Source organism: Trachypithecus francoisi, unplaced genomic scaffold (genome assembly GCF_009764315.1).
Source record: "Trachypithecus francoisi isolate TF-2019V2 unplaced genomic scaffold, Tfra_2.0 Lachesis_group15, whole genome shotgun sequence".
Lineage (NCBI taxonomy): Eukaryota > Metazoa > Chordata > Mammalia > Primates > Cercopithecidae > Trachypithecus > Trachypithecus francoisi.
In genome coordinates, this window is record NW_022681460.1 from 10,555,406 (window position 1) to 10,675,092 (window position 119,687).

General features: G+C 42.6%; 2 protein-coding genes, 1 long non-coding RNA gene, 1 other non-coding gene and 1 pseudogene across 7 annotated transcripts; 4 read left to right on the forward strand and 1 right to left on the reverse strand.

The window, feature by feature from the left end:
- Positions 1 to 2,035: 2,035 nt before the first annotated feature.
- WTAP (WT1 associated protein) lies at positions 2,036 to 31,865 on the reverse strand. 4 transcript variants are annotated; one of them, XM_033234297.1, is made up of 8 exons: positions 31,530 to 31,746; positions 22,316 to 22,353; positions 19,881 to 19,936; positions 16,787 to 16,845; positions 15,150 to 15,277; positions 10,601 to 10,779; positions 5,417 to 5,571; positions 2,036 to 3,334 (listed from the first exon to the last, which is right to left on the reverse strand). In XM_033234297.1, the coding sequence occupies exons 2-8, from the start codon at positions 22,343 to 22,345 to the stop codon at positions 2,751 to 2,753; spliced, it is 1,191 nt and encodes a 396-aa protein (XP_033090188.1). In that variant the 5' UTR covers positions 22,346 to 22,353; positions 31,530 to 31,746; the 3' UTR covers positions 2,036 to 2,750. The 4 variants fall into 4 exon arrangements, with proteins under 4 accessions (XP_033090188.1, XP_033090187.1, XP_033090190.1 ...); XM_033234296.1 differs by lacking the exon at positions 31,530 to 31,746 and adding an exon at positions 31,174 to 31,418; XM_033234299.1 differs by lacking the exons at positions 2,036 to 3,334; positions 5,417 to 5,571 and adding an exon at positions 9,552 to 10,381 and having other exon boundaries at positions 31,530 to 31,865.
- An 11-nt stretch (positions 31,866 to 31,876) lies between these two features.
- Positions 31,877 to 52,661, forward strand: LOC117096932. The gene is made up of 2 exons (XR_004442722.1): positions 31,877 to 32,011; positions 52,381 to 52,661. It is a non-coding gene; the product is annotated as an uncharacterized LOC117096932 (long non-coding RNA).
- On the forward strand, positions 38,606 to 38,729 carry LOC117098178. Its single transcript, XR_004443231.1, has one exon. It is a non-coding gene; the product is annotated as a U4atac minor spliceosomal RNA (small nuclear RNA).
- LOC117096931 lies at positions 43,519 to 47,158 on the forward strand (annotated as a pseudogene).
- A 9,206-nt stretch (positions 52,662 to 61,867) lies between the features above and the next one.
- On the forward strand, positions 61,868 to 75,615 carry SOD2 (superoxide dismutase 2). The gene is made up of 6 exons (XM_033234300.1): positions 61,868 to 62,050; positions 62,332 to 62,534; positions 67,303 to 67,419; positions 70,482 to 70,661; positions 72,090 to 72,254; positions 75,435 to 75,615. The coding sequence occupies exons 1-5, from the start codon at positions 62,028 to 62,030 to the stop codon at positions 72,233 to 72,235; spliced, it is 669 nt and encodes a 222-aa protein (XP_033090191.1). The 5' UTR covers positions 61,868 to 62,027; the 3' UTR covers positions 72,236 to 72,254; positions 75,435 to 75,615.
- The last annotated feature ends 44,072 nt before the right edge of the window (positions 75,616 to 119,687 follow it).

Here is a 119,687-nt window from a genome sequence, read left to right on the forward strand (position 1 = left end):
GGAAACTGACATCTATTGCGCTCTCTGTATGAAGACTCCTACCAGGAACCAAACCGGGGCACCAATCGGGGCACTGTGATCTTAGACTTCCCAAGCTCCAAAAACAGTGAGGAATGAGTGTGTAAAGCCACCCAGTCTTTTTTTTTTTTTTTCCTTCCAATAGCAGCCCGAGCTAAGACAGTAGAGTAAGTGCTCTTACAGGGGAGAAAAACAAAACATGGAACCACGAGGATACATTTGCCCAAATCAGTTAAGTGTAATGCCAGGATTCAAACCAATTAGATGCAGAAGCCACTCTATCACCTCTCTTATCATAGTCATACCAGAAAATAAAGCATCCAATTCCAGAAATGAGAAATACTATGTACCACAGTATAAGTGCTCTGAGTTATTCATCAAGGCAGACTGAACAGAAACATGAAAATGTCACATTAACAGGTCAATATTAAATTCGGTCAAAAAATTATATCACTGGCTGAAAAATTAATTTCCTGTCACAAACTCATGATTACACCAACAGGGCAGAGAAATTCCATTTTTGTTTAAATTGGTCAAGTTGAAGGATGTACATAACAAAAGCCACAGTATTTGATATATCAAACACCAAAATGTTTAATCACATGCAAATACAGGATTTTTTTACGCACTTGAGCAGATTGTAGAAAAGGTTAATCAAGGCAGGGCACAGTGGCTCACGAGGTCAGGAGTTTGAGACCAGCCTGGCCAACATGGTGAAACCCTGTCCCTACTAAAAATACAAAAATAAGCAGGACGTGGTGGCATGTGCCTGTAATCCCAGCTACTCAGGAGTCTGAGGCAGAATTGCTTGAATCCGGGAGGCGGAGGTTGCAGTGAGCTGCGATGGTGCCACTGCACTCTAGCCTGGGTGGCAGAGCGAGACTCTGTCGCAAAAAAAAAAAAAAAAGAAAAGGTTAATCAAGAGACAGTGCAGTATTTAATATACTTCTGAAGACTGGACATACCTGTATCAGCTAAACAAGCAAAAGCAGCAGTTACTTTCAAGTAAGTTGTACCTGTTTTCAAGTACTGTAATTCCACTTCCAGGGTTCCTGGATTGTATTACAAGTTATGTCTGAAACAATACTTTTTATGTTTTAGACGTAACAATACTTTTTATGTCTAAAACAATACTTTTTTCTAGTTCTAGCAGAAATGGAATTTTATTTCAACCATATATGAAAGCTACACATTTTAAGGCCATACTTAATTACCTCTGAGAAAATGGAGCAAACTTTGAGATTCTTCCACCTTAAAAACATTTTCTCCTACCTACATTCTAACACCCCTTACTCATGTAATATTACCAGGTATGTTGTTAGTAAAAATCAGTAGTACTGGCCAGTGTTTTAAAACATCACTGACTACAAAGGTACTCTACTTGAAATCAGGTCACAAAAAACAAACCCTGCTTTTCAATTAAAACTCAAAAAGGGCCAGGAGCTGTGGCTCACTCCTGCAATCCCAACACGTTGGGAAGCCAAGGCAGAAGGATCCTTTGAGGCCAGCATGTGCAACACAGCGAGACCTTGTCTCTACTAAAAATAAACGTAGCTGGGTGTGGTAGTATATGCCTATAGTCCCATGTACTCAGAAGGCTGAGGTGGGAGGATCACTTGAGCCTAGGACTTTGAGGCTGCAGTGAGCCATGACTGCACCACTGCACTTCAGTCTGGGTGACAAAGTGAGACCCTGTCTCAATTTTAAAAAATAAATAAATAAAAATTTTAAAAACCCTAAGAAATATTTAGATGACTATTTTCTTTATACTTCTCTGTATTTTCAAATATTTTGTAACAATTATAAGTCAAGAAAAAAATTTAAGTGTAGCCCTAAACGCCAGCTCCATTTTGCAAAATAAGGCATAAATTAAAAATTATGTGCAAAATCAAAATCGATGCTTGGTCTTAAGTTTCACTGTTGTAGTACTTGAAGGATAATGAGTAGAAATTCAGTGACTCAATGAAAATCGATGACAAATGCTAAACATATACCCAAAACAAAACAAAAACGCTAATTAAGGAGTTACAATAAAAATCTTTATTTAGGTTTGGTCAGTACAGGTAAGATATACTGGAGTCACAGAGCAATATGCATTAACAGGATACAACAGTTCATAAAAACTGAGTAACTATGCACACAAATTTCTTAAACATTCAGTCACCTAAAGAGAAAATGCACAGATGTATGGTGGAAAAAACTGTATCTAACACTGAAACTACTACAGGACTCCATCAATGAGTCCAACTTTTAGTGATAAAAAACTACTGTACTGGGCAAACTTGGCAGTCATAAACCCACATCTACTCTAACAAGTCTGAATGGTGCATAAGTACAGTAACAGCATGAGTAAGAATGCCCTTACACAGCACAGGTTCTAAACAGACATAGATTTATACAGACGTCATTGTGTTATATTTTAAGGAAAAATTTCCATTTACAATTTCACATTAACTCATATAAAAATAACTTGACCCTACACAAAATGTTCTTTTAGCAACATTCAAGGTAATTAACTGTTACAATTTCCAAAGTGGCAGAGGTATTGAAGCAAAAAAAAAAAAAAAAAAAGAAAAGAAAAGAAAAAAAGAAAAAACAAAGAGAAAACAACAACAAAAAACCAAAACGTACACCCACAAAAAGGCAAATTGTGACAAAAGTTTGCATTAATTTTCTGGACAGTATCCTCTCCCAAATTAAATGACACTGTATAAAAATTTGCTGAAAAAATATTACAAAACTGAACCCTGTACATTTACACTTGAGTCCAAGCCATTCTGAACGTGGCGGGAACCCACAGTTCGGTTACCTTTCCCACTCACTGCTTTCTCCTCTTGAGGGTCATGATTGGAGTCTGTGTCATTTGATTGGTGTGTGAGAGAGTTTTCACTGCCCGTGGGAGAGTCTACACTTTCATACCCCGCACTGAGTTGATTTACGTAACCACTACCTCCTCTGCCAGTTCTCTCCTCTGAGCTGTTGGAGGACTTATTACCATTCCCTGGAGAAGAAGGAAAGTCATCTTCGGTTGTGTTGCCCTCCCTGTGAAATCCAGACCCAGACGTCCTCTGGCGGGAGGAGCTACCATTACTTGGTCCGTTTGTCAGACGACTGCAGTCTTTACTTGTGGCCTCCAACTGTTCTACAGGTTCAGAAGCTGTAGTCCTGCTGGTACTTGGGGCAGAGGCCTGAGACTGCTGCTGCTGGTATTGAGCCAACTGCTGGCGTGTCTCCTTCAGCTGCTGCTGCAGAACGAGAATGGTACTCTGCATACCCTCTACTTCTTCATCAAGCTGGATGATGAAGTCATTCAGTTCTGTGCAAAGGAGAGTCAAACCAAGTTTAATATCGCTTATAACATTGAAAAATGTTTCTTTAGTGCCTGCCACAAAGCAAGGCAGTCAATAAATGCTTAAGTAAACAAATAAAATTCTTTTTTTTTGTTGTTGTTGAGACGGAGTCTGGCTCTGTCGCCCAGGCTGGAGTGTAGTGGCCCAATCTCAGCTCACTGCAAGCTCCGCCTCCTGGGTTTATGCCATTCTCCTGCCTCAGCCTCCCGAGTAGCTGGGACTACAGGCGCCCGCCACCTCGCCCGGCTAGTTTTTTGTATTTTTTAGTAGAGACGGGGTTTCACTGTGTTAGCAAGGATGGTCTCCATCTCCTGACCTCGTGATCCGCCCATCTCGGCTTCCCAAAGTGCTGGGATTACAGGCTTGAGCCACCGCGCCCGGCCAACAAATACAATTCTAAAACCACACTACATTTAAAAATTTTGCTTGGAATCTTAAAATATGACTGAGTTTGTTTTGGGGGAAGTCAGATACTTAAAATAATATATAGTCGGCCCTCCACATGCAACCATGGATTCAACCAACTGTAGAAAGAAAATAATCGAGGAAGAAAAAACTGGGTCTATACTGAACATGTACAGATTTTTTCTTGTCATTATCCCCCAAACAATACAGTAAAATAGCTATTTTCATAGCATTTAGATTGTATTAGGTACTGTTAAGTAATTTAGAGATGGCTCAAATGGAAAGATGTACATCGGTTTGTATGTAAATACGACATCATTTTATATGAGGGGCTTATCTGTGGGAGGTCCTGACACCAATCCACCATGGATACCGAGGGCAACTGTATTAAGCAACCAAGTTAAAATTGTTTTAGTCCATCTTGCCATATGCCTGATTACAGCCCCAAAGTTTGACTCACGTTTACCTACGGACCCACTATGGCCAGTCAGTCCCCTTATTCCTGACCCAGTGCCTTAGTTCCACAGCAGCTCTGGCCCTTAAGGACAGCGTGGTCCTCTGTAACATTCCAAAGAGGCCCATGTTCTCAACCAAGGACTGTTATACATATAAGGACAAAAGTCACAGGAAATAATTCTTGAAGATTTTGAAAGGGTAGGTGGTTTAGAAGAAATTACTTGGCTACTGATCATCTTTGCAATTAACCAGAGACACTAATTTTCAATTTAAAATTTCAAATAATTTGGCTATTTTCCTTACTAATAATGCACCTTACAGAGAGGAGAGGCTGGGTGCGGTGGCTCATGCCTGTAATCCCAGCACTTTGGGAGGCCGAGGTGGGTGGACCACCTGAGGTCAGGAGTTCGAGGCCATCCTAGCCAACATAGTGAAACCCCATCTCTACTAAAAACACAAAAAATTAGCCGGGAGCAGTGGCGGGCACCTGTAATCCCAGCTACTCAGGAGGCTGAGGCAGGAGGATCGCTTGAACCCGGGAAGCGGAGGTAGCAGTGAGCTGAGGTCACGCCACTGCACTCCAGCCTGGGTGACAGAGACCCTGTCTAAAACAAACAAACAAACAAAAAAAAAAAACAGAGGAGAAACAGGAGAGATACAGCTACACTTGCACTAAAAAGGATGGAGGCTGACAAGTTTTGTTTATCTCAGCAAATTTAAAGATTAAATCTCTTATTCACTAATAAAACCTTCACAGATACAATCAACTATATTACTTTCAGATCGCTGAAAACTGCCAATGTTTCTAAGATTCACACTTAATGAGAAATGGTTAAAGATATTCTTCCTTTCAAACACTGAATACAAATTTGTCCATCTTTTTAAATAATACAACACCCTTTTATCTTTTACCAAATCCTACCCCCGACTAAAAACAAAAACTTAAGAAATTTTGAACAATAAAGAATTAGGAGGGTGGGGATAAACACACTAAAATTATATGGCTTTTTTTGCTGACTCAACTAAAAATGTTTCATGCATAATAATATACAATCATAGGCGGGGTTAACAATGTACAGAATCTAACCTATAATATTCATGACTGGCAGTTTTAAAAAGCCAATACAAAGTTAAGAGAACTTTTCAACAAAACAAAACAAAACAAAGCACAACAAAAAAACCCTTACCATCCTGACTGCTTTTAAGCTCCTCACTATATTTCTTCTGTAAAGCCAACTCTGCTTCAAGTTGTGCAATACGTCCCTGGGACAGCTGCCTTCCAAGCTCTTGATTCTCCTGGATAAGCATTCGACACTTCGCCATTAACTTTTTCCCTGTTTGGCTACAAAGGAAAGAGCCATCCATCACAAAATGAAGACAAAACTCTGTCTTTGCTTACAATTATTACAGTGATAGATGTCACACATACAAACATAACTATATCACAGCAGATGCTTCCCCATAATTACCATCTTTTTTTCTGGGACACATCCATCTTCTGCATTTCAGTAATTTGCCAACACAGCAGCAAAAATAAACCCTAAACAAAAAGTGCCCAAACAGCTACACCTTGTTTCTATTACATCAATAATCAATTCTGAAATCCATCTGTTTTCATCTCAAATTATCATCTGAAATGGAAACAGAGCCAGTTTTAACACACACCTTGGCTATACCAATATTATTACACTAAGGAATCTAGTGCTTTATCAGAAAAGTTCTTGAAAAGGTACATGCAACATCAATCACAAATGCTTCTCTATGAAAATCAGTACCTACAAATAAAAATGCATGAGAGTATATTTATTCTTGGTAGAAAAAAACATTTAATAAGGATTTTCCTTAACAGGAAGTCCTCCAGCATGGGCAACATAGTGAGACGCTAACTCTACAAAAAATTTTTTTTAAAAATTAGCCAGGCACACATGCTTGTAGTGCCAGCCTCTGGAAAGGCTGAGGTGAGAGGATTGCTTAAACCCAAGTGGCTGACACTGTGACCATGTCACTGCATTCCAGCCTGGGAAACAGGGACTCTGTCTCAAAAAAAAGGAGGAAAGAGGGAAGTTTATGGTACATCTATCTTCCATAACTCTCAAGAATATATCTATTATATTAATTGAGGCACATTCAGCAATTAAGTTTTTTTTTTTTTAAGACTTTATTAACAGAAAAGATCGTCCTTTTGACACAAAAATAAGACCAGTGGTCACGTACCACAATTCAAACATGCAAATATCTGCCAATCTAGGAGTGTCACACTTTCCAGAAATTAGTTTCCAAATGCTAGTGCAACATACTATGGAACCAATGTGCACATACAGAGCAATTACAAATATGTAATGAAAAGCTCAAATGTTTCCCAATAAAATTTTACTGTTTTTCTTTAGCCTCAGCAATAAAAGGAGAAATTATTTGCTTGTTCTTGTAATTATTTATGAAGACAAGAAGAAAAAAATGATCACTTTTAAAGGGATCTAAGTAAATAATTGTGATATTTACCTTTGAGACTTGGAATAAAGACAGTGTGACATTCTTGTCCTTGGGGTAAGTCCAGAATGACCTTATTGGTTAAAATGTTTTTAAAATTCTAGTCTTTCCTTCTTCTAGTGAGGCTTTCACTTGCGTGACACACTACTTCAGTATGCCTTAGAACTTTAAAAATGAGAGCATTTTGTAAATAATTATCAGTCTTTGAAGAAGTTTTGCACGGTTCTTTCACCTACAGCATAATTTTTTTTTGAGATGGGGGTCTCACTGTGTTGCCCAGACTGGAGTGCAGTGGCGTGATCTCAGCTCACTGGAGCCTTGACATCCCCAGGCTCAGATGATCCTCCCACCTCAGCCTCAGGAGTAGCTGGGACTATAGGTGTGCACCAGCACCCCCAGCTAATTTTTGGAGTTTTAGTAGAGATGGGGTTTCACCATGTTGCCCAGGCTGGTCTCAAATTCCTAACCTCAAGTGATCTGCCTACCTCAGCCTTCCAAAGTGTTGGGATTACAGGTATGAGCCACCGTGCCTGGTCGCATGTTTTCTAACCTAACGTAATTCAAGGAAGTTTGTAATTAAGCTTTCTTCCAGAAAATATGTGAAGAGTTAAACCTGGGTTACTACTGCTCAGAGGAGCCGAAGGGTGAAAAGTCACCAGTGAGCATGTGGTAAAGGCTTTATTCTTTGATAACATTATTAGCTGGTGTTCTTGTTCGTTGCTGCTGTAGCTCCAGATTTCCACCATTTCCCATTAGCACTCTCAGGCGTTAGCCTCCACTGAACATCCACTTAGAAATTAACCAGTGGGAAAATGAGAGCTATGCAAGATCATCAAAAGCGATGGAATTCCTTCCACTTTACTGCCTATGCTCTCAAAACTGTCTTCTTGCAAAGTATATATATTTCATTGGTGTTTACAACTAACCTTCTTATTATATGAATTTTAAAGAGTAGAAAAAGACAACTATAAGAGACATTAATTTGTGACCTGACTTAACCCCATATAAAAATGTCACAAATTCTAATGCAAAAAAAGGGTTCGTTTAAAAAGTCATACCTTTTAATAAATAAATGTCTAAGCTAAGATAATCGTATCACATTTAAAACTAGTGATTACTAAAATAAATTTTAACAAAACCAGTTTTGAAAAAATAATTTAATTACAATTGTTTTTGAAATAATTTTTTAAAATTACAAACGAAAAAATCAACCCATTCCTAAAGCCACAAACATAATAGAAAGCATTTTGAAAGATATACCTCTAAACACTCTAAAATGTGTGTATTCTCACATGAATGAAATATTGTAACTGAACTGGACAGGTTATTTCTGAGAATCTTTCTTCCTCAAAATTAAAACAAAAAAACAGTAAAGCGAAGACACACGTGCACGCGCACACACCCCAAAGCAAAACCCATTCCACTACTGGAAATATTCCAGACGGGGGATTGCCTGAGCTATTATTTGTTTCAAATTAGTGCTGTATTTATAGTACCTGATATACTCTGGCTTACAGCCAATTTTACAGAAAAAAATCCATTTATAAGTGATTTAAATAAATTATGATTCCTTAATATAATGGAAATACACTATGTAATCATTAAAAATGTAGTAGTCTAGATACACTAAAAAATGGAAAAATGCCAACTCATCTGTGTTTATGGTATGATCACATTTGTTTAAAATAATATACATGACTGTATATGCATAGAAATTATCTTGATGATACCCAAGAAAAAGTAATAGCAGTTACTGCTCCTAGAGAACAGAATGAGGATGTCAAGGTCACATCAGAGAGTGACACTCACTTTTCATCTCCCCCTTTCTCTATAGTATTTCAATTTTATATACAAGCATGTATTATCTTATTATTAAAAGAGAAAATTTTAACAATGACAAGAAAAAAAACCACAGAACTCATGACTGTTATCTAAGTGGCAAAGAAAGATGCCTGATAAATTTGAGTACATGTTAATAATACATTTTGTGAATTACTTTTCTACTAAATTCTACTAAAAAGATACTTAGGCCATTTCTACTGTGAACGTAAAATGGCATAAAATATATACAAAAGCGTTAATGCAAGCACATAAGCTAATTTCAAACAGATCTGGTTACTTACCCTCCAACCCTCACAAATAGTGAGAATTTTAGAAGCAGGTTTCTTCCTGAAAAGTCACACAAACCACTTCTTCAACCCACCCTCTGCCCCACAATCAGTTCCCTAAAGCACAAACATATAAGATACTTACAATTGATTTGAATGATTAAGAGAGAACTTAAGTCACCCTTGTTAAAACTGCACTTAAACGTTGGGACAAGCTGGAACATTTATCTTCCACTCATCTTAGACTCCATTATCACCAAGCGAAAATTTGAATTGGTGACTTATAGAATGATCTGACGGAAAAAATTCACCTCCAGGATTGGATGGAAGCATGAAGAAAATAATGCCTCATTTATCTAAATGATTAAATGAATTTGCTAGAAATGATCACTATACCTTTTTTCAATTCACAAAATGTCTTACTTAGGCCAGCCCACAGTTCCAACACATTATCTTCTGGCAGGCACCCTGTGAAGCTGTCCCGCAATTACTTTCTACTGTAGTACCCTGGGACAAAGTGTCATAAAAGTAACAAGTGTCAAGTCTCCTTGTCTTTTATGTAGGTCTTTTAAAAATGAGGCACAGCGCCTTTTCCTTCACTTTGAAGAGCACAGCAACAGTATTTCCAAAATGAATCTGCTCTCCACAGCCCCCCCCAAATTAAAATGTTAGAGTACAACAAAATCATCATAATATTCTTTGAACTTAAAAAAAAAAAAAAACCAACTATTTCAAGGCACATTTAATTTAATATCAAGAGTGCAATACAAAAGGCCCAAATACAATGAAGGAACACATTCCCCCATTAACACCAACGACAATGCTCTTTTAAACATGTGCCTGTTGAATGGAATGGGGATTTCATAAAAGTCACTAAAAAAATAATGCAGTGAGTCTCATCACAGCTAATATCCTTATACAATCTAGTTGTGAAATGAATGTTTATAATGCTTCAAACAGTTTCAACCTGAAGTTTGATACCACACCTTCATGTTTGTACAGTCCTCAGTAAGATAATCTACAGTTTTGCAACCATTCAAAGAACAAACCATTGAATAAAACCACATTGATTAAGGCTCAAGCAAGGAATATAGAGCCCCAAACTAAATGGTTAAATATATGTGCTACTTGTACGGACATCTATTATTTGATTCTCTTGTGACTATTAAAAGTTGGTTCTCAGCAAATAAACCCTTTAAAGGCAAAATTCACCTCATTTGAGTTTTGACCCAGAAGTTCAACAACAATCATGAAGTCCACAGTCTTATTGGCAAAACTGATACACAGTGTCTCTAAGTCACTATGCTCAAGGTTAAGAGCGATGCATATTCCATTTTTACATTTTACTGGAATTTTACATGTTCAATTCATGATTTAAAATCTCTAGGTTTTCATTCCTTCAAACTGTCTGAAGACACAGTGTGCCACAGACTTAAGACTTCTGTTTCTCCCTCTATTTTCTTCAAACAGAAACATTTCTCAAGTGTCTACATGTTCTAGAAGGGGAATTTTTCGGAGGTGGCCACTTCTTCGGAATAGTCCGACGCCATCAGGCCTCTGAAGCAAGGGGAAGGGGAAAAGAAAAAAGCTGAAACACAAGGTTCATCTGGTAAGTTTTACATTAACCATTACAAGCTGGACAGTGTAAGAATGTGGCTTTTTTTGGCTCAAAAAGTCTGAGTCTTGGTGTGGAAACGAGTACTTGGCTGTCCCACCACAGCTTTCTCGTAGTGGGACTGTCAGGGAAGTCTTGACTGGGGAGTATGATTTGTTTACCTATCAGGCGTAAACTTCCAGGCACTCAGTTCATTTTGGGCTTGTTCCAGTTTGTCTTTAGTCTGTTCCAGTTCACCTTTCATTTTTAGGAAAAACAAGTTGATCGCTGGGTCTACCATTGTTGATCTCAGTTGGGCAACGCTCGGCTGCTGGACTTGCTTGAGGTACTGGATTTGAGTCTGTGCAAAGCAAAAGAAACAATTACGACCAAATCAAAGGAAACATACATAAGAAGGTGGGGAAAACTCCCTCCATTCACTTGATTTACCAACTCTTTCATTAAGTCCTCCCCTCTTTGATCCTGAAATTCTCTAGAAAAATCTTAAAACTTTCTCGAAAAAGTACAGATTAAAAACTATTTGATGAATATGCTAATTACCCCAATCTGATCACTATACATTACATGTACTGAAACGTCACTAGTCCTTGAATATGTACAAAAATTATTTGTCAATTAAAAAATAACTATTTAAGGTTATTCATTTAGGAACTGAGGCCATTTGATTACATCTCCAAATCTGGAATTTAAAGGGGCTACATACATTTTACTTTACAATCCAAAATTACCAAAAAAAACCAAAAATCAACCTTGTATTTACTAAAAATGCTGACAACCCACTGGAAAAAAGCAAAGTTTAAAATATTAATTACCTAAGAGTTAATGAAGTCTTTTGGTTTGCTTATTTTAATTTTTTGCCTATGGAAATTATTCTATGTAAAGTCCCCTAAAAATACATCAGGTGCAAGATCATAACTTAAAATACACATTTGCATTTCTAAAGGAAAAAATATACAGTACTCAGAGCTACAAGAGTTGCCGTTACAACTATATAAAAGCAAAACTCTATAGGACCTTAGCCAAAATAAAGTATAATTTATATTTTTCCCCCTCTGAATAGATTTGAATCATAGAATTGTAAAGCTGGAAAGTAACTAACGAAACCCAAACTGCTTATTTTGAGATTAAATAACCCAACTATTTAGTTCAGTGCCATAGCTGGGACAAGAACTCTAGTTCTCCAGCCTTCTGATTCCCAGTCTAGAGCTTTTTCCATCACACCAGAACCCTTCTACTTACATATGAAACCTTCAATTTCGACTTCAGTTGTACTATTTATTAGAACACTAAAAATACATTTCTAAAATATGAAATATAGTTATTAGCATTAAATTCATCATTTTCTTCACACTCAAAGTAGGTCCGGCCCAAGATCTAACTCCACACTAAGGCTTAAACAGAATTACAGTTGACATTTTCTAATATAAATTTAGTAAAGGAACAAATATACTAAGTAGTTTGGGAATGTATTTGTTCCATTGAGCAAAAATCTAGTACAACTGCATAGTCAATGTGAAACCAGCTGCTAAGATAACAGAGCAAGAATAAACCATGACTTACAGTGCACTCCACGTACTGACAGGACTGATTAAAACAGTCTACAACACTGACTGAGACTCAGTTACTATTTAGCTTTACAAAGACCCAATAGTCAACACTTTCAATCATGAAAAGAGAGGTGAATCTGACTAGAATAAATTCCATGTTCTACGGAAGAGAACACTGAGTAAAGTGTTTTCAAAGTTAGTTTTATTCCTAAATCTGTTTTGCGTTGATTGGCAAAAGACTAAATGAAAAATAGAAATACCACTGAGGTGAACAAAAATGATAGATTTTACTTACCAACAAAATAGAATACAGTTAAGAACATAGTACATAGTTAAGACTATAGTAACTATGTGGCTAACTTATGTCTTACACTCAAAACTGACCGACTACTGATGTACTTAGCAAAGACTGCAGGTAGACAAAGAGATGATTTAGTATGCTGGACAAACAAAAGATCTACAGAAACAAATGGACTCCTGAGGATGTTATTTTATTTTTTCTAAGCTTAGCTTAATTTGAAACACCAAGAGTAAAAGCAGCAGCTCTGTTTTAAAGGACAGGCACCTAATACAAACCTTTCCACTATTTTTCACTCGCAAGAGGGTAAGAAACCCTCCTTCTCAGGGCCAATCCTTTCAACCATTTGCTTAACCTATTCCCTCCTACCTCCTATAGTACACACAACTCCCATTCTTTCTACTCTTTAAATTCAGCTTCTCTCACTTCCCACTTGCCAGTTCCTCTAGAGCAGGGGTATCCAATCTTTTGGCTTCCTTGGCCAACAACCTCTTAGCTGCCAAATCTAACGAACAATTTTAAATTCGTATTGTACAGAACTTTATGTACACCTTTGTTTTAATCACTTTATATTTTGGGGAAGGAAGAGGGAATGCTGGATTTCCTCAGTTTTCCTAACACCACACTCTACTCTTCTAAAATTTGATCTTTGTAGGCTCTATCCTAGTGCATTGTTACTCAAACGAGACAAGCCTGAAGCTGTGATTCCTCCCTAGATTTTTTTCATTCCTTCCACAACAGCATCCAAACTAAACAAGTCCTACTGACTGTGCCTCCAAAACACCTACTCTGTCCTGTCTGCTATTACCAGTGGCTTCATTTATTTCATCTGGACTACTTTAATAGCCTCACAATTGGTTTTCTTGCTTAAAGTCCTGTTCCACTCAAATCCATCTTTCATACTCAAGCCAGAATGATCTACCTAAAATGTAAATCTAAATCTGACCCATCATATACATCTCTTGCTCAAAAATTCTTCAGTGGCCCCCTCTCTTCTAGAATACCCAAGACTCCAGGCCTGACCTCATCTTTTTTCACTCACCTGAAACTTCATCTTCATCTGCCATATATAATCTTGCCCTTTCCTTGTGATTTTGCTCCTGCTGCCCCGCCCTGTCTGCAAAACCTCACTTGTATTATAACTGGAAAAATAGGAAGTTGTTCAGCTGGCCTATGCAGGTGACAGCTGTTTAAAACAAAAACAAAAACCTGGAAAACGTTAGGTTCCATTATAGTTGAAATAACCTTAAAATCCAGGTCAAGGAGACAAGAGTGATGAGGTATCACCAAAGGCCCGACCAGGCATAATATGATCAAAACCGCCAGTGTATATAGGACAGATGGAGAATCAGAGGTGCATGAATAGCACACACATTGTGATGTGCACACATCAACTATGATGTCAAGAGTAGGAATCCGGAAGAGAAAAGGAATTCAAGACATTCCGATCCTATGAGATATTATCATCAACACCACCTATTCACAATCTATCTCCCAAGTGCTAGCAGTCTAAAGGTAAGATCCATTTTTTGTGAAAAGGGAAATTTGTTAAAAAACATTCATAAGTAACTATGGAGAAAAAAGTATCAGTGGTGTGAGTACAACAAAACTCATAGAAACAAAAGAACACAATGTGGTGAGAAGGTAGAGAAAATGATAATGGCCCAGGTGCGATGGCTCACACCTATATAATCCCAACAGTTTTGGGAGGCCAAGGAGTAAGGATTGCCAAAGGCCAGGAGTTCAACCTGGGCAATATAGGGAAGACCTCATCTCTACAAAAATTAAAAAATTAGCTGGGCTTCGTGGCACGTGACTGTAGTCCCAGTTACTTAGGAAGCTGAAGTGAGCTGTGATTATACCACTGCACTTCAGCCTGGATGAGAGGCCCTATTTCAAGAAAAGGGGGAAATAACAACAAACAACAACAACAACAACAACAACAAAAAAGGAAAGAAAATGATAAAAGCCAGCCTTTAGCAAAGCAAAACATAAATAAGTCATTTAGTAAAAAGTGAAAGAGTAAATAGGTACTTTTGTGGAAATTTAAACAATCTCTGTACAGGAAGTAAAAGGACTGTGACTGAGCCTTAAGGAACACTCTATTGGTAAAACAAACAGGAACAGGACTGTGCCCACAGATTTTTGGTGTCTCCAGTGAGCAGAATACAACCTTAGAAGATTTTAATAACACATTAAAAGACTTCAATATGTATCAAATGAATGCAGAGTACACAAAGAATTGAAGAAACATTCAGATTTTAAAATCAGAAACAAGGATACAGCTGCCTCTAATTATTTTGTATTAATTACACTGCAAGATTGAGTCTAAACTACCAGAGCTGGACGATCAATTATGTCACTAGATTTCAGATCTACGTAGACACAGTAAACACTACACAGCACACATCAAAGTTCTAACAATTAAAAAGGACACGTTGAAGAAGTTGCTGACACTAGGAAAAACAGTTCTATACACAGAGGGGACAAGAGAGCAGAGGTAAAGTCATCAGATGGCTTTCCTAACCAGTGAAAGTAAAGCAATAGGAAGCAAATGCTCTTTTATTGATTATACCCTCAGACACCAAGGTATCTGAAAAATGTCTGAAATTGATGAACTAATATTTACAATGCATGAAAATTTCAAAAAACAACTTAAAACTTTTGATTTCTTGGCCACAAATTTGTTTAAATGAAGAGACATTATCAAAATTTTTCGCCTAGTATACTTAAAGCTGTAAGTGTACATATCTATAAAAAAAAACCTCTTATATTTAGCATTAAGTGTTTAAAATTAACATGCAATGAGGCGGACTAGAAACCAATTCCTCAACTAAAGACATTTATATAACTTGAAATACTTACAGTACACTCTTGCATCTCTTGTTCCTTGGTTGCTAGTCGCATTACAAGGATGTTTTCCCTGCGTGCAGACTCTTGCTGTTGTTGCTTTAGTTTTTCTTCAGACTCTCTTAGGCCAGTTACATCATTAGCTGATGATTTAAAAAATATATATAAATATAATTTTAAGATCAAGTTTAAATACCTCTGTCAAGAATTAAAAACTAGGGTCAAAAAATTAATCAAGTCTTTAACTTCCATCCTAACTACTTTTATAACAAGCAATTTATTTCCTGGTCATGACAGCTTATTTAGAAGGCAATGTGTCCAATAGTGCTCCATGACTACCAACTGAATTATGTTTTTATAGTTTCACCTATTTCCAATAGAAGACAGGAAACATTTGTGTTATACAGTATTCACAAAATCCTGATGAGTATGTTTTAACCTATTTAATATAAAAATGCTGTCTGGGCAGTGGCTCATGCCCGTAATCCCAGCACTTTGGGAAGTGAGGCGGGTAGATCACTTGAGGCCAGGAGTTTGAGACCAGCCTAACATGGTGAAACACCATCTCTACTAAAAATACAAAATTAGCCAGTCGTGGTGGTGCATGTCTGTAATCCCAGCCACTTGGGAGGCTGGGGCAGGCGAATGACTTGAACCTGGGAGGCGGAGGTTGCACTAAGTCCAAATTGTGCCACTGCATTCCAGTCTGGGCGACAGTGCGAGATTGTCTCAAATAAACAAGCAAATAAATAATATGGTAGTAACTGCTAGACAATTTGTTTTTTACACTTTGAGGCAGGATCTTACTCTGTTACCTAACAGGAGACCAGTGGCACAATCAGGGCTCACTGTAGCCTTGACCCCCCAGGCTCAAGTGATCCTCCTAATTTTTTTTTTTGGTAGAGACAAGGTCTCCCTATGCTGCCTATGCTGGTCTCAAACTCCTGGGCTCAAGTGATCTTCCTACCTTGGCCTCCCAAAGTGCTGGGATTATAGGTGTGAGCCACTGTGCCCAGCCTTAATTGTTCATAATGTTCATGATGTCTTTGGATAACATAGTCACGTAAAATTAGAATTTCAGGGTATTAACCCTTCTGAAGTTAGAAAACAATATATATTGGTTTTTATATTCAACAAATAGTATGTGGTTCAAACAGTAAAAAGTGAGACTAAAATGGCTTAAAATGATAAACTTTATTTTCAGATGTACAAAATTTGTAAATATATATTACATACAATTAAGTTATACATATTAATTTAAGCTATCAAAAATCTGTTACTAGTTGCTTCTATTTATTTCTCTTCTAGACTAGTAACTCACGCTTCAAGTCAAATTCCTATGTAGAAGGGGTTAGGGACAAGTAAGAAAAGTTTCAAGTAGTTCTGAGTTACTGTATCTATACTCAGAACCTTGCATATAATTCTGCTAAGTCACGCCATTACATGAGTATTACATGTCTGTCTTCTCCAATGACTGAGACTACGTCTCATTCACCTTTATATTTTCTTGCACCCAAAAGTGCCTATTATAGTTCTTATAATAAAACACCAGAAAAATTACATTTGCTGTAATAAAACCAATTACCCTTTTGATTGTAACAATGATCAAAAGGAGATTATTCAGTCTTTAAGAAGCTAAAACTCAAACTTACAGTTAAGATCTGTGTACTTGCCCTCCAAAGCTTGTACATATGCTTCATATTGTTTCCATCTAGTAAAAAAACCATACATTAGTTGTTATAATAAAATAGCTTTTATTAAATAAACTAGAAGATATCTATAAACTCACAGATTTTAGTAATACTGAGCATTCTGCTGAATGATTTTTCATTTTAAATCTAGTTTTCTTAGTCTCGCTCTGTCCCCCAGGCTGGAGTGCAGTGGCACAAACAGGGTCTGGGCTCAAGCAATATCCCTGCCTCAGCTTCCTGTATAGCTGGGACCAAAGGCACATGGCTAATTTTTTGTAGAGAGGGGGTCTCACTGTTGCCCAGGCTGGTCTTGAACTCCTGGGCTCAAATGATCCTCACACCTTGGCCTCCCAAACTGCTGAAATTACAGGCCTTAGTCACCACACCCCGGCCTAAATCTAGTTTAACTGATAATAAAGTAGTCCCTCATTATTCCTTCCCATTTTACAGGAAAGAGGTAAAAGGAGATATATAGAGAAGGTGTTTTCTGCTGAGAACATGCCAAGCGTGCTCTGGATGAGATCAAACCCCAGATTTGGTTTGATACTTTGGTATCACTGACGATGTTCAGGATAATCCTGGATTACAGAAGTTGGAAAAAAAAATCCTATTGCTACTTTCATATGTTGTCCCCTTGGAACAAAAGGCATATTAGAAATGTGCCTAATTATGTAGAATCGAAAGTTCTTTATTTTGGCTCTTTTGTGAAAATACCATGTGACTCTTCTCAAGGTAATATCAATTTCTGCCTGTAAACACAGGGGGAGAATACAACATTTTTCAAGACTGTAATTTAACAATCACATCTAACTGGCAGAAACCTGCATGCCATACGCTATCAGAATACAAGGGAACTGTTTTTCTTCATTATACTTCTCTACCTTGAACACATACACTGCTAAGTCTTCCTAGCAATAAGGATTTTTCCCAGTCTTATTAGGCAGTTCCTAATGGAAAGTACCCTGCCCTGAATGTCTGTTCTCCTGCATACTTAAGAGCCATATTTTCAAGCTGCTCTTAAGGTACAATTAATTAAAATTTGGCTTTAGAAAACCATTTTATAATCTTAAGAACAGGCTTGCCATGAGTTATTAATGTTACAACATAACGAACAAAAAGGCTCACGCCTGTAATCCCAACATGGGATTTTTTGAGAGGCCGAGGCGGGCGGATCATGAGGTCAAGAAATCGAGACCATCCTGGCCAACACAGTGAAATTCCGTCTCTACTGAAAATACAAAAAAATTAGCAGGACATGGTGGTGCATGCCTTTAGTCCCAGCTACTTGGGAGGCTGAGGCAGGAGAATCACTTGACTGGGAGGCGGCGGTTGCAGTGAACTGGGATTGCACCATTGCATTCCAGATTGGTGACAGAGCGAGACTCTGTCTTAAAAAAGAAAAAAAGAAAAACCTTCTTAATACCAAACTAATCCACTTTCTATATAAACACTACTGTTAAGCTAAGGTCATGCTTTGTTTTTATGGCACTTACAACCTAGGACACGTACAGTTTACCAAATATTTGGGGATATATAAGAGAAAGGTCTCAGTGGAGGCTATAAAAGAACAATTTATTTTAGAAAAACAGAAAAATATAAAAACTGAAGCAAGAACATGTATATCACAAGGATACAAGGTATAGACTAGTTAAATAAGTAGCAGTTGGTTTAAAATCACCAAGGAAATTAAAGAGAAAAAAATCCACCTAAAAGTCTTACATGAGAATTCCCTAAGGAAAGATGTTAAACTGACTCCAAGGTAACACATTGCATATAATTTAGAAACCTTAAAGGTATCTTAAAATAAAACATTTCTATGATTCTTTAAGATTACTGATTTTTCCCCTCCTACAGTTAAATCAAGAAAATGACTGCAAAGACTAACCAGAGCAATTATGTAAGAAGGCATAAAAAGAAGTGTACAATCCCAGAGGTAGGGAAAAAAAAAATCATGGCCGGGCATGGTGGCCCATGCCTGTAATTCCAGCACTTTGGGAGGCCGAGGTGAGAGAATCACTTCAGGTCAGGCATTCAAGACTAGCCTGAGCAACACCTCACCTCTATTATAATTTATACATACATTATATATATGTATATATGTTATTGTTTTAACACATGTGTTGTTGTTTTAATAGTTAAATAAACAAACAAACAAAAAACCCAGCATTGAGTAGTAGTGCATCTTAAGGTAAGTATCTACTTCAACATAAGACAGAGTGTTTTAGAATACCAACAATTTAAGTTTTATGTGCAGGAAGACAAAGGTATGCAATGGAAACTGTCCTATGTATGAGATTATGGCAAAAAAAAAAAAAAAAAGATAAACAGTGTGTTCATAATAAAGTAGCTGTGCAAAAGTTAAAGCAGGAAATTGTCACACTGTAGGAAACAACAAAATCTGTGTTACTCTATCTCACAAAATATCTTTTCTCTCCCCCGCTTTCAGCTTGTTAAAATACTCATTTTATTTTTATCTAAAAGTTATCAAAACTATAAAACACAGAACACACTACTTCCTGATTTCTTACACAATCTATAAAGATTATATGCTGTACTTGACAATCTGCTTTTGTAAGACATTTATAAGACAACCACAGAAATTCAGAACTGGATGTCACCTTTAAAAATAACTTAACCCAACCCCTTCAACTTACAGATGAGAAAATGAAGAGTATAAAGTTAAATGAGCTGGTCAAAGTCACGCTAATAAGAAAAAGTAACCTCACTTCATTAGTAAATTATGTATTTCTTCCATAAATATAAGTTCATCTTTTAGGATTACATTTTTTTTTCAAATGTTAAACACGAAAAGAAAAACTACACAAAACAAGCCATATATTTGTTAAACTTATAGCTTCCTAGTAGTTCTTTAAAGTGTTACGTTTTCCTCAGTGTTAATATAAGAAATAGGTCATAGTATGTTCAAAAAGTACATTAAATTATTTGAGGATATAACAACATTAAAAATAATATCTGGCACAAAGACAATTACAGTGTAGAGGCATAATACAATGTTCTATACAAAGATTTTATTTTTGAACAAATAACATTTTACCTTAGAATTAACTCATCTCTTGCCATAACTTTGAAGTCTGTTTCACTCAGTCGAACCTATAAAGAGAATTACAATATGAATTGAGTGATCTTCCTGACGACACAAAGCTCTATGAGACCTATGAAACACCTCCTGAGTGTGAGATTTAAACAGCTCAGTACATACTTATCACTAAAAATAATTATTTTATTACAAAAGTTTTTTTTTTTTTAAGGTAAACTATTTGTTATCTTATCAATGGGCATCATCATTAGGAAAATGCACATTAAAATCCCATCATTAGGAAAATGCACATTAAAATCACCACACACTGATTAGAATGGCTAAAATAAAAATTAGCGGCAACACCAAATGCTGGTGAGGATTCAGAGAAACTGAAGTTTCCTACACTGCAGGTGAGAATGTAAAATGGTCTCAAAAAGATATATACTACATGATGTCGTTTATATATCACTCTGAAATAACAATTACAGAAATGGAGATAAACTAGTGGTTGCCAGGGGTCAGGCATGGAGAGGGAGGGGGTAGATGTGGCTATAAAATAATAACTCAATGAAGCTTTATGGTAATAGTTCAGATATGTATCTTGATTAATGATGGTTACACAAAGCTAGACATGATAAAACTGCATATAGCTCTTCCCCACTCCCCCCACAAACAGTACAAGTATAACGTGAAATGTGCATAAGCTCTGTGTACCAATGTCAATTCCCTGATTTTTAGTTATTAGAGATGTCTGCTAGTCATGCAAGACGTTAACAATGAAGGAGGCTCAGTGAAAGCTGCACAGAACCTCTCTGGACATTTATTTGCAACTTCCTGTGAATCTATAATTATTTGAAAATAAAAAGTTGAAAGAAGGGCATAAGCTGACATGCTTCAAAAATTGAGAAACAGTATATTCGCTATACCAAATAAAGGCTGTAAAGGTGAGATAACTCTCCTATTTCAGTATAAAATTAAGGCTTTGGTGGGCATTGTGGCTCATGCCTCCTGCACTTTGGGAGACTGAGGCAGGAGGATATCTTGAAATTCAGGAGTTCAAGATCAGCCTGGGTAACATGGCAAAACTCCATCTCTACCAAAAAATACAAAAATTAGGCATAGCAGCACACCTGTAGTCTGAGCTACTTTTGGGGGCAGAGGTGGGAGGATTGCATAAGCTGGGGTACGAGGCCACAATGAGCCAAGATTGTACGACTGTACTCCAGTATGGGCGACAGAGTGAGACCCTGTCTCAGAAAATAAAAAATAAAAAGAAAATAAAGGCTTTATTAGTACTTCCTTATTTTATTAGTATTTTCCTTATTTCACTTAAATTTTTTTCCTTAAAAATGTTTCAAATTATAATACTAACCAGTAAAATAGTATTACCATAAAATAGAATGGGGGGGACTATCATAGTGTAATATATTAAAAGGCTGCCAAAGGCAGCTCACGCTTATTATCCCAGCACTTTGGAAAGCAGAGGCAGGTGGCTATCTCTTGAACCCAGGAGTTCGAGATCAGCCTGGGCAACATGGCAAAACCCCATCTCTAAAAGAAACACAAAAATTAGCTGGGTGTGGTGGCACGTACTTGTAGCCCCCAGATACTCAGGAGGCTGAGGTGGGATGATCACTAGAGCCCAGGAGGCAGAGACTGCAGTGAGCTGAGATTGCACCACTGCACTCCAGCCTGGGCGACAGGGCAAGACCCTGTTCCAAGGGAGGAAAATCAAAGGCTACCAGAGGCAACACACAGTAATTCTCAGATTATGAAAGTATAATACAATCCTTTACTCATTTTATGAGTAATTTGACTCCACAACAGGAAACTTCTGTAGTATCTACTCACTTAAATATTCAGTTTAGTTAAGCACATGCCCTGCTTTCCCAATTGAATCACAAATTCCTCCGAGAGACTCTTTTATAACATCCACTGTGTGTGTGTGTATGTAAGAGTAAACTCGAGGTAGGAATGCACAGCAGGGGGAGATTGAGACTAGACAAAAAAATTTCAGAGACAAAAGTAGAACTTGAAAACTAGCTATAACCATTTTTTAAAAATAAAGTAGTTTTTAATTATAATCAAAGGGATTTACACTAGGAGAAGAATAATATACTCATAATCTCCATTTTTGACATTATTTGTATATATGTAGCTGGAAATATTCACATAATGAACGTTAAGAGTAGACCACGGGAATATTATTATAACTAAAGTTTTCCAAAATCTGAAAATATTCCAAAAATATACTGATATAAGATACAACATCTAGCACATTGTACAACTCCAATGCTATTATTGTTATAAAGGCAAAGAAATGAGAAATAAGCAAACAATAATCCTTCAAGTCTATTTTTTTTTAAAAAGTGCTTACAACTGCTTAAAAAAAAAAACAAAACCCAAAACAAAACAAAACAAAACAAAAAACCCAAAACCAAAACCCATACCTTCTTGGGAAGAGGTTCTTCGTTGGTCATCTTGAATCCTAAAAAAAAAGTGGAGGGAAAACAAGTTCAATTGATTTTCTTCCAGTGAAAGTAGGAATAAAAAATACTGACTCAAATCAATTTATTAGTGAACTAAATTACTGTCGAGTAATTACAATTTAAATAATTTAAAAAGTTTTAGATTTACAAAAAGCGGCAAAGATATTACAGAGTTCCTATATACTCTACACCCAGATCCTCCCCTGTTAACATCTTCCATTATTATAGTTACTGGGTAGTTTTTACAAATTCCCTCATAAAAAAGCTGATCAGCCATTCAAATCATTTGATGTCACCATAAAGGGTCAAGAGAAATATAATTTTTCATCACACTATTACAATCCCCCTATGAAAGTCTCGTCACAGACGTTGATACTGACCTCAAGTAGTATCCTAGCCATGTTGCTAAGGGGCTATTAAAGGGTAATACCAGCTTAAGTCTTCCTTTTATAGCATTAGGTTGTTAAAGCAAGGCAGTACCTACCACAGTCATAATTTACTACTGCCCAATAGTTTTTCTTTTAGATATATTATATATTTTATTTTTATTTTTTTGAGACACAGTCTCATTCTGTCGCCCAGGATGGAGTGCAGTGGTGCGATCTCGGCTCACTGCAACCTCCGCCTCCTGGGTTCAAGCAATTGCAATTCTCTTGCCTCAGCCCCCCAAGTAGCTAGGACTACAGGTGCAAGCCACCATACCTGGCTAGTTTGTGTATTTTTAGTAGAGATGGGGTTTCACCCTGTTGGTTAGGCTGGTCTCGAACTCCTGACTTTGCGATCTGCCGGCCTTGGCCTCCCAAAGTGCTGGGATTACAGGCATGAGCCACCGCACCCGGCCTATATTTTGAAATATATGTATATGCTAGGTGTGATGGCTCACGCCTGTAATCCCAGCATTTTGGGAGGCTGGCGGGTGGATCACTTGAGGTCAGGGGTTCAAGACAAGCCTGGCCAACATGGTGAAACCCGGTCTCTATTAAAAACAAAAAAATTAGCCGGGAGTAGTGGCACACGCCTATGATCCCAGCTACTGGGGAGACTGAGGCAGAAGAATTGCCTGAACCCAGGAGGTGGAAGTTGCAGTGAGCTGAGATGGCACGCCACTGCATTCCAGCCTGGGCAACAGAGACTCTATCTCAAACAAACAAAAATTCATCTACACGTGTATGTCACACCTTAATAAAAATATTCCTACGGTATTTAATTTTATGCCAAATATTCTGCATCTCAAAATTAGCTTATTATACAAAATTCACTTAACCCTGTTTCAAAGATAGGTTAATGAATTCAAGTAGAGAACACTTTATTATGCTATTTTTTTAGAATGAATGCTAATAGCAGCTGTTATTTATTAAACTACAAATCCATACAATAAAAAAAGACAAAGGAAAAAATGGGTAATAAACGTACCTTAAGCATCACGTTAAAATACAAGGTCGGAAAAAAAAAGTATACAACATGAAGAGCTAACCTGACAAACATAAAATCTTTATATAAAAATTCTGAGGATTAAAAAATTGAATCAGGTTCTGAGTACCAGTGATCTTTTGAAAAGCATCTAAATTGCAACTGGCATATTAATAATTTATACAAATTAAGAAATTAGTTCTTATACTAGTTATTCTTATTCTTTCTTAAGAGATAGGGACCTACCATAGTGCCCAGGATAGTCTTGAACTCTTAAGTCATCTTCTCACCTCAGCCTCCCAAGTAGCTAGGACTACACGTGCAAGGATCATGCCCAGCCCTAGGTATTATTTCTAATAGCACAGTCACGAATGTTCCCTTACTTTACAGTATTTATGGTTTATTTTACTTACCCATACTTACTATAAATTCTAAACTACTAGAAATTTGACCAAAAGCTTGGTATGTTAAACTGAATTTTTTTTTTTTTTTTTGAGATGGAGTCTCACTCTGTTGGCAGGCTGGAGTGCTGTGGCACCATCTCGAAAGCTACTTGAGGCTGGTGTGGTGGCTCACACTTGTAATCCCAACACTTTGGGAGGCTGGCGCAGGAGAGCTGCTTGAGCCTAGGAGTTTGAAACAAGCCTGGGCAATGTGGTAAGACCCTGTCTCTCATTAAAACAAACAAAACACACAAACACCAAAACTACCTGATTTCTCCCACTTGATTTTGAGGTTCCTCAAAAGGAGATAACCTTTCAACAGCATTTTTTATACTATGTACAATCTCAACTCTACTTTATAAATGAAACATTCTAATCATACTGTTATTAAATCCTGGTTTTCAGATTAAGTAAATTCTGTTGAAGAAAGCAGAATTCAGAGGAAAAATCATAAATTGATCTAGGTTACTGGCTTGCTTCTTTCTCTCTTTAATCTTTTTTTTTTTTTTTTTTGGAGATGGAGTTTCACTCTTGTTGCCCAGGCTGGAGTGCAATGGTGCAATCTTGGCTCACCGCAACCTCCACCTCCTGGGTTCAAGTGATTCTCCTGCTTCAGCCTCCCAAGTAGCTGGGATTACAGCATGCGCCACCACACGCAGCTAATTTTTTTTGTATTTTCAGTAGAGACAGGGTTTCTCCATGTTGGTCAGGTTGGTCCTGAAATCCCCACCTCAGGTGATCTGCCCACCTCAGCCTCCCAAAGTGCTGGGACTACAGGCGTGAGCCACTGTGCCAGGCTTTTTTTTTTTCCTGAGACAGAGTCTTGCTCTGTCACCCAGACCAGAGTGCAGTGGTGCAATCATGGCTCACTGCAATCTTGACCTCCCAGGCTCAAGTGATCCTCCCCGCCTCAGTCTCCTGAGTACCTGGGACTACAGGCATGTGCCACCACACTCAGCTAATTTTTGTACTTTTTGGTAGAGACGGGATTTCACCATGCTGCCCAGGCTGGTATCGAACTCCTGGGCTCAAGCAATCCAACTGCCTCGGCCTCCCAAAGTGCTGGCATTACAGGCGTGAGCCACTGCACTCTGCCTTCCCTCTTTAATCTTTCTTAAGGGATATAGTAAACTGATAAAAACCTCAGTATATTATTTGTTTCTGAGCTAACTGTAAAAAGTCTATTTCACTGAGCAAGTCACTCTGTCCTATGAAGACATAAACCATATTACTATGAATAAAATGTATATATTTTCTTCTTTAAATTGGTTCCTGCCTACTTTATGACCCTTGTTGCCCAGTTTATAATCTCTGCTGCTATTATAGAAAGCCGCTTTGTAACTACCTTAACCTGGTGGCAGTCATTTTAATCATTTGAGAAACCATCACCATATTTAACTCCACATGTCTAACTACTTCTATTTTAGCATGACACGTGCATCCACTCCATTAGACTGCAAAGTCTTAGAACTCAGATATCAAAAACGGCATTTCCTTGTAATTTCCCATTTTTCTAGAGTGAAATATTAATTTTATACACACACACACGCGCATACATACACACCCACCCACCCCGGAGTCTTTGTTGCCCAGGCTGGAGTGCAAATGGTGCGATCTCGGCTCACTGCAACCTCCGCAGTCTGGGTTCAAGCGATTCTCCTGCCTCAGCCTCCTGAGTAGCTGAGATTACAGGGGCCCACCACCACTTTCAGCTAATTTTTGTATTTTTAGTTTCACCATGTTGACCAGGCTGGTGTCGAACTCCTGACCTCAGGTGATCCGCCTGCCTTGGCCTCCCGAAGTGTTGGGATTACATGTGTAAGCCACCACACCTGGCCAATATTTTTAATTTAAAAAATCTTAAAAGACAATTTTAGCTATTTTAGCTGTACATATTTAACCAGTACATCAGTATCTGTACCTATGTATATGCAAACACAAAATTTTGAGAACCAACCAGGAACTTCATGTAACAGGTACTGTGGTAAGAGAGTGAGTTTGAAAACAGCTGTATTTATCACTAAGGCTAGGTGGTATACCTTTTATCTAGTTACTTGGCATTCTACCTACTCAGTATGTACAATTTTAGTTGTAATACTGAAGTATCATTGATGCTATTCAATATAAATTCCAGTTTATGAAAGGTATCATAGTTGGCCCTTGAACAACCCAAGTTTTAGCTGCATGGGTCCACTTATATGTGGATTTTTTTCAATCAAACTCAGATAAAAAATACAGTACTCGGATCAAAAATACAGCATTCATGGGATGCGAAACCTGAGTATGCAAAGGGCAGACTTTTCATACACCAGAGCTCAAATTCCTATGCCAGGATTTTGGCAAGGATTGTCTGTGTATGTTTCTACAACCTGATACTTCCCGGATCCCACTACCTTCCTGGCTCTCAGCATCATAAAGTTACTTGCTCACTCTCTTCTTAAAGTTTACTTGCTTCTTCATAAAGTTGACTTGCTTAACCTCTTCTTAAAGACAGGTATCCATATTCTTTTTTTTTTTTTTTTTTTGAGACGGAGTCTTGCTCTTTCGCCCGGGCTGGAGTGCAGTGGCCGGATCTCAGCTCACTGCAAGCTCCGCCTCCCGGGTTTTACGCCATTCTCCTGCCTCAGCCTCCCAAGTAGCTGGGACTACAGGCGCCCGCCACCTCGCCCGGCTAGGTTTTTGTATTTTTAGTAGAGACGGGGTTTCACCCTGTTAGCCAGGATGGTCTCGATCTCCTGACCTCGTGATCCGCCCGTCTCGGCCTCCCAAAGTGCTGGGATTACAGGCTTGAGCCACCGCGCCCGGCCAGGTATCCATATTCTTATTCCATCAAAATAAAATTAACTGCAAGCTTAGTTAGCAACGAGATGATAATCTGTTTTTAAAGGGCATTAAAAGGACTGAGAAACACATGAAGACAGTTCTGATAACCTTGGTATTCTAAAACAGGCTATCAACTTTGCAAATACAAAAGTAGCAAAATCTCTGCACTTCAGTTTCCCCACCTCAAAGAGAATTACTGCAACCAGGGTCCAAATACTGTGCTATTTCTGAAGACAGATACTAATCTTTAGCATGGTAACTGGAACAAAATGGGCCTTTAATTATTAGTTTCCTTCTCCCCATCAAAAACACAGACTCAGTGTTTCTTGAAACACCTGAAGAGATAATTCACAGGTTGTGGATAATAGTCATACTGTCCTCCTGACTATTTCTAACACTTACTGCGGAATTCTTGGCATCTCCAATATTTAGAATTCTACACAGAAGTTACTTAAATTTTCTTTCTCTCTCTCTCTTTTTTGAGACAGAGTCTCACTCTGTCGCCCAGGCTGGAGTGCAGTGACTTGATCATGGGTCACTACAGCCTCTATCTCTTGGGCTCAACTGATCCTCTTGCCTCAGCCTCCTGTGTAGCTGGGATCACAGGCGTGCACCACCATGCCCAGCTAATTTTTTTTTTCTTGTTAGTAGAGATGAGGTCTTGCTATGTTGCCCAGGCTGGTCTTGAACTCCTAGGCTCAAGTGATCCTCCTCTTTGGGCCTCCAAAAGTGCTGGAATTACAGTTGTGAGCCACCATGCCCAGCCTACAGTTACTGAAAGTTTTCTTTTTTTTTTGTTTTGAGACGGAGTCTCTCTCTGTTGCCCAGGATGGAGTGCAGTGGCGTGATATTGGCTCATTGCAACGTCTGCCTCCTGGGTTCAAGTAACTCTACTGCCTCAGCCTCCTGAGGAGCTGGGACTACAGGCGTGTGCCACCATGCCCAGCTAATTTTTTTTTTTTTTTTTAAGTAGAGACAGCATTTCACTATGTTGGCCAGGCTGGTCTTGAACTCGACGTTGGCTTACATTCTTTTTAAAAAGTTTGACATCGAGTAGATTTTAATTAAATGGAGATTTTTACTGAAATTTTTTTAAAAAATAAAATTCTGTATTTGTAATGTAAGTCAGGAGTAAATACAGGTTTTGGATAAATGTGTACGCTTCTTAAGTCAATTCTCAGAGTCACTTTTAAGATCACTCTAGCTGTTTGAGGTATCCAACTTGGGAAATTCAGAGCCTCAGCATTTTGAAAGAAAATCCTTTCTCAACTTTAATCTGATGAAAAGTAAATCTTTCCTTGAAAGTCCACCATGATATGCCACAAAGTTAAATGCACCATCTGGCAAAATCAAACTAGAAAAGGTTCAAAATTTACAACTATCTAACGACATTGAACTATTTGGTCAAAATAGAACCTAACTGGCAATTTTGACTTTTACACCGCAAGAATGTACTGAGAAGTTTGGTATTCCCCAGGGCAATTTTTTTTTCTTTTTTTAGTGCAAATGACAAACACAATTATCATTTAAAGTCAATTCTAGATTCATAAAGACAATGAATATTCCAGGTTTTCAGAACAATCTATTGTCGCATCAGAAAAACAGAATGACCATAACATCATTTGGAGTCAAAGTTGAATCCTGAAGGAAAATAATAAAATATGCTCAGTTCTTAGGAGTCACACATTGAATAACAGCACTTTTCAAAGTCAAAGTTAGTTCCCATTTTCCAGGATGAAAATGACTGTGAGTCATTAGGTGATTAGCTATTAGGTGATTAAAACAACTATTAATAAATTGGGGTAAGGGTCTCAAATTTGGTGACCTCCAAAAAGGTGGCAACATGATTGACTAGTTTTAAAATTACGTAAAGGTTTCAGTTATTTACGTAGATATTTCAGAGATAATATGTCTCAGAATATCAGGACAACCACCTACTCTTGATGCCTTAACACAGAAAAACAGGTTAGAATGGAGTTCAGTCTTGACTAGTTAGGTGCCTAGCATCCCAGATCCCAGTACCTTCCTGGCTCTCAGCATCATAAAGTTAGGTAACTCAGTTCCCTATGAAAGGAGGCAAGCGCCAGCCAACACAACTTCAGTAAGAAGACACGGTACTTTGGTGAAACAAATCACAGCTGAATGTAAGAAACCAATCTTCAGACACTGTAGTAGCAAGGTACTGATGAGGAACTGAAAGGCCATCTTTTCCTTACCCTCTATCTGCCATGTGTGATTCCAAGCAAGTCTTTTAACTCTTGCAGTTTCAAGTCAGCAAAAAGATAATTTTGCCTGCCTCACAAAGTGCTGCAAATATTAATGCTTTCAGCACAATAAAAATGCTACAAATAGATTTTTCAAACAAAATATGAACATAATATGAACATAAAAGGCAACTTCAATGTGCACTTAGAAAAGATTAAATTCTACTAACTGTATCTTCAAAGGCAGAAAATATTTATATCACTATATTTTAGTTAGATAGAACACCCTGTTATACACAATGAAGTACACTATCGTGGAGATACTGAAAAGTTTTTCTGTGTTAAGCTTAGTAACTACAAGAAACAAAATATTTAGAGGCAGAAAGTTGGAGACAACTAAAAAAATTAAAAACACTATCTTCAGTCTTGTTTTGCTGAAGGACCTACTAACACACAATTCTGACGAGCAAGAAACAAATATATAATGATCTAAACTGCTAAACAATATATTCAAAAGATTCAATACTACATACAAGACCATAAGAGACCTTGAACGCTTTACTCTACTGTACAAATTGTGACAATGCTCATCTCCACACCACAGGGCTTTTACACATTTTGTTTCATCTCTACCAGCTTATTTCTGACAAACAATACACAAAAATATTTCCAGCAAACATGACTCAACGTTGAATTGGAAAAGCTACACATGAAAGAGCCATGTAAAAATAAGCTGTGCCTGGGACACACTATTATTACTTTTACCCTTTAGGAGTTAGACATTCTGGTAGCTTGGACAAATTCTGCCACTGAAAAAGTCCTAAAAATACTGAACTTTTAAACTATGTGTCTGCTTAAGATACCTTAAGACCTAAAAGCACTGTAAGAAACACACCTACCCAAACCTGTAAAATGTAACCTCGACCTTATCACAAGCCAACCTGCGAACTTGCCTAATCAGATGCTACTCGAATGAATTAAAATGTATCCACCTTGAAAAGATTTTTCGCTCATAATTTTAAATTACGGTTTTAAATGACCACAACATGTTTATCGTAGAAAACTTAATGGTCAAAATTTTAAAATCCAAAAAACGAGACCTTGTGATGGATCTATGACGTTCACTTATCTTCCGAAACAATGGAATTAACTAAAACTAGATAAAATAGACACAAATACAACTTCTAACTGTAACATACTAATCGAAGTATTTCCCTACCAAACTAAACAGTTTTTTTTTTTTTTTTTTACATAATCAGTTATGCTAGTCCTTGATAATGTTAAGCTAGTCCTTTGGGATCAACCAACCAAGTGACTTCCTTATCAAAACAAGAACTTGGCCTTTTCCACTACGTGTACACTGACTTATGAAAAAAGGTTAAAAAAATAATGTAGTAACTGTCTCACAGGGATCCAAGGTAAGACTTGGATTTCACAAAAATCTGCAAATAATTCAGTTTCTTTCCTCAGAATGCATGCATTCATCTAAAAATGGAAGTCTACAAGGGAACGTAGCCGCAGTAACATCTTACTGCGTGACATGAAATGTAGGGAACGAACGTTTCTTTTCTTCCTTGCTGAACTCGGGAGAGGCCCAAGGGAGGTGGAGAGAGCGACACCGAGGCGAGGAAAAAACGAGAGCCGCCGCTCAGCCCGGCGAGGGCATCCTCCGGCCTCCGTGAGTGGCCGGTCTCTCCGGCCGCCGGAGCACCCCTCTCACCCCGGGCCCTGGGGACGGAGGACGGAGATAAAATGGCCTCGACGCGGCGGAAGTGTTCCCCGCTGGCGGGAAGGTAGAGCGGTAACGAGACTGGTACCGCACCGGGCCCTAGTGGCCTTTCGGGCCCTGCCAGCCCCTTACCGGCCGGGGGCGGCTGCGCCCCAACCCTCAGCCCCGGAGGTCCCCCGCGGCCGCTCCCGCCAGCCGGCCCGCACCTACCTCTTCAGGCAGAAGCCGCGCCGGCACCGCCAGTCGCATAGGCCGAGGCCGCGCTGCCTGCCCTGCCGCCCGGGCCCCCCGGGACCCCGCGCAGCCGGACAGCTCTGCCGCCTGCCCCGCCGCGCTCCTAGTCCCGCCGCAACCCCAGCGCTCCCCTTTATTTGTGGGTCTCTCTGCCACAAAATGGCGCTGAGGGAGGAAACCAGGACCCGCCGCCCGGCCCCGCCCCGCCACCCGGCTCCGCTCCGCCCTGCCCCGCCCCACAGCCAGCCCAAACTCGCCGCAGGCCAGCGCCACTACCTCCCGCCTCCCGCCAGCCTCCCCGCTCCGCCATGTTCGCGTTCTGGCCCACTCACAGAAGAGTCGCCTTTCAGGCGTGGCCGCAGTCACTCGCCCTCCGCCGGGCCCTGCTAGGAGAGGAAAGGTGAAGGGAGGGAGGCCGCCAGCCTAGCCCGATCGGGGCCTCGAGGCGCAATGGAGCAGGTGCTCCCCGGTAACACGCCCCGTCCTTTCCCAGGAGCCTGGCGCGAACTCCGCGGGCACCGGAGCTCAGCTAGCGCGGTAAGGGAAGCGGCCGAAGGGAGGGGCGGGCCAGCGAGGTCGTAGGTCAGCCGCGGGGCATCACGGGAAGAGAAGGTGGACGTACTCGCCAGGGCCACCTGCGGCTGCGGGGCGGCCTCGTGCGGAGGGATCTGGGCGAAGGCGGCGCGTGATTGGCCGCTTTGTGTTCGCGACGCTCATCCGTGATGCTTCCGCGTGCCGGAGAACCAGGTGGCACCCCAGGAGAGAAGCGGTGGGCGGCGAGCCGCGGGCCTTTACTTTTAGCAGAAGCTCACCTGTAAGTTTTGAGAACTTAGAATCCGATATCCTCCCTCTCTTCAGTCGTGAGGCGCAGCCTCCTGGCCGCTGGGTTCGTTCCTCCTTGACATCTCTGGAGACGCATCGAGGAGCTATTGTTCTCTGGCGTCGGAGGTTGCGCTGTGACCGCAGCGCTGAGGGCCCCTTGCTAACTCGAACGAGGGGAAGGCGGCCCTGTGAGGTTTAGGGAACCCAATCAAAGAGGTCCTGCAGGTGGAGTAGACTCCCTGAAGCAAGACTGCCATCTGGACCGCCGAGTAAGGGCGGTGTTACCTGGAGAACGTGAAGCAGTCTCTAAACACTTACTAGAGGTGCACGTAATTCTTTTGATTGGTTTGTCCTTAGCCGACTTTCTCAAACCTGTTCATCCCCGAAGGAGTGTCTTGTAGTAAGGTGATCTATTAGGGTAAGATTAAAGTACACTCCAGATGGTCATAGTATGTTCCCGGTGAATCAGATCAGTCTGGAGAAAAGCTTTGCAACTTGTATCATAAGAGCTCTCAAAAATTGAAAACAAAAAGTCCAAAAGCCAAAGGAGAAAATGGGGAAGGACATGAACAGATGATTCTCAGAAGAAAAGCCAGTAATTTTTTATGTTCCATGTAATTCTGTGTTCCTCTTGAACATAGAAAGTCGCTCCACCTCACTTACAATGGAAATGCACATTGAAATTGCCTTTTCTGGTGGGAGTGGAAAAATGGTTCAAGTTCTGTGGAGTACAAAATTACATGTGTTTGTTCTTACACCTTGACGTTATACTTCTAACCCTAACCTTATTCTGAAGGTACAGCTCCACACATGGAAACAATAGGTACATAAGGTTATTGCAGTGCTATCTGTCATAGCGAAAGTTAGGAATAACCCAAATATCCATTAATAGAGAACTGATTGGGAATGGTGCATCCATACAGTGCAGCCATTAAAAAGATTCGTAAAATAATCATGTGTTGCTTTGGAATGAGTCTCAGGTTATCTCAAGTATTCACTTAAATACTTAAGTATATTAAGTATTCACTTTATTCAAAAGCAAAAAGAAGCATATATGCTTTTATATGTTTACTTAAATATATAAAAAATATATTTAATATGAATATTTATATATATATGCCTATTTTGGGGGAGGAATTGGAAGGATATCCTTGAAACTTAAAATAGTTACCTATGAAGAGTGGTGGGAAAGAGTGGAGGGGAGGCAAGACTTCCCTGTCTTTGAACTTTTAGTTTTACATAGCCAAAAAGTAAATAAAAAAGAAAGTAAATCCTAAGGTTGAAAGCAAATAGAAACAAATGAACTTAACTAATACAACTAGAGATACACAGAAAAAATTATTCTTTGGGGCTTTTTTTTTTTTTTTTTTTTGAGGCAGTCTCACTGTGTTGCCCAGGCTGGAGTGCAGTGGTGCAATCTCAGCTCACTGCAACCTCTGCCTCCTGGGTTCCAGCGATTCTCCCACCTCAGCCTCCTGAGTAGCTGGGATTATAGGCATGCCCCACCAGCCCCTGCTGATTTTTGTATTTTTAGTAGAGATGGGGTTTCACCATATTGGCTATGCTGGTCTCTAAACTCCTGACCTCAGGTGATCTGCCTGCCTTGGTCTCCCAAAATGCTGGGATTACAGACGTGAGCCACCACCACTGGCCCCTCCGAGCTTTTGAACACAGTACTCTAGTAGTGTATCTGTGTTGAGATAGTGTAGTCTTTCCTTATATGCAGGAGATTGGATCTAGGACCTTCTGGGAGCATATACAGAAATCTGCATACTAAAGTCCCAGACCTGAGCATAGGGAAAGTAGGTTCTTTGTATGGGTGTGTTTTGCATCCCACTGTACTTCTGCTTTGTTTTCTTCCTTCCTTGTCTTTCATTTCTTTTTCTTTTCTTTTTTTCTTTCTCTCCCTCTCTTCTTCCCGCCTTCCCTCCCTCCCTCCCTCTCTCCATCCTTCCCTTTCTTCCTTTCCTTCCCTTGCTTTTCTTTTTTTTTCTTTTTTGAGAATGGGGTCTGACTGTCGTCCAGGCTGGAGTGCAGTGGTATGATCACGGCTCACTACAGCTGTGACTTCCTGGGCTCCAGCAGTCCTCCCATCTCAGCCTCCTGAGTAGCTGGGACCACAGGCATGTGCCACCACATCTAGCTAATTTTTTCCTGTTTTTTTGTAGAGCGCTATGTTGCCTAGGCTGGTCTTGAACTCCTAGGCTCAAGTGATCCTCCCACCTAGCCTCCCAAAATGCCAGGATTATAGGTGTGAGTCACCGTCCCTGGCCCCACTGTGTTTGGGTAAAAAAAAATCCACATATAAGTGGACCCTGGCAGTTCAAACCAGTGTTGTTCAAGGGTCAACTGTGTATCCTAAGGATGAAAAAAGTGCAAAGGAGCTTTCAGCTTCACTGATTTATGATTAATGGTAACATTGTTACTGTGGTTTTGAAACTATGTACTGCATATGGTAGGATAACATAAGTATTTTAATGTTACTGTGTACAAAGACTTGCAGTGTATGAGAAAATGAGATACAAATGCAAGATCAAAGAAGTTCAGAAAAGGGCCAGGTGTCTGATGCCTTTAATCCCAGTACTTTGGTAGGCCAAGGTGGGAAGATCGTAAGAGTCCAGGAGTTTGAGACCAGCCTGGGCAACATAGCGAGACCCATCTCGATTTTTTAAAAAATTTAAAACAATTTTTAAGAAGTTCATTGATCCTGGCCAGGCGCGGTGGCTCAAGCCTGTAATCCCAGCACTTTGGGAGGCCGAGACGGGCGGATCACGAGGTCAGGAGATCGAGACCATCCTGGCTAACACGGTGAAACCCCGTCTCTACTAAAAATACAAAAAAAACTAGCCGGGCAAGGTGGCGGGCGCCTGTAGTCCCAGCTACTCGGGAGGCTGAGGCAGGAGAATGGCGTAAACCCGGGAGGCGGAGCTTGCAGTGAGCTGAGATCCGGCCACTGCACTCCAGTCCGGGCGACAAAGCGAGACTCCGCCTCAAAAAAAAAAAAAAAAAAAAAAGAAGTTCATTGATCCTCGGGGGGAAAAAAAACTAATATAAAGAGTTTTAAGAAGTTCAGAAAAGAAAAGTCTGTAATATTGAGTTTAAACTGGAGGGCTGGGTGCAGTGGCACACACCTGTAATCCCAGTGCTTTGGGAAGCCAAAGTGGCCTAGGAGTTCAAGACCAGCCTGGGCAACACAGTGAGATCTTGTCTCTACAAAATACAAAATAATAAAATAGCCAGGGGTGGTAGCCTGTGCCTATAGGCCTAGCTACTTGGGAGGCTAAGGCGAGGGGCCCAATTGAGCCCAGGAGTTTAAAGTTACAGTGAGCTGTGATATCACCATTGCACTCCAGCTTGGGCAATAGACCCTATCAAAAAGAAAAAAAAAAAGAAAGAAAAGAAAAAGGAAAAAAAGTTAAACTGCAAAAAAAAAAGTAATGTCCTAGTTCTGTGGACTGAAAGGGCCTAGAAGCACTAGGGTGACCAGTTGTTCCAGTTTGCCACACACAGGGGGGTTTTCTCTGGATGCTGGACTTTCAGGTTAAAACTGGAAGAGTCCCAAGTGAACCAGGATGTACAGGCATGGTCACCCTACAGTAACAGTGAGCACATCTAACACCCAGATCTTGGTTTCTAAATTCCATTTCCCACTAAAAAGATCCAGAGCTCCTTTGGAGAATTGGCTGATTCCAGCTCTGGGATGGGAAAAGTACAAGATGAGCCAGGTATTTCATTGCGCCTGAATGCAAAGAAAGTGCTTAGACCAATGAGGCTATGCCAGCTGTATTTAGGAGAACAAACAAAACTAATCTATAGTGAAAGACAGCAGATCAGTGGTTGACTAGGAGGGGAAGAGAGAAGGAATTGACTGGAAAGGAAAATGGGAGAACTTTTGGGGGTGATGGAAATGTTCTGTGTCATGGTTAACGGGGATGTATACATCTGTCAAAATTCATCAAATCGTGTCACTATAAAGGATACATTTTATTGCAAACCAAATGAGAAAACAAAGTCTGTTGACAACGTGCCGTATCAAGGGAGTCAGCCACCATGCCTTATGTTTTGGCAGAGGTTCAAAGGCATGCAGAGGAGTGGGAAAGCTTTACAGTGGACAAAAGGAAAGGTTTCACAGGTATGCCTGATTGGAAGCTGGTGGCATGGGGAAGCTGGAAGCTAACTGCAAGTTGGCATCCTGTGGGCTTGGTTAAAGGAGGATATTTGGTTTTCTGTGGATGGTCATAAGCTAGAAATGGGGACAAAAATTAGGGAAGCTGTCAATTTTTAATCAAGTCCTGGCCATTTTGAGCTGATTGTCATAGAAGTTATTATTTAGCTTCCTGGATTGCTACCAGAGATAGCAATCCAGAGATACCAGAGATAGAGTCTGATTTCCTACAAGTCTGGTTGATAGCAGGTTTGGCTTTCAGGCTGGGAGGACAGCACTTATGGTAGATAAGTGGTTGGTTTACTGGGCTAGTTGTTGCAGGTAATGGGTCAGAATTCTGCTTTTATGTGTTCTGGCCATTTTCCATTTGTATTTTCAGTCTCTCAAAAATAAATTTTAGAGACATGGGAGCCAGCTTGAAGGATCTCCCACAGGCCAAATTTAGGGCAGTTTTAGCGTCAAAAAGAAAATGAATACAATTGATTGCAAATACTAAATAAATAAAAATCTGCTCTCTAGTACAGAGAAGAGAGAATAAGAAGAGGGAAAAATAGTTTCCCTCATTAGTAGTATCTATTACATCAGTTCGATACTCTGAAAATTAGTTATTAAAGGGAGATAACATTTACCCTGTTTGTTTTTTGTTTCATTTGTTTTTGTTTTTAAGACAGAGTCTTGCTCTGCCATCCAGACTGGAATGCAGTGGCACGAACATGGCTCACTGTAGCCTTGACCTCCTGGGCTCAAATGATCCTCCTTCCTCCTCAGAAGCTGGGACTACAGGTGCTCACCACCATACCTGGCTAAGTGTTTTTGCTTTTTTTTTGTTTTTTTAGAGATGGGGTCTTGCTATGTTGCCCAGGCTGGTATTGAACTCCTGGGCTCAAGTGTTGCTCCCACCTCAGCCTCCCAAAGCGTTGGGAGTACAGGCATGAGCCACCGCTCCCAACCTACCCTGTTTTTTTTTTGTTGTTTTTTGTTTTTTTAAATAAAGAATGTGGTTTATCCCCAGTTGATGAGGAAAAACTCTACTATAGGATGCCAGCTAATAAGTATAGAATAAAATATAGAATTAGAAAATAACCATGATGCAAACCAATTGAGTCAGACAAGGACTATCAATGGACTTTAAAACCTTTAGATGAAAGACTGCTGGGAAATGCCATCAAAGTATCATTCTACAGGCTACTTACCTAATTGTAAAAGAAATTACAGGCTGAGTGACGCCTGTAATCCCGGCACTTTGGGAGGCCGAGGCAGGCAGATCACGAGGTCAGGAGTTCAAGACCAACCTGGCCAACGTAGTGAAACCCCTATCTCTACTAAAAATACAAAAAAAAAAGCCGCAGTGGCTCACGCCTGTAATCCCAGCACTTTGGGAGGCCAAGGCAGGCAGATCACCTGACATTGGGAGTTTGAGACCAGCCTGACCAACATGGAGAAACCCCATCTCTACTAAAAATACAAAATTAGCCAGGCGTGGTGGCGCATGCCTATACTCCCAGCTACTACTCAGGAGGCTGAGGCAGAAGAATCGCTTGAACTCGGGAGGCGGAGGTTGTGGTGAGCCAAGATCGCGCCATTGCACTCCAGCCTGGGCAACGAGAGAGCAAAACTCCACCTCAAAAATAAATAAATAAATAAATAAATAGGCTGGGCGCAGTGGCTGCCTGTAGTCCCAGCACTTTGGGAGGCCGAGGTGGGCAGATCAGAGGTCAGGAGATTGAGACCATCCTGGCTAACACGGTGAAACCCCGTCTCTACTAAAAGTACAAAAAATTAGCTAGGCGTGATGGCTGGTGCCTGTGGTCCCAGCTACTCGGAAGGCTGAGGCAGGAGAATGGCGTGAACCCGGGAAGCAGAGCTTGCAGCGAGCCAAGATTGTGACACTGCACTCCAGCCTAGGTGACAGAGGGAGACTCCGTCTCAAAAAAAAATAAAAATAAATAAATAAAAAGTAAGTTTAAATAAAAATACAAAAAAAAATTAGTTGGGTACAGTGGCATGCGCCTGTAGTTCCAGCTCCTCGGGAGGCTGAGGCAGGAGAATCACTTGAATCCGGGAGCGGAGGTTGCAGTACAGCCTGGGTGACCCAGCAAGACTCTCAAAAAAAAAAAAAAAAAGGTTAAAATACACCTGTATAGTGGAGCCATCTGGTGGTCACCATTTGAACCAACCCATCAAATTTAGTAACAGTAATAGTGGGACAACCTCCAGTTTACAGAAAATACAAGAGAAAGGGTTGTCGTGCAAACCTAATAGTACTAGCAAAGATAATTATTCTAAAAAAGAGTCATAAGACTATAAGCAATAAATATTGAGCAGCTGAGTTAGGCATACTATAGTCTCAGTTTCAATGTCTAACCAGCTTCAAGTGACCATTTCAAATGAAATGTCAGTACATGATGAAAGTTACTTACAAACATCCATTTCTTGGGTTTGTGCTACTGTTCAATGAGTGCCTAGTGAGGGCAGTACCACTAACTCCTGCACAACACTGAAATCAACTAGAGCTTTGCTTTACCTTGGTGCAATTTTTGGGAAAGTGAGAAACCACTTTCCCATACACACACACAGTTATTTACATATTACTGTATTAAAAAGTACATACAGGCTGGGCACGGTGGCTCACGCCTGTAATCCCAACACTCTAGGAGGCTGAGGTAGGCGGGTCATTTGAGGTCCAGAGTTCGTGACCAGCCTGGCCAACATGGTGAAACTGGGTCTCTACTAAATATATATACACATATATTTACATTTTTTTTAATAAAAAATGTGGTTTATCCCCAGTTGATGAGGAAAATCTCTAGTATAGGATGCCAGCTAATAAGTATAGAATAAAATATAGAATTAGAAAATAACCATGATGCAAACCAATTGACTCAGACAAGGACTGTCAATGGACTTTAAAACCTTTAGATGAAAGATTGCTGGGAAATGCCATCAAAGTATCATTCTACAGGCTACATATATATGTATACACACACACACACACACACACACACACACACACAATTAGCCAGACATGGTGACGGGCACCTGTAATCCCAGCTACTCAGGAGACTGAGACAGGAGATTTGCTTGAACCCGGGAGGCAGAGGTTGCAATGAGCCGAGATTGTGCCACTGCACTCCAGCCTGGGAGACAGAGCATCCCCTCCCCATCCGCCCCAAAAAAACAACAACAACAAGGCTGGGCATCATGTCTCACACCTGTAATCCCAGCACTTTGGGAGGCCAAGGTGGGTGGATCACTTGAGGTCAGGAGTTCGAGACCAGCCTGGCCAACATGGTGAAACCCTGTCTCTACTAAAAAAATACAAAAATTAGCCGGGTGTGGTGGTGCACGCCTGTAATCCCAACTACTCAGGAGGCCGAGGCAGGAGAATCTCTAGAACCCAGGAAACGGAGGTTTCAGTGAGCTGAGATCGCGTGACTGCACTCCAACCTGGGGGACAGAACAAGACTCTGTCTCAAAAAACAAAACAAAACATAATACTGAGTTAGATTGAGATTAAGTGAATTGGCCACTTCTTTGCAATAAGCCTAATACTTAGCCTATAACTGTTTTTTTTTATTTTTTTGAGAAAGGGTCTTGCTCTGTTGCCCAGGCCGAAGTGAGGTAGCACGATCTTGGCTCACTGCAGACTCCGCCTCCTTTGCTCAGGTGATCCTCCTGTCTCAGCCTCTCAGTAGCTTGGACCACAGGCGCAAGCCACCTTTCCCTATCTGGGCTCACTACAACCTCTGCCTCCTTGGTTCAAACAATTTTCCCACCTCAGCCTCCTGAGTAGCTGGGATTACAGGCACGTGCTACCATGCTCGGCTAGAGACATGGGTAGAGACATAGTAGAGACAGAGTTTCACCATGTTGGCCAGGCCGGTCTTGAGCTCCTGACCTCGTGATCCACCCGCCTCGGCCTCCCAAAGTGCTGGGATTGCAGGCATGGGTCACCGCGCCAGCTGACTTCCCTTATCTCTTATGTGGTGAAAACAGGAAAAGAGAGCTCTATGAGATCCCTTTTATAAAGGCACCGATCTCATTCCTGAAGGCCCTACCTTCATGACATAATCACCTTCCAAGGGCCTCACCACCTACCTCCACGTTAGGGATTAAGATTTCAACATGAATTTTGGGTGGATGCAAACATTCCATCTATTGCAGAAGTACAGAGGCAAAAAAATTTTTGCAGTAAGTCTAGCTTTTGGTATTGGCATCCAGAAATCCAGGGATCCTGGAGAGATCAGAGTTGTTGGTTAAAAACATTAATGTTAATCCACAGTGCTCTCAAGAGCTCACATCTGGTGTGACTATGACCATATCATGCTGTTTCACTAGTTAGTACCTCTGCTGGGTCCATTCTTTCTGTCTGGAATGCTCTTTCTACTCTTCTATGCCAGGTTATCTCCTATTCACCATTAAGCAATTAGCCTAAGAAACATTATTTATTTACCTTAGTTTGTGTCAAGCATAGAGATTTGTGGTTTTACAGATAGGGAAGGCAAACCAAACTCCCTAGTCTTCTTTTTCTAGTCTAGCAGATTTTACACTGACTTACAAGATGTTACTGTGAGCAGCAATGCAGCATATCAACCCAATATATCTTTCAGATTTAGTGAACATTTAGATTTTTTAAATTATAATTAAAGCTAATAATGTTTAGTCTTCATTTTCTCTGCCAACGACAAAGACTTCTGATATTCAAAAGTTTTTTTTAAAAAAAATTAAGTAGATTGTTATAATTTTTACTAGGCTATTATTAAAATATTATTTCAGAAATTCATATGTTGATGAGATATCTGCGTTCTCGTGTATGTTGCGGCACCATTCACAGTAGTCAAGATAAAGACTCAACCTAAGTGTCCGTCAACAGATGAATGGATAAGGAAAATGTGGTATATATGGCCAGGCATGGTGGCTCATTTCTGTCATCCCAGCACTTTAGGAGGCTGAAGTAGGAGAATTGCTCAAGGAGGGTTTGAGACCAGCCTGGGCAACAAAGTAAGACCCCATCTCTACAAAAAAAAAAAAAATTAGCCAGGCATGGTGGTGTGTGCCTATAGTCCCAGCTACTTGGGACGCTGAGGTGAGATTTCATGAGCCCAGGAGTTCAAGGCTGTAGTGAGCTATGAATGCACCTCTGCATTCCAGCCTGGGTGACAGAGGGGAGAGACCCTATCCCAGAAAGAAAGAGAAAAGGAGAGAAAAAGAAAAAGAAAATGTGTGTGTATATATACACGTACATATCCATGTATATATGTAAGAATACTGTTTAGCCACAGGAAGACATTATATTAAGTGAAATAAGCCAAACACAGAAAGAGAAATACTGCATGTTCTCACGGATACGTGAAAGCTAAAAAAGTTGATCTCATAGAAGTAGAGAGTAGAATAGTGGTTACTAGAGGCTGGAAAGAGTAGGGGTAGGGAGGGGACAGCCAGAGGTTATTAACAGATACAAGAGTACAGCTAGATGGGAGGAATAAGTGCTAGTGTTCTATAACACTATAGGGTAACTATAATAACCAGCAATTTATTGTATATTTTCAAAAGAAGAGCAGATTTTGAATATTTTCAAACAAAGAAATAATTGGTATTTGAAGTGATAGATGTGCCAGTTACCCTTTGATCACTACACATTGTATACATGTATGGAAACATCACAGTATACTCCAGAATATGTACAGTTATTATGTGTCCATTAAAAATAACATGACTATAAATTATTTTATAAATAATTTTATACTCTGTCTCTAATTCTAAAATAATAATAGTAAAAAAATAAATATAGAATTAGGCTTTAAACATTCTGAACTCCTTGGTGGGAATGAGGAGCATCCGTTAGTCAACAGAGGTAACAGAGTTATGGGTAACTCAGAGTCAATTATTCTTGGAAACAGGCTTGTCCAGCTACTGGAAAAAAATCCCTTCATTAGGAAAAATAAAGGCACACTTTGCATGTAATTTCCCTGTCCTGATCCCTGTAATTCTTTCCTGGTTGCCCATTCGGTACAAATAACAGCAGCTTTCTAAAAAGGATTTAGCATGCCAGAATGACTAGGCGTTGCTGTACTCCTTCCAACATCCCAGTACACACTACTAGGAGCCATGTTCCTCCTCTTGCACAATCTAGGAACTTCTAAATTGTGTTTGAGTCATAGTGTCTTCAGGCCAGGAGATGAATTATGGCTGTTGTTAGCCAGTGTTTCTCAACAAGTGTGCTGTTGTTTTTGGACAAGACAATTTGTGTGTGTGTGAAAAGTATTTTGTGGACATAGCATCCCTAGACCAACCCACTAGATACCAATAGCACCTCTCTGTTTATGTGACAACTGAAAGTGTCCCTTTCTGTATTTTCAATACTGCCGCCTCCCGTCATACCCTTGATGAGAACCCCTAGTCTAAGGTAAGCATGGCTATCATGGTCTTTACCAAATAGTGATGGTGCTCAGTCTTGCAGGCAGAGTTGGCCAGTTGAGCAGTTCTGACTGGGATCAGAGGAAATCTCTCGGGGTTGCTGACAAAAATTTTCCTTCCTGAAAAGAGAGAGGCACACGAGGTGAAATGTTTTCCCCCTCCCTCCCCCTTCCTTGTCTCTTACTAGGCTGTGAGAGGCTGTGATGCTTGCACCTATAGAAACCATTTTATGACGATGAGGCAACAAGTTGGAAAATGAAAGCAGGCTGCTGGGAATTCAGAGTCAAGAATGGAAAGTCCCTAGATCCTGGATGACCCTGTTAATCTTCCAAACTCACCAAGGGACTGCCAGTTCTTGGGCTTTTTGTTAGGTAAAACAGAATGTCCTTATATTTAAAACCCTGTTCATCAGGATTCCTGTTACCCATAGCCAAACACATTCTAACTTAGTTAGAGAGGAAGGGCATTTATATGATAAACAAGTGAAATAAAATGGAGAGGTGCCAGCAAAACTAGGTTTTTCTGTGACACTTTGCTTTATTGTTGTTTTTACATTATGATATACATAGCCCTTGTTTTATAATTTAATAAAGCAAAAATTTAGAAGTCATTATTCATTTCCAGAAAACCAAACTTTTATAAGACAAAAAGCTAGCTACAATAAAAATATAAGGGTCTTGAAGCATTTTATTTTCAGAACTTTTTTTTTTTTTCTTGAGATAGGGTCTAACTCTGTTACCCAGACTGGAGTCCGGTCGTGTGATCTTGGTTCACTGCAGCCTTCACCTTCTGGGCTTAAGCGACACTCCCACCTCAGCCCCCCAAGTAGCTGGGACTACAGGTGTGAACTACCACACCCAGCTCATTTTTGCATTTTTTGTGGAGACAGGAGTCTCACTATGTTGCCCAGGCTGGTCTCAAACTCCTGGGCTTACCTCCCAAAGTGTTAAGATTACAGGCGTGAGCCACCATGTCTGGCCTATTTTCAGAACTTTTCAAAATGCTATTCTGTTTGCCTCTGATGCTAGCTAATTATGTTTAACCTTATGGATGCAACAGTAAGATCCTGTTTGGTCGAACACTCAGTCAAATCTCTTCAGTTTTTAAAAGGACAGTTTTTTGTTCCCCACAAATTAAAGACCCACTAGAACAGGAGACAGTCCATTCAAAAACTACGTGCCTGTTGACAAACTGCAAATCCGTACTTCTGCCAGAGGAATTCTGCCTTAAGCAATGGTTCTACTGTGGACCATATTGACTGCCTGTTAGACTTGTTTTTGTTGCTCTTCCCTGTCTTTGTTAACCTCTAAATAGTTTTCTCCCAGTGCTACTGACAATCCAAGTCTTCAGCTTTTCTTGTCGACTAACAGTGGCCCCCTAGTTGGTCCTCTGCCACCCATCTTTGCTTCCCATCAAAACTGTCTCCGACACAACAAGCCTTTTCTAAGCACAATTCTGGGAGATTTCCACTCCTGGGAAAATGGAGTAGACATACTTTACCATGTTCCTCTCACCAAGTACGGCTAAAAATCCTGAGTATTATATGTAAAACAAGCAGAAGAAGACTAAAAGGCAAACTGGCTGTGGACTTCAGGATCCAAGGACTGACACAGGAGTGACTCCCTGTGTTTTGTTTTTGCTTCATGTATCCCAGAAGCCAGCAATCTGTAAACGTCAACAAGCACAGACCAAAAACAGCCCCCAGCAAAAGCCTCTTCTGTATAACTAAAGGTCCAGGAAAGGAGGCAGTCTACCAAGACAGAAAACCTTTAGACAGTTACTGCTCTACTCCAGCCAGACAACAGAGAAGAAGCTGTAGCCTACTCTCATCCACTCAAGCAAAGGCTCCTGATGAAAATGCCAGTGGGCTGTGATGTGATTAATTAGGCAGGACACCAGGGTAGGCTTATCATAATCTGGGCACCCAGAATTGCAGTCATCTGGCACACCTTTTCAGCAAAGTGAAAAACAGGAATTGCTTTATAGTACTGTGGGAAAGAGCACCGCCTGGCGATGAGACAAGAGCAAAACATCTAGAGGCTGTGCTGCTGAGCCTGGGAGTGAAGTAGGGAATGTACAATCAGGAGAAGGGACTGATGGAATGTGCTGGTCTGTTCCCGATGGAAGCTAGGCTCATTTTCTCTAAGAGGGAAGAATCAGTATGTAATGTGTCAACCAGTGCGGGACTCAGGGAAGTCCAAGGTCATTGGGTTTCTGGAGGGGAAAAAGAATAGAGGAAAAGGTATAGGCAGAGAAAGAGATGGGGAATGATGTTTCTTTGGTCCTCACAACCCAGCATCTAGGGAAGTGAGGGCCTGCATTAGTCTCGTGTGACAGATGGGACAGCAGAGGCACAGAGAAGTTAGATGGTGGCACAGACAAGAGGTAAATGTGATCACTTGCTTATGTGAGCATAAGTAGTTCTGTTTGTCATCTCACTATAGCCCATTTGAAGGCAGAAGGAAGAAAATTGCCCACTACACCAAAATTGCATTCAGCCAGACTTGCCACCAAGAGGTGAACAGTCGCCACGATGCTGAGCACAGAAGGCAGGGAGGGGTTCGTGGTGGAGGTCAGGGGCCTACCTTGGTCCTGCTCAGCCGATGAAGTGATGCACTTCCCTGATTGCAAAATACAAAATGGCACATCAATATTTGTTTCATCTACATCAGAGAAGGCAGACCAAGTGGTGAGGCATTTGTTGAACTTGAATCTGCAGATGAAGCGAAATTGGCTTTGAAGACAGAGAAACTATGGGACACAGATACACTGAAGTATTCAAGTCTAACAGTGTTGAAATGGATTGGGTATTGAAGCACACAGGTCTGAATAGCCCTGATACTGCCAGTCATGGCTTCGTCTGGCTTAGGGGACTTCCGTTTGGCTGTAGCAAGGAAGAGATTGTTCATTTCTTTTCAGGGTTGGAAATTGTGCCAAATGGATTAACACTGCGAGTGGACTCTCATGGGAAGCCTTTTTGCAGTTTGCTTCGCAGGAGATAGCTGAGAGGGCCTTGAAAAAACACAGGCAAAGAACAGGGCACAGGTACATTGAAATCTTCTAGAATAGCCAAGAAGTTCAAACCTACCATGATCCCCCTCACAAGCTCATGGCTGTGCAGTGGCCAGGTCCCAATGATAGGCCAGGGGCTGGCCGAGGATATAATAGCATTGGCAGAGGAGCTGGGTTTGAAAGGATGAGGCAGGGTCCCTATGGTGGAGGGTATAGAGGCTATGACGACTATCGTGGCTGTAATGATGGATGTGGCTGTAGGTCTGATATATTTGGAAAAGACTGCATTTACTGTTTTTCAGGAATGTCTGATCGTAGATATGGAGATGGTGGGTCCAGTTTCCAGAGCACCACAGGGCACTGTGTACACACTAGGGGGTTACCTTACAGAGCCACTGAGAATGATATAATTTCTGTTCACCTTTTAACCCCATGAGAGTACATATTGAAATTGGACTCAATGACAGAGTTTACTGGTAGTGCAGATGTTGAGTTTGCTGCTCACGAAAATGCTGTCGCAGCTATGGCAAAAGACAAAGCTAATAGGCAGCACAGATATGTGGAGATCTTTTTAAATGCTACAGGAACAAGTGGGGTGGTTTATGATCACAGCTATGTAGAACTTTTTTTTTTTTTTTTTTGAGATGGAGTCTTGCTCTGTCATCCAGGCTGGAGTGCAGTGGCACCATCTTGGCTCACTGCAAGCTCTGCCTCCCAGATTCACGCCATTCTCCTGCCTCAGCCTCCCGAGTAGCTGGGACTACAGGTGCCTGCCACCACGCCTGGCTACTTTTTTGTATTTTTAGTAGAGACAGAGTTTCACTGTGTTAGCCAGGATGGTCTTGATCTCCTGACCTCGTGATCCGCCCGCCTCAGCCTCCCAAAGTGCTGGGATTACAGGTGTGAGCCACCCCACCCAGCCTGTAGAACTTTTTTTGAATTCTACAGCGGGGGCAAGTGGTGGTGCTTATTGTAGCCAAATGATGGGAGGGAAGGGCTTATCCAACCAGTCTAGTTATACAGCTAAGTGGTGGTTATGCAGGTGGTTATGGTGGTCAGAGCAGTATGAGGGGTGGTTATGGTGATCAGAGCAGTATGAGTGGTGGTTATTGTGGTCAGAGCAGTGTGATTCATGGTGATGGAGGTGGTCATGGTGGTCAGAGCAGCTGAGGTGATGGAGGTGGTTATGGTGATCAGAGCAATGTAAGTGGTGGTTATAGAGGTGGTTATGGTGGTCAGAGCAGTGTGAGTGTTGGTTATGGTGGTCAGAGCAACATGAGTGGATATGACCACGTTCTGGAGGAAAACCCCAGTGACTGTCAGTCAAACCTTGCTCAGATAGAGAAGGAGCACTAAAGAGCTACTCCAGATATAAAAGATGTGCATTTATGGGAGTTGAATAGAATGGGAGGGATATCTAGTATATCCAATATGATGGATAAATGGGAAATATCATTTATTCTGATCACTCTTAGCTTCTCTTTCTTTGTCTTTTTTCTTTCTCTTTTTTTTTTTTTTTTTTTTTTTGAGATGGAGCCTCTCTGTGTGGCCAGGCTGGAATGCAGTGGCACGGTCTTGGCTCACTGCAGCCTCTGCCTCCCAGGTTCAAGCGATTCTCCTGCCTCAGCTTCCCGAGTAGCTGGGAATACAGGCACACGCCACCACGCCCAGCCAAGTTTTGTATTTTTAGTAGAGATGGGGTTTCACCATGGTGGCCAGGATGATATCTATCTCTTGACCTTGTGATCCGCCCACCTCGGCCTCCCAAAGTGGTGGGATTACAGGCGTGAGCCACTGCCCCCGGCCTCTCCTTTTAAAGAAAACAAGCAAAAGTTTACCGGTTTTGCATTACAGGCTTGTGACACTACATGCTTACTGTAAAAGTGGAAGATTATTTTAAAACTTTGAGCTCAGTAGTTTTGAACACTGAACACTGAAACATTCATCTATGACATAACAATAAGTTCAGTATTGACCATAACTATTGAAACAATTTTCAGCTTTCCTCAAGTTAGTTATGTTGTAGGAGTGTACCTAAGCAGTAGGCATATTTAGGTTGATGCAGTTTCACTTATATTAAATGTTGCTCTTATACCACAAATCATTGAAAATTTTGGAGACACGTTGAGAAACATGCTTTTCTGTAAAACTCAAATATAGGGGCTGTGTATATGATTCAAAATGAAAACATTCGGCATGTTTGTTAATTTTAGCTTTTTGGTTTAATATCCTCTAAGGCATGTGAGTGTACACTTGAGTGTATACTTTTACTTTTTTTTTTAAGATATGGGACAATTTTAAGATGTAATACTAATACTTTAGGAGTTTTTAATGTCATTTGTATGGAATTCTGAGGCTTTCGTTTAAATCTTTCCTTGTGATTTCCATTTAGAAGTAATGTACTAAGTGAAACTTGTTAAATCTTCCTTTTTAGAAAAAAAAAAGGTAAAGCCTCAACTTTCATGAAGTAAGCTGCTTTCAAGTCCACTCCTTGAAACACACACAACAGAATTTCCATATGTACATACAAAAACAGAAGCCCTTTGCTCTTGTTGCCCAGGCTGGAGTGCAGTGGTGCAATCTCGGCCCACTGTAACCTCCACCTTCCAGGTTCAAGCTATTCTTCTGCCTCAGCCTCCCAAGTAGCTGGGATTACAGGCATGTACCACCACGCCTGGCTATTTTGTATTTTTTGTAGAGACAGGGTTTCTCCATGTTGGTCAGGCTGGTCCTGAACTCGCATCCTCAGGTGATCCACCCGCCTCGGCCTCCCAAAGTGCTGGGATTACAGGTGTGAGCCACTACGCCCAGCCAGAAGCCCTTTTTTTCAAAGATGAGGTCTCACTGTTTGCCAGACTGGAGTACAGTGGTGCAATCAGAGCTCACTGCAGCCTTGAACCCCAGGGCTTAAGCAATCCTACCTTAGGTTCCTGAGTAGCTGGGACTATAGGCAAATACCACAACACCTGGAATTTTTTTTTTTTTTTTTGAGATAGGATCTCGCTCTGTTGCCCGGACTGGAGTGCAGTGATACCATCACAACACACTGCAGCCTCTTATCTCCTGGGCTCAAGTGATCCTCCCACCTCAACCTCAGTAACTGGGACTACAGGCACACACCACGAGACCTGGCTATTTTCTTTTTTGGAGGGATGGGGTCTCCCTGTATTGCTGCTGGCTGATTTAAAAAAAAATTTTTTTATAAACAATAAAATATGGGTTTTGTTTTTTGTTTTTTGTTTTTTTACAGGTGTGGCGGGGTGGCTCACACTTGTAATCCCAGCACTTTGGGAGGCTGAGGAGGTAGGCAGATCATCTGAGGTTGGGAGGTTGAGACCAGCCTGGCCAACATGGTGAAACCCCATCTACTTAAAACACAGAAATTAGCCAGCTGTGGTGGTGCACACCTGTAGTCCCAGCTCCTTGGGAGGCTGAGGCACAAGAATCGCTTGAACCCGGGAGGCAGAGGTTGCAGTGAACCGAGATTGCACCACTGCACTCCAGCCTGGGCGACAAGAATAAGACTCAGTCTCAAAAAAAATAAAAAAAATTGTTTATACAGACAGGGTCTTGCTTTGCTGCCCAGGCTGGTATTGAACTCCTGGCTTCAAGGGATCCTCCCGCCTCAGCCTCCCAAAGCACAGGGATTACAGGTGTTAGCCACTACAAATGCTTAGCAGCATAAAGGCACAACTTAACTTCAGAGAATGTAATCTAAAGTATGTGTAAGCTCATCAGACTGATATGATAAAAGTAAGGTACCTTATTTGGGACATCCTTATTTTATGCCCATAAACCTTTGAACTGAATAACAAGTCTCCCTCTCAGTAGAAAAAAACCTTAGATACAGGGCAAGGAAATTTTTGTTCTTGTTCTCTAGGAAAAAGTGAGAGAAAAAAAAAAAAACTTCATTAGCCAAATGATGCAGTAAGTCTGAGTAGTGCCACTGCCCCTGACAGAGGAATGAGCACATGGTAATGAGGGCAGATTTGGGTAAGAGGCGGCTAAAAGGAGCTGCTGTGGAGATGATCAGGGCCCCAGAGGCTTCCTTAATAAGGAAAACTGGGCTGTCTAAGGCTATGGCCAGAAGGCAGGGAAAACTTAGGCATGTTTCGGGCAAACAGATGTTTCCAGAGTTCCATTCTCCAAGCAGGGCTCAGCAGTGAGAGAGTGCAGGAGGTGGAACTGTGTGGCGCACCAGCTGGTTATATTCCATCTAGGACTGCAAGTGAAAGCCAGGACACAGACACGAATCTGGCCCCTAAAGAAGGGATTGCCAAGGGCCAGGGCATGTTCGGGGGCCTCAAACACTGAAATTAGGGAGTGAGCAAGATACACAGGATAAATGTCAGCAGATAGGTATGCCTACTCTATACAGGAATCTTACTAGAAGGCACAGAAAAGATAATATATATTTAATCAGTGTTTTAAGGATAAACCATGGCATAGCTTTGACCTAGGTAGTTTTCTAAAGTCTATGTAACTTCAGCCTTGACTTTTGGAAAGCTGGAGTCAAGTGATAATTTTAATGTCATTTGGGCTGTCCCTGACCTTGTGCTAGATGAGCGATTATGTAACAGCATAGGTTACCATCATACTCAATCAGGCTAACATCATCAGTCATATGAACATGCCATGCCATTTGTATTATTATCAATGTCTAGATAGTCAATAGATATAGGGTGAAAATATTCTTAAGTTCCGTATTCAGTGAAATTCTGTCAGTTAAAATATAAATGTGTATATATTATGCAATAACTTTAAATGAGCTAAATACATCTCATTCTGATTAATATCATTTATCTTCGTATACACATTTGTTGATTCAAAAGGACATAATGGTCTTTCTAAAGTTATCTGGCTAATAACGTACTGTTTTAATGGCCTTTATTAACTTTCCACTGCACTTAACTTTTTTATTTTTATTTTTTTAAAGAGAGCAGAGTCTCACTCCATCACCCAGGCTGGAGGGCAGTGGAATGATCATAGCTTACTGCAGCCTCTAACTCCTGGCTGAAGGGATCCTTCCATCCCAGCCTCCCGAGTAGCTAGGAATACAGGAGAGTACCACCACGTCTGACTAATTTTTATTTCTTGTAGAAATGGAGTCTTGCTATGTTGCCCAGGCTAGTTTTGAACTCCTGGCCTCAGGCGGTCCTCCCACCTCAGCCACCAAAAGCACTTGAAATACAGGCATGAGCCATCATGCCCAGCCTATTTAGGGTTTTTTTTTTTTTTTTTGAGACCAAGTCTTGTTCTGTTGCTCAGTCTGGAGTGCAGTAGTGTGATCTTGGCTCACTGCAACCTCTGCCTCCCAGCCTCAAGCAATTCTTCTGCCTCAGCCTCCCGAGTAGCTGGGACTACAGGCGTGCACCACCACTCCTGGCTAATTGTTTTGTATTTTTTGTTTTTTTTTTTTGTTTTGTTTTTTGTTTTTTTGTTGAGATGGAATGTAACTCTTGTTGCCCAGGCTGGAGTGCAGTGGTGCAATCTTGGCTCACCGCAACCTCCGCCTCCCGGGTTCAAGCAATTCTCCTGCCTCAGCCTCCCGAGTAGCTGGGGTTACAGGCACCTGCCACCATGCCCGGCTAATTTTTATATTTTTAGTAGAGATGGGGTTTCACCTCAGGTGATCCGCCCGCCTCAGCCTCCCACATTGCTAGGATTACAAGCATGAGCCACCACACCCAGACATTTTTTTGTATTTTTAATAGAGATGGGGTTTCACCATGTTGGCTAGGCTGGTCTTGAATTCCATACCTCAAGTGATCCACCCGCCTTAGCCTTCCAAAGTGCTGGGATCACAGCCATGAGCCACCAAGCCTGGCCCTATTTGGGTTTTTTAAAAGTTCTTAATAATTATCTTTGTACATAAAACCTAATTATTAAAATTAACTTTCAGCCATGATTGTATAATGGTTAATTTTTTAAAAATAGAAAAAGGCCGGGCGCGGTGGCTCAAGCCTGTAATCCCAGCACTTTGGGAGGCCGAGACGGGTGGATCACGAGGTCAGGAGATCAAGACCATCCTGGCGAACATGGTGAAACCCTGTCTCTACTAAAAAATACAAAAAAACTAGCCGGGCAAGGTGGCGGGCACCTGTAATCCCAGCCACTTGGGAGGCTGAGGCAGGAGAATGGCGTGAACCCGGGAGGCAGAGCTTGCAGTGAGCTGAGATTGAGCCACTGCACTCCAGCCTGGGCGACAGAGCGAGACTCCGTCTCAAAAAAATTAAAAAAATTAAAAAATAATAATAAAAATAGAAAAAATAAGATTTTCACAATCACTATAAATATTATGGGATTGTGCCCTTGCAATAATACATACAACACTTATACTTCATCTAATAGTTCTGCAATGACCTCTGCAGTAATCTAGCAGCTGACATGCTGAGAAATTATGTCAGGTATTTAAAATTAATTAATTTTAAACTACTATTAAATGTTTTAATAATTTATTTTGAATAAAACTTCACATTCATTCTTGAATTTCAGAAGTTCATTCTCTGATGGTAATATTTGCATTTGATCAGATATTGATCCTAACAGCTGGTCACTAGGCATTCAGCTAAAGCATGCATTTCTTGCATGTCTAAATTCTTTAGAAAGTGACTAGAATTGTGGCATAACATTTCTTGATAGTCTGTGGATATTAATTGATATCTTAACATTTACTAATTACCAGTTACAGAAACCTTAATAAACTTTTTGTGACAAAGACTTGTCAAATAGTCACCAAATCCATTTCCTCTTCTTCCTGGTCACAGAGGTAAGGCCAGAATGTGACCACGTAGCTGAGCTCCAGATAATCCAGGGGGGATATATGATGTTTCCACTCCACAACAACCTTTCTCACTCTTTTTGCCTTCTGCCAACTGGATGGAGAGGAAGCCAAGGACCTAGAGGAGGATGAAGCCATGAAGTGGAAGCCAAGGAACCTCTGCACGAGACTGTGATGAGAATGTAAACCGTGGAGAAGCAGGAATATATCTGTCAATGCAGCTAGTGTTACTCTTCTAAAGGAATTTCAAACAATGTTTGAAGACAACGCAGGAAGTCTTTAAGATCCAAAGCTGCAGCTGTGCATAGCACTTTCTTTTTTTTTTTTTTGAGACGGAGTCTCACTCTGTCACCCAGGCTGGAGTGCAGTGGCCGGATCTCAGCTCACTGCAAGCTCCGCCTCCCGGGTTCACGCCATTCTCCTGCCTCAGCCTCCCAGGTAGCTGGGACTACAGGCGCCGCCACCTCGCCCGGCTAGTTTTTTGTAGTTTTTAGTAGAGACGGGGTTTCACCGTGTTAGCCAAGATGGTCTCGATCTCCTGACCTCGCGATCCGCCCATCTTGGCCTCCCAAAGTGCTAGGATTACAGGCTTGAGCCACCGCGCCCGGCCAAGCACTTTCTAACTGTAAAGGTCACGCTTGGGCTGACTGGGGGTGGGTGATCCTCTGGCAAGAAGGGGAATTTAGGTTCTCTCCTAAAACCCCCACTGAAGGCCGGGCGCGGTGGCTCAAGCCTGTAATCCCAGCACTTTGGGAGGCCGAGACGTCTCGGGTGGATCGCGAGGTCAGGAGATCGAGACCATCCTGGCTAACACGGCGAAACCCCGTCTCTACTAAAAAATAGAAAAAAACTAGCCGGGCGAGTTGGCGGGCGCCTGTAGTCCCAGCTACTCGGGAGGCTGAGGCAGGAGAATGGCGTAAACCCGGGAGGCGGAGCTTGCAGTGAGCTGAGATCCGGCCACTGCACTCCAGCCTGGGCGACTGCGAGACTCCGTCTCAAAAAAAAAAAAAAAAAAAAAAATCCCCACTGAAATGACTCATAGAATATATAGACTGTGGGGGAAAAGTCCACATTCAAGCTGGAAATGTTGGGTACTGTTCAAATACCAAAAATATGGGAGATTTTGAGATTCTACCATAGCACTGATGTGTGACTATTACACAATGAATAACAGTGACTCATGGATGAGATCATGAAGTGATATTCCTTTATTGCCCAATAGGTCATTAAATTTGCTTCGTGGGCTTGTTTTTTCTTCGTCCCTGGAGCAAATGCTGGTCCCATGACTTGTTTTTTCTTTTTGAAACAGGGTCTTACTCTGTCACCAGGCTGGAGTGCAGTGGCATGATCATGGCTCACTGCAGCCTCAAACTCCTGGGCTCAGGTGATCCTCCTGCCTCAGCCTCCCAAGTAGCTGGAACTATAGGCATGTGCTATCACGCCCGGCTTGGTTCCATGACCTTTTAAAAAATATGTTCTTTAGTAATAAAAAGTCTTATAATTACTTTAAGTCAAAACACAGGCTCAATTCACTATCCAAAATGCTCATTCCCATGTGAGAACCAAAACTCCAAAAGTGATTTAAAGTCAAGACTTCTTCAGCGCAGGCCTCTAGTAGACCAGCAGCCTACTGAGGGAGAAAGATTTTGACAGCTGGCAGGTGTCTTCTCTAGCGTCTTGCCTTCTGCTGCTGCTCCTGCTCTTTGAGCATGCTAACCATGGTTTCTCACATCTCCAGGGATTGGCCTGGAGAGGAAGCAGGTGTGAGGTTATATTTATATTGCTCACAATGGTGGCATGTTGGTGGAATACAGGGAAGTCTTACATACTGTCTTGCCTGACAGTTGCTTTAAGTGGACTCTTATATAAGATTTTGGAGAACATCCCATCGCTGAGAATTTGTCTCTTAGGGTTCATTCTAAAAGTCGGGAACCTACACTGTGTTCCAGGGAAGCTTAAGAAAATTAGGTCTCTGCTTGATTTGGAAAGCTTAGATTGAACCTAAATGAAAATCAGGTCAATAAAAAGTCAGAGTTCAACAAAGATAGATGTTATGTCCCAGAGACCAGACACATTTTTTCTTTTTTTTCTTGAGACGATCGCTCTGTAGCCCAGGCTGGAGTGCTGTGGTGCGATCTCAGCTCACTGCAAGCTCCGCCTCCTGGGTTTGCGCCATTCTCCTGCCTCAGCCTCCCAAGTAGGTAGGACTACAGGCGCCTACCACCACGCCTGGCTAATTTTTTGTATTTTTCGTAGAGACATGGTTTCACCATGTTAGCCAGGATGGTCTCGATCTCCTGATCTCGTGATCTGCCCACCTCGGCCTCCCAAAGTGCTGGGATTACAGGTATGAGCCACTACACCTGGCCGAGACCAGACACATTTAAGCATTACTTTCAAAATGGACTCAGAGAGATATCTGTTCTTCATTTAGTACTTGGAGACTAAGTCTTCTTATCCATGCCATCAAAAAAAATCGGAGTTGGAAAACATGCCACGCATGTTAACAACGCATTTTAACTTAAAACATGTAAATACATTCAGATGAAGAACCAGAAAATTATTGGAGCTACTGCATCACCACACTTAGTAATGTGTTGTCTCTAATTTCCATCAGTTCTCTAAAGTGGAGTGGAACTTAGACACCTGCAAACCAATCTGATCCCTTAAATGTTTAATAATTGACCCACTCTTAAATATTTGTTTTTTCTACATCTAACTCAACAGTGATCGTTTTTAGTGGCTCGCCTCTAGTGTACCATCATATAGCTGACTAGTTCCCTCAAACTAAATATCTTTAGCATGAAAATGAAGTCTTATGCGATTATATCTAATTTCTCACCAAAGGGTAAATGCAGACATAAGCTGGCACTAGAGGAGGGTGATGCGGCCCGGATGGATAGAGTCCTGGGAGTTGCCTGGATGGGACACTGGTTCCCAGAAATACTCTGATATCAATACTGTTTTGAGTGGACCACGATCTGGCATGGGTGGTATGCGAGGCCATTCCTCCTGTGTACCTATTTTGGCTTCTCCGAGTAGATGTACAGTGTGGGGTGGTTGTGCTGGCCCAGAGATTCAGCCAGCCAAGATCCTATGCTTTGTCATGGCCCTCAGTGGTCTGGGCCACTCTTTAGTAGCTTGAGTAGCTCTTGAGAGTCATTCTTGGAACTGTGCACCTGAAATCAGTCTTACTCCATGACAAATCCTGGGATATGAACTAGAAGTTGGCAGTTTAATAATGACAGATCCCACCCCTTACATAGAATGCAGTGACCATGTTTTTTTTTTTTCCCGTGGAGTAGTAATGGGGAAGAGGTGGTGTTCATTTCCATAAAGGAAGCAGGATGTTGCAGGAAGTCCTCATGAAGGGATCTTATGGAGGGCTCTGCCAGACTCTCAATATGGGATAACCCTTCTCTTTTGGCCTCCTGGGTCCCCAGCAAGTCTGAGTCTTTCACTAGACTAGGTTGGGAAGACTCAGCTGGGCCATTGTGAAGGGAAACTCCAGGAAACTGGGTCTTCACTGAGGCTACAAAGCAAATGTGATCTAAGGGGCAGATGGACCAAGGTCAGGGCAGAGAAGCAGTATCAAGCTTCAGGTCCAAGAGTGATGACCAGAGTCATGTGTAAGAGATGGGACAACAGGCCAATCGGGAGTTGGGGAGACGGGGATAAGTTGGGAAGTTGCGTAGGGACAGAAGGAGGAGGAAAGTTTCAAACCTTGGGCTCCAATTAGATAAGGCTGGGCCCAACTATTTTGGGTTTGAGGAATGTGGGAGAGGGAGTGGCAGCTGTTTAAAGACCCAGAGTTACACAGGTTTAACAGCAATACACTTGACCCTTGAACAACATGGGTTTGAACTGCATGGGTCCACTTCTATGTAGATTTTCTTCTGCCTCGGCCCCTGCCCCGCCGAGACAGCAAGATCATCCTCTCCTCTTCCTCAGCCTACTCACCATAAAGATGAGGAGGATGAAGACCTTTATGATGATCCACTTCCACTTAATGAATAGTAAATATAATTTAACTTCCTTGATTTTCTTATTAACATTTTTCTTTTCTCTAGCTTACTTTACTGTAAGAACACAATATACATACAAAATATGTGCTAATCAACTTTGTTATTGTCCTCTCTCTGATGTATAATCTTTATGTTATTGCCAGTCAACAGCAGGCTATTAGTGGTTAAGTTTTTGGGGAGTCAAAAGTTATAGTCAGATTTCTTTTCTGGTTTTTTCTTCTAAATTTTTTATTGGATTCTTTTTTTTTTTTTTCTTTTCTGAGACAAAGTCTCACTCTGTTGCCCAGGCAGGAGTGCAGTGGGTGCAGTGGTGCGATCTCAGCTCACTGCAACCTTTGCCTCCCAGGCTCAAGCGGTTCTCTTGCTTCAGTCTCCTGAGTAACTGGGACTGCAGGTACTTGCCACCAAGCCCGGCTAATTTTTTGTTTGTTTGTTTTGAGAAGGAGTCTTGCTCTGTGGCCCAGACTGGAGTGCAGAGTACAGTGGCGGGATCTCGGCTCACTGCAATCTCCACCGCCTGGGTTCAAGTGTTTTTTTGTTTGTTTGTTTTTGTTTGTTTTTGAGACTGACTCTCACTCTGTCACCGAGGCTGGAGTGCGGTGGTGAGATCTCAGCTCACTGCAACCTCCACCGCCTGGGTTCAAGCAATTCTACTGTCTCAGTCTCCCAAGTAGCTGGGACTACAGGTGCGTGCCACCACGCCTGGCTAATTTTTGTATTTTTAGTAAAGACAGAGTTTCACCATATTGGCCAGGCTGGTCTGCAATTCCTGACCTCATGATCCACCTGCCTCAGCCTCCCAAAGTGCTGGAATTACAGGCGTGAGCCACTGGGCCCTGCCAATTTTTGTATTTTTAGTAGAGATGGGGTTTCATCACGTTGGCCAGGCTGATCTTGATTTCCTGACCTCAGGTGATCGCCCACCTCGGCCTCCCAAAGTGCTGGGATTACAGGCATGAGCCACGCTGCTGGGCCTATACACAGATTTCTGACTGAAGGGGTCAGCACCCCTGACACTGCATCGTTCAGGGGTCAACCGTACATTCATATCCCCCCTACTACCTACTAGCTCTATGAGTGACCTTGGTCAAGTCACTATCTTTGCTTACAGTAGGAATAAAGCATTTGACTTAGTAGCTAGCAACATGGAGGATCTGCTTAATGATGCTGATTCCCTCTTCCCTTTATGGATAGAATCAACTTGTGATTACCTGCCACACATGCCCACTCTATCCCTTTGTTTAACAGAACACTTTTCTGAACCAAGCTACTCCTTTCCTTTCCAATAGTTAAAATGTGTTCTTTGAGGATGCAATCTAATCGTAATTTTGCCTGAAGTGGGGAAAAAAATTAAGCTCACGTTGAAACCTTAATATATCTCTATAACCATTTTCTCTTTTAGCCTAGATCATTTCATTTTGGCAATTTAAGTACTACTTTTGATCCTATTAACGATACTAATCTTGCAAAGGACAGGTTGGTACAACCAATTCTCAGATTCCTGCCTGGATAAGATTTGTGACCCCAAATTTTAAAAAAGCAGAAAAAACCCCCACAAACCACAGGCAGGAAGAAAGAAAAACAAGAGAATGTAGCTAAGATAATACCATTAATGATCAGTTTATGTCAAAGCGTGTGGAAATAATGCCTTATAGGAGGATACGTAGCAATGACGATTTTTTAAAACTCATTTTCTCTTGTAGGTACAGAATTGCAAGTTTTTTCTGACTTCAGATGTGCAAAGCTGACTACGTCTGTGTGTGTGTCTACCTCTCTTGCCCAGACTGGAATAAGGCGGCACAATCATAGCTCATTGCAGCCTCAAAGTCCTGGGCTCAAGTGATCCTCCTGCCCTCAGCCTCCTGCATAGCTAGGACTGCAGGCACGTGCTACCACACCCAGCTACTTTTTTTTGGTAGAGAGGAGACTTGCTATGTTGCCCCAAACTGGTCTCAAACTCCTGGCCTCAAGCAATCTTCCCACCTCAGCCTCTCAAAGGGCTGGAATTACAAGCATGAACCACTGCACCTGGCCCCATACCTGACTACATTTCTCAGCTTCCTTTTAGCTACGCTGTGCTAGGTACCCTTGTACCTAATTTTGACCAGTGAGCAGTGAGTGGAATTTGTTGGGTGAATCTACTACAAAGGATCCTTAAAATGGAGATAGTGGGGCCAGGTGCGGTGGCTCATGCCTTAATCCCAGCACTTTGGGAGGCTGAGGCAGGCAGATCACTTTAGGTTAGGAGTTTGAGACCAGCTTGGCCAACACAGTGAAACCCCAGCTCCACTAAAAATACAAAAATTAGTCAGGCATGGTGGCACACCGGTAATCCCAGCTACTCAGGAGGCTAAGGCAGGAGAATCACTTGAACTCAGGAGGTGGAGGTTGCAGTGAGCTGAGATCGCACCACTGCACTCCAGCCCGGCAACAAAGCGAGACTCTGATTCAAAAAGAAAGAAAGAAAAAAAATGGTTGGGGGAGACAGTGGGAGGCCAGGCTTTTGTGCTCCCCCTTTCCTAGAAAGGAGATGAGGTTGCTGATGCTGTGGAAGCTATTATGGACCATGCGGCAGCTTTGAAGACAGAAAGCCTACATCCTTGATGACTGTGGAATTTCATCCCAACCCAGGACTGACTGCCCCAGATCTTTGTTACATGAGGGAATACACTCTTCTGTGTTTAAGAAACTGTGGCTGGATCTGTTACTGGAATATCAATGCAGTTAATACCTGGCTCAAAATGACTTCATCTCAACCCACATTGGTTGCCTCTTCCAAACAATATATAGGTCTGCACTGTGGCGGGTCTCAGGATGGCTGCGATGTAGCCTTAGGAAGTTTATCTATGGGAAATCCATATTCATGGTGTCCTGATGTTGCAGAGGACATCCTGAGCTGGCTGGAGAAACGGGGGACAGCTCAATCGACTGTAATCTAACTTCTGAGTCCATTCAGTAACCCCTACAGTAGCCACCTAAAAAAAAAGGCAGCCAGGTGCGATGGCTCAAGCCTATATAAATCCCAGCACTTTGGGAGGCCGAGGTGGGAGGATCACTTGAGCCGAGGAGTTTGAGACCAGCCTGGGCAACATGGCAAAACTCTGTTTCTATAAAAAATACAAAAAATTAGCCAGGCATGGTGGTAAGCACCTGTAGTTCCAGCTTCTTGGGAGGCTGAGGTGGGAGAATCACGAGTCCAGCAAGTTGCTGCAATGAGCGATGATCACGCCACTGCACTCCAGCCTGGGCAACAAAAAGAAAACGAAAACGGAGCCTATTCACTGGGTATGGTAGACAAAGTGATAAACTTTTCTTTTACCTCCCATATCCCACAACCTTGGATGTGCTCACAGTCGTGGTAGTGTTTTGTAATGATGGAGCTGATGACAGGTGTGATGTTGAAGATTCTTCTACCTGACTGCTGCTGTCAGTCCTACCAGCCCCCAGCGTTTGGTGCTTGTTCTAAAGGGCATGTCCTAGGAGTTACTTTAATCTCAAAGTATCACTCTCTGTACAAACAAGAAGTGCAAGTAGCCTGAGCTCAGTCTCCCTATGGGAATATTTTATTACCACTAGATCAAGTCTTTCCATTACAATGACTGATCTGTCTCTGAATCCTGTTGGTTCATCCATCAAAATGCCCTTTTCTTCCAGTTCTCATAGCTAGTGCCCTAAAAGTGACCTGCAGTACCTCCTGCTGAGACGAATGTACCAGCTTCCTAACTAGCCTGCACTCCCTTCGTCCGCCCAAGTCAGTGCCAGACCACCTTGCCTGAAAAACCACTTTCAGTGTGTCTCACTTCAGCAGAAATGTTTCTCAGCTTCCAATTAACAACCACATGAAATCTCTGCTCTTGTCTGTGTTTTAAGGGTATCTATAGGCTGGGTGCAGTGGTTCCTACCTGTAATCTCAGCAGTTTGGGAGGCTGAGACAGGTGGATCACTTGAGGTCAAGTGTTTGAGACCATCCTGGCCAACATAGTGAAACCCCGTCTCTACCAAAAGCACACACACACAAAAATGCGGGTCGTGGAGGCACACGCCTGTAATTCCAGCTACTCCGGAGGCTGAGGCAGGAGAATCACTTGAACCCAGGAGGCAGAGGTTGCAGTGAGCCGACATCGCGACACCACTCCAGCCTGAGCGACAGAGCGAGACCGTGTCTCAAAAATATATAAATAATAACTTTTAAAAAGCATATCTATAACCTGGTCCCAGCCTGAATTTCCTTCTTCACCCCAACACGTAGCCCTAGTTACATTCTTCTGATGTCTGTAAACAAGCCCAGCCCTTCCTGTTGTGAAGCCAAATTCAGGTGGTTCCTCTTTTCCTGAATGTTCTCCCATTCCACTTACCAGAAACCTAGTCATCCTTGGGAGGGCTGTACCAGGGTTGCAAGAAGCAACGGAAACGGTTCAGCACCTGCTACCTTCCATCATATTCTCTTCAATAAAGGGGTAACTCCCGCCAATGGCAGTGTAGATTTCCTAACCTCTACACATGGAAGATTCACACCATTCGGGATTGTAGTTTAACTGTTCAGAGAGCACTTGATACTTAACAGCTTAGGCTACAAGACAGCGCAGGAAAGAATCCTCTGTTGTCCTTTTATGATCCTGAACAGTTGGTTCACAGAGTTACTGTAAACACACAAAACATGACTGCCAGGGCTTAGTAGTCAGGAAAGTAGGAACTAGTCCTGACTCACTCAATAACTGCCCAGGCGAAGCTGCTTAACCTCAGGATTTCGTTGTCAACTGGAATCAACAATACCAACCCTAGGGGTAAAATAAAGATAAATGTGTGCAAATCCTGCCTGCAGTCTCAGGCAAGTCGTAGGTGTCCAAGAACTGTTCTTAGGCAGCCGGTGGGGACAAAGTCTGTGCCTCCTGTCCTGGAGGAGGTCCCAAGGTCAGCTTACTTGCAAAGCAAGGGCACGGCGCAGGAGTGCTGAATACGGGTTGGAAGGGCGCTGGCTCTACCCTCCGCTCATAGGCCGGCTGAGCGGCACTGACCAGCAGCTAGGCCCTGTCTTCCCTAGGAACAGTCCCGGGGGCCCTGGGAGGGTACGAATGTCTTCTTGCAGTGAGGCCTCTGGACCCCGCGGCCGCCCCAGCCTAACCAAAGCTCTGGGCAGGTACCGCAGCCGCCTCGTGCAGCGCGATCCCCGCCGGCACCCGGATCTGGGAGAGCCGGAGGTAGGGCCTTCGGGCCGTACCAACTCCACGGGGACAGGGGCCACCTTCCCTCGGCCGCGCACCGCCCAAGTAAGGCAGGCAGACAGCGAGGTTGCCGAGGCCGAGGCTAGCCTGCAGTCCCCTTTCTCCCGTGCCCTGGGCGCAGGGTGTACGGCAAGCGCGGGCGGGCGGGACAGGCCCGGGGGCGCCCTGCGTGCCCCCCCGGTTGGGCGCGGCGGGCGCGGGGCGGGGCCCGCGGGGGGGCGGGGCGGCGGTGCCCTTGCGGCGCAGCTGGGGTCGCGCCGCTGCTCCCAGCGCGCTCTTAAGGCCGGCGGGCGGCGCAGGAGCCGCAGTTGTGGCTGTGGCGGCCTCGATAGGGGCTTCAGCAGATTGGCGGCATCAGCGGTAGCACCAACACGAGCACTAGCAGCATGTTGAGCCGGGCAGTTTGCGGGTGAGACGAAAGGGGACCCGGTCAAGGCCCCAAGGGCGAAGGGGCGCGCGGCGGGCAGGGCCTCCGCGGCGATGGCGACAGTGGCCGCACCGGGCCTGGCGGGGCCGGGGCACCTGCGGGCGGTTCTCCCGGGAGTGCGCGGCGCGGCGGCTGGAGCGGGGATCCGCAGGGAGGGGACGCGGGGACTCGGGGGACGCCGCGCGCTGCCGTTCCTCGGCAACCCAGCCTGCGTAGACTGTCCCGCGGCGCGGACTGACTGGGCTGTGCTTTCGCGTCTTTAGCACCAGCAGGCAGTTGGCGCCGGCTTTGGGGTATCTGGGCTCCAGGCAGAAACACAGCCTCCCCGACCTGCCCTACGACTACGGCGCCCTGGAGCCTCACATCAACGCGGAGATCATGCAGCTGCACCACAGCAAGCACCACGCGGCCTACGTGAACAACCTGAACGTCACCGAGGAGAAGTACCAGGAGGCGTTGGCCAAGGGTAGGTTCCAGGCTGAGCGGCGGGAGGCAGTCGCCGGCAGAGGCGACCCCAGGGGAGCCGGACCCCACACGAATGGGCCTCTCCGTGGGGGAGAACCCGCTTCGTGTTTGTACCGGTTCCGAGTTTTCCAGGCACAGTAGTCTGTCTTAAACACATGGTCTACCTCGTTGTAGGAGTGCCTCGATGGGTTTGAACACACTTCTGTCGTCTCAGGGAACTTGGGGTCCTGCGAAGGAGTTTGTCTTAGTGTTGTAAGCCACATTCCGTTACCCATATTGCCAGCACTGGTGAATTGTAGGGCCGGAAAAGAAAGCTCTACTGTGTCACTCGTTTTTTTTGCAAACTGAAATTGTTGTATAATGTGTTTTGGTGAAATGTTTGGTCTCTCAGGTAGGTGTGCCAGCCGTTTGCAGGAGGGCTGAGAGCGCCTGTCCACTGGCGGCCCAGACATCATCAGGTCCGCAAGTGTCTGTGACTGTCTCTGAGTGTCAGGGTCACCTCCTGATAGAAGTGGGAGTGGCGCCTTGTTGCCAGGTCACACTGAAGGTGGGAGACAGGAGGACACTACTCCGTGCTAGGAACCGTGGTCCTTGTCATCTTCCTGAGAGCAAACGGGGTCGGGAGTCCAGCCTAGGACTTGGAGACTCCCTGCATCCCCAGCTACCCTGCAGGGGAAACGTCACTGAGCCCACTTGTTGACTTCAGGTGGGAGAAGAGGAGGCACACCACTATGGTGTGCGTTACCAAAAAAGCAGTAACTTAACTGGTAAAGCAGTAACCTAACTGTGGAACAGTTCAGAATCTTTAGACTTGATACTTTTCTTGATTTCAGTTAGGGGTCAAAGTTCACAAGGAAAATAGCCCTTCAGTAGGAAACTGAAATAAGCTTGTTTTTATTTACTATTTACTCATATTTGTAATGCAATTAAAAAATATGACGTTAAGTTTTTTTTTTTCCCCTCAAGAGCTTGGTTGGTAAAACCAGGGGTGTGTGGACTTTTTGAGTCTGCGCCGTTTGGGGGTGTGTATGGGAATGTTATGTTTTAACGTTTTTTTACAAAATAGTATTGTCCTTTTAATCTGTTCGTTATTGGTGTGCACAAGGAAGATGATCAATAGTCATGTTTTCAGACTCTGTATTGCTTGGTGAGCTAGGTAGTAAAAAGTGTTTACTTTTCCTTAAATGTTTTGAATTTCGGGGTTATGAAATTTGTTGAGTAATTTTTAGACAGTGACATCTTGTTGACTGGAGGCATCTAGTGGAAAAATGCGGTATTTCAGCCTGATTGTGTTTGAAGTAAATGACTAAACTAAAAGAGGAGGAAGTTACCACATTCTGGAAGCTTTGCTTGAGACAGATGAACCTTGAATTACGGGAAAAGGCCCCGTGATTTAGGAAGTAACAAATTTGGGAAACATGTAATGGGGAGAGAATGGGGAATACCCCAGTTGTGAAAGTAATTCCTGTAAAGCAACATGTGATCCCTGGGAAGCTTTCTCTTCAGTATTTTAAAAACAACTTAATTTCAGGCCTTTACTTGTGGAATCAGAGCTTTACTTATGTAATACAACCCACTGGAAAAAAGCTTTATATTATATTGTACTATATTGTTTATAAGTGATTGAGTACCTGCAGAGCTTTCTTTTACTTAAACATATTAAAATTATTAAAAAGTTAGATTTTCATGTTTGAAATCTTGGGGAAAAAAGGTAAAACAATGTCATAATTCTCATCACATGTAACTGATTAATGAATATTTTTCAACCAAAAGCATTTGACTTTTATTATTATTTGAGGCAAAAACTAAACTGAAGCCAAATAAAATGTTGAATTTCAGAAAAGTGTTCTTAAAAGCAGATATTAAGCCCTCAATTTTTATTAATTTTAAAATGAGTAAGCAAACTGTAAGATGTTAAGATTATTAAATTATCTCTCATTAAGCATGTATCTTTCCCATTTGAAAAATTTAGTTACTATTGATGTATTAAAAAATAATAGAAAACTTACATTTATTTTTAGGGTGACTCTCAATCAAATTTAATAAGGGAAACACAGTTCTGTAAGAAAATTATTTGTAAGCCTAGCAAAGGAAAAAAAAAAGTTGGTGTCTTTTAAATAACCCTTCGAGATTAGCCGTGTATTCAGATATCACTTGGTCCTCTCTTCCTTTCTGAATTGCTGAACAACTGGAGCTTGTTTCAGAAAGCAGCATTGCCTATGTATGTTCCTTTTTAAAAAATTTTTTTAAATTTTATCTAAAAAATAGACGGGGTCACACTATGTTGCCCAGGCTGTTCTTGAATTCCTGGGCTCCCCCATCCGCCCACCTCAGCCTTCCACAGTGCTGAGATTACAGGCGTGAGCCACTGTGCCTAGCTAGACCTATGTTCTTTTTTTTTTTTTTTGACGACGGAATCTCGATCTGTCCCCCAGGTTGGAGTGCAGTGATGTGATCTCGGCTCACTACAACCTCCGTCTCCTGGGTTCAAGCAATTCTCCTGCCTCAGCCTCCTGAGTAGCTGGGATTACCACCAGCACGCCTGGCTACTTTTTGTGGTTTTTTAAGTAGAGATGGGGTTTTTCCATGTCGGCCAAGCTGGTCTGGAACTCCTGACCTCAAGTGATCCACCCACCTCGGCCTCCCAAAATGCTGGGATTACAGGTGTGAGCCACCTCACCTGGCCTTGTATGTACCTTTTTTTGTTTTTCTTTTTTTTTTTTTTGAGACAGAGTATTGCCCTGTCGCCCAGGCTGGAGTGCAGTGGCTCAATCTCGGCTCACTGCAACCTCTGCCTCCTGGGTTCAAGCTATTCTCCTGCCTCATGCTCTTGAGTAGCTGAGATTACAGGAACGCGCCATCATGCCTGGCTAGTTTCTGTATTTTTAGTGGAGACAGGGTTTCACCATGTTGACCAGGCTGGTCTCGAAATCCTGACCTCAAGAGATATGCCCGCTTTGGCCTCCCAAAGTGCTGGGATTACAGGTGTGAGCCACCGCAGCCGACCCAGACATATGTTCTTAATGTACACTTTCAGAACAGCAGTTGAGAACTTTTTCCAAAATGTAGGCTCCTTGAGAGCAGAGCTCTCAGTGGGTCTCTCTGTCCTTTACTTTGCTTCTCTTGGTATCGTGTGGATAATATGCGTGAAATATTTATTAAACAAGGGGATTTCCATTTTTTTCTAATATTAATAGTTCAGTTAATCTGTAGCTTCTTGGCCGGGCGCGGTGGCTCAAGCCTGTAATCCCAGCACTTTGGGAGGCCGAGACGGGCGGATCACGAGGTCAGGAGATCGAGACCATCCTGGCTAACACAGTGAAACCCCGTCTCTACTAAAAATACAAAAACTAGCCGGGCGAGGTGGCGGGCGCCTGTAGTCCCAGCTACTCGGGAGGCTGAGGCAGGAGAATGGCGTAAACCCGGGAGGCGGAGCTTGCAGTGAGCTGAGATCCGGCCACTGCACTCCAGTCCGGGCGACAGAGCGAGACTCCGCCTCAAAAAAAAAAAAAAAAAAAGAAATCTGTAGCTTCTTGAAGGCATAGAAAAGAATGTTTTATTTTGCCTGCTTGTTTGACAAGGTACCCATGCAGTATGCCAGGAGTTACAGGGCCTGTCGAGAAGGAGTAAAGGGTCTGGGAGGGTGGCAGGGAATTGCTAATTCATGTATGGTGTTTAGAGAAGGCTTCACTGATGGGGTTGATGTTTCAGTGGAGACTTGAAGGAGGAACAGGAATGCAGTATGAGGCTGTCATGGGGAAGACTGTTCAGCAGAGGCAGCGGTGCTCAGCTAGCCTTGAAGGGAACATCCGAGTTGGTCATGTGAGTGCAAAAATGCCAGTGTGGCTGCAGCTGGGTAAGCACATGCTCAATGACGGGGTCAAGTGCAGTGCCTCTTGGTAGTGAGAGTAGCTGAGTGTAAGCACCTAGGGTTCACTCCAGTGAGAAGGAGAACTTTTGGAGAGGGCAAAGCCCATCCCCCTCCCAAAACTGAGGGAATAGTGGCACCAGTGCAGTGAGAGATACTGGTCCTCTGTACCAACGAGGTGGCAGTAGAGTTAGGAAGAAGGGATTGGGTTCTGCTTGTGCTATATTTTGTCTTTCATTTTTCCCTGTGTGCTTTTATATAGATTGGATGTATTTTAAAGGTAGAGCTGGCTTTGCTAATGGATATGCTGGTGGATTGGATGGGGGGTGAAGGGAGAGGAGTCAAAAATGACATCAGGTTCCTAAGGATGTCCTGAGGGACAGAGCTGGCATTTACTGAGATGGCGGCGGGGGAGGGGGGGACAATAGGAGGAGTTAAGTTTGGGGTTGAACATCAGGAGTTCAGTTTTGAGTATGTTGAGTTTCTTGTTAATGTGACTTGGAGATACTTCCCAATGAATGGTTGTCTGTCTTGAAAATGAGAGTTGAAAGTTTTCTGTATAGTCTGTGTGTTGAGCCATACATTTTAGCATTCTGTTATTTTATTTGATTGTCCTCTTTGGTGTTTCATTTCCTGAAATCTCTTCTATCTAAAAGAACCCTGAGCCTAGCAGCCAGGAGTGAATTTTCTAGCTTTTCCACCTCTGCTGGGCCCTTCCTCAGTTGTTCAGCATGTCTGGGACAAATAATTTTGGGGGGAGTTGAATTTTAGGATAAACAGGGATGTTATAGATAAGCTGGTCCCGTTATCTAATAGCTTACAAAGAAAAAAATATGATGTGTACAGTGGTTGAAAAAGTAAGAGTTATAAAAAAAAATGTGTTTGCATTTTAACTTTTCAGGAGATGTTACCGCCCAGATAGCTCTTCAGCCTGCACTGAAGTTCAATGGTGGTGGTCATATCAATCATAGCATTTTCTGGACAAACCTCAGCCCTAATGGTGGTGGAGAACCCAAAGGTTAGTATATATTGGTGCACCCTTATCTTCATCTTGTGCACAGTAGGAGTCGATGGTTGATTTACTTAAGTTACCTTATACTTGTTTTTTTGTTTTTTTTTTTTGAGATGGAGTTTTGTTCTTGTTGCCCAGGCTGGAGTACAGTGGCGCAGTCTTGGCTCACTGCAACCTCCACTTCCCGGATTCAAGCGATTCTCCTGCCTCAGCCTCCCAAGTAGCTGGGATTACAGGCACCTGCCAGCAAGCCCGGCTAATTTTTGCATTTTTAGTAGAGATGAGGTTTCACCATGTTGGCCAGGCTGGTCTTGAACTCCTGACCTCGTGATCTGCCCGCCTTGGCCTCCCAAAGTGCTGGGATTACAGGCGTGAGCCACTGCGCCCAGCCTAAGTTACCTTATTCTTACCAGAGGTATCATAGTGGCATATTTTTCATAACAACAAGTACGATAAAAGTTGTAACTTTCAAAAGGACACAAGTAGGAATGGAGAATGCATTCATGGAGTTAGGTCATAAGATTTTATGTTCACACACCCATAGAATATCACATCAACTCCACCTTCTGGTTTCTGGACTGTACTTCATATTAGGGAAAGACTGAGAAACTTTGTTTTATGAAGTTTCTTTTTTTTTTTGAGACGGGGTCTTACTGTCACCCATGCTGGAGTGCAGTGGTGTGATCTCGGCTCACTGCAACCTCCGCCTTTCAGGTTCATGCAATTCTCGTGCCTCAGCCACCCAAGTAGCTGGGATTACAGGCGTGTGGCATCACTCCTGGCTAATTTCTGTATTTTTAGTAGAGACAGGGTTTCACCATGTTGGCCAGGCTGGTCTTGAACTCTTGGCCTCAAGTGATCCACCCACCTCGGCCTCCCAAAGTGCTGTGGTATGGATGTGAGACACTGCGCCCAGCCTAGAAAAGATGAACTTTCTGTTTACTAGTTTCTAGGGCCTGGATTAGATAGTTAACCTTCTGTACCTTTTTTCATCTATGTGATACAGGGATAACAACGGTGTTGTTTTGAGAATTAAATTACAGTGTCATTTGCTATTTTTCACTCTTCCTAACTGATAAAAAGTCAGTTGTTCCAGGAAATTAGGTTTTCTGGGTATTTTTAAAAAGTGTTCAGGGAATGAGGAGAGTACAGGGCTAGATGGTCTTGTTCGCTATCACTGTTTCCTTGACTTCCTGTGTAGCTTGTGGAGGCCCAGATGACTTTAATTATCTTCCTCACCCAGGGAGGGCATGAGGCATAAATGTAGTTCTTCTCTCTTGTTTCTGGGCTCCAGATATGCACCCCAAGTTTCTGTGGTTTTATTGTTCGTTTTTAATCAGTGTTATGGAAGGCAGCCTATTTTATGCACTTGAAATACACAATTTCATTTTAAGGTAATGATGAATGAGGGGAGTAAGCATGGGAAACTGGGCAACTTTTTATTTTTGTTTTTGTTTATTATTATTTTTGAGATGGAGTTTAGCTCTTTCGCCCAGGCTACAGTGAAGTGGCTTGATCTTGGCTCACTGCAACCTCCGCCCACCCCGGGTTCAAGTGATTCTCTGCCTCAGCCTCCCGAGTAGCTAGGATTATAGGCACCCACCACCATGCCTGGCTAATTTTTTTGTATTTTTAGTAGAGAGGGGTTTCTCCATGTTGGCCAGGCTGGTTTGAAACTCCTGACCTCAGATAATCCACCCACCTCAGCTTCCCAAAGTACTAGGATTACAGGTGTGAGCCACCGTGCCCGGCCAACTTGTTTTTCTTCTGAGTTCAGTCTTCCAGACTATCAGTTAATACTTATGAAGTTTTGTCAGTTATCAGAATATCAGATATATTCATATGCAACCAATGGTTTTGGTACACTGCCATTTTTTTTTTAAATCTGTACCATTTCATTCCATCATTTGTGCTTACAAAGATGATTACTTTTAAACCCGTAGAATAAGAGAAGTGCGATTTTGACCCAGTTGATTTAGTTGATGTGACTAATGTAGAATTATATTCTGTATCGCTACAGAATAAAAGGGTTGTAGCTCTTAAAGTATACCCTTAGTTCAGTCATAGAGAAAATCGCCCATTTTAAAACAATGTAATCGAGACAGGAAGATCTGGGCTGCCTTGGATAAGAACAATAACTTTATTCCCAAATAGAGACATAGAAGAAGCAGGGTAGAAGTCAAGGGAAAATTTTCTATTCAGGGAAAAGAAAAAGCTAACAGAAGTAGTTATTTCTTTCCTAACAAAAATAGCACAGTGAGTGGGGAAATCCCTCTAACACGATTCATTAAAAAATGTAAACTTGCAACTGAAGGCCATTATCCTAAGCAAGTTAACCCAGGAACAGAAAACCAAATGCCACAAGTGGAAGCTAGACGTGGGGTACTTACGGACATAAAGGTGGCAACAACAGACACTGGGGACAGAGCAGGGAGAGAGAAAGAAGGGGAGGGGTGAAAAACTGTTGTGTACTAAACTCACTACCTGCATGATGGGATCAGTTGCACCCCAGACCTCAGCATCACATGATACCCACTTAACAAGCCTGAGCATGCACCCTCTGAGTTTAAAATAAAATTTGAACCAGGTGCGGTGGCTCATGCCTGTATTCCCAGCACTTTGGGAGGCCAAGGCAGGTGGATCTCCTGAGGTCAGGAGTTTGAGACCAGCCTGACCAACATGGAGAAACCCTGTCTCTACTAAAAACACAAAATTAGCCAGGCGTGGTGGTGCGTACCTGTAATCCCAGCTACTCGGGAGGCTGAGGCAGGCGACTCTCTTGAACCTGGGAGGCAGAGGTTGCAGTGAGCCGAGATTATGCCATTGCACTCTAGCCTGGGCAACAAGAGTGAAACTCCGTCTCAAAAAGTAAAAGATTAAAAAAAAAAAGTTTATAAAAAACGAAAACATGCGAATTAAAATTGTGCAACTTAGATCCAGGTGTTGCTTTCTGATGTCTAGTTTCTTGGGCCCTATGACAAAAATATTTTAATACATGTAATACAACATTTTATTGTAATTGTTGAAATCTGTTCATTTATGGGTGTTTTTGGATTTTTTTAAAATAGGGGAGTTGCTGGAAGCCATCAAACGTGACTTTGGTTCCTTTGAAAAATTTAAGGAGAAGCTGACGGCTGCATCTGTTGGTGTCCAAGGCTCAGGTTGGGGTTGGCTTGGTTTTAATAAGGAACGGGGACAGTTACAAATTGCTGCTTGTCCAAATCAGGATCCACTGCAAGGAACAACAGGTTAGATTTAAAAATTGTCATTTCATTTGGGAGAGATGCTCTACTGTAAAGCATTCAACTAGAAATAAGGAAAACCAGCAGTGTTTTAACTTACGATCATGTAATAATTTGTGCAAATCTTAACAGATAACACTCAGAATCTTGTGTAAGTAAAAATGTTTTAGAAGTCCTGATATTTCTTAAAATAAGTACACGTAATTTTATAGGTACATTAACAAAAATGTTTTGCATTTATTTATTTTTTTATTTTTTTATTTTTTCTTTTTGTTTTTTTTTGAGATGGAGTTTTGCTCTTGTTGCCCAGGCTGCAGTACAACGGTGCGATCTCAGCTCACTGCAATCTCCGCCATCTGGGTTCAAGCAATTCTCCTGCCTCAGCCTCCTGAGTAGCTAGGATTACAGGCATGCACCACCATGCCCGTCTAATTTCGTATTTTTAGTAGAGATGGGGTTTCTCCACATTAGTCAGGCTGGTCTCGAATTCCCTACCTCAGGTGATCTGCCCACCTCGACCTCCCAAAGTGCTGCAATTACAGGCGTGAGCCACCATGCCCGGCCTATTTATTTATTTTTTTTTTGAGACAGATCTCACTCTGTTGCCCAGGCTAGAGTGCAGTGGTGCAATCTTGGCTCACTGCAACCTCTGCCTCCTGGGTTCAAGCGATTCTTCTGCCTCAGCCTCCCAAATAGCTGGGATTACAGGCATATACCACCATACCTGGATAATTTTTGTACTTTTAGTAGAGATGGGGTTTCACCATGTTGGCCAGGCTGGTCTCGACCTCTTGACCTCAAGAGATCCACCTGCCTCGGCCTCCCAAAGTGCTGGGATTATAGGCATGAGCCACTGCGCCTGGCCCGAGAGTTTTTTTAAATGAATGTTTTACAGTTAGAACTAAACCCTTCATTTACCTCACTTAATTTCTGAAAACACTGTGTCCTCCAACTGCTCCGTGTTCCCAAAGATTAAAATTAGCCTTGCGGAGCAGAGCTGTTTTCTCGTAAACCCCTGTGAGTGCCCAGACTCTTTGGAGGAGATTCTCAGGGGGCGTCTGCCCACTCCCACGGATGTAATACACCCTTCCTGCTGCTCCTAAGACCACCATGAGGAAGGCTGAGAATTGGCTCTTGAATGAATTTGTTGGTATTTTTAAGAATAGCTATTAAAATACTGTTATTAATTTTCCTAAGTCTATTTTATTTATTTTTAGTATTTGTCACATTTTGTTTGTAAACAATAAATTAAAAATATTCTGTAGGAATATTCATTCTTATCTAGATTTCCCATTTCTATAAAAAAACCAAGTGAATGAGATTGTTACAAAGGGTAATTTTGTATGGGTGGAATAATAAAAGTTGAACTTGAGAAGATGCAGTGTTTTAGACTGAAACTGATGGTTCGTTCTTTTTTCCCCTTCTTTCTAACAGGCCTTATTCCACTGCTGGGGATTGATGTGTGGGAGCACGCGTATTACCTTCAGTATAAAAATGTCAGGCCTGATTACCTAAAAGCTATTTGGAATATAATCAACTGGGAGAATGTAACTGAAAGATACATGGCTTGCAAAAAGTAAACCACGATCTTTATACTGAGTATGTTAAGCTCTTTATGACTAGTTTTGTAGTGGTATAGAGTACTGCAGAATACAGTAAGCTGCTCTGTTGTAGCGTTTCTTGATGTTGCTTAGTCACATGTTTCATAAACAACTTCATGTTCTGAATAATTTCTTACTAAACATTTTGTTATTGGGCAAGTGATTGAAAATAGTAAATGCTTTGTGTGATTGAGTCTGATTGGACATTTTCTTCAGAGAGCTAAATTATAGTTGTCATTATAAAACCATCAAAAATATTCCATCCTTATACTTTGGGGACTTGCAGGGATGCCTTTCCAATCCTATTTTGTTGCAGTTATAGAAAATCTCATCTTTTTGCCCCAGTTACTTAACAATAAAATATTAACACTTTCCCAAGGGAAACCCTCGGCTTTCTATAGAAAACTGCACTTTTTGTTGAGTAATCCTCTGCAGTGATACTTCCGGTAGACGTCACCCAGTGGTTTTGTTATGGTCAAATGTTCCTGTATAGTTTTTGCAAATAGAGCTGTATACTGTTTCAATGTAGCAGGTGTAACTGAACTGGGGTTTGCTCACCTGCACAGTAAAGGCAAACTTCAACAGCAAAACTGCAAAAAGGTGGTTTTTGCAGCAGGAGAAAGGAGGATGTTTCTTTGCAGGGCGCCGAGCAAGGAGAATTGGGCAGCTCATACTTCAGACCTGATCTCCATGATGACTTCCAAGCTAGAGTTTTTAAAGGCAGTGGTAAATTTCAGGAAAGCAGAAGTTAAAGGCAAAATTGTAAATCAGTTGAGATCGGGTGCATTCAGGGTGGATTGGCTGTATACCAAAATTGTAAATCAATACATGAAGCTTATATATTGGTTTGGCCTGAAAGGTGAAGTGGGTGGGCTTACAGGTTATGGTGGATTCAAAGACTCCCTGATTTGTGATTGGTTAAGGAAGCAAAGCTTTGTCTAAAAACTTGGGGTCCACAGAAAGGAACAAAAAGGTCAGGCCAGGCCCCTCAGCAAGAAACTTAGAACAAAGAATGGAGGTCAGAGTTTAGTCCCTGGTGTTCCCCCTTATCTGATGTCTGTGTGAATCCATTTGGTGGGGGCCTGGGTTTCTGAAAAGTAGCTCAGGGACACATGTTAAGGATATCTCTAGGAGACTAACTTCCCTGGCTATTGTTTGAAACTGTTACTACTTTCTTGCTTATCAGGTTGCTGGTTTACTTCTCAGGGCTAGCTAGGTGCCTGGAATTTTCAGTGAAGGAACTCAAGATTTTCCTTTATTTCTGTGCTTGTGGGAATCCCCCTGGCACACCCCAAAGAGGGGGTCCCTGCTCCATCTCACAGGGATCTTTTTTAATATTTGGCTTATCATGCATTTCCCATGTTGTTTCATCATCTCCCTAATTTCCTGTTTTTGAGTATTTCATTTGTTTCTAATTGTTGTTACAGGTCATGCTGGGGTGGGGTGAGTAACTCTGTGCACATAGGTTTATCTCCTATTGGAATATTTTCTTTATATAGGCTTTTGGTTTTTTGTTGTTTTTTTTTTTTTCTGGAGACGGAGTCTTGCTCTGTTGTCCAGGCTGGAGTGCAGTGGCGTGATCTCGGCTCACTGCAACCTCCGCTTCCCGGGTTCAATTGATTCTCCCACCTCAGCCTCCTGAGTAGCTGGGATTACAGGTGCATGCTACCATGCCTGGCTAATTTTTGTATTTTTAGTAGAGACAGGGTTTCACCATGTTGGCCAGGGTGGTCTCGAACTCCTGACCTCAAGTGATCCATCTGGCTCAGCCTCCCAAAGTGCTGGGATTACAGGCATGAGCCACAGCACCTGGCCTATATAGACTTTTCTCTTAAACCTATTTAGTAATGTTTTCCCAAGTTTATTTTTAATTTTTAATTTTTTCCCCAACCTTATTTTTCTATTTTTTTTTTTCAAGGAAAAATGGGGTAACTTAGCAGTTTCAATATTGAAGACTGAAGTTAAAAAAAAAATTTAAATTCAAGGTACTTTTAAAATTCAATTAGAAAAACAGGCTTTAAAAATTATTAGAGATGAGAGTACCGAAACTGTGTGTGTGTATGTGTGTGTACACATGCTTGTGAATTGGAAAAACTTTGGAGACTGATTGCTTTTCATTATATATGTATCACAGTGAAACGGCTTTTATGTGTCATATAAGATTACTACTTGCCTCTCTAAACAAGGTGGTGACTCTGTGTAAGTAGATGGGCAAGTGGAACCTTTTGGAAGATGAGCTTTTGAATATAAGTCATCTGCTAGATCATGGTTTGTATTGAACTAACAAGGTTTGCAGATCTGCTGACTTATGTAAAGCTTTTTGATTCCTACTAAGCTTTAAGATTTAAAAAATAATCAATGTTGAAATTTCTATGGGGCTCTATTTTTGCTTTGGCTTTCTGGTGAGAGAGTGAGGAAGCATTCTTTCCTTCACTAAGTTTGTCTTCTCTTCTGGATAGGTTGATTTTAAGAGACTGAGGGAATTTACAAACTAAGATTTTAATCATCTGGTGGAAAAGGAGACTTTAAGATTGTAAAACAGGCTGGGTGGGGTGACTCACATCTGTAATCCCAGCACGTTGGGAGGCCAAGGCGGGTGGCTCACTTGAAGGAGTTCAAGACCAGCCTGGCCAACATGGTGAAACCCTGTCTCTACTAAAAATACAAAAAAATTTTAAAAAGATTGTTTAGCTCTTTTTTTCATAATAGAAATAGAAAAAGTAAAGTTGCCTTTTCTTCTGAAAAGAGCGAGTATTGTTCATCCAAGAAGGGTTTTTGTGACTGAATCACCAGTGCCTGTCCTAGTCATAGCTGTGCTTCAAAAACCTTAGCATGATTAGTGTTGGAGCAAAACAAGGAAGCAAAGCAAATACTGTTTTTGAAATTCTGTTGCTTGAACTATTTTGTAATAATTAAGCTTTGATGTCGAGAAATTACAACTTTATTGTACACTTCATTGCAGCTTGAAATTCGTGGTCTTAAAGTGAGATTTGAGTTTCTATTGAGCACCTTTAAAAAATAATACCAAACCATAAAGTTAAAATTGATGTATATTGAGTCATATCTAAAACCAGGTATAAACGTAAATTGCATTTCCTGTTTTAATTTCAGGGGAACTACTGTTTGGGAAAGCTATTATTAGGCAAATGTTTTAAAAATTACTGTTTCTCATTTTCAGTCATACCCTAATGATCCCAGCAAGATAATGTCCTGTCTTCTAAGATGTGCATCAAGCCTGGTACATACTGAAAATCCTATAAGGTCCTGGATAATTTTTGTTTGATTATTCATTGAAGAAACATTTATTTTCCAATTGTATGAAGTTTTTGACTTAATAAAGGAATCTGTCAACCATCAAAGAGGTCTGCATTATGCTTGCATGTCAAAAACATTAACAGTCCTATAATGTTCTATCATTTTCACTGAGTTTCTGTGGGAAAGGAATAGTAAATAATAGGTAGTTGAAATACTACTCTTAAGACCAAGAACTCCAGTCGTATCTGTAATAACATCATCTGATAACATAAAAGCATAGTATTAGGGATATAGGACAATAGGACAAAACCAAAGTGTTTTTGCTGTTGTCACATACCACTCAATACTTTTACATCAGATTGTCCAGTGGACACCAGCTGGATGTCCTATAATTCAATTCTGATACTATCTACCTGGAATTGAAGTCAGATCCCACAGGTGGAGGGCTCAGACCACAAGACTGCCCCACGTCAGATACCAATCGCAAGTCCCTGTACTTCTGACTGGCTATAAAATGGGGTTCCCGTGACCCCTTCCTTCGTTTTGATTTATTTGCTAGAGCAGCTCCCAGAACACAGGGAAACACTCTACTTATGTTTACCCATTTTTTATTTTATTACTTTATTAAAACTACATATTGGGTACAATACTAATTTATTGTAAAGGATCTTTCATTTATTTATTTATTTAGAGATGGAGTCTTACTGCATCATCCAGGCTGGTGTGCGGTGGTGCAATCTCAGCTCACTGCAACCTCCTCCTCCTAAGTTCAAGCGATTCTCGTGCCTCAGCCTCCCAAGTAGCTGGGATTACAAGTGTGCACCACCACAGCCAGCTAATTTTTGTATTTTTTGTAGGAATGGGGTTTCACTCCGTTGGCCAGGCTGGTCTCAAATTCCTGACCTCAAGTCATCCACCCACCTCAGCCTCCCAAAGTGCTGAGATGACAGGTGTGAGCCATGGCCTCTGGCCTGTGGAGGATATTTCAAAGGATACAGATGAACAGCCAGATGGGAGAGATGCACAGGGCAAAACGTGGGAAGGGGTATGGAGTTTTCATGCCTTCTCCACGCCATCAGCTACCCGGAAGCTCATCTGGACCCTGACCCTTTGGGGTTTTATGGAGGCTTCATTATGTCAGCATGATTACCATTGGCAATTAACTCAACCTGCAGCCCCTCTCCCCTTTATGGAGGTTGTAGGCTGAGGCTGGGAGTCCAAACCTTCCAATCTTGCCTTGGTCTTTCTGATGAGCAGCCCCCCATCCTGAAGCTACCTAGAGGCTCCCAGCCGCCAATCATTTCATTAGCAAACAAAAGATACTTCAAGGGGTTTAGAACCAAGAGACCAAGCAAGGATTAAGACAATATATATATTTCTTATGAATAACATGATCGCAAATAGCATTTTATATATTTCTCATAACTGGGTGTGGTCGCTCACATCTATCATCCCAGCTACTAAGAGGCTGAGGCAGAAGGATCACAGGCCCAGGAGTGTGAGGCTGTAGTGAGCTATGATTGTGCTACTGCACTCCAGCCTGGGTAACAGTGTGAAATCCTGTCTCACGGGCGGATCACGAGGTCAGGAGATCGAGACCATCCTGGCTAATACGGTGAAACCCCGTTTCTACTAAAAAATACAAAAAACTAGCCGGGCGACGAGGCGGGCGCCTGTAGTCCCAGCTACTCGGGAGGCTGAGACAGGAGAATGGCCTGAACCCGGGAGGCGGAGCTTGCAGTGAGCTGAGAGCCGGCCACTGCACTCCAGCCTGGGCGGCAGAGCAAGACTCCGTCTCAAAAAAAAAAAAAAAAAAAAAAAAAGAAATCCTGTTCTAAGTAGCATCTTAGAACATTAACCAACCACAGAATATTGCCTTCACTCTGAAAAAGTAATCATACTTTTACAAGATTTATTTTACATAAAGTTCTGGTGATATTTTACTCTGATCATTGGAATGTAGGAGCTTATCACCTGGTACCACTCTTCCTAGAGTGGTATACTATTTGGTATAGTACCGGCATACTATTTGGAAAGGGATGTTAAGTTGGCATGACCTGTCTAGGGTGAATTCATGCCATCTGCTTTCATCGTGGGCTTTATAGTAATGAGAGTGCTTCTGTTGTCAAGATGATTCTGGGACACGTTAAAAAAATGAAGATGTCTCAGTTTGTGAAAAGGAAGGAGCATGAATGCTTTCAAGTTTTTGTGACATGCTCGTCATCTTTCAGTGTGTCCCATTGTTGCCCCCAGTAGTCTCGATGCACAGTGTCACGGGTGATTCCAAGTTTGTCTCTCTGCCCACTATAACATGTGCTCCATGAAGTCCCAGGACATGAGGTTCTTGTTCATTTGTGCGTCTGGGTCCATATCCAAATGTTAAACACTGTGACTAACTGTATCATTTTGTAAATATGGGTATCCCCAAGGCTCAGAAGTTAACACAGCATATCCACAGAGAGGTTTGACAGCATGCTTGTGGTGACTGGGAAGGCCTTATGCTTGCTCCTCCTTCTGCTGCTTGCCTTTGTGTGGGCATGGAAAGAACACTGAATTAGGTACTGGAAGGCCTGGGTCCTGGTCTTGGAGATTTTACCAAAGCACCTGTGGGATATTGGTCAAGATGCCTGGTTTTAGTCCTGCTTCTTTGCTGTGAAAGAGAATCTTAAGGTGCCAACTCTGGCATTTTATGGCTTTCTCTGTGTATTGACTATGATTATAGTGGATAATCGGATATTGATATTATTAAATCGTCATGTCCTTTACAGAAGACATACAACTTACATCCTTTAAACGAAGTTCTCCAACCAGTAGGGTACGCTTGCTGGTAGTGCTCACAGCCGGCACCATTCTTCACTGGGGCTCAGAGTGGATGCCCGGAGGAAAAAAAAGTGAATCTTTTAGCTCCTAGTTACTGTTAGCATTTTTACCAGAAAACAATTTTAAAATGACACAAATAAGTCTTCACCTATCAAGGCTAAGTGTGGTGGTCTATACTTGTAATCCCTGTACTTTGGAAGGCCAAGGCAGGAGGATCTCTTGAGTCCAGGAGTTTGAGACCAGCCTGGGCAACAAAGCAAGACCCCATCTCTACAAAAAGTTAAAATTTAGCTGGGCATGATGGCACACCCCTATAGTCCCAGCTACTTGAAAGGCTGAGGTGGGAGGATCCCTTGAGGTCATGAGTTGGAATCTACAGTGAACTGTGATTACAGTGTGAGTCTACACTGCACTCCAGTCTGGGCGAAAGAAACCCTGTCTCTAAAACAACAGGCGATTCTCCTGGGAAGATATATTTTTTTTAAAGTCCACACCTCTATTGATGATAACCTTGAATGTAAATGGATTAAATTCTCTCACTTAAAAGGTATAGATGGACTGAATGGATTAGAAACCACCCCCATGACTCAACTATATGCTGCCTATAGGAAACTTCACCTGTAAAGACGGATAGACCAAAAATGAAGGGATGGAGAAAGATAGTGCATAAAAATGGAAGCGAAAAAAGAGCAGGAATAACTATACTTACGTGAGATAAAATAGACTTTAAGTCAAAAACTGTAAAAAGAGAAAGAAGGTCATTATGTAATGATACAAGGATCAATTAATGCAAGATATAATTGTATTTTTTTAATTAAGAAAATTTTTTTGTAGAGATGGGGTTATGCTCTGTTGCCTGGCTAGTCTCAAACTCTAGGTATCAAAGCAGTCCTCCTGCTTTGGCCTCCCAAGGTGCTGGGATTATAGGCATGAGCCACTGTGCCAGGCCTGAGGATATAATAATTGTAAATATATATGTGTCCCACACTGGGCCACTCAGATATAAAGCAAATGTTATTAGATTTAAAGTTAGAAATAGACTCTAATACAATAGTAGTTGAGGACTTCACTTTACATGGGACAGATTTCCTGGACATAAAACCAATGAACATTGGATTTAAATTGCACTTTACACCAAATGGACCTGACAGACATTTACAGAACATTCTAATAGCTGCGGAACACACGTTCTTTTCATCAGCACATGGAACATTCACCAGGCTAGTTCTGGAACCCACTTCCTGCCTTAGTGTTCTTTCCACAGCAGTGCATGGTAATTCCGACAGAATACCTTTCATTTGTACCTTATTAGTTGTGGGGGAAAGCTTTTTCATGTACAAAAATGCTGTAATTTTCTGATTTAATAAAGTAACTCCACTAATGTTTTTATTTGCTTCTTGGTATACATGTTTTAAATGTATCCTTTCATTTCTTCCTGAGTCCCAAAGTATATCATTGTTTACAAAACAGTTTTTTACTCCCTAAAAAGCTTATTTTTATTTGATTAAGCTTTTCTGTAAGAATGCCTGGGATGTGGCCGGGCGCAGTGGCTCACGCCTGTAATCCCAGCACTTTGGGAGGCTGAGGTGGGCAGATCACCTGAGGTCGGGAGTTCAAGACCAGCCTGGCCAACATGGGGAAACCCCATCTCTACTAAAAAAAAATACAAAATTAGCTGGGCATGGTGGCCCATGCCTATAATCCCAGCTACTTGGGAGGCTGAGGCAGGAGAATCGCTTGAACCTGGGAGGCGGAGGTTGTGGTGAGCCGAGATCGCACCACTGCACTCCAGCCTGGGCAACAAGAGTGAAACTCTTTATTTTTTTTTTATTTTTATTTTTATTTTTATTTTTTTTGAGACAGAGTCTCGCTCTGTCACCCAGGCTGGAGTGCAGTGGCCAGATCTCAGCTCACTGCAAGCTCCGCCTCCCGGGTTCACGCCATTCTCCTGCCTCAGCCTCCCGAGTAGCTGGGACTACAGGCGCCGCCACCTCGCCCGGCTAGTTTTTTTTTTTTTTTTTTTTTTGTATTTTTAGTAGAGACGGGGTTTCACCGTGTTAGCCAGGATGGTCTCGATCTCCTGACCTCGTGATCCGCCCGTCTCAGCCTCCCAAAGTGCTGGGATTACAGGCTTGAGCCACCGCGCCCGGCCCTGAAACTCTTTATAATAAAAAAATAAAACAAAAAGAATGCCTGGGATGAGCCCAAAGTGAACATACCCCTGCAACGAGGGCAGATGAAAAACGGCGTGTGGTTTTAATTTCTATTTTGGGGGGACTCAACCATCTAATGGTTAAGGAGTAAGAATCCTTACATGGTTCTTGTAAACAAATCAAGATTTTGGTTGGGGGGGGTGTTGAAAGTGACATTTTCATTTTTTCAGACAAAGTTAGATATTTTGGGCCAGGTTCGGCCTGTGCAGGGTGTATGCCGAGTGATCAATTTTCTCACTTTGAGTGTGTCAAACCTCCTGTCCCAAGAGTCACTCCTTCTTCAGGGCTTTCCCTCTTTTTTTTTTTTTTTTTTTTGAGTTGGAGTTTCACTCTTGTTGCCCAGGCTAGAGTGCAAGTGCGTGATCTTGGCTCACCGCAACCTCCGCCTCTCAGGTTCCAGCGATTCTCCTGCCTCAGCGTCCGGAGTAGATAGCATTACAGGCACGCGCCACCACGCCCGACTAATTTTGTATTTTTAGTAGAGATGGGGTTTCTCCATGTTGGTCAGGCTGGTCTTGAACTCCCGACCTCAGGTGATCCACCCGCCTCGGCCTCCCAAAATACTAGGATTACAGTTGTGAGCCACCGCGCCGGGCCTTCCGGGCTTTCTGTATCCCTTTCAGCATCAATGTCAACACGTCAGGGTTGGTCTTTATTTCGCAGTTTCCTTCTGAGACAAACTCCTTGAACGTGTAGCCTTCAGTCCCACTTCTTTCTCACCTCCCGTCTGCTGATCTTGCTGCTGCAGATTCTGCCCCATGCCACGCCCAGTGTGTGTTTGAACACCGTGCTGGATATTTGTAGTTCGGAGTGACACATTTTTCATGAGTCATCCCTACAGCAATGGTCCCTAGTCTAGTGATGGCCGCCTGTCCCAAGATGGAATTCACTGGGTTTCCTCCCTCAAATTTTTAAGACTACAATTTTAAAAGACAGTTGGTTCCTCTCTTTATTACTGAGAACTATTAAATGTCTTTCTTTTTTCTTTTTATTTTTCTTTCTTTTTTTTTTTTTTTTTTTAGACAGAGTTTCGCTCTTGTTACCTGGCTGGAGTGCAATGGCACGATCTCGGCTCATCACAACTTCCGCCTCCTGGGTTCAAGCGATTCTCCTGCCTCAGCCTTTGAGTAGCTGCGATTACAGGCATGCGCCACCACACCTGGCTAATTTTGTATTTTTAGTAGAGACAGGTTTTCTCCATGTTGGTTAGGCTGGTCTTGAACTCCCGACTTAGGTGGTCTGCCCACCTCGTCCTCCCAAAGTGCTGGGATTACAGGCATGAACCACTGTACCTGGCCGAATGTCTTTCTTTTATTTAAGCCAAATGGTTCTCATTCCTGGGTACACATTAGAGCCACTTCAAAGGAGTTTTTCCCAAATAATAATGCCAGGCTCCACCCATGAAAGACTGATTCAATCAGTCTGAACATGGATATGGGCCTTGCTCTGTCACCCAGGCTGGAGTGCAGTGGCACACTCAGGGCTCACTGCAGCCTTAACCTCTTGGGCTCAAGTTATCCTCCCATCTCAGCCCACCCCTCCCAAGTAGCTGGGACTACAGACATGTGCCAGCACACCTGGCTGATTTTTTTTTTTTTTTAATGTTAGTAGAGATGAGGTTTCACTGTGTTGCCCAGGCTGGTCTTGAACTCAGCTCAAGTGATCCTCCCACCTCGGCCTCCCAAGTGTTGGGATTACAAGCATGAGCCACTAAACCCGGCAACAAGTGATTCTAATATACATCTAGGGCCAAGAATCATAAACATGGAGCTTCACTGTGAGAGAGACCAGCCCAGAAAAGCATGGAGTAAGCCCATGCTGATCACTCTCCATCCTGTGCAGGACGGCTGGATGGATGCTAGAGATGGACATCTGCTCTCTGTCTGCTCAGCACCTGTGGGAGACGTGGCTGCTGTCCACCAGAGGCTTAGGTTTCCCTCCCATTGTGCAGAGTGGCTGCTGGGAACGGTCGCCCAGCCAGGTATGAATTTGCAAAACTTCCCCACACACAGTGGGGCCCCATGGCTAGTTCTGTATGTGACTAGAGGTGGTGGAGAAATGGGTGTGTCTTCTTAATCTTCTTCACCCACTTCTGCTGGCTTGAGAAGAGGGAGTGCTGCTATTTTATCTTTTCGTTTGTTTTTTAATTTTTTAATTTTTTTCTTATTGTTTACATACAGATGGGGTTTTGCCAAGTTTCCCAGGCTGGTCTCGAACTCCTGAGCTCAAGCAATCTGCCTGCCTTAGGCTCCCAAAGTGCTGAGATTACAGGCATAAGCCACCAGGCCTGGCTTAGTGTTCGAAATTTAGAAGCCACTTGTTGAAGCTGGCACAGATACAGAAGAGAAGAAACCCATTTCCTCAAATCACTGCTTCAAAGAAAGCTGCCCGATCAAGAACACACAGATTATGTGAGTGGCTGGGCATGGTGGCTCAGGCCTGTGGTCCCAACTATTCGGGAGGCTGAGGTGGGAGGACGGCTTGAGCCAGGAAGATCCAAGCTGCAGTGAGTTGAGATCATGCCACTGCCGTGCAGCCTGGGTGGCAAAGCAAGACCCTGTCTCAAAAAAGAAAAATTATGTGAGCAGGAAATAGCATTTTAATGTGTTCAGATATAGAACATGTTGGGATTTGCTTGTTACAAGAACTAACGTTACTCATCATCTAGCAGCCGTCCCCTCTGTCTGATAAAGTACCCTGCCTATTCTTCAGGGAAGCAACTTCTTTGCCCTCCATCAGGGGTTGGTAAGGTTGTTTATCTCTGTGCTCTGTGGCTTCCTCTCCCCAGTATGACCCATTGCATTGGCTCACAACCCAGACTAGTCATGTTCTCCTTTTATTTGTTGGATGCATGATAAGTTCAGAGATGGGCTCATGACTCAAATTGTGCCAATGAGAATTGTCCTGAAGCCTCAGCCTATGGGCCGTGGGAAAGAGTTTTCACCTTTCTCTGGACTCCTGTGTGGAGGACCTATGAGATGGTGCCACCTCATCCAGTCTATTGAGGAAGGAAGAAGCAACCGATGGAGAGAGTCATCATCCATGGCATTGTATGGGTCTCTGGGTCTAGCCGGGCCTGAAGCCCATCCTTGGGCTTACTGGTTATGTGAGCTGAAAGGTCACTAATATGATTGTGTTCAATTTTGTTTAGTTACTTATTTTGCTTAAGCTACTTGAGTTGAATTTTTGTCTCTTGCAGTCAAAAGAGTACTGACTTACACTCTTCCCCACTACAGTTCCAGCTCCAGCCTCCACTCTCTCGACTTCGTAGTTCATACACCCTATCTCACTGCTGCACTGGAGTGGTTAAGAGGCATTCAAAACTCACTTGCTCCAAAGTGAACTCTGGATTCTGCCAGTTCCCAAATCTGTTCATCTCCAAGTCTTTCCCCTCAGTGAATGGTAACACTTAATTGCTTGAACTCAGAATTTAGGTTACTCTTTTTTTTTTTTTTTTTTTGAGATGGAGTTTCACTTTTTGCCCAGGCTGGAGTGCAGTGGCTCAATCTTGGCTCACTGCAGCCTCTGCCTCCCAAGTTCAAACGATTCTCCTACCTCTGCCTCCCAAGTAGTTATAGGCATGTGCCACCACGCCCGGCTAATTTTGTATTTTTAGTAGGGACGGGCTTTCTCCATGTTGGTCAGGCTGGTCTCGAACTCCTGACCTCAGGTGATCCACCCGCCTCAGCCTCCCAAAGTGCTGGAATTACAGGCATGAGCCACTGCGCCTGGCCTATGTTACTCTTAAGTCTTCTCTTTCTCTCCCTTCCTTTATCCAGTTTAGCAGCAAGTCTACCTTCAAAATATAACCTTCTCCTGCCTATGCTGTCTCACCTGCATTTCTCCAAAGGCCCCGTAAATGGTCTTCCAGCTTCCATTCCTGCCTCCCCTTAACTCATTCCTTCTATAGCAACCAGGAGAATCCTACAGTTGTGCATTCTTCTGCCTGAAGCTATCCAGTGTCATTCTTTTGCTCTGAAAGCCTAAAATCCTCTACCAAGATGTTCACAGTCTTGCATGGTCTGGCTCTTGCCTGCCTCTGCAGTCTCGTCTCACACCTTCCCCCCTTTGCTCGGCATGTGCCAGGTATTCTGGATTCCGTCTTTCCCAGGCCACCTGCAGCCCTTTTGCACATTTGGGCCTTCGAACCTGTTGTTCTCTCCATCTAAGAAGTTATTCCTCTTTCTTTTCATGGCCCCACTTCCCCAAGAGGCCTCCCCGACCATCCTATTTAGTCTATTATTTCCTTCATAGGAGATTCTGTCATTATCTTGGCTATTTACTCTTTTATTTGTCTGTTATCTGTCTCTCCCCATTAGAATGTAAGCTTCAAGATGACAGGAACCTTGTACCATAGCTGACTCTCCTGGCACTATGTCTAGTACATAGTTGATGCTCAAATATAAACTCTCGTCTGCCTGTGGCAGGCCCTGAGAGGTTCTAACAATGCAGTTTGAAACCCTAGACTAGAAATTGTCTATGGTCCCTATTGATTCCAGGGTTTATGATTCTTCTGAACTAAAGCACATCAAATATGATATCTCAATATCATGTAGGTTGGAGTGACAGAAAGATATATAGCCATGTATTTTGGAATTGTAGCTGTCTCCATGGAATAAGTTTTCCAATAGGAAGTCAACACTGTTTGTCTTAGTTAGCTTAGGCTACAATAACAAAATATCATACACTGAGCGGCTTAAACAAGAGACAATTATTTTCTCATAGTTCTTGATGCTGGACGTCCAAGAACCTGGCAAGGACTCTCCTTCCTGGTTTGCAAACAGCTGGCTGAATTTTTGCTATGTTCTTTACACGACAGAGAGAGCGAGAGAGAGAGAGACAGAGACAGAGAGAGAGAGAGCTACAGTCCTATCAGATTCAAGCTCTACTCTTACGACTTCACTTAATCATTAAAAAAAAAAATTTCCATAGGTTATTGGGGTACAGGTGGTATTTGGTTATCTAAGTTCTTTAGTGGTGATTTGTGAAATTTTGGTGCACCCATCACCCAAGCAGTATACACAGCACCCTATTTGTAGTCCTTTATTCCTCGCTCCCCTCCCACCCTTCCCCCCAAGTCCCCAAAGTCCATTGCATCATTCTTATGCCTTTGCATCCTCATAGCTTAGCTCTAACATATCGGTGAGAACACACAATGTTTGGTTTTCCATTCCTGAGTTACTTCACTTAGAATAAGAGTCTCCAATCTCATCCAGATAGCTGCAAATGCTATTAATTCATTCCTTTTTATGGTTGAGTAGTATTCCATCATACATATGTGTGTGTATATATATACACACAGATATGTATAATGGAACATATATATCACAGTTTCTTTAGCCACTCATTGATTGATGGGCATTTGGGTTGGTTCCACAATCAAATTGTGCTGCTATAAACATGCGTGTGCTTGGGCCGGGTGTGGTGGCTCACGTCTGTAATCCCAGTATATATATATATTAGCTTCTTTATCTACTCGTTGATTGATGGGCATTTGGGTTGGTTCCACAATTTTGTAATTGCAAATTGTGCTGCTATAAACATGTGTGTGCTTGGGCTGGGTGCGGTAGCTCACGCCTGTAATTCCAGCACTTTGGGAGGCCTAGAGGGGTGGATCACCTGAGGTCAGGAGTACAAAATCAGCCTGGCCAACATGGTGAAGCCCCATCTCTGCTAAAACTACAAAAATTAGCTGGGTGTGGTGGTGCACACCTGTAATCTCAGCTATCTGGGAGGTTGAGGCAGGAGAATTGGTTGAACCTGGAGGCGGAGGTTGCAGTGAGCTGAGGTCACGCCACTGCACTCCAGCCTGGGAAACAAGAGTGAAACTCCATCTAAAAAACCAAAAAACCAAAAAGCAAACAAACAAAAACTATGTGCAAGTATCTTTTTCGTATAATAACTTCTTTTCCTCTGGGTAGATACCCAGTAGTGGGATTGCTAGATCAAATGGTAGTTTTACTTTTAATTTTTAAAGGAATCTCCACACTGTTTTTCATAGTGGCTGTGTGTCCGGAATTGGTTCCTTCTGGTGGGTTCTTGATCTCACTGACTTCAAGAATGAAGCCATGGACACTTGTGGTGAGTGTTACAGCTCTTTTTTTTTTTTTTTTTGAGACGGAGTCTCGCTCTGTCACCCAAGCTGGAGTGCACTGGCCAGATCTCAGCTCACTGCAAGCTCCGCCTCCCGGGTTCACGCCATTCTCCTGCCTCAGCCTCCCGAGTAGCTGGGACTACAGGCGCTGCCACCTCGCCCGGCTAGTTTTTTTTTTTTTTTTTGTATTTTTTAGTAGAGACGGGGTTTCACCGTGTTAGCCAGGATGGTCTCGATCTCCTGACCTTGTGATCCGCCCGCCTCGGCCTCCCAAAGTGCTGGGATTACAGGCTTGAGCCACCTCGCCTGGCCGAGTGTTACAGCTCTTAAAGATGGTGCGTCCAGAGTTGTTTGTTCCTCCCGGTGGGTTCGTGGTCTCACTGACTTCAGGAGTGAAGTCGCAGACCTTTGCAGTGAGTGTTACAGCTCTTAAAGATGGTGCATCTGGAGTTGTTTGTTCCTCCTGGTGGGTTTGTGGTCTCGCTGACTTCAGGAATGAAGCCTCAGACCCTCCTAGTGAGTGTTACAGCTCATAAAGGTAGTGTGAACCCAAAGAGTGAGTAGCAGCAAGATTTATTGTGAAGAGCAAAAGAATAAAGCTTCCAAAGCCAGGAAGGGGACCCCAGTGGGTTGCCACTACTGGTGCGGGTGGCCAGCTTTTATTCCCTTATTTGGCCCTGCCCACATCCTGCTGATTGGTCCATTTTACAGAACGCTGATTGGTCCATTTTACAGAGTGCTGATTGGTGCATTTACAATCTTTTAGCCAGACACAGAGCGCTGATTGGTGCATTTACAATCCTTTAGCTAGACACAAAAGTTCTCCAAGTCCGCATCCAACACAGAAGCTCAACTGTCTTCACCTCTCAATCCCCCCTCTAAACAGGACACCCCAAATGCTGTTGGGAATTGGCCGATGACTGTTCTAGCTACTTCCTGCTGGATAGGGGCAAAGAAGGGACCCTGCAGTTGTAGTGTCCTCCAGAGGGGAACTCTTTAGGCCAGTGAAAGGGCCAGCAGGTTGGTCCAGGGGTCCTCGGTAGCAGTTGTTAGTTGAGCTCTTTTGGGGTTCCATTTGTAAGACCATCTGTAACTTGATGGCCTCGATCCTAGAGGAAACAAATTTGACAAGAAGGTTAAAAATACAGGGCCTGAAGGTGAGTAATAGCAAGATGGCTGCCACGGGACCTAGAAAGGGGAGAAGCCATGTTGCCCAACTCCAGAGGTTGGTATAAGAGTTTGAAAGGCGTTGTCTGATTTCAGAAGCCTTTTCCTGTAAATGCCAGGTGGCATCTCATACTGTCCCTGACTGATTAGTGTAAAAACAACACTCTTCCCCTAAGGAGATGCAGGGTCCTCCTTTCTCAGCAGTGAGTTGGTCTAGGCCTCCTTGGTTTTGGAGAGTCACTGCTGCCAGAGTCTATTTGGGATTGTAGAGTAAGAATAGATTTCGTTATTTCTTGCAAACTGAGAAATCCTTTGAGAGCGTGTGGTAGTAGGATAATGAAGTAGATAAACTGCTTATTCCAGTTCCTGTAGCAGTAGCCATTCCTAACCCTATAAGCAGGGGTATTAGTTGTATGGCTCTGCACTGATGGGCTTGAGCTTTGAGGGGTACTGATAGAGTCTGATTTCCTGGGGCAATGTTAATGTTGGGACTTAGAAACTAAGGTGCAGGTGCCTGTCCAGTTAGTGGGGAGGCAGATATAGGTTGACATTCCATATAAGAAGAAAATACCTGGATGGGTAGACAGGACTGGTTGTGTTTGTTAAAAAGGTGTGTGAGTTTGTTGTTTTCATTTCTCCATACTCCTAGAGTACTTGCTAAGGTAGCTCTGGTGAGCAGCTGGAAAGGGATGTTGGGAGCAAACTGAGTGGCTCCCTGTGTTCTATTTTCCCATTGGAGAAAAAACTATTTTGTATCTACTAGGAACCATTTGAGAGAATGATAGAAAGAGGGGATGAGAAGGCATTCACTAGTGGTGGTGGTGCTGCTGCAGGGGGTCCAGGGGTGAATGGTCATGCAGGGAGTATGTTTGCTATTACAAAACCTGGACTGTTTGTTAAGCAGGGAGGAGGTGATGAGTTTTGGAGGCCTTGAGAAGTGGACAGGCCATCTGAATTGAGCTGTTTGGGTGACTCGAAAGTTACTATGATCAGTTGAGACTTGAAGTTGTAGGGTGTAATTACACTGATGATGCCCCAGGGGTAGGCCTGATAACAGGTTGTGTTGGATGCATAAAGGGGCTTGGAAAGTTAAAATGGTATTTGTAGTTACAGGGCCATGCATGGGCTTTTCATTGCTTGAAAAGCAATGAAAAGGTGAGGTTGGAATGTAAGAATGTAAAAGTTGGATCTCAAGTCGTGTTAGGGTATTCTTGGTCCTTTCAGAGATGGGGAAGTTGGCTAATGATTGCATATTTAGAAGTCGGAAACGATATTTTCCTTCATAACGAGGTTGGTAGGTTAAGTTAGTAAAGACCCAATTTTTTTGAGGAAATGGGAGTGGCAACATAAGCAGAGGTTGATAGAGAAATACTAAGCCAACAGTCATTTGCCAGGGAAGGATTGGACTGGTTTAACAGGGAGTGGGTTAAGTTGAGAGTGTTGTAGAGGTAATTAGGAGCTAGTGGAAGGGGGGGGTGATTGTATGAGGTATCCAAGGAAGCAGGAGGGATAAATAGGCAAAGAGTAAATAGGAAGGTGAAGAGGGTGCTCTGTAAGACGAGATCATTTTATCCAGTCTGAGTTAAAGGTAGGAGTAAATTGCTGTCAGAAGGAAGGAAGATAGAAAGAAGGTTGATGTGATTAGGATTTTCATCCCAGCAGGAGCTACAGTATATAGTCCTATCACAAAGAGTATGGTTAGTATACTGCTGAATAATATGATGAAATAGTAAAAGGATTCCATTAAAGGGGCAAGGAGAGGTGTTAAAGATAAAGATTATGTAGGTTTTCACTAATTTGCTTTTAAGGAGGAAGGGGTTTTTCTTCAGGATCAGTGGTAGGAGACTTTTAGTCTGGGATGTTTCCTTCTGAAATAGGAGATGCAAGTCCTCCAGTGGTTCGCAGGTGTATCGAGGCTGGTCTGGCTGATCTTGGGACTCCTGAGCACACAGTCACCCAGACTCCTCGGGAGTGTCCAAAATTTAACTCAGGTGTGGTGAATCCAAGATTCCACTCCTGCCACCTTAACTGCAGTGGGGGTAGAGAGGATTACCGAGTATGGACCTTCCCACAGAGAATCCATAGATGGGGAGGTAGAGGGGAGATATTTGACCAACACTAGATCTCCTGGATCTTCTGGTTGAAACAACTCTATTCCCTTTTCTCTGTGAAGGGATCTCTGTGAATTTTGCCAAGGAAGTTATATCTTTGACCAAGTTGGCCATTTCCTGATCAAGTAGGAGGTAATTTGTGAGAAAAGGTCACCCGTACAGCATTTCATATGAACTGAGCCCCATTTTGTGAGGAGAATTTCGGATTCTCAACAAGACCATGGGCAAAAGAGTAGGCCATGGGAGATGAGTTTCTTGTGTAAGTTTCCTTAAGTGCCTCTTGAGTGTCTCATTTGCCTTTTCAACCTTCCCTGAGGATTGTGGCCTCCAGGTGCAGTGAAGGTGATATTGTATCCCTAGGGCCCTGGAAATTCCCTGAGTTATTGTGGCTTTAAGAGCCAGACCATTGTCACTCTATAAGCTTTGGGGAAGCCTAAATCTAGGAATTAGTTCATGAAGTAGGACTTTAATCACTTCCTGAGCCTTCTCTGTCTTGCAAGGGAAAGCTTCTATCCAATTTGTAAAGGTATCAACACAGACCAACAAGTATTGAAATCCCGTTGACTTAGGCATATGGGTGAGGTCTAACTGCCAGTCCTCTCTGGGATAGTGACCTATTCTTTGTTCTCCTAAAGGGGCCTTACAGTGGACCAAGGGATTATTCCTTTGACACATCTCACAGATTTTGACTTCCTGTCAGATGGTCCAGAGGAGATTTGGCCCTGTAAATAGGGATTTGGCCATTTGATGAGTGTTTTCAATACCCATATGAAAAGTTTGGTGGAGGGTTTTAAGTATTTTCCACTGGCTGGCTTCAGGTATAAGTATCTTTTCTTCTTCTGTCGTAAACCACCCTGAGAGAACTATGGCCCCGTCCAAGTCCCCATTCTGTTTCAGTTGGGGAATACTGGAGCTTAATCTCTTGGAGGGGGTTTTCCATACCAAGGGTCCTTCCATAGGTATTTCTAATGGGAGGTTCCATCTGGCAGCAGTTTTGGCTTCAGCATCTGCCTGATGGTTTCCTTCTGTCTTTTCTCCTTCACCTTTCTGATGGCTTTGTCAGTGTAAACCTGCCACCTCCTTGGATTTTTGCACTGCGTGCAATAACTCCATAATTTCCTTGTGGTATTTAATAGGGGTTCCCCCAGAGGTTAGGAACTCCCTTTCTTTCCATATTGCAGCATGGGCATGTAGGATTAGATAAGCATACTTGCTATCTGTATACACATTTATTTTTTTTCCCTTTCCCAGTTCTAAGGTTTGGGTAAGTGCCACTAGTTCTGCTAACTGGGCGCTGGTCTCTGGGGGAAGAGGCTCACTTTCAAGTACAGTTATTTGCCAAGTACGGTAACCTGTCCTTTGTATCCCATTCTCCGCAAATGAACTTCCATTGGTATATAGGTTAAGGTCAGGATTAGCTAAGGTGACTTAGCTAATGATTAAACCTGGCAACCTCGGTGTTCTATAATAGGGACCAAGAGGAACAGGTCCAAAAGGAAAAGCGAGATCAGAGAAAGGCCATAGATCATCTCAGGCAGCATAAGTCTGAACTATAATTTATTGGCAGACATGCTTGATTGGTTCCCCATCCTCTGGGAGAAAAGTGGCAGGTTGAGGGCTATGCATGTATGTATTTGAAGCACTAGTCCCTCAAGGAGTAGCGCCTGGTATCTAAAGAGGCAGTTGTTTGATAGCCATAAACTTCCTTTGGCACCCAGTAAGCCATTTACATCATGAGTAGTCCAGACAGTGAATTCCTTTCCTTGTATTATTTTGATGGCCTCTGACACTAAGACGGCCACTGCTGCAACTACCCATAGACAGTGAGGCCAGCCTTTTGCTACTACCTCAATTTCCTTACTTAGGTGTGCCACTGGTTGTGGGGTTGTCCCATGAGTCTGAGTAAGGACTCCAAGAGCTATCCCTGCTCTCTCTGTGATGCATAAAGAGAAGTTTTGTCCTGTGGGAAGGCTTAAAGCTGGAGCTTGTACTAGGGCCTGCTTTAAGGTTTTGAAGGCTGTTTCTGCCTGTGGTTCCCATTATACTAGATGAGTATTTGCCCTCTGGGTCTCCTTGATTAGAGTATAGAGTGGCCTGGCCACCTCGCTGTATCCGGGGATCCATAGTCGGCAAAAGCTGGTGATTCCAAGGAACCCCCGCAGGCAAAGCTGGGCCTTTGACCTAGACACCTTGTACCCTTGATTAGCTAGAAAGTTCAAGAGATTTAGAGTAGCCTGCTGGCATGAGGCTTCTGAACTGGTAACCAAAAGTAAATCATTCATGAACTGAAGGACCAGAGTGCCTGGACTTGAGAAGCAGCCTAGATCTTGGGTCAGTGCCTGACCAAACAGATGAGGACTATCCCTAAACACTTGGAGTAAGACTGTCCATGTAAGTTAGGACATGTGGTCTGTGGGGTCCTCAAAAGCAAAAAGAAACTGGGAGTCAGAGTGCAGGGGAATACAGAAGAAGGCATCCTTGCGGTCCAGAACAGTGAACCATTCTGCTTCCTCTGGTATTTGAGAGAACAGGGTATAGAGGTTGGGTACCACTGGATATAGAGGAATTACTGCCTCATTGATGAGTCAAAGATCTTGCACTAGACTCCACTGACCGGTTTTTGTACTCCTAGAATTGGGGTGTTGCAGGGACTGCTGCATTTCCTTACTAAGCCTTGAGATTTTAAATGTTTAACAGCATCCTGTAATCCTTTATGAACTTCAGGCCTTAAGGGATATTGCCTTTGATAAGGAAAAGTGGTGGGGCTCTTTCAGCCTGATTTGGACTGGGTGGGCATTTTTTGCTCTTCCAAATTGTCCTTCTAATGCCCAGACTTCAGGGTTGATTCCCTCCTCAAGTAGGGGACAACAAATGTGTAACTTCTTCCCCATATTCATGTAGATAATAACTCCAGTTTTGGCTAATATATCCCTCCCTAATAAGGGTGTGGGACTTTCAGGTATAACAAGAAAGGCATGTGAAAAGAGCAAAGTCTCCCAATTAGCTGAGGAGGTGGGAGAAATACCTGGCTATAGGCTGTCCCAGGATTCCTCGGATGGTAACAGACCTTGAGGACAGTCATCCGGGACAGGGGATTAACACTGAGAAGGCCGTGCCAGTGTCCAGGAGGAAGTGAATTTCCTGGACCTCAATGGTTAAATGTACCTGGGGCTCAGTGAGGGTGATGACATGAGCTGGCGCTTGCCCTGGGCATCCTCAGTCCTGTTGTTGGATCAATTGGTTGGGAGCTTCTGGCCCAGAAAACCTTTGCCCTCTGGCACAGTGTGCCTTCCAGTGATTGCCTTGGCATAGTGGACATGGACGAGGGGGCGGCTTGTTTCTCATTGGACAATCTTTTTTAAAGTGTCCTAGTAAACCACACTGATAACAAAGCCTACTGGGTGATTGGCCTGTTCCACTTTCTGTCCTCTCTGAACCACCAAGGTTTGTTTGTCTGAGGGCCATGACTAAGGTTGTGGCCTTTCTCTGATCTCGCTTTTCCTTTTGGACCTGTTCCTCTTGGTCCCTATTATAGAACACCGAGGTTGCCAGGTTTAATACTGCCTGTAGATTTTGTTCAGGGCCCAGGACTCGCTTTTGGAGCTTTCTCCTGATATCTGTGGCTGATTGGGTAATAAACTTATCTTTTAGAATCAATTGGCTCTCGAGTGAGTCAGGTGACAGGGGAGTATATTTTCTTAAGGCCTCCCACAGCCGCTTGAGGAAGGCAGAAGGATTTTCTTCCTTTCCCTGAGTTATGGTGGACATCATTGAATAATTCATGGGCTTTTTTTCCTAATTTTCCTTAGTCCTCCTAGAACACAGATGTTTGCGTCTCCAGTCCCCATGATCTGAGTCGAGGTCCCAGTAGGGATCCATACTGGGAACAGCGTGCTGACCAGAAGGGAATTTGTCCCTTTCTTGGCTGTCATTCTATCATTTACTTGACTAAGATACCAGGTATCTCCAAACTCTCGGGCTGCAGCTAAAGCTGCATTATTTTCATTAAAGGCCAGAGTTTGATCTAACAATAGCATGACATCTCTCCAAGTGAGATCGAAGGTTTGCCCTAGGCCCTGTAGGACATCTATGTATCTATCAGGATCATCTGAAAACTTCCCCAGGTCTGCCTTGATCTGCTTTAAATCAGAGAGGGAGAAGGGGACATTTACCTCGATTGGGCCAAATCCCCCTCCCTCTACAGCTTGAAGGGGACATAACCAATAGCCCGGGGATTTTTGTGGTACCTTTGGAGATTTATTTGCTTATTTCCTTCTGGGTGGGGGAAATTAGAGGAGACTTATGATTAGTAGGAAGGGGAGCTATAGGGAGGCTAGGATATGGGGGTAAGCTGAGAGGTCCTCCTGTGGGATGTACATTGCAAGCTTTGCATAGTTGTGTATTCTCCTTCAATGAAAAGAAAGCTTAGACATAAGGTATTTCCATTTGCCTTCCCTCTTACAGAAAAAGTCAAGCTGCAGGATAGTATTATAATTTATACTTCCCTCGGGTGACCATTTTTTCCCATCAGAGAGAGAATACTGGGGTCAAGCCATAGTGTAGGAAAAAGTGAGCCACCTCTTTTTCGGGGTTTGCAGGTCAAATTGGTCCCAATGGCTTAGGATGCATTTCAAGGGTGAGCCTGTTGATACCTGTGTTTCCCATCTGAAAGGCAGACCCCCCCGTGGTTTTGGCTTCTTTGTTTCTCCTCCTGCCCAAGAATCTGCAACGGTCCCTGGACCCTGCTGATCGGAATAGTTGTGCTCACCTACACAGCAGCAGAAACACTAGTTTTCCTCCTAGACCACAAAGAGGACTGAGGAAGGTTGGATTTAGTGGCCCTTACCAACACATTCTTGAAAACCTGCACCTTGCCTGTCCTCCTAGACTACAAAGAGGACCGAGAAAAATCGGATTTGGTGGCCCTTACTGATGCATTCTTGAAAACCTGTTAGAGTCCTAAGCATGCTCCTGTTAGTACTGTGACTTTACTCACGTCCTATAAAGATGTTAGGCCCCAAAAATGAAGTGGAGGGCCATACCCTGAGGGAGGGAAGGGATCTCCAGAGTTGGAAGAGTGATGCCTTTTGTACTCACTTATATGAATAGGAAGGATACAATTTCTGAGGCTCCCCATATCCTAGCTTCAGGAATAGCTTTTGTTAGGCCTGTTTGTCTGAGGAGGGATCCTAAAATTCCAGATCGTACACCCTATGATGGGGCTTTGGGCAAAAAATATGTCTTTCTGATTGGTGAGTCCAGGTGCCTAAAGAAGGGAATGGAGTCCTGGAGTTTATTCTAGAAATCATTCTTATAGGAGAAACTAGAAAAGCACCAGAGACAGGAAGTGGTTTTTAGAAGTGGGACTAGCCTCAGAGAAGAGAGACAGAGGAAGTTTGTCTGACAGGTATTAGGACCCAGGAGGCAAGGGTCAGGATAGATAGGAGAGATGGGCGAGTCTCGCTTGGGCGATGTGACTTTGAGAGTTCTGCTCATGGCCACAGGGTCAACCAACTTGTTGTTGGGACCCTGGAATTGAGTGCCTTTCTTCTCTGTCGACCCTCGGCTCAGCCCAGAAGTACAGGAAAAGCAGAAGCTGGTTCTAGGCAAACCAACGCTACCAAATCCGAAGAGTTGGGTGTTGTCAGAGAGCCTTTTCCCAGAAAAGCTGACACCCGTGTCTTTAGTCCAGCGGCTGCTCTAGTCACTTTTAACTGGCTGACAGGTGCCCAATATTTAACCCCTGTATTCTAAGGAAAAATAGGACAGAATAGCAAGTGAAAGGGGTCCACTGGTACTCACCGCTTGGTGATTGTCCTGGCGGAGTTGCCAAAATGTGTCCGGAATTGGTTCCTTCCGGTGGGTTCTTGGTCTTGCTGACTTCAAGAACGGAGCTGTGGACCCTCGTGGGGAGCGTTACAGCTTTCAAAGATAGTGTGTCCAGAGTTGTTTGTTCCTCCCAGTGGGTTTGTGGTCTCGCTGACTTCAGGAGTGAAGCTACAGACCTACACAGTGAGGTTACAGTTCTTAAAGTTCATGCGTCTGGAGTTGTTTGTTCCTCCCAGTGAGTTTGTGGTCTCACTGACTTCAGAAATGAAGCCACAGACCCTCATGGTGAATATTACAGCTCATAAAAGTAGTGCAGACCCAAAGAGTGAACAGCAGCAAGATTTACCATGAAGAGTGAAAGAACAAAGCTTCCACAGTGTGGAAGGGGACCCAAGCAGGTTGCTGCTGCTGGCTCGGGTGGTCGGATTTTATTCCCTTATTTGGCCCCACCCACATCCTGCTGATTGGTCCATTTTACAGAGCGCTGATTGTTCCATTTTACAGAGTGCTGATTGGTCCATTTTATAGAGTGTTGATTGGTGTGTTTACAATCCTTTAGCTAGACACAGAGCGCTGATTGGTGCATTTATAATCCTTTAGCTAGACACAAAAGTTCTCCAAGTCCCCATCCGACCCAGAAGCTCAGCTGGCTTCACCTCTCAGCTGTACTAATTTACATTCCCACCAGCAGTTTAGAAGTATTCTCTGACCACCACATCCAGGCCAATATCTATTGTTTTTGAATTTTTTATTATGACCATTCTTCAGGAGTAAGGTGATATCACATTGTGGTTTTGATTTGCATTTCCCTGATCATTAGTGATGTTAAGCATTGTTTCATATGTTTGTTGGCCATTTGCAAATCTTTTGAGAATTTTCTGTTCATGTCCTTAGCCCACTTTTTGATGGGATTGTTTGTTTTTATCTTACTGATTTGTTTGAGTTCGTTGTAGATTCTGGATATTAGTCCTTTGCCAGTTGTATAGATTGTGAACATTTTCTCCCACTCTGTGGGTTGTCTGTTTACTGACTGTTCCTTTTGCTGTGCAAAAGCTCTTTAGTTTAATTAAGTCCCAACTATTTATCTTTGTTTTCATAGCATTTGCTTTTGGGTTCTTGGCCATGAAATCCTTGCCTAAGCCAATGCTTAGAAGGGGTTTTCCAATGTTATCTTCTAGAATTTTTATAGTTTCAGGTCTTAGATTTAAGTCTTTAATCCATCTTGAGTGGATTTTTGTGTAAGGTGAGAGATGACGATCCAGTTTCATTCTTCTACATGTGGCTTGCCAATTATCCCAGTACCATTTATTGAAAAAGATGTTCTTTCCCCACTTCATGTTTTTATTTGCTTTGTCAAATATCAGTTGGCTTTAAGTATTTGGGTTCATTTCTGGGTTCTCTATTCTGTTCCTTTGCTCTGTGTGCCTATTTTCATACCAATACCACACTGCTTTGGTGACTATGACCTTATAGTACAGTTTGAAATCAGATAGTGTGATGCCTCCAGATTTGTTCTCTTTGCTTAGTCTTTCTTTGGCTATGCAGGCTCTTTTTTTTTTTTTTTTTTTTTGAGGCGGAGTCTCGCTCTGTTGCCCAAGCTGGAGTGCAGTGGCCAGATCTCAGCTCACTGCAAGGTCTGCCTCCCGGGTTCACGCCTTTCTCCTGCCTCAGCCTCCCGAGTAGCTGGGACTACAGGCGCCCGCCACCTCGCTGGGCTAGTTTTTTGTATTTTTTAGTAGAGACGGGGTTTCACCGTGTTAGCCAGGATGGTCTTGATCTCCTGACCTTGTGATCCGCCCGCCTCGGCCTCCCAAAGTGCTGGGATTACAGGCTTGAGCCACCGCGCCCGGCCTATGCAGGCTCTTTTTCAGTTCCATATGAATTATGGAATTGTTTCTTTTAATTCTGTGACACATGATGGTGGTATTTTGATGGCGGTTGTGTTGAATTTGTAGATTGTTTTTGGCAGTATGTTCATCCTCACAATATTGATTCTACCTAGCCATGAGCATGGGATGTGCTTCCATTTATTTGTGTTGTCTGTGATTTCTTTCAGCAGTGTTTTGTAGTTTTCCTTGTAGAAGTCTCTCACCTCCTTGGTTAGGTATATTCCCAAGTGTTTTATTTTATTTTTGCAACTATTGTAGAAGGGGTTGAGTTCTTGACTTGATTCTCTGCCCTGTTGCTGTTGATGTATACAAGAGCTACTGGTTTGTGTACATTATCTTGTATCCAGAAACTTGGCTGAATTTTTTATAAGTTCTAGGAGTTTTCTGGAGGAGTCTTCAGCGTTTCTGAGGAAAACAATCATATCATCAGCAAACAGGGACAGTTTGACTTCCTCTTTACCGATTTGGATGCCCTTTATTTCTTTCTCTTGTTCAATTGCTCTGATTAGGGCTTCTAGAACTATGTTGAAGAGGAGTGGTGAGAATGGGCATCCTTGCCCTGTTTCAGTTCTCAGAGGGAACGCTTTCAACTTTTCCCCATTCAGTATTATGTTGGCTGTGGGTTTGTCATAGATGGCTTTTATTACATTAAGATATGTCCCTCGTATGCTGATTTTACTGAGAGTTTTATTCATAAAGGGATGCTGGGCTGTTCGGTGGCTCACACCTGTAATCCCAGCACTTTGGGAGGCTAAGGCAGGTAGATTATGAGGTCAGGAGTTCGAGACCAGCCTGGCCAACATAGTGAAACCCCGTCTCTACTAAAAAATACAAAAAATTAGCCAGGTGTGGTGGTAAGCGCCTGTAAGCCCAGCTACTCAGGAGGCTGAGACAGAAGAATTGCTTGAACCCAGGAGGTGGAGGTTGCAGTGAGCCAGGATCATGCCATTGCACTCTAGCCTGGGCAACAGTGTGAGACTCCATCTCAAAAAAAAGAAAAGAAAAGAAAAAAAGAATGCTGGATTTTGTCAAATGCTTTTTCTGCATCTATTGAGATAATCATGTGATTTTTGTTCTTAATTCTGCTTATGTGGTGTATTACATTTATTGACTTGCATATGTTAAACCATCCCTGCATCCCTGGTATGAAACCCACTTGATCATGGTGGATTATCTTTTTGATATGTTGTTGGATTCAGTTAGCTAGTATTTTGTTAAGGATTTTAGCATCTATGTTCATCAGGAATATTGGTCTGTAGTTTTCTTTTTCGGTTATGTCCTTTCCTGGTTTTGGTATTTGGGTGATGCTGGCTTCATAGAATAAGTTAAGGAGGGTTCCCTCTTTCTCTGTCTTGTGAAATAGAGTCAAAAAGATTGGTACCAATTTTTCTTTGAATGTCTGGTAGAATTCTGCTTTCAATCCATCTGGTTCTGGACTTTTTGTTGTTGTTGTTGATAAGTTTTTAATGATCATTTCAGTCTCACTCCTTGTTATTGGTCAGTTCAGGGTATCTAATTATTCCTGGTTTAAGCTAGGAGCATTGTATTTTTCCAGGAATTTACCCATCTCTTCTAGGTTTTCTAGTTTATGTGCATATAGGTGTTCACAGTAGCACTGAATGTTCTTTTGGATTTCAGTGGTGTCAGTTGTAACATCTCCCATTTTGTTTCTTAATGAGGTTACTTGGATTTTTTCTCTTCTTTTCTTGGTTAATCTTGCTAATGGTCTATCAGTTTTATTTATCTTTTCAAAGAACCAGTTTTTTTGTTTTATTTATCTTTTGTATTTTTGGGGGGGTTTGTTTCCATTTCATTTAGTTCTGCTCTGATTTGGTTATTTCCTTTCTTCCTCAGGGTTTGGGTTTGGTTTGTTCTTGTTTCTCTAGTTCCTTGAGGTGTGACCTTAGAATGTCAGTTTGTGCTCTTTCAGCCTTTTGATGTAGGTGTTTAGAGCTATGAACTTTCCTCTTAGCACCACCTTAGCTGTATCACAGAGATTTTGATAACTTGTGTCATTATTATTGTTTAGTTTGAAGAATTTTTAAATTTTCATCTTGATTTCATTTTTGACTCAATGCTCATTCAGGAGCAGGTTATTTAATTTCCATGTATTTGCATGGTTTTGCATGGTTCCTTTTGGAGGAGATTTCCAGTTTTATTCCACTGTGGTCTGAAAGGGTGCTTGATGTAATTTCAATTTTCTTAAATTTATTGAGGCTCATTTTATGGCCTATAATATTGTCTATCTTTTGGGGAAAGTTCTATGTGCTGTTGAATAGAACATATATTCTGCAGTTGTTGGATGAAATGTTTTGTATGTATCTGTTAAGTCCATTTGTTCCAAGGTATAGTTTAAATCCATTGTTTCTTTGTTGACTTTCTGTCTTGACCTGTCTAGTGCTGTCAGTGGAGTGTTGAAGTCCCCCACTATTATTGCATTGCTGTCTATCTCATTTCTTAGGTCTACTAAGTTTTATAAATTTGGGAGCTCCAGTGTTAGGTGTATGTTTAGGATTGTGATAGTTTCCGGTTGGACATGACCTTTTACCATTATATAATGTCCCTCTTTGTCTGTTTTAACTGCTGTTGCCTTAAAGTTTGTTTTGTTTGATATAAGAATAGCTACCCCTGCTCACTTTTGGTGTCCATTTGCATGAAATGCCTTTTTCCACCCCTTTACTTTATGTAAGTCCTTAAGTGTTAGGTGAGTCTCCTGAAGGCAGCAGATACTTGGTTGGTGAGTTCTTATCTATTCTGCAGTTCTGTATCTTTTAAGTGGAGCATTTAGACCATTTACAATGTCGGTAGTGAGATGTTGAGGTACCATTGCATTCATCATGCTATCTGTTGCCTGTATACCTTGTTTTTTTGTTTTTTCTTTTTGCTTTTTAACTTGTATTTTTGTTTTATAGGTCCTGTGTGATTTATGCTTTAAAGAGGTTCTGTTTTGATGTGTTTCCAGGATATGTTTCAAGATTTAGAGTTCCTTTAAGCAGTTCTTGTAGTGGTGGCTTGGTAGTGGTGAATTCTCTCAGCATTTGTTTGTCTGCAAAAGACTGTATCTTTCCTTCATACATGATGCTTAGTTTCACTGGATGTCCTTGGCTGATAACTGTTTTTGTTTGTTTGTTTGTTTTTTTGAGATGGAGTCTTGCTCTGTCGCCCAGGCTGGAGTGCAGTGGTGCAATCTCGGCTCACTGCAAGCTCCACCTCCCAGGTTTGCACCATTCTCCTGCCTCAGCCTCCTGAGTAGCTGGGACTACAGGTGCCCGCCACTGCGCCCGGCTAATTTTTTGTATTTTTAGTAGAGACGGGGTTTCACCATGTTAGCCAGGATGGTCTTGATCTCCTGACCTCATGATCTGCCTGCCTCGGCCTCTGAAAGTTCTGGGATTACAACTGTGAGCCACCGCACCCGGCCTAACTGGTTTTATTGAGAAGGCTGAAGATAGGGCCCCAATCCCTTCTAGCTTGTAGGGTTTCTACTGAGAAATATGCTGTTAATCTGATACGTTTTCCTTTATAGGTTACCTGGTGCCTTTGTCTCACAGCTCTGAAGAGTCTTTCCTTCATCTTAACTTTAGATAACCTGATGACAAAGTGCCTAGGTGATGATCTTCTTACGATAAATTTCCCAGGTGTTCTTTGTGCTTCTTGTATTTGAATGTCTAGGTCTCTAGCAAGGTCGGGGAAGTTTTCGTTTATTACTCCCCCAAATACATTTTCCAAACTTTCAGATTTCTCTTCTTCCTCAGGAACATCAAGTAATCTTAGGTTTGGTTGTTTATCTTAATCCCAGACTTTGTGGAAACTGTTTGGACAAACGGAGGCAAGATGGCGCAGTTCCGGGTTCTTCACCATCAACTTTCCCGCGCCTGGGAAAGACACGGGTCCCTCCTCCTAGGCAGGACCCAGGAACCTCGTCCGAGAACGCGGAGCGAACTTCCTGGGCCCCTCCTCCTGCGTGGGACCCAGGAACCTCGTCCAAGAACGCCGGAGCGAACTTCCTCGGCCCCTCCTCCTGCGCAGGACCCAGGAACCTCGCCCGAGATCGCCAGAGCGACTTCGTGGGCCTCCACCGCCGGAGGCCGGTGAACCTCGCCCCTCCCACACATTGGCTTGTGAATAAAGTTTTTTTTGCCTTGCCTACTTGCCTTTTCTCTGGCATTTGCTCTGGGGGTCGCATTAAAGCAAATCAGAAACTTTGTTCATATTTTCTTATTCTTTTTTGTTTGTACTTGTTGAATTGGGTTAATTCAACAACCTTGTCTTTGAGATCTGATTTTCTTTCTTCGACTTGTTCAATTCTATTGCTAAGGCTTTCCAGAGCGTTTTGCATTTCTATAAATGTGCCCAGTGTTACCTGTATTTTTGATTGTTTTTTATTTAAGCTATCTATTTTCTTAAATATTTTTCCCTTCACTTCTTGTATTGTTTTTTTTTGGGGGGGGGGGCGGGGGGTTTCCTTGCATTGGGCTTCACCTTTCTCTGGTGCCTCCCTGATTAGCTCAATAACTAACCTCCTGAATTCTTTTTCAGGTAAATTACAGATTTCTTCTTGGTTTGGATCCGTTGCTGGTGAGCTACAGTGACTTTTTGGGGTGTTAAAGAGCCTTGTTTTGTCATATTACCAGAGTTGGTTTTCTGGTTCCTTCTCATTTGGGTAGGCTCTGTCAGAGGGAAGGTCTAGGGCTGAAAGCTGTTGTTCAGATTCTTTTGTCTCATGGGATATTCCCTTAATGTAGTACTTATCCCTCTTTTCCTATGGATGTGGCTTCCTGTGAACCGAGCTACAGTAATTGTTATCTCTCTTCCGGGTCTAGCCACCCAGCAGGTCTACCTGGATTCCAGCTAGTATTGGGGGTTGTCTGCACAGAGTCCTGTGATGTGAACTGCCCATGGGTCTCTCAGCTGTGGATACCAGCATCTGTTCCAGTGGAGGTGGTGGGGTGGGGGGGTGGGTGGGTGGTGAAATGGACTCTGTGAGGGTTCTCAGCTTTAGTTTAATGTTCTATTTTTGTGCTGGTTGGTCTGTTGGGAGGTGGTGCTTTCTAGAGAGCATTAGCGGCGGTAGTATGGAGAGGAACTGGCAGCGGGCGGGACCCTAGAACTCCCCAGAGCATATGCCCTTTGTCTTCAGTTACCAGGGTGGGTAGGGAAGGCCCATCAGGTGGGGGCAGGGCTAGGCATGTCTGAGCTGACTCTCCTTGGGCGGGTCTTGCTGTGGCTGCTGCAGGGGTGGGGGGTTAGGTTCCCAGGTCAATGGACTTGTGTTCTTAAGAGGATTACGGCTGCCTCTGCAGAGTCATGCAGGTTTTCAGGGAAGTCGGGGAAAGCTAGGAGTCATAGGCCTCACCCAGCTCCCATGCAATCCGAAGGGCTGGTTTCACTCCCACCAACAGCCCCTGCAGGGCTTCAGAACTTGCCCCAGGTCACCCACCACTCAACTGTGAAAGAAAAGGGCTTTGGTTCTTCCCCTGCCTGTGGAGTCTGAAGGGCAGATTCACACCCTCCCCCAAGTTCTGGCCAGGAGGTTTCTCACCCGGTTCAAATTGTTACAAAGTTCAGCTGGAGACTTCCTTCTCCCTGTGGCATCCTCCCCCCAACCACCCGCATGCCCCCAGCCACCTCCGAAGGGTGCCTGGTGGTGCCAGGCAGGAATGGCCTGCTTGGGGGCCAGTGAGCTCCCAGCGCCTTTCCGCTGCTTCTTCTACCCCTGTAATTCACTCAGCTCTCTAAATTGACTCAGCTCCAGGTAAGGCCGGAAACTTCTCCCATGGAGCTACACCTGGTGGGAGGAAGAGGATGTTCTTTTCCTCTTCTGGGTCTTACAAAGTTGCTCCATGAGTTAGCTTAGGCCTTGTTAGCAGACTTCTCCTTCCTTGAGTCCTGGCCTGGTACCCTACTCCCATTTCTTCTCTTTTCTAGGGAATTCATCTTCGCCAAGGCTGCTGAGGTTGGGGTGGGGAATGAAAAATTATTTTGTCTTTATTAAACCCTCTAGATGAACCCCTTCCCTTAAACTCCCCCTATGCCCTGGGGCTCATCTGAAAATCAAAAAGTCATTTGCCATCTGCTCTGACAGAATTAATTCCTAGGCATGTCTCAAGGTTAAAAGACCTCTGTTTCCTTTGCTCTCCAACAACTTCTAAAAGTCAATGTCCCTAAAAAGCTCTATTTTCCATTGTCCGAGTAAATATCAGAATTTTTGTTTTCCTATTAACTTAAATATATTTGTTCCATAACCGGTAGGTGGCAGTATTTCTACACTTTTCTCCCTTCATGTACTAGGATTTAACTAAAAGCAGAGTGGGTTCAGGGTGTTGAAACAGTCTCAAAGGAGTTCTCCTAAGATGCATATTTCCCAGAAGGTTTTTTTTTTAAATATAAAATGGAGTCTTACTATGTTGCCCAGGCTGGTATTGAACTGTTGGGCTCAAGAGATCCCCCTGCTTTAGCTTCCTGAGTAGTTGGGATGGCAGGTGTGTGCCACGAAGCAGAGCTGTACCCAGAAATTTTTTGTTGTTGTTCACTGAGAACTGATAATCTTTTACTTTATTGTCATGATTAAGCTTTTAACTTCTTTTTAATCTGAGACAATCTCAAATGTACATAAAAGTTGCAATTGTAGTACAAGAACCTTAGTTTTTCCAGTTATTGAGGTGTAAGTTTTTGATGTGATGCCCCATCAACCCTGAATACTTTATATGCATTTCCAGCAAACAAGGCCATTCTCCTACATAGGCCATGAAAATCAGGAAATTTACATTCATACATTACCATCTTGTAATCCTCAGATACCATTCAGATACCATTCACCAATTGTTCCAATAGTGCTCTTTATAGCAAAACCCAGTCCACAATCACCCTGTGTATTTACTTACCATATCTCCTACCATCCTTCAAACTAGACTGGCTCCACAGTCTGTCCTTGTCTCCCATTACCTTGACACTTTTGAGATTACATGCTTTATTTTGTAGCATGTCCCTCAATTTAGGATTGTCTAAATTTTGTAATATTAGATTCAAGTTATGCGTATTTGGCAGAAATATCATTGCATACTATCAGATGGCACACCATGTTGCTTTGTTTCATTATCAGTGGTTAACTTTGATCACTTGATTCTCTTTGTGTCTGCCAGATTTCTCCACTGGAAACACATTCTTTTTCCCTTTGTAACTAATAGGACTTTTGTGAGGAGTTACTCTGAGACGATGTATCATGTTTATTATCAAACGTTCAAATTATTCATTTATTTATTTAAGTATAGACTGATAAATTTCTATTTCTTTTAGTAGGTTATTTTGATGCTCAAATTGTTTCAGATTTAGTCAGTGGGAAGTACTTCAAGATGTCTTTTATGACCTTTTGATATGCTCATCAATAATTTCTGGCACAACACGTTCAAAGTTCAAATTATATTTCCTCTGATCCCAAATCAGCCATTTCTCCTCCAATCCCTGGGTCTTTTTGTGTAGAGTGGTTTCAGGTAAGCTCATTGCCACTGGAGTATCATTGCTTGTGGGTCTTTTTGACAGGCAGAGCTAAATACCTATATATATAGATAGATATAATATATATGTATAGATATATACATATACACAGATTTTTTGATATGTACATATACATATACAAAAATATATACACATATGTATAGATATACATATATCAAATACAGCTGTATTTATTTCTATATTTATATATATTGAAAACCATCAATTCACACCAGAGCTGTGTACATAATTTGCAAGGCACAGTGCAAAATGAAAATGTGGTGTCCCTTGTTCAAAAAGCAGAAAAAAGTGCTATTAAAGTTACTGAAATATAGGCCTTTGCCATATTTTCACAGCCTCTCTTAGCTTTTCACAGTATTTTTGTTTGCTATTTAATGCCATTCTAAGAAAGAATAATTTAAAGTTTAAATTACTAGCATTAATTTTAATACTCATCTTTATGTTGTGCAGTGCTAGTTTTCTTTTCTTTTCTTTTCTTTTTTTATTTTTATTTTTTGAGATGGAGTCTTACTCTGTTACCCAGGCTGGAGTGCAGTAGCATGATCTCGGCTCACTGTAACCTCTGCCTCCCGGGTTCAAAGGATTCTCCTGCCTCAGCCTCCCTAATAGCTGGGACTACAGGCACATTCCACCACACCCAGTTAACTTTTGTATTTTTAGTAGAGATGGGGTTTCACCATGTTGGCCAGGTTGGTCTCAAACTCCTGACCTCAGGTGATCCGCCTGCCTCAGCCTTCCAAAGTGCTGGGATTACAGGCATGAGCCATTGTGCCTTGCTGTAATGCTAGTTTTCAATGCAAATATAAGAGCATTTAACTCATATGGAGACTCACTGATAATGACACAATGAATAATTTGTGGATTGTACAGGTGTATTTTGTTCCTACCAGAAGGGTGGAAACACTGTACAGTACTAACTAACTTGTTTTTATTTCCTCCTGATATATGCGCATTCTGTGACAGTCTCTGCCTTTGGCTTACTGATGAATAAGGGAGGACGGAAAGGAGAAGGAATGATGTAGAGCTCTCTCTTTGCTTTTCCTTCTACATCACTACGTTCTGCACAGCTGGCTGGTTAAAACAAAGTAACACGCGTCATATGAACATGACAGGGTTCCTTGGTCTTTTGTGTTCCTTTCATTACTTTGGAAAAAGGTTCTAGTTGAAACGCAGAGTGTGGCTCCTGGAGTTGTCAGTGCCCTGTTACTCTGTCACAGATGTGACATGTACTTGCCGAGTACTTGGTTTGGGTGTCACCGAACGCCACTCATCATGGGCCGCAGGAATCCTGCGCTCCTGGGCATCACCAGTGTTACGAATGTGACATCTGGGAAGTGCAGACGTGGGCATCGTGCCTGTCTCCTCTGCTGATTCACATGTTCTGTGTCCCGTTGGACTTCACATCCAAAACACAAGTTCAAAGATAAAGTTATCAAGGATTTCCAGATGGTGCCAGTAGAGCATTAAACAAAGCAAGGATTTTCTGGGTATGGTCCCCGTGCATCTGCACAGGTCCCACCGTCTAGGAAGCTGGCCTTGGCTCTGGCCTCCGACAACCTGCACTAGAAACCGCTTGAAACCTGCCTTGGACGCTGACATGACCCTGTGCATGTGGGGACCACGGAAAAACACTCTTTCCCTTTGTCTTGTACGATACATTTGAGTAGAGTATTTAGCCTACATACACAGTCCTGCACAGGCTGCCTCAATCTGCTGGGGATGAATTATTATCACATGCCAATCTGAATGCACTAGTATTGTTCTCCTTTTTCTTACCCATCTAGAAAACATTTCCTAAGGCAAGAACTCATGCTTCAAGTTCTTTTTTTCTGAATCCTTTGTTCTGACTTCCTTAGGTTACCAGGATGCCATAGTCAGTTTTCAGACAGGTGAAGGGGCAGTAGGGTAACCGCCCGTGCGAATGCCAATCATGACGGTGTGTATTTATTTTATTCCCTTCACTTCCTGCCGAGGAGTTTCTTCCCACAAGAGGGTAATCCGATTTGTGTAGGTTATAATCCTCAATTCCTGTTTCCTCAAATGTTTCACTTGTGCCTCCAGCCTGGGAAAACCCCCTTATTCTCCATGATTCCGTGTATCGGTGACTCTTTTTGAGCTCCCAGGCCAAATCGATCACTGGCTCTGCTCCTCCCTCTTTTCTAGTACTTGCTGGTTTAATCTGCTTCTAGGTCTGCTTTCTCCACAAGCTTCAAGTTTCTCAGGATGGGAATGGGGCTGTTACTCGCTTTCGTGTCCTGAAAGCTTGTCGCAGGGCTTGACGCCTAGCGCGTGTTAATTTAAAATGGGGAATACTTAGAACCTAAGAGTTCTTTCCGTGAGTGTTTCCTTCTCACGTTTTATTTTAGTCCATTGTTTTTCTCAGTTAAGATGGCGTGTATTTTTTGTTGAGGAAAACGGACTAGAAAGCATTACCCCAATGCTGATGGCTTTATTATGAATAACGAGGGGTTGTCTAAATAGACATGTCATGATCATCAGGGAGTGTAACATAAGGTAGCCCTTTCCAAAGCCTGATTGTCATTCTAAAGGCTCGTTGCTAAGCACGCTGCATGACTGGGTCAGTTTATTTAAGCTTCTGAAATGTTAAAATGTTTAAAGACATTTCTGGCTCTTTACTAAGATTAAAAAACAACAACAACAAAACCCAGCTACAAATAGCGTTTGGTAAAATTCATTTAAAAACACTTGCCTGGTAGGAATTTTTGTGGGTGTTCTTAGTGGCCTACAGCTTGGCTTCAAGAGTCCATTTGTATGTTGAGGGATCCTGGAACTGTCCCCTGGGAAACGAGGGCCCTGCCTCTGGCTGCTATCCTGGGCCGCCTCCTGTGGAGTGAATGGCACATTGTAGTTTATTCTAGAGACCCTGCCTCAACCCTATTGGTTCTCGAGGAGGGTGGACCTGTCCGTAATTTGCAACATATACTGTAATTTTACTTTGGATAATTGTAAAAACCCCAAACTCTGCTGACCAATATTCATACAAATTAGGAAATAACAATTATGGGAATTCGTCTGAAGCATGACTGCCTAGCACATGACGCAGTAGTCCATAAATGATAGATTTTGCTCTCTCCCCACCCCCAACATGGACTTCCTCTTCCTTGATATGATCATGATGAAGTCTATCTGTTCTCTGGACTTTGCTAGATGCTCTAGAAATTATTCTTGAACTGGGCAGACCATTGGGCTGCTGCCCATGTGCACTGAGGTATTGCGGCCTTTTGTAGACCTGCATTCACTGAACAGGTAGGGAGAAGAAAGCAGGTGAGCGCTTGGACTGTGGAGACCAACGGCCCTGATCTGAACCCTGCTCTGATCCTGGCTCTATCCTCTTGCCAGCCGTGTAATGCTGGCAGGTTACCGGACCTCTCTGCCTCAGTTTCTTCATCTGTCACATGGGTTAAAGATACCCTTGACAAGGTTGTAGCAATGATTAAACAAATAATTCATGGACAGCACTTAACACAGTGCCTGGCCCACAGTAAGTACTCTGTCTCTCTCCATATATATATGGCGAGATGGGGTCTTGCCATATTGCTCAGGCTGGTCTCAAACTCCTGGGCTCAAGCAATCCTCCTCCTTGGCCTCCCAAGTGTTGGGATTACAGGCATAAGCCACCTCACCCAGCTGAGGTATATTTTAATATTTTTTAAAAACTATTTTAACATAGTTATTAACCGCACATTCCTTACCAACAGTTACTAACCGTACTGTCCTTAGCCTGCATGGGGATAACATTGTAAGACAGAGTCTCTTTTGGTATTATGCTAAGGTAACATTGTAAGACAGGGGTCCTTTGTGGTATTATGCTAAAGCTGTTGCCAAAATGTTCGTTCATTCATGTATTCAATAAGTATTTGTTGATTGACTATTACATGCCAGGCATAATTTAACTTGCTGGTGATAGAGCAATGAACAAAACATTAAATAACCCCTGCCCTCAAGAAGCTTATATTCTAGTTGACATTGGGTAAGCGGGCAGGAAACATAATAAATAAGGAAATGACTGAATACAAGAGACAGCGAGGGTGCTATGGAGCAGAGTAGAGTAAGACAGTGGGGAAGAGGGGGCATTGTAAGAAGGGTACATGATAGGCCTCCCTGAGGCATTATTTGAGTGAACACTTGAAGAAAGTTGGGGTGAGACACACAGATATCTAGGGAAGATCATCCCCACTCAGGCCTCGAGGTGGAGAGATTGTCTAGGGAAGTGGTTCCCTGAGGCTTTGTTGGCCTCTGGAGGGCCACTGGCTTTTGCTCTGAATGAGATGGGGGCCATTAGAGGGGTGTGAGTTGAGAGTACGTTGCTCAGCTTGTATATCATAGCTTTCTTCTTTCCTCTCTGCTCTTGCTTTCCTCCATCCTTCTTCCTTCTCTCTCTCTGCTCCCTTTCTCCCTTTCGCTCTTCTTGCCCACTCTCTCCCTTTGTTTTTTTCTTTCCTTGCTTCCTTTTAACCTCCCTCAATTCCTTTCTTTCCTTTTTCCTTCTTTCTTTTCTTTCATCTCTCTCTCTCTTTTTGAGACAGGGTCTCACTCTGTTGACCAGGCTGGAGTGCAATGATATTAGCTCACTGTAGCCTCCACCTCCTGGGTTCCAGCAATTCGCGTGCCTCACCCTCCAGGGTAGCTGGGACTACAGGTGTGCGCCACCACAGCCCAGCTAATTTTTTGTATTTTCAGTAGAGATGGAGTTTTGTTATGTTGGCCAGGCTTCATCTCTATCTCTTTTTTTCTTCCTCTTCCCCTTCATTTTCCTCTTCCTCTCTTTCTCCTTCTCCTTCTGGTGGATCAACATGAAATTTTTCCCCTTAAATTGCAATGTAAGGGTCAGCTGTGTTCCTGAGAGTTGAGAGGTAAGATTATGAAAGATTATTTAAAGTCTGACTTGTGTGATTTCTAGAGCTGTGTTCATTGTGTTGCCAGCCAGAAAGCTAGTCTAAATCAACTCCTAGATCAAAGCAAGGGCTCCTTTTTGGCAATAGACTGTGAGATTGACGAAGCCTGACTTGGTCGTCTGTATAACTTTCTCAAAGCACCAAGTGACCTTGGAGCACTTATCACAGTTAGTTGTCACCTTCTTGATTATGTGATTGTGTGGTTCATAGCTATTTCCTCCACTTGGTCATAAGCTCCACGAAGGCACAAGCCTTGCTGTTGCCTCGAAAATCAGCATTGTGGCTGAGTGCGGGGACTCATGCGTATAATCTCAGCACTTTGGAAGGCCAAAGTGAGAGAATTACCTGAGCCCAGGAGTTTGAGACCAGCTTGAGCAAGATAGTGAGACATCGCCTCTAAAAAAAAAAAAAAAAATTACCTGGGTATGGTGGCTCACCTGTAATACTAGCTACTTGGGAGGCTGAGGTGAGAAAATCATTTGAGTCCAGGAGTTCAAGGCTGCAGTGAGCTGTAATTGTGCCACTGTACTCCAGCCTGGGAGACAGAGTGAGATCTTGTCTAAAAAAAAAAAAAGAAAAGAAAATCAGCGTTGTATCCCCAGAACCTGCTACAGTGTACTGTACACTTAATAAATATTGTTGAATGAATGAACTGAATCAGAGTGACTATTTTTATTTTTTTATTCCCTTAATGCCAGAACCTATGTTATGAAACCTCTGTTTGGAGAGCCATAAGCAGACATATTGTTGGATGAAAATCTGTGTATTTAAGAGTATGTCGTAAGACTACATGTTATGCTAGCAAGATGCAGGCCATGGAGCCTGGCATAGGCCATGATTTAGCAGTTGTCTGGAATTTCCCACTCTGCTAATTCGTTGTGAAATATCAGAGGAATGGTAAATTTTAATAAGAAACCCATTGTGTGTGTGTGTGTGTGTGTGTGTGTGTGTGTGTAAATGAAACAATTCAGAAGACTCAATTAGCTGTTTGTTTTTTTAACCTTAAATTATTTATTATATTTAATATGAATATATAAAAATACAAACCTATACATCTCTATTTATACAGATCTTGTTCAACTGTAAAATAAGATTAATGTATCATTTAATCCAAACAAAGTTATGAAACCAATCTAATTCAAATTAACAGTATCAGTGAAACAAATTTGCACCTAACCTTGAGAATCTTCCTGTCTGCTCCTCCCCTCCTCTGTGGTCTTTGGCAGGCTCCGTTCTTGAGGCGATGCAATTCTGCTAACACTTTTCTTTATTCAGAATATTGCAAAATATGTATTTCTTCTGTGGTCTGCAAGGAAATTTACCTTCACTGAGTTAAAAATAATCCTTAGGCTGGGCACGGTGGCTCATGCCTATAATCACAGCACTTTGGGAGGCCGAGGTGGGTGGATCATTTGAGGTCAGGAGTTCAAGGCCAGCCTGGTCAACATAGTGAAACCCCGTCTTTACTAAAAATACAAAAAAATTAGCCGGGTGTGGTGGCCCATGCCTGTAGTCTCAGCTACTTGGGAGGCTGATGTGGGAGAATCGCTTGACCTGGGAGGGGGAGGTTGCAGTGAGCAGAGATGGCGCCACTGTACTCCAGCCTGAGTGACAGAGCTAGACTCTGTCTCAAAACAAAACAAAACAAAAGCCCTTCATCTATTAAGTACAGAGCTAGACTCTGTCTAAAACAAAGCAAAACAAAAAAAAACCCTTGATCTATTAAGTCTAACTCTGCATAGTCCATCAAACTTAAAGTGATATTACCTGATGACTATGTAATCAAGAAGCACAACCACAAATGAAATCAGACACCCAAATAACCCAAAGCATACTCACATTCACAACGTCAGATTGTTACTGAAATGAAGAAGTGAAAATTAATAATCTAGGCAGAAAACTTGGGAGTCTCCAAAAATATATCAGAGGACAGTAGCTTAAAAACATTAGGCTAAATAGTTACTGCCTATTTATTCAGATCCAAATAATCAATTTGGTATTTTTTTTCTTTATGTATGTGCTCATGTGTGTGGGGGGTGTGTGTGTGAGAGAGAGAGAGAGAGAGAAAGAAAGAGAAAGAGACAGAGAAGGAGGGAGAGAGAGGAGTCTTTTTTTTTTTTTTTTGAGACAGGGTCTCACTGGGTTACCCAGGCTGGAGTGCAGTGGCACGATCACGGCTCACTGCAGCCTTGACCTCCCAGGCTCAGCTGATCCTCCCACATCAGCCTCCTGAGTAGCTGGGACTACAGGCACCCACCACCACACCCGGCCAATTTTTTGTATTTTTTGTAGAGACAGAGTTTTGCCATGTTGCCCAGGCTGGTCTCGATCTCCTGGGCTCAGGCAGTTCACCTGTCTCGGCTTCCCAAAGTGCTGGGATTACAGGCATGAGCCACCGTGCCTGGCCTCTAAGAGTTATTCTTTAAATATAATTGTTTAAGCTGATTCTTACATGTTGATGGATATATAATCTCTTAGGGAGTTTTTTGAGGAGAACGACGCAGTGTGTTAGCCCCTGGTCATTTTCAAGATTTTTCATATTAAATTGGAATTCTTGAGATGAAAGGTACTATGTAGATCTAGAAAATAAATATAAGAACTTGCAAGTGAGTGTCTCGCGCAAATGCCAATACCATTGCTTTTTATTTTCCACTTAAGTCAAATATTTAAAAATGTGTTTGGAGATGATGTTTACCATATTGTTATATTCTAGACCATTCATTAGATAGTTTATCTAAAACTTACTGGTGTTTGTATTACAATAAACAGGTTAGTTATCTGCTTTTGTTCTTTCATAATTGTCATGAGGCAGATTTCAGTTAAAATGTCATTACTTTTTTTCCTCGACTTTATGCAAACATTTTTTTAAAGTGTTCTGTGAATTCTTCAAAAATACAGTATATATTTACTAGTGCCAGAGAATGTATGTGTCTTAAATTTGAGTATTTGAATTCTAACATCTGTGAACATTTGAAATAAATTTATGTTTCAAAATTAAATTGTGAAATTAATGTGGAATCTACATCTGGAAAATGTATAGGAGTCTCAAAATTTAGATGACTTTATTAAGGAAAAATACAGGGACTTCAAATTCAATGTTATGTTTTATTTTCTAGTTCTGGTCTATGGAGTAGTTGAGGAATACAATACGTTAGCTCTTAATTCACAAAGTACACAAATGTTAAAATTTAGTTTTTAATTTAATTCCAACAAACTGTATTATAGGTAGATCGTGGGATGAAAACTTTAAGGTGTAAAATTCTATTTCATATTTGAAATCCATGACTATGTGGAAACCCTCATTATTACTTGATTATTTTTAGTTTTCAACCAGATGTTTAGCATTCCGTGAACCTGGCCACAGAGTAGCACAGCAAACAGACGTATTTACTCATGTAGAATGTGGGCCATTGTGATATCCTTGGTGTCATGCCTATTACCATAGTTTTTGCTCACTGTTTTTACTACAGCCTTACTGTCTATTAGCGTAATCTTCACGAGGGGAAAAAAATCAACGTTTTGGAGGGAATAATGTGTTTGTGTGTGTGTGTGTACTTGCAATTACACAATCTTTATAGTGTACAACACTAATTTGTTGAAACATTGTAGAGTATAAAAGAACAAACTCCAAAAGAATCATGTTAGAAATTTCAATTCAAAATTTGCATTTTTCAAGGTGCTAATAGATAAGCACTCACACTTAGGTGAACATTGAGTGAGAAGCATGCTGAACTGTGAGGCTGAGGGATGGTCCAAATTGAGGGGGGACCATTAGGGTGTTTTAATTGCAAAGAAAAAGAAACTCCACTCAAGCCAGCTTTAAGAGAAAATGAAATGACTCACATGCAGAAATCCAAGGCTAGGGTACACTCCGGGGCTGTCTGATCCAGCAGCTCAGTGTGGTTGGTCTTCAAGCATCCAGGTATCTTCTGTTTGTTCTGAATCTGCCATATCAGTTTCATCCACAAACTAGCTTTCTGAGGAGTTGTGGTTTGGCTGCAGCTCAGTCAGGGCTTCATGCTTCTCTGTTCACATCTAGTGGGAGACAGTTTTATGTCTTGTGGTTCTCTGAATAGCAGAAACCCAGAAACCCAAACTTCTTGCATTGCGTTGGTTTGAATTGAGCCACATGCCCGTTTCTGAATCAATCCATTCCCTAACAGGCTTAGACCTAGGTTCCTGAACCGATCTCTACTTAGAGGACCAAATTACAATTGTTTAGTGTAGACCAGTCAGAGTCCATCCATGGTGCTGGTATCAACCCCTCAAATCATGCTATTGCAACACAGTGGGGGAGTCAACCCTCTCTCCATGTATTTGCTGCAGCATGGGGAGGGAAAGAAGGAAAGATAGAATACTACTCTTTAGCAAAAGACACAAATCCAACTGAAGACCCAGACTTTCTTTTTGACTTCATTTCTTTTCATTCCTTTCCTTTCCTTATTGAGGAGCATGCAGAAAGCTGTTGTTTGGAAGCTCATGTGCTCATTCTGGCTGCTGGTTATCCCCACTGCTCCTCCGTTCTGGTCTGAAGATGGATTGTCCATTTGAACTCTGATGATTTCCTGCACAGTCGCTGCTTAAATACCAGACATATTCGAATCAGCTTAGGCCTTTGGCCAGTGGTTTCTGTGTCTTTTCTTCCTAAATCTGGATGGGCTCAAATCTACTTTCAAGTGCATATGCCTATCTGACTTCCTGAAATTGTTAAAATCAGACAGTGTGTTAGGCTTAGACCCTCAGGCTTCAACCGCCCCATGAGTCTGGATGGATTCTGGTCTAGTTCTCTCCTTGTCAGCCTGTCCTGTCTCATCTGAGCCTGACAGGCTATCTCTGTCTCTGCAGCCTCTAGTAGAGCCCTGCTTAGCTCTTGCAGCCCCAGGAGTCCTGCCCCTCTCTGTGGGCACAGCCTAAGGCATCACTTGTCAAGAGCCACCACATCTTTTCTTATCCATTTAATAACACAAACCAACTGGGCACAGCCTGCATCTTCCAGCCCCTTGTCCACCATCCTCAGTCCCTCCGTTTCTGTGCCTTTACTCCACACCACGGCCATTGCATTATGATGCAGTTTCCCAAGCCCATCTGCTTTCCTGGTCTGTGCACAAAGGTCCCCAATTATTCACTAAACCAAGTCGTGCTCATTCCTCAAGACTGTGCTCAAGCATCAGCTCTTTCTGGAATTGACGCTGCATCTCTCACACCCCAATGTCCTGTGTTTTGGGACAACTTCCTGTTCCCCCTCCAGGCAGCCTCGAGCCTAGCACAGGGTCCTCTCCTTCTACTGTCATTGGTTGAATGAGCTAATTAGCACATGAATGAATGTGTTGCTTTATCAGCTGGCCAGTTTATAGACTATGAGGTTTTATTCATCAAGCATTCAAAAATCATGAGATTCCCTTGTGAGCTGAATCTCTCCCTCTCTCTCCTGCAAACCAGGAAGTGGGAATAGAAGAAAACCAGGTGAGAGTAGAGGTTAGTGAGGTGGAGGGAGCATGAGGAGTGGGCACAGCAGGTGGTGGGGTCTATGCCAGGTTCCTGCTGCCTGCAGGTGGTACTGGAGGACTGTCACTGGGTGCCTGGTCCTGGAGTGCACCAGCCAGTTGTCTTAGTGCCATCCATGTGAAGGCTGCGTTTGACCTCACTGCAGGTGGGTGGATTCCTCTGGTGATGGAGGACAGGCTCCACAGCTAACAGCTAATACGTGAACTCTCAACAGGGTGATATCACCCCATGGGGGCAAAAGTGTATTCAAAAGTTGGGGCAAAAAATCTTGGAAATGTCAGTGGTTTATGGCCCTCTAAAGTCCTTCAGTCTATGACCAATATGCAGTATTTCCGTGTATTACTGAAGCAACCTCATTGTCTGGGCAAACCCGAGGTTTGTTTTCTCATGGCCATGGAGATCAAGGACGCGGACACACAACGGGTGAGGTTAAAAGCAGAACTTTAATAGGTGAAAGAAAGAGACTAGCTCTCTGCTACAGAGAGGGGTCCGGGAAAAAATGGGTTGCCGATCCTCAGTGAAATGCAGGGGTTTTTATAGATGAGCTACTGGGGAGGTGGTTAGAACCAGATGTGCCATCTACATAGGGTGTGACTCTCTGGCAGCCCCCACCCCAATTTTTTATTATGCACGTGGGTTCTCTGCCTGAGCTTCTCTATGTTGCCCATTTCTTCCTTACTGTACACATGCGAACAAAAAAGGGAAGGTGGAGCTTCCACAGTGCACAGGTTTTTCTGCCCCAGGTAGCTTTTTTCTGTTGGCACAACTGCTAGCATTCCCTCGTGCAAGCTTCCAGCTTCCTTATCTATATTTGGAGCTTGATCTTTCTGGCTGCTCTTTGTAAGAACAAAATGCCCTGTGGGGCTGCTTTTTGTTAGAAGGGAAATTTTGCTGAGGACTATTTTGCCCTCACTATCTGCCTAAGTAATTTCTTTCTATCTCTTGTATCATTACCACTTGATGGGAGGGAGTGATTAGGAAAAAAATGTCTAAAAGGCTTCTTGAGAGAAGGGTGGCAAATGAGAAAAACTGGGCTAATGAATGGTCTGTAAGCTGAGGAAGAGGGATTCTGACCAGGGATACAATGGAAAAGGATGAAGTTTCTGCATGGCCAAAAGGCACCTGGCACCTGGAAGACAGGGTGAGTGGGGCTGAGCTCAGCTGCTGTAGAGTCCAGCCCTTAACCTTATCCACCCAGAGGAGGCCTCTCCTTTAGTTTGCACATGGCAACTGAGGTGCTTCGGGACGCCTTGGTCTGGCTGTCCTGCCGCTTGCACTTGGCTGTGGTGGGAGGTTCTGACTAAAAGAAAATCAAGAATTTGCCCATTCATTGCCTGGCATAGTTTTTATTGGGCAGTTTTTCTTTGTATTATTGATGCGTACGTTTTTAACATAAGAGTTGAATTATGGGCAGGCCAGCCCAGAAGGGGTCTGATTCATAGAGGGCACTGCAACAAATCAGAAATGTGACCTCAGGACATGTGAGTCCTTCTATTACTGGAGACTTAGTGGTCCTGCTCCCCCAGGTGCAGAAAAGTGCTTCTGCAGGAAAGAAGGAGGTGGTGTGAGAGTAAGAAGACACCAACTCGTCCCTGTGCTTTTGTCACCTGCAGGTGCTCAAGAGGCTCTCAGCTGAAAGTCAAAGTTGGCTGAAGCTCCGATGCATGTCTCTGTCCTATTTCCTGGCAATCAGTTATATTATCTTCAATTGAAATCCTTTTGTTTGCCTTCTGGATCAACTAATCCTGAAAGTCCCGAAGGAAAATTAAAGAGAGAACAAAAACTGCAGAAAAGTGAGAAACTTGCCAACTTAGATTTTTCCCCCTAAACATTCACTCTGCATTGGCCTGGGAAAAAGGATTACTCATGAATATGTTTATTTTTTATTTTTAAAGACAGGGTCTTGCTCTACTGCCCAGGCTGGAGTGCAGTGGTGTGATCATAGTTCACTGCAACCTTGAACTCCTAGGATCAAGGGATCCTCCCTCCTCAGCCTCCTGAGTAACTTGGGACTATAGGTATGCACCACCACACCCACACCCAGCTAATTTTGTTTGTTTGGTTTATGTAGAGACAGAGTCTTGCTACATTTCCCAGTCCAGTCTTGAACTCATGGCCTCAAGTGATACTCCTGCCTTGGCCTCCCAAAATGCTAGGATTACAGGCATGAGTCATTGCTCCTTGTCTTTACTGATAATTTTAACCTCTTTTCTTCTTTCCACATTTGAGTCTTTGATCAACCTGGTATTTATTTTGGAAGTATGCATCTACTTTTTTTTTTTTTTTTTTTTTTTGAGATGGAGTCTCACTCTATCACCCAGGCTGGAGTGCAGTGGCCGGATCTCAGCTCACTGCAAGCTCCGCCTCCGGGGTTTACGCCATTCTCCTGCCTCAGCCTCCCAAGTAGCTGGGACTACAGGCGCCCGCCATCTCGCCCGGCTAGTTTTTTGTATTTTTTAGTAGAGACAGGATTTCACGGTGTTAGCCAGGATGGTCTCGATCTCCTGACCTTGTGATCCACCCGTCTCGGCCTCCCAAAGTGCTGGGATTACAGGCTTGAGCCACCGCGCCCGGCCTAGTATGCATCTACTTTAACTTTTCAATAAGAAAAGTCAGCTGCCTCCATACCACTAATTGAATGATTCATCAGTTCTCCACTGTTGGTAATACCATCTTTATCCTATACCAAGTTTCTAAATACATATGTATATTTATATATAACATATACATTATATGTTATTTTTATACATATACAGGTCAATTTATGGACTCACTATTCAGATTCACTGATTTTTTTTAATCAACACTTGCACAGACACCAAACTGTTTTTTCAAACGAGTTTCATTGAGGTATGATTTGTCAATTATACATTGCACATATTATATAATTGCTAATTATACAATATGTTGTACATATTTAGTTTACAGTTACATAAGTTTTGACTTATATACCCATGAAACGATCCCCACAATCACAACCGCATCGTCACCCCTGAAAGTTTCCTTGTGCCGCTGGCAATCCCTTCCTTCTGCCTCTCCCAACTTCAGATCCCCGGCAACTCATGATTTGCTTTCATAGGGTTGTTGGGACCTTTCCTTTCATCCTCTAAAGGTTCAATAATTTAAGTCTCTGGAATCAACTGACAGTAGACAAACAGGAGAAAAGGCATACAAGTTTATTATGTGCACATGTGCACAGGGACCACACAAAATATTAGACTCAGAAATGGGCCAGACTGTTGAAGCTTAAATATCATTTTGAGATACAGAAAGAAATGGGGCTTGGAGGCTCCTAGAGAGCAATGGTGACAAGCTATGGGAGAATAGGGGGAGGAACTGCACTGCAAACAAAGGCTGGCTTATAATGCAGGCATACTCTCAGGTAGCTACCTTCAGAAGAATAGGTGAAGAGTCTGGGCATGGTGACCTGGATGGAGACCTTTTGCCTCCTCTCCTGCAATACAAGTTCAACTTCTCTGGTTAATGTAGATTTCAGGGAAGGGGTTCATGACAATGGCACTCCTTCTGGAGGAACTTCCCTTAGATAAAGAAAACTTCAGAGAAAAGTCCCTTCTCATGCTTTGAGAGAGAAAGAGAATAGAGAGCAGGGTGGAGAAAGGTCAGAGAGACCTTGGTTCTGAGGCTGCTTCTTTAGTTCAAAGCACTCAGCATGTCAAAGTGTCATACTTTGGATATCATTCTCTGAGTTCCAGCATTTTCCATCACTGTGCAGGTTGTATTTTCTAGAGTTTGTATCAGTGGAATCATACAGTGGGCACTTCTTTTTGTATAGCTTATTTTGCTTGGCATAATTATTTTGAAATTTCTCCATGCTGTTGTGTGCATCAGGAATTCACTGCTGTTCACTGCATAGCAGTATTCCATTGTATGGATATACCACAGTCTGTTGATCCATTTACTGATGGACATTAGGGTTGTTTATGGTATGACAGACCAGGAAATACCTCGCAAAAATAGAAAAGATGGTTGAGCTAAAGACAATTAAGATGCAGGAGAGTTCTCTACTTTCTCTCTGTTTGCTTAAAAGCAGGACAGAGGTTGGGTGTGGTGGCTCACACCTGTAATCCCAGCACTTTGGGAGGCTGACGGGGGTGGA

Coding starts and splice junctions, on each gene's coding strand:
- WTAP (XM_033234297.1), bottom strand. CDS start 22,345: ATGACCAACGAAGAACCTCTTCCCAAGAAG. Junction 16,846..19,880: donor AGAGATGAGTTAATTCTAAG/GTAAAATGTTAT, acceptor TTTTTTTACTAG/ATGGAAACAATATGAAGCAT. Junction 3,335..5,416: donor GCTTAAAAGCAGTCAGGATG/GTAAGGGTTTTT, acceptor TCCTTTGCACAG/AACTGAATGACTTCATCATC.
- SOD2 (XM_033234300.1), top strand. CDS start 62,028: ATGTTGAGCCGGGCAGTTTGCGG. Junction 62,051..62,331: donor TTGAGCCGGGCAGTTTGCGG/GTGAGACGAAAG, acceptor TCGCGTCTTTAG/CACCAGCAGGCAGTTGGCGC. Junction 70,662..72,089: donor TCCACTGCAAGGAACAACAG/GTTAGATTTAAA, acceptor TCTTTCTAACAG/GCCTTATTCCACTGCTGGGG.